This window comes from Megalops cyprinoides, chromosome 7 (assembly GCF_013368585.1).
Source record: "Megalops cyprinoides isolate fMegCyp1 chromosome 7, fMegCyp1.pri, whole genome shotgun sequence".
NCBI lineage: Eukaryota > Metazoa > Chordata > Actinopteri > Elopiformes > Megalopidae > Megalops > Megalops cyprinoides.
In genome coordinates, this window is record NC_050589.1 from 21,561,912 (window position 1) to 21,704,102 (window position 142,191).

At 43.6% G+C, this 142,191-nt stretch overlaps 8 protein-coding genes across 13 annotated transcripts; 6 read left to right on the top strand and 2 right to left on the bottom strand.

The window, feature by feature from the left end:
* Window positions 1-19,657: 19,657 nt before the first annotated feature.
* zgc:136971 (S9 family peptidase) lies at window positions 19,658-30,017 on the bottom strand. Its single transcript, XM_036533118.1, has 22 exons — window positions 29,944-30,017; window positions 29,244-29,373; window positions 28,770-28,896; window positions 28,170-28,257; window positions 27,312-27,387; window positions 27,023-27,183; window positions 26,538-26,675; window positions 26,081-26,172; window positions 25,936-25,973; window positions 25,695-25,816; window positions 25,435-25,495; window positions 25,105-25,196; window positions 24,864-24,915; window positions 24,429-24,517; window positions 23,447-23,585; window positions 23,129-23,212; window positions 22,776-22,856; window positions 22,531-22,619; window positions 22,063-22,256; window positions 21,364-21,466; window positions 21,157-21,263; window positions 19,658-20,307 (listed from the first exon to the last, which is right to left on the bottom strand). The coding sequence occupies exons 1-22, from the start codon at window positions 29,953-29,955 to the stop codon at window positions 20,199-20,201; spliced, it is 2,184 nt and encodes a 727-aa protein (XP_036389011.1). The 5' UTR covers window positions 29,956-30,017; the 3' UTR covers window positions 19,658-20,198.
* A 433-nt stretch (window positions 30,018-30,450) lies between these two features.
* Window positions 30,451-43,657, bottom strand: ifrd2 (interferon-related developmental regulator 2). Of its 3 annotated transcripts, XM_036534177.1 has the most exons (13): window positions 43,103-43,657; window positions 41,610-41,678; window positions 38,837-38,953; window positions 37,727-37,811; window positions 37,362-37,486; window positions 36,483-36,640; window positions 36,295-36,348; window positions 35,814-35,992; window positions 33,919-34,027; window positions 33,674-33,808; window positions 33,265-33,393; window positions 32,159-32,251; window positions 30,451-31,048 (listed from the first exon to the last, which is right to left on the bottom strand). In XM_036534177.1, exons 1-13 carry the CDS (start codon window positions 43,140-43,142, stop codon window positions 30,968-30,970), a joined length of 1,374 nt encoding a protein of 457 aa, XP_036390070.1. In that variant the 5' UTR covers window positions 43,143-43,657; the 3' UTR covers window positions 30,451-30,967. The 3 variants fall into 3 exon arrangements, with proteins under 3 accessions (XP_036390070.1, XP_036390071.1, XP_036390069.1); XM_036534178.1 differs by lacking the exon at window positions 41,610-41,678; XM_036534176.1 differs by lacking the exon at window positions 43,103-43,657 and having other exon boundaries at window positions 41,610-43,068.
* Window positions 43,658-45,386: 1,729 nt separating this feature from the next.
* Window positions 45,387-49,447, top strand: nprl2 (NPR2 like, GATOR1 complex subunit). The gene is made up of 11 exons (XM_036533942.1): window positions 45,387-45,956; window positions 46,133-46,224; window positions 46,390-46,558; window positions 46,975-47,083; window positions 47,224-47,360; window positions 47,569-47,666; window positions 47,791-47,827; window positions 47,912-48,005; window positions 48,208-48,325; window positions 48,677-48,819; window positions 49,095-49,447. The coding sequence occupies exons 1-11, from the start codon at window positions 45,879-45,881 to the stop codon at window positions 49,160-49,162; spliced, it is 1,143 nt and encodes a 380-aa protein (XP_036389835.1). The 5' UTR covers window positions 45,387-45,878; the 3' UTR covers window positions 49,163-49,447.
* Window positions 49,448-50,408: 961 nt separating this feature from the next.
* zmynd10 (zinc finger, MYND-type containing 10) lies at window positions 50,409-55,568 on the top strand. Its single transcript, XM_036534367.1, has 12 exons — window positions 50,409-50,547; window positions 50,900-51,008; window positions 51,221-51,337; window positions 51,484-51,537; window positions 51,733-51,885; window positions 52,116-52,204; window positions 52,755-52,855; window positions 53,151-53,323; window positions 54,063-54,188; window positions 54,314-54,435; window positions 54,953-55,078; window positions 55,469-55,568. Exons 1-12 carry the CDS (start codon window positions 50,447-50,449, stop codon window positions 55,566-55,568), a joined length of 1,371 nt encoding a protein of 456 aa, XP_036390260.1. The 5' UTR covers window positions 50,409-50,446.
* A 1,761-nt stretch (window positions 55,569-57,329) lies between these two features.
* rassf1 (Ras association domain family member 1) lies at window positions 57,330-90,127 on the top strand. Of its 2 annotated transcripts, XM_036534060.1 has the most exons (7): window positions 57,330-57,992; window positions 60,191-60,877; window positions 70,484-70,608; window positions 86,995-87,099; window positions 87,280-87,568; window positions 88,211-88,326; window positions 88,849-90,127. In XM_036534060.1, exons 2-7 carry the CDS (start codon window positions 60,565-60,567, stop codon window positions 88,993-88,995), a joined length of 1,095 nt encoding a protein of 364 aa, XP_036389953.1. In that variant the 5' UTR covers window positions 57,330-57,992; window positions 60,191-60,564; the 3' UTR covers window positions 88,996-90,127. The 2 variants fall into 2 exon arrangements, with proteins under 2 accessions (XP_036389953.1, XP_036389954.1); XM_036534061.1 differs by lacking the exons at window positions 57,330-57,992; window positions 60,191-60,877; window positions 70,484-70,608 and adding an exon at window positions 76,950-77,403 and having other exon boundaries at window positions 88,849-90,126.
* A 1,416-nt stretch (window positions 90,128-91,543) lies between these two features.
* tusc2a (tumor suppressor 2, mitochondrial calcium regulator a) lies at window positions 91,544-96,106 on the top strand. Of its 2 annotated transcripts, none has more exons than XM_036533828.1 (4): window positions 91,544-91,619; window positions 92,652-92,893; window positions 94,097-94,217; window positions 95,060-96,106. In XM_036533828.1, the coding sequence occupies exons 2-4, from the start codon at window positions 92,745-92,747 to the stop codon at window positions 95,123-95,125; spliced, it is 336 nt and encodes a 111-aa protein (XP_036389721.1). In that variant the 5' UTR covers window positions 91,544-91,619; window positions 92,652-92,744; the 3' UTR covers window positions 95,126-96,106. The 2 variants fall into 2 exon arrangements, with proteins under 2 accessions (XP_036389721.1, XP_036389722.1); XM_036533829.1 differs by having other exon boundaries at window positions 91,554-91,601.
* A 6,880-nt stretch (window positions 96,107-102,986) lies between these two features.
* Window positions 102,987-111,485, top strand: hyal2a (hyaluronidase 2a). 2 transcript variants are annotated; one of them, XM_036534225.1, is made up of 4 exons: window positions 102,987-103,141; window positions 106,816-107,807; window positions 109,611-109,700; window positions 110,141-111,485. In XM_036534225.1, exons 2-4 carry the CDS (start codon window positions 106,872-106,874, stop codon window positions 110,531-110,533), a joined length of 1,419 nt encoding a protein of 472 aa, XP_036390118.1. In that variant the 5' UTR covers window positions 102,987-103,141; window positions 106,816-106,871; the 3' UTR covers window positions 110,534-111,485. The 2 variants fall into 2 exon arrangements, with proteins under 2 accessions (XP_036390118.1, XP_036390120.1); XM_036534227.1 differs by lacking the exon at window positions 102,987-103,141 and adding an exon at window positions 105,626-106,054.
* Window positions 111,486-116,340: 4,855 nt separating this feature from the next.
* Window positions 116,341-120,323, top strand: hyal1 (hyaluronidase 1). The gene is made up of 4 exons (XM_036533528.1): window positions 116,341-116,427; window positions 116,963-117,888; window positions 118,072-118,161; window positions 118,997-120,323. The coding sequence occupies exons 2-4, from the start codon at window positions 116,986-116,988 to the stop codon at window positions 119,378-119,380; spliced, it is 1,377 nt and encodes a 458-aa protein (XP_036389421.1). The 5' UTR covers window positions 116,341-116,427; window positions 116,963-116,985; the 3' UTR covers window positions 119,381-120,323.
* Window positions 120,324-142,191: the final 21,868 nt, after the last annotated feature.

The following is a 142,191-nucleotide window of genomic DNA, read 5'->3' on the forward strand; positions in this document are numbered from 1 at the left end:
GGCCGCCACTGCTACCTCTCATCCCAGGAGAATGCCAGTCTTATACACCCCTCCCCACCGCGTCCTCTCCATAAAGCAAGCCTTTTCTTTGCTTGACCCTCTCCGCTCATTCCTTTGTGTCACTAGAGATAGCGGGGCTTACCCTCAGAGGCTCTCCCAGCCTGGCAGAGCTGCAATTCTTCTTCACACGAATGGGATGTGGCAGGATTATACAACAGGAGGGCGAAAGAGAGACATAATTCAAATGTTTTATAATTAAAGTGACTGCTGTCTTCGGATGCTTACCGCTCCCCGTTGCCCTGCAATCCACATTCACCCCCATGCTGCGCCAACTGTCAAACACCCACCAAAAGAAGCAAAACAACACAGGTCTTTAAATCAATCCTGGCTTTTATGTTTCTGTTGCACTGAGGATATACACACATCCTGTAAATTAAGTTGTATGGACTGCACACAAAACTGAAAGAAATACTGTCTTGTCAGTTCTTGTGAGAGCGGCCATGTTCTGATGTGTTCACCCGAGACTGTAAAGTTGTCTGTCCTGCAATAAGCCCAGGCGCCAATTACAACCGAGATTACTGTCCAGTATGAGTCATGCAGCTCAAAAGATTTATATTTCCAAGATTTATATACACACCCCTGCATAGTAAAACACACTGATGCCAAAGTGGATGGGTGTTTGAATGGGTATATTAATATTGTTTCCTTTTCTAACTTGTTGCAACACTTTTGCTGGCAGGCTGTACATGTGCATGTGCATACGTGCACGTGTGTGTGTGGGCGTGTGCGTGTGCGTGTGCGTGTGTGTGTGTGTGTGCGCGCGTGCATGTATGTGTGTGTGTGTGCGCGCGTGCATGTATGTGTGTGTGTGTGTGTGTGTGTGTGGGTGGGGGGGTCTTGTCCTTCAGATTTATGAGTTTAAAAAGGTTGCACTGCTCACTGTAAGCTTGCATGTCGCAGTATGTTATCAGACAGCCTTCGCTCACAGACCTGTTTGCCATCAAGTCTGTCTGCCCACTGCAAGCCCAAGCATTCCTTCTGACGCATTACAAAGGGGCTTTGTTGTCTGCTCTGTAGTTCAAAGACACCAACGAAGGGCAACTTTTCCTTTCTGTCAGCACCCCTCCCCTGCACGTGCACTGAGCACACAGCCTTTTGGGTCCAAGGACCATATGACACCAGTAGGCCTTTGGTTTGAGCCTCAGCAACAGCCGAGTCTCATCAAAGACAGTCTCCATGCAAACAGAAACATGTCTTCAGAGATGGTCTGCAATTAAAGCATGAGAAAAGCCTAACTGGCTCAAAGTTTCCACTTTCCTGTCCAACCTGTGGGCCATCAGTCCCAGTCACATCCTTCAAGGCCTTTTCACACGATACCCTGGGTTCTTGTTTTTCACAACACTTGGCAGGCAACCTAGCTTGCCTATAGTTTTACATCTTAAATACTCAGCAACCCATAAAAGTGAAACTGGAATTTTACAGGAGCAATTGAGGTAACACACTTTGCACACAAGACACAACAGCAGTGTTCTACGCAGTTTTCAAACTGTGACCCTGAGGTCCAGGGTCTTAGGGCTTCTCTGTCTTCAAACTCCCAAAAGTGGACCGTGATTGAACCATGAAGGGGGAAATCTCCGTTTTCAGTGGGAAGACTGAGAAGAGAGTTGCTGAGATGTCCCCACTCCCAGGACCTTCACAGTGTGGAAATGAGGGCGAACGGCATAGAAACACGTACAAAAATGCTCACAGGCCCCGCCACAGCCTGGGGCTCGAGTTCCACCTGGCCTGGGGAGAGGGGGCCCTGACACTGGCTTGCCCTCTTCATTTATGTGGGGTTGCAGTGTGGCCCCTCAGAGCCTTTGTGGCGCTCTGCTGGAGCGCCAAATCCTATTCTCTGTGCCTACTCTTTCTAGTCCCCTTGGCCTTTCGTCACCACGTTATTCCCCCTCCATCTCCCCCTCTCTCCATCCCCTGCTGCAGGGGTCAGGGCTCTCCTTAAAAAGACCCCACTGGTTCTGGTCTTAATCCTGAGGCCCAGCACATCACCAGAGGACAGAGCTGTCCGTTTCTCATTACATTTCCCTTCCTCCCTTCCTTCCTGCTATCCCTCTGTCTTTCATTCACTCCATTCATTAAAAAACGAATAACTGCTAATTCTTCTCCAGCACATATTCATTCATTCTGCCAGCATATTAAGTGACGGTGCTGCGATTCATTTACAGGCTTACATGCAAACACACACACACACACACACACACACACGCACACACACACACACACACACACATAATGACCCAATAATAATGTCCTGTGCTCTGGTCCCCCTTCCCCTCCTCTAAGTACTAGGTTGGGACGGCCATTGGGGTATGATTCCTCAGTGTGGAGAGCCGTGCAGATCACATTACCCAGGCTGCTCTGAAGCACAGATAACCCCAAGCGAGCGCTCAGTTTGAGTTACTGCGAACAGCATAGATCCAGCACAGCTGAGGGGTGTTTTTCTTTTATCCGAACATCTCTCACAGGGGCAGACTAACGTTCCCTTTCCAGCAACAACTGCAACCTAAAGACAAGGAAGGCCTCCTGTTGTATGTTTTCTTGTTCAAACGCAGCCCCTGTCCCCTATGCGATTCTTAATGTGGATAACTTTTACAACTGGCTTCCTTTGAGGTGCAGGTAGCTTACAATGAGAATGAAGTGAGGAAACTGACCACACACCTCTGACACATACTTCCCTGACCTGTTTGTTTTTTTCTTTCCTTTTCTTTTATAGTTGCTGTTCCAAAATATGCATTAAAATGTAATTAAATGTAATGTAATTAAAATGTAATTAAAAAGGGAATGAAAAGGGAAAGATGTATATACCCACATACGTACATTCACACTCACACACACACACACACATACACATACACATAGGGCTGGGCGATATAGCCATCATGATGTATCGAATAACTATTTTTAGTGCAATAACAGCTATCCCTGGTATGTTGCATTAGGTTTCTTCCCGTATTGTTTTCCCTTTAGTCATACCTGATGCGGGAGCACACCTCCAAAGTTCAGTGAAATGGAGGTGTGCTCCCGCATCAGGTATTACTAAAAGGGAAAACAATACAAGAAGAAACCTAATGCCACATACCAGGGATAGCTGTTATTGCGCTAAAAATAGCTATTCGATACATCGCGATGGCTATATCACCCAGCCTTACACACACACATGCTGGGAGGGATATAACATGAGAAACCTGTAAATGTAATCCAGGGAAGTCAAGCTGTGGCAGCTGGGCCCATCCCTTCCCTTGGTTTCCAAGTCGTATTAGAGCGTAGGAGTGCTAGTGGTTTCCACCTCAATTTTACAGTGCCCCTGCCTTGGCAACACAAGCATGCCGCTTCTCACTGCAGTAGTAAAACCCCACACCAGCTATGCTCCACTCTCCTGCTGTACATATGCATGCACTTAACTAGATGAAATTTCAGGCACGTCTGCGTTCCACTGCGTCTCAGCAACGGTGACAGAGTTTAACACAGAAATGAGGACAAAAAATCCCTTAGAAGTTATCAAAGCTTTAAAGAGGAATACAAGCATATTTAGCTCACTCCACTTTCTGTGAGATTTTTTTTGTATGGGGCAGTTATGTTCTGGAGATATGAAAAGAGTATCAAAAGTGGGGAAAACAGAGGAAGCCGAGACTCTCAGCTCTCCAGGGCCTTATCAACTTCAATCAATTGATTGCCAGCTAATAAGCAGACTAATTGTAGGGCCTCTCTTCTCACTATGCCTGCTGACAGCATCTAATCAGAGCAGTCTCAGGGGGCTGCCGTGTGTCGCTCTGGTGTGGGGATGAGGGGCAGGGGGTTAATAGGACAGTGATCTCCTCTGGCTAGCGAGGCGCTGATTGAAGTCCTTATCATGACATGACTGGAGAGAGGCTTGCTGAGGAAAGACGCACTCTGGGACCTGCCCTACTGGAGCACCTGCAGGCTTTCCGTCTGTGTGTGCGAGATAGAGCATTCCATAGCATCTCCCTTTTTCTCTCACGTACACACACACACATGCACACACACACACGCACACACACACACACACGCACACACACACACACACACAGACACACACACACACAGACACACACACACACGCACACACACACGCACACACACACACACACACACACACGCACACACACACACGCACACACACACACACACACACACACAAAACCACGCACAAATGCACACACTTCACTAAAACCATCATGCACACATGCTCAAACCCCAACCAACTTCGTAATCACACACGCATCATTGAACTTCACAAAAAAAAAACATCAGAGGTATCACCAGTGGCTGAGACAAGAGACTGTGCCCTGAAAGTGAAAACATAAAAGTATCGTTTGTTAATAGCTACCAACCACTTCATATCGAACCACAAAAACACTATATCTCCTATGAGTCCGCTCAGAGATGAAAAGCTTTCAGGAGTCTCTCCGCATCAATATTCCATGGCTCTTAGCATTACCGGGTCCCTGGCCCTTTGTCTGCCTGTGCATTTTCCTCTGAGTGCATTCACTGAGGAGGTTCTTCTGAAGCAGACTGAGGAAGTTTGTTGGGCAGGAGTTGGAGTAACTGGTTAGAGTAAAACACTGACCTTGGGCCTTTAAAGTAGGTCACAGCAAAAAATGAGATCTGGTGCAAAAGTATATCACTTAAATCAAAGTGTATGTTTCTGATCAAGTGTTTTTAGCTTCCTATACAATGAACTGGAGAGAGGAAGAGAGAGAGAGAGCGTATGCCTGAGTATAGGTGTTATACATGAGCTCCATATAAATCTATGAAATTAAAGTCTTGGGTCTAGGGTCTCCAGAAAAATAGGAATATAAATCTCTCTCTCACTTTCTCTGTCTCTGTGGAGGACTGAGGCCCCCGGTGTGGGCCTGTTAGTCTGCACTGTGGCAAGCTCCCTCTTACACATGGCTAACACCTGTTAACCTCTGTCCCCCACCTCTGTGCCCCCATATTACCTACCCCATATTGCTATAACTATTACTATTACCTGCCCCGCCGCTGTTCTTTCGCAACATTCTTCTTTTGCTATTTCATCTCCCAGGCAACAGCTACTTCCTTTTACAACATTCTAGCATTGCTATTTTCTGTTATTCCTTTTTCTGCTTATTTTTTCCAAAGTCACACTGCTTTACCCAAGTGATTCCTCTTAAATTGCATTCATGTATTGAATGAATTGAACCCAGCAGGCCCTGTTCAACTGGAGTTAATTTCAACTGCCATTCACTCTCAGCCGTAAATACATTGTGAGCGTATGTGAAAGTGGAACATACATAGCTACATATTCACTCGTTTCAAATAACAAAAGTAGAAAAACATCTTGAACAAAACTGTAAAGTACGATCTGCATTGTTTTTCCTTGTTAAAGTACATTGAAATACAACAAAAGGCTTCGTTTCAGGCATTGTCAGTATGAGTCCTTATCAAACTTGCCTTTCGAATTTCAGAAAGGCCTTAGGATTTTCGTTCTATTCTCCTGCTGTGTTATTGTTTATGAACAAGCCAGCATTGAGAACCCCTCCCCCCCCCCGCCCTCTCTCTTGAACAATTCTATTGACGGATATTGACTCAACACAATCTCTCCTGTGCAGACATTAGCACTGTGTGAATAAGCATGCTTGTGTGTGTATGTGTGTGTGTGTGTGTGTGTGTGTGTGTGCAGGCATGCTCACACCTTCTATGCAGATGTGCTTGTGATAGTGTGAGAGCATGTAGATGTTGTGTGCTGTATGACTGAATGTGTGTGTGTGTATGTGTGTGCAGTTTAATGTGAACATATGTGTGTGTGAGAGACAGAATGAGAGCATACAGATGCTGTGTGCTCCGTGAATGTCTGTGTGCCAGTGGAGGCTTGTGTATCTGAAAAAGAGGAAGCTAAAAACATGTCTGTAAAACTGCTAATTGTTGGGTCTGGGCTGTATCATTAGCCACCAATGACGAGAAGTCTCCAACAGTGGGTAGAGTGGGTTAGGTCGGACAAGATCCCCTTTTTGAACTGCTAATCAGCATCTTTAGCAACTTGTCATGCACCTATGAGCTGACTGGAGGATGTGCGAGAGAGGTGCACCTATCCTCCAATCGACATTTGCTCTCCTGTGGTGCACTGTGCGGAAAACAGCTTCTGGCTGCATGGGCATGTAACAGAGGAGTGCATTTGCTGTGCCTCAGCACTCATGGGCCAATGCATGAGGATGGGTGGGTGGCACAAGCTTAATGCAGTTAGCAAATCCAAAATCAGTGTTCATCTGTATTGAACCTGCTTTAAATTATTCTTTATGACAAACAAGTTTTCAAGTTTAATGAGGATTACCCATCAGCTGATTGTTTTTAATCATATTCAACAAGGGGGCATCTTTGTCACCTCTGCATCCTTTTCGTGACAATTTAACCGAAACAAAAAGTTCAGCATGTAAACAAGCCCCTTTGTTATATTTAAAAACATTTCATATGAAATAAAGGTAATTGCGTCATAATAGATATAATTAATGGTTTAAAGGATTTAGCTTTAAATATTTCAGGCTCACAAGCCTTCACTGATATGATTGCACGTGAGTGAGGAAGCATTAGTGCTAAATATGGGGCTCCTGGACAGTCCAGACTCACAGAGTTTGAGACAAGAGAACAGGGAGAAGAAGGGAGGAAGGGATAAAGGGTGGAGAGATATCGTAGCAAAGAAACTGGGCTGGTGACTGGAGGACTGAGTATTGCGCAAGATACATTAATGTTGCTTGAGCAGATGTGCATCTCTGTAAAGGCAAAACACGTAAAACTATAAGCTCTGTGATGTGCCCTGAAGGCATCTGCTAAATGAACAAATGAAGTTATATCATATAACAAAGGTGTGGCACAAGAAGAAAGGGGGGCGGGAAATACAGGAACTGGGGTAGAAAAGATCCAGGAGAGTGAAAGGAAAAGGAAAGGAGGAGGAACAGAAGGAGGGAAAGGGGAGAGGGAAAGTGTAATGGGGGGAGAACGGCAGAAGAGATGAGAAGAGAGGGAGAAGGAAGAGGTGTGAGGACGATTAACAAAGGGGGGTAAAAGGGCAACAATGCCAATGCCAGAGCACCATTTTGGGTGAGCAGGAGGGGGAGGCAATTTAATCTTGCCAACACTTCCCCTCACCTGCCTTCTGTTGCTCTCTGCACTGCTTCACTCCCATCCCATCGCCCTCACCACAGCTACCGCCCCCTACAACCTCTCAGCCGTCATGCTTCTGTCCTTTTAATTATTTTTATTGTAACAGTTAAACCCCGGCAGGAAGCACGTTTAATAACAGGGAAAGTAAATTTCAACTGTCAGCGAGTCAAACAAAAATGGAATTTGGCGTTAAGTTCAAAGTGCACAGACTGGTTACCGGGCAACACACTCTTGGGGTTTTCTGAGCCAAGGGCTTCAAACAGGCCTCAGATGTGGTCACTCCTTCTTTAATATCAGAAATGAGGAAATTACGTGCTTTCCCAATGCACGTATCCCATTGAGCGTTCTCATTTAAGGCAATTTTGGAAATACATTGTAAACCTGCCATTCCCCTTATAACACTCATATATCAGCCGAGGCTTACAATGTTACGGTCCTCCACTCACTATTGCCTTTTTTGGAGATTTTTTTAAAAACAAAAACAAACACCAATTAATCACATTTGCCTGTTTAAATAAGTGCAACTCCAGTTTCACATCCATCTCTAGATTACTGATACATACATTAAACAGACCTGAAGAAACCATTAAAGAGACATGTCTAAGAAATCTAAATCAGAGATTTTTCAAGGCAGTGCAAAGATTTTTGTTTAATGCAGTCATGTTAAAGAAGCTATAGAGTGTGTAAAGGTCATGCTGTTAGTGGGTGGATTTCAGAACAAAAAAATAGGCTGCATCCCTGGACTTCTGGACTGCTAATCGTAGTTTATTTAAGACTGCCCTGGATTTGATTTTCACATAATTATGTAGTCTCACATGGCGTGTAAAGCATGTGGGAAGTGTGCTCTATTCTATCTTTATCACTGACGTGGAGACAGCTCCAATAATGGGCTGACTTGAAGGTCACAGCCTCTTATACCTCCCCTAAACCCAGCTCTTAGACCTGTCTGTCCACAGGTACAGCGCAGAGAGAGGCCATGATCAAAACAGAAAAAAGGGAGGTTCTGGTGAATAGACCAATTCACGCAGTTATCGCAGCTAGGCAGAAGCCTCGCATTAGACAGGACCTCCTGACTCTCGATGGCGGCTGCCTGATCCAATCGCATACCAGCAGCACAGAAAGCGCTATTCAGTGACATGTCAATTGCAAAGCCTGACATCTTGAGGAAAAAAAAAAACGGTAATATGATCAGGTTCAAGTGTCATCCTGCCTCTCAATCCATGGATTCTACCGGAGACTGACAGACGCGTCTGTCCGAAGATCAGCCCTGAAGCATGCGGGTGTAATTACCCTCTGTTTTTTAGAGTACAGTACAAGTATCGAGTTGCACTGTTTTGAAAGTTTATCCACGCTGCATGTTTTTTTTGTCCCCTGGTCCAACTGTATTCAGACGTAATTACAATTTAGCAGATGTCAAGGCTGATTTATTTTTCTTTCTTTTTCATCTGCTGTGTAATGGGAAGTACCGCTCCAGGACTCTGTACAGCACACACAATGGAATACAGCCATGTGAGAGCTCTGTGTGAACGCAAGCACTTGTTTTGTCCTACACTTGCACGTGCAGCTAACTAACTCCAGTTTTCCAGCTTGAAATGTGTCACTTCAGGTTTCTCTCTGAAAAGCCAAGAAAGTGATTGATGAAGTTAGACCAAGGGACAATGCCTGGGTTTGGCATACAAGCCATCCACCAAGAACTGTAGATGATACCTGATGAGTGCTTGGTATGTCCTGGTATTTCTGTTTCATCTCTACCAGAGAACACAAAGTGCCCCCTAATTTTGTAAACTACCACTGTAAGGTGTATTGTTCAAGTGTGGTGCTCATTTAGTGAGGTGTGTTCTACAGCATTTTGTTTTGGCAGCAATAGATACACAAATGATAAGGCCCCATCTGCTGCAATTCAGCTTTTTTTGCCACAGAGGCAGCTAACAAGTCAGACGTGTGAGCGCTACACTGCTCAGAGACAACTTATCACAGATGTCAACAAAGGATGGCTTAACTTTCAGCTTTTAAGAAAGCCCTAAACACATACCTTCTTCTGTCTGACAGTAAAGCAAGCCAGAAAAGAGGTAAATTAACAGGTTGTCAGCTCTGAAGGCACTTTCTTAAATGTGTCTGTGTGTGTTCCTGAGTGAGAATGATCAGACATGCTGTCTCTTAGTCATCTCTCAATGTGTGCATTTTTGGTGGTGTCTATGTGTGTGTGTGTGTGTGTGTGTGAGAGAGAGAGAGAGAGAGAGAGAGAAACTCAGAAAAATACCTGAAACACTCCAGACATAAAATAAGATTCATAATGAATTGTGTGTCAGTGATGCAGGCTGTGTTTGTTCAGAAGAGATTTAGCACATGGCTATATACAAGGCAGTTTACTGGACTGTCTCTACTGGAGCAAATGAAGCAAGGCACATTGTACAGCACAGTGTCCCATCTAGGACTGATGGAAGTGGTCATGCATGCTTCTGTCACTAATGTGATTTACTGAATTTGGAAACAAAATCAGCAAGCCACTTAAAAAACTGACCCCAAAATAAAGGCCTCAGTTCAAATCATCCATGAATTTAGTGATGTTGATTACCTGGAAGAATACGGAATTCCAACAGGAAGGTCTGCATCCTTTCAACCAATTACCAAATAAAAGCACGGCATACTGGGACTGAATTACTTTTTTTTACTTTGATACTCAAAGAACAGCAGTACGTAAGAGCCTGTGCTTGGGGACAACAGGACTGCGAGGGAGGGAGAGTATGTGAGTGTAAGTGTGTGTGTGTGTGCATTGGGGATGAAGGATGAAAAAGAGGCATAGACTTTAGAGGAGCAATGTGACTACCAGCACACTTTTTATGCAGCACGAGGTGCTGGTTGTACCATTCAGCATATGTGTTTGAATTGACTGTGTAGTGAAAACATAGCAGGCTTTTATAGTAGATAAGGCTTTTACCACAAGCCCTTAGGGAGCCCTGAACTCGGGCAATGAAATCATTTGCAGTAAACTCTGACAGGGCCTGATCTCGTCATAACCATGGAAACCATCCACACGTAAATGCGTGCTTTTCACCCCTCCCCCTGTCATTTTTCCCTTTTCTCAGTCTTTTTTCATCCTGTTTTTTCGGAAATTCATGCCTTGGAGGCTGCTAATTGAAAACACATTTAAAGCTTTGCACTTATTTTTATTAAGCTTCGTCTTATTTTCTCTTACCCTGCAAAAATTTATTTTGATTTAAAGTACTTCGTTAGGTGCATTAAGTGAACTGTCCAGTTGTTTGTGTGGGTTTCTGAGTGCAGGAAGGAAAAAATGGGGTGTGGAGGTGGGGGTGCTAGGGGGCCTGGTAGCTGGTTTTGGAATGAAGTGAGTTTTACATATGTGTTCCGGTTCCCTCCTCTACCCCTGCAACCGCTATATCCCACACACATAAGCCCGCAGAGCCCCTCTCGCCTGGGGAGGCCACTTCAGGCCTGTGGCACTTCAACCCAATCACCTGAACCAGAACGAGTCTCTGTGTTAACGAGAGGTCTTGTGTCTGGAGGGGACAGGGGTGAGGGGAAAGGAGGGAGGGCTCCTCCATCCCCAAAACAGGGCAGTGTATCCTATACCAAAATTCTCCCCCCAGGTAACTGAGTGTTAAATCATCTCTAATATCCCAGCAAAGTTTAGGTAAATTACAGCACCTCCAGGCCATTTACATAAGAACTCCCCACCCCTCTGGGAGACCTCCTCCATCATGAAGCCATCACTAACATTTCTCTTTGCCCGTGGTGTCCACTGCGGCACGCTCAACGCTGCAGTCCCCCTCCGGCCTTCAGGGCACCCTGGACACCATTAAAATCGGCCCAGCTAAACAAGTGCACATTCAGAGACCCCGGCAAAACCACACAGGAAGGGGGTGCCGCACGGCTCTCCCCACATCGCGCAGTGCGCAGCACACACAGCGCGGCTTCCTGGTAATGACCGAATGAACCCGGCTCGGTTCAACGCCGCGAAACAAAAAAGGGAAAAACTTCCCTCTCATCTCTCCCTTTCAACCTTATTAAAGACAGCCCTTTGTGTCCCATGGCTGAAGCCAGATCTGAGCGTGCCTGAACTCTCATACGCACCAACACACCCCCACAGGGGGATTTGGGCAGGGGCGACAAAGCAAAACTAAAAACCACAGCAGGGCGTGTGTGTGTGTGTGTGAGTGCAGTTGGGAGGGTGGTGAATCAGAGAGCAGGCTGAGGGGTGTGATAGCACGATGGGTGCATGGGGAGAGGAAGCGTCAGAAATCCAGACAGAATGCTAGCACAAGGAGCGCATGGAGCAGGAGCAGAGTGTGCAGTCGGGGGGGGGGGGGGGGGGGGGGGCGTTAATCACGGGACGGCTGGGGGGCACTGGGGATGTGGAGGCCCGGTGCGTGGGGAGAGAGGGGTCAGATGATCCGGGAGACACAGCAGAGTGCTTTACAATTCACCACTTCAACCTCCACCTCAATCACACCCTTTATTCACACCCTCTTAGTGCACTGCGTCCATTTGCTCACGCTACACTCATTGCAGACACTCCTGTTACATTAAATTATCTTCATTGAGCAGATGCTCTCATCCAGAGCGGCTTGCCAGGATCTCATCCCAGAAAATGTTAAAAACGTCCATAGCCCATTCACACAGCTGTTTTTTTCTAAAGTGGAAATTTTAAGGTTATGTACCTTGCTGAATGGTACAAGTGATTGCATTTCCCATCAGCTAAATGCCATTTTATATTGCCGGTAATAGCTGTTTCAGAGGTATTGTACAGTAATGACAGCGAGAGACACGTTTGCCCTGAAGGCTCATGGAACTCCAGAAATCAGTAAGAGCAGGGAATGGAGGCTCGCATCCAGGTGTGAGATCAGAGTGTTTCCACTCACAAAGTCAGGAAGCATTCAGCTGCTTTTGACTTTCTTAGCGGGTCACAGCAGGCAACGAGCTCCATTTGCTGTGCCTTGCGAGGGCCTGTGGACATGGACCAGCAAATTCAATTTTGACTTCAATTACTCCCTACGCCACCCGTTTGAGCGGCGGGCCCCTCGAAGCAAGAGCGGCGTGACAGCGTGTGAGAGAGTGTGCGTGCTGGGCTGGGCTGCCAGCTTGGCATAGAGAATGCCGATACTGACATGTGGGCTTAGGAAGGACATGAGATTGCAGCAGGCAAGAGACAGGGTGGGGAGAAATGAGCACGGGATGGACACAAGACAGCAGGACATAGATGGAAGAGTCAGTGTGTGTTTATCTGTGAGGACTGTTGAGTCCTTTATATTCTGCTATAAGGTGAATGTGCCAGGAAGAAATATCTAGCTGGTCTAGAGTGTTAGATCAAGACAAGTATGGGGTGAGTGAACTGAGTACAACTGGGGACAGGTGTGGACAGGCGGATATCAGAGGACAGAAGGTAAAGGCAGCAGAGACCGAAGATGTCAGGTATAGGCCATTAGAAAGAATGCAGGCAGGTGCAGGTGACTCAAGATAGCTGTGGGTGGCTGGAAAGAGGTGCGGGCATATGGAGAGGACAAGACTGAGGTATGCAAATGCAGACAGGTGGAGGTAGGTGCAGGTATGTGGGGAAAGTTGTTAGCAGGTACAAACAAGTAGAAACAGATGCAGTGGGACAGTTGAGGCAGGAGGGTACTGATGTAGGTCAGTATATCGAGGTGTAAGGAGACAGGTGGTGAAGCAGATTCAACAATTAAACTGGACTGAAGACTTTTAAAACACTTTTCAACAGTCAGTGACATTTTCCTCCTTCTCGAGATGATGAAATGCATCAACCTAAGGCGGTAATCTGTGCCTAATTTTCCTAAATAATCCTTCTTTTCTCTCCGAGTTCAGCACTGCTATTAAGCTCTGACTCCTTGGGCATGTGTGAGAGCAAAGAGACCATGACAAGCCTGGACCAAGGAATGCAGCTGTATTTCAGAGCATACAGAAACAAACAGCAGCAAAAGAAAAGATGATGAAACCAAGCCGGGCAGGCTGACAGACCGGGCAAAACCAGGCCAACAATAGAGCTAGAGAGAGAGAGAGAGAGAGAGAGAGAGAAATGAAGGGGGGGGGGGTAAGGGAGCTCTGCCAAGTGTGTTCCTCCACGCGAAACTTTCCTCACTATGATGAATGTGAGGGCTCCCAAACCACAAGCCACACGATTGGCTCGCTTACAGCGCCTCTCCTTCACAGACCCATTTCTCACTCTATTTTTCAGACTGATTACTATTTTGTGTGCACCTCTCTCTCGTCTTCAATAGATTTGCACCTTTAAATGATTTACTGTGCACACTTTCAGCCACTTCCTTTCCAAAACTCCATTAAAGCGTTATGAAAAAGCCGCAGCTGTGAGAGGGAGCTAATATTTAAGAGTCTCTGACCTCTTTCAGGCTGTAGGCATGCTCTGGACCGATGTACAGTGAGATTGCGGCTCGGGAAGAAAAAGTGCAAGTCACGCAAAGAGACAGAGCTGGCCCTGCCCAAATTCTAGACACTTCCCCCGGGGCCCAGGTGGACTTCTTATGAAGTAAGCCCTGCAGGGAGGATGGGCAGAGTGTGAGGAGCAGTCAGATGGACAGTTGCTCCCTAAAGCTCGTGATACAGGATGACACATTAGCAAAAACACACAAACTGCCAGCACAAACTGGTGGGTTCACTTTGTTTTCAACTGCTTATTTGCAAAGAGAGCATTGCAGACCTGGCAAATGCTAACACACATGAACAAACACACAGACACACACACACACACACACAAGCACACGCACACGCACAAGCACACAGCACATAGGCAACCCCACAGGAGAAAAAAAAAGTTCAAGAGCACACAGCCAAGCACGTTATCTCCCCTGGGCATCTGGAGTATGCCTTGCCAGCCTGCATCTCATCTCAAAAGCTCTAAATGTGTTTAAAAATTCCTGGGCAATAATGTTCTAGGCTTTTTTTAAAGAATCCTCGCTTCCCTCAGCTTGAGAAAATAATCAATGTCTGCTACTGGGAGCATTTAAAAACCCCTTTTATCAACAAACTGCTCCTCACTGGTGGAGGCTTATTTCTTGAGCGTGCTAGGTATTCTTTAAAAAGCAAGGCGGGCAGAAAGGCAATTGCTGTTTAAAGTGAAATGCATTTTGGGGGGACGATACCCCAAAATGGTTGCGGAGAAGTGTCTCAAGATGTATTCAGGCAAGGAATTTCAACTCTTGACCCCAGGAGAAACAGGGTTTGGCAGTGACCTTCCATCCATCAGAGTGGACCGCTGTCATCTCATCTCATTCGGGATCACTTTGTGATTCACTGGGAAATGCAGCTACGCTGATGCCTTCATTTCCTTGCGCTTACTCCCTGACCCCAGCACCCCTACCGCTGCAGTACGAGGTGCGCTTAATCTTCCCTCCGTGGCGATGTCTCTTTGCAGCAGGGTCACGCTCTGCCCCGATCCCTTCCTCTCACCCCCCCCCCCAACCTTCTCTCATCACCTCCGCTGTCTCTTTTCCTCTCCCCTTACTCCCTTCTTTTTTTCGCTTCCTCTCCTCTCTCATGGACCTGCTCCGCCTCCCCTCGCCATTCCCCACTCTCTGTCTCTCCTGCTGTCCCTTGCTGCACCAGTTCTAAACACCGCCACTGTGATCTCCAGCCAAACATCTAATCCCAAATAACCATTAAGGTTTGGAGTACAACTTGGAACAACAGTTACGAAGAGAAGTGAAAATGATCTCGCTTCAGAGGGAAAGCCTTAGGCAATAACTCACAGGATAAGAGCCAAAGTAATAACATCGTATATCTTATTTCCAATCTAGTAGAGCAGGGCTATTGCTCTCCAGTAGAGGGAAATTAAAATACATTAATGAGATCAAGACATGACAAACAAGCGCTGCTGCTCATAATTACCAAAAGGCATCACACATACAGCTCAGTTGGACCTCTATATGAACATATGACTAACACTGTGAGAATTCTCTTAATTCAGAGAGGGATTCATATTATTTATGTATTTAATATGTGAACTATATTATTACTGTAAATGCCTAAAACATAATACAAATTACATAAATTTATTAACTATCTCCAGTTAAACCCTGTTTTGAACACCAATCATTATGTCAGCTACTGTAATCATTGTGCACTCAGAGTTTAGGTTGATGGAGCTAAGCGTTTCTCTGTGTACAGAGAGCTCCGGATCTTGAGCTCAGGCCTGTGTCTGGTTCAGAGGAAACGTCAGGGAGGTGACATTAACTGGTACCTGACCTCAACAAGACAGCACTTTCTCTGTGAGGGTCTCTCTCTCCATCTCTAGTGTCACTCACATTAGCACACTCATCCATGCAAACACACATGCACACGTGCACACAAAAACACTCATACTGTCTCACACACACAAAAATACAAACACACTGACATATACACACAAACACTCGCATTCTCTCTCACACACAGATACACACGCACTCTCCCTTTCTATCTCACACATACACACAAACACTCAATCCCTCTCACTCTTTCACACACACACACACACACACGCACACAATCACACATACAATGCGACCCATCACCACCAGCTACATGCACCTCTCAGACTTCACTGCTCCTAGTCTCGTCAGGGCTTCTGCAAGCTGTCAAACATGTTCCATGTCGAGCCGAGAGCCCAGCACCCCTCTGCTGGCTGCTGCGAGCACAGGCAACATAACGAGCCCCAACAGCACCAAGGGTCCTGTTTGAGGTTCTCAGCGTTTACTGATCGCATTACGAGTTTGTTATTACGCTCAGCTCTCTGCTTCCTACACAGCCCTGTAAGTCTGCTCTCTCCTGCTCTCTCACCACTACCTTTTATAAAACATCTCTCTGCTGAAAGGAAATATCAGTTAAATATGTTAGTAAAATACTATTATTTTTTCTCTCAAAACAACGTTATTTCATAGGCCCACAAGCTGAAGCCCAGCCCAAGGTGAGAAACGACGACACTCTTAAATCTTGATCCTGTAATGCTTTGCTTTGCCTAAGTATTACTCTCTTTACCCCATGGAGGGAGAAATGATGTCTCCCTGGCTCCTCCACCTAATGGATGCATCCAGTACAGCTTACTGTTAACACAATGTAAGAGGGAAAGCATTCTCAGAGTGGACCTGCCCAAGTGTATGAGCTGGGGGGGGGCTAACGTGTGTGCACAAAACAAAGAGATGAATAGTGCATGCTGCAGCTGCTTCCTGCACTAATTGCCCCTGGTGCATCAGGCTCTGTTACCCCTACATGTCCCTGGGCCTCCATACCCTAGTGCAGTATAATGGGTGATTTTCAAAACAAGTGTGAAAACCACAGCCCCCCCACTGCTAGCTAAACACACACTGACTGACTGGCCAGACATCCACCAAATCACACATCATTCATATTACGAGGGGGGAAAATACCACATACACATTTGATTTCCACATTGTTGGCTCCTCTTGAATAACATATTTGAATAATAATTTCCAGAACATTCCACCGATAAGCAATGCACATATTTTTAGTGTTACGGACACTTTTTCATTTTTACTGATAAAATGCAACAACAAAAATTTATTTTTGCTTGTCAAAGCAGGGTGTATGATTGCAAATATGCCCTGCTTCTACACACATTCAACACAATATATTAAGAATACATCTATTATGCACAAACTCAATTGTGTTCAGCTGTCCTACTTCCACTATCGGGAAAACAATCTGTCACAAAGCTGGTTTAATATCAAGGGTCTAAAACTCCGTTCCTGGTGGGCCATGCTGGCTCCTCTGGTGTAATTAGTACAGTTAGTAACTTACCATAGCCTACACTTACCCCAACACATTTCCCAAAAATACATAGCAGAAATCTGTTTCAGAATATGGAACCAGTACAATCTTACGCCATCTATCATTTACAGAAATTTAAAGCATGCGAAAACAAGTGAGCAATTAAGCTAATTAAGAGCAGAGGTTGGAGAAAAACTGTGCAAGCAGCCATCCATGAACTGGGTCTGTTACGTAACCCACTTGAAAGGAAGGTTTATCGATGAAGAAATTCTCCCAGTGACGAGCCATGGGAATTTATCAGTGCCAACTGGAAGACCAGTCACAAGTGTGAGAAGACCATGGCCTTTCATATTCAATACCTCCTCTGCCAGGAAATGCCCTCCTGCATGAATCTGAACCTGGATGATGCTTATCTCCGGGGGTGGGGGTACTGAAAGGTACGCACGCTCGAGCTCTCTTCCACATGTTGAGAAAGAAACACACAACTACATCTTTTATTTATCAATCCCCCTGGCCACTTGAGCTCATGCAGAACGAGTGCCTTGAAATTTCTCTATTTCAATCACCCATAAACCATGTAGAAAACGTAAAACGACCCCAGCTCGCTTCAAATCCATCATGGTCCGTTTATGTCCTGGATGGGAGTACGGCGCGGGGGCCTGTGAGAGCAACAGCTCGGCTGACCAGGCCTGCCCTTGATGGGGGGGATGATGTATGCGCTCTATTAAGGGCAAGAAAACATTGCGACAGATCTTTCCAACTGGATCTGCTGAACACATTGTTCAGCTTTCGTGCTTGCCTTCCACACCCTCGCCGTGGAACCCCCCCCCCCCCCCCACCCCCCCCCCCCCCCCCCAACTCCACTCTGTCCCCATCTCTCTCTCCCTCTGCATTAGTCCTTCTCTCCACTCTCAGTATCTGCCTGCAACTTCGCTCCTTCCCACCTCCCTAACTCCTTCATTCTCTGTCTGTGACACCCCTCACCCTCAACCCCCTTTCCCCCTCTCTCCCCAAAGCCCCCCTCACCCCGCCCGGCCCATGCCTCTCTGTGTGATTCCGGCACAGACAGACAGACTGCTGTGTGATTGATATGGGCATTCAGGGGGTGACGCAGAAAGAGTGTCAGGCTGGCGGAGACCGCTCCCTTACGCATTCAAAGGGGGGTCAAGAGCAGCAGGTCTGTGACCGCAGATGAAAGGCGCAACTCAGACCTCAGGGCCTCGGAGAGAGGGGCGCGTGGGACAAGCCAGAAACTGACCACCATGAGGTGAAGTGTGGGGGCCTGGTTGTCAGGGTTCCTTTTTTAGGGCATGAGAGTTTGCTAGTCACTCCATCAAGCTATTTAACACCAGATGAGGGAATGAATAAGGGAAGGGAATGGCCTGCTGAGCTTCTCTCACATGTGACCCTCACGTGGCCAGTCCTAAGAACCTCAGTGGACCCCCAGAGGCTGACTGTAACCCCAGCTGCCCTTTAAATCCACAGATCCTTTCAAAATGGCCGCCTCCTCATGCCACACCCTGTGACTTGGGCGGAGAGCCTCAGTGAGTCAGTCTCACCTGTCAGCTGCCTTGAGCCCTTTTTCCATGCCAACACATTGTCCATTTATAAGCCTGCATAATATCAACTATAATACAGAAGTCTTTTGTGTGTGTGGGTGGTTTCAGAGTTGCCTCTTTCATTCCTTCCACGGTTCTGAAGAACTGGGGCTGGGAATCTTAAATGCACTTGAACACACACACACACACACACACACACACACACACACACACGTACATGCGCGCGCACACACAAAATCCAGAAATCTTCTACCACCAGAGAACTCAGTCTCAAAGGCATATAGTTTTCCTACCGCCAGACTAATCGGCTCTGATTTTATGTTTTAGCAATCAGGGGTAGTGTAAGTTGCCTCGCTTCCACGGGCTTACATTGTCTACATTGTGGGCTCGGGCCAACATCAACAAGAAAGGTGGCAGTTTAGCCACTGCTTTGTAACGTCAGCTGCTCTGCGCTACCCTCTGGTGACAATAAATGGAACTGCAACACCTTAAAAATGCTGTAGGCTGTGGTTTGCTCATATTGCCACACTCAATTTAGTAACTAGAAACACATGTTACCGATAACAGTAAAGAATCTTTACAGCAGAATGGGTTGGGCTCATACAATCATAAATTATAATAACCTTACATATTTATGTTTGGAAGAAATGGCAATAACAAAAACCATCAACAAATAAAATTGTCATGAGGAAGACTGGAGCCAAGACTTACATTAACACACTATATATTGTCTAGTTCTTCTCTATACGGTGGAGATTGTTTTTTTCAGTTTATGATAAACTTCTTCAACAAGATGAGACAAAAGCACTTTCCATTTTCACTTGTGTATTCCTTCCACCCATAAATCCCCATGGAAATGTAGTTAGAAAAGATCCAACCACCACAGCACCAACACAGAGGTGAGGGATTTCTCTGACATCTCCTATGCATGGATGCCGTGCAATGACGTAGCAGAGATGTAAGTGTTTTATCTCAGATGAACCTTACCTGTTCAGTATGGGTAAACGGTTTATCTGAGTAGAATCTCAATTGCTGTAAAGATGTAAGCAGTGTATCAGAGTTCATACCAGTTAAGAAAGAGTAATTTTGCAACTGGAAAGACACACAACAGAAGCATGTACATCTCAACAGTATCAGAGAAGGCTTGTTTTATTAGCCAAACAAATGTCTGGTTACAGTAAATTAATTGACAACCCACAGTCTCCAGGCAAAGCAGAAATGCATGATCCAACACTGCCCTCTGCTGCGCATTCGGAATGGTGCTACAGTACTCAGATCATCCCACCTGTATCATACTGAAGTGTCCAGTTCATTTACCATTACATGCAGAAACAGAATGATGCTAAAAAAAAAAAAAAAATCAACGAGATGTTCAATTTTTGAGCCACACCTTGCGCTAATGCTTTACCTGAAGCGCACAGTTGGCGACTGAATGACAATTTCATAATCATTTATAACACCTGACCTAAGAATCCATAAACGTTAACTGCACATGATAAAAGCTTTGTCATTGTTTCAACCAGCAAAGCTTTTCCCACTGCTGATGTTTTGAACATTTACGAATATATTATGTCAAGCGTTAAGAGGCATTATGGGGGCATTACATAAATACATCCCAATGGCACCTTTTAAGTTAAGGGTTACCTCTCTGCGGGAACCTCTCCATCCCTAAACAAGCCTTTGGGAGTCTCAGAGCAGATCCAAGTGTTGCAGGAACCACAGAACCACGTTGAGGAAGCAGTCGGCCTGTGTGTCCACTCGTGACAGGGAGTGACCGTCCTCCGCAAACCACAGCAATCTGCATGAGGGTAAGCAGAAACCTGCATGAACAGCAAAGCAAACACGCGGGCAAACCGAGTGTCTCAGCGCTGGCAGACACAGCGCCTGAGAATGGCACCAGTCAGACCCCTGCATGTACGCGCATGTGTGTTTATTCCTGCGCTGAAGGCCTGTTGACAGTGCGGTGACAGAGTGGTACAACATTGTGGTAATTCTGTGGACACTGGCAGTCCACAGCAATGCAGGGGTTTTCAGACAGAGCTCCACAAATGCCTCCGCAGCCCTGAGCAACAGTGAAGAAAATGATGTCGGGCAGTGATGTTATGTTATAATCTTGTATCTTAACTTGCTGGTTGATGACATGTGTACTGGTTTTGTTTGCAATGATGTTGTATTTGATTAGCAGTTTCTTAAACAGGAACAAAAGCATACATTGTGGTCTTTTGACCAACCCACTGTTAAAAGGCAAACTACATTTTAATACCATAAGCCATAGGATATCCCATCTGATTTCAGGAAAATGGGTTTAACTACAGGTGTGATTTTGCAAGGTTTGAAGAGAGTAACATCAGGACATTACAGTGGCCAGCATAGAGCCCTGACCTCAACCTGATGGAACATCTTTGGGATGAAATGGAATGCAGAATTAGAGCAAGACATCAGTATTCCACCACACACTGAGGAAGTCATTAACGCCAAAGAAGGGTCAACAAGCTGTTAATTTCTTGGAATAAAGAACTGCTAGTCATAACTACCCGTGTCCAATGAATTTTTGGTAATATACTGTACAGCTACAAATGGCCTTTGGCATCGTGTTCCTGAGACATACTGGGGACTGTACACCCCTCATGGCAATTCCAGCACTGACCTGACGGGGGAGCTTCGGCTCTTAAGTGCACGGTACAGCTCCAGACCTTGGTGTGGGGACACCCTTTTGTCTTTGCCTCCCAACATGAGGAGCACTGGAGTTCTGATCTGCAAACAACACATAGAAACAAAGATGTCTGCACTCCCCAGACAAACGCCCTGCTCACGCCTGCAGAGAGGGTGTCACAGAGGGAGCGCGTATGCTCACCTGGGAGGCGTGGGCGATGGGAGACAGGTGGAACATGGTGGTCAGAGCATCCGGACTGGGCAACCGGTCCAAAGAGTACTGGAGCCCCACTGAAGAGTACCGCCTGTTCCATAGAACAATTATCATTGTAAAAAAACACGAATGCTCCTGTCTCTTTGGGCACTGGTACACCCAAGTTCACTTGCAAGTGATTGAGAGGGTGCACTTTTTCGTTAACCATTTATTTTGCTTTAGGTTTGATTTATTTTAGACAAGTTAAATGTAACTCAACATTAATTTAATTCAATATGAAGTCTACTTTCTTTGTTTAGTCCTCTTCAGTTGCTTTTGGTTCACTTGCAGCTCACCTGCAGTTCTTTGTAGAATGTACAGGTGTAATGGTGAATGCACACTCCCTACAAGCTGTGGTTGTGCTTTTACTAACTAAATGCAGTAGAAATGGAACATACTGAAAGAGTGTTGCATCTGTGTCCTTTTGGCAATTATTACTGAGCAACGCAGAAGGCAGGCAGCTGAAGCCAACTCAAATTCATCACTTCAGGACAGCATCCAATACCATTCAAAACTCATGTGTAGCTACAGATGAACCAAACTGTACTTCTATTTCAATGAAATCGTGAAATGAACTAGTCGCGAAAGTGCCCATCTTCTGTGCTTTAGTTTCAGGAGGGCACAGACTGGCACAGTGGGGTTCCTCACCAGTCAATGATGTCACTGGTGCCCAGCAGGGTGGCAGCGTTGATGACGGGGTTCCGGGCTGCGCATGCTCTGTAGAAGTCCGGGTACTGGCCAATCAGATGGCAGGCGAGAAAGCCACCATGAGAGCCGCCCATCACAGCCACTTTGGTTGGGTCAAGGGTCGCGTCATTCTGCAGAGTGGACAGCACTGCTCTCTTGGACACAAATGTGCATAAAAAAGACAAGTTACCTTTAGCTGTAACATAACATGCCTTACACCTCAGCTAAGATGGCATGGGGATATGTGAAGTCATTCATTTAATGGAATAAATAAGACTATGTTTGCAAACAAATGGGCACATCTATCCAAATTAAGCAGTAGGTCTGATTAAGATTAAGCCCACACTAGTTAAACTACAACTGACTTTGGGTGGTTCCAAGACTTAGACTTTGTGACTGAGTGCAACCGGGCCCAAAATCTCACAGCACCTGCACATCCTTAACATCCTGATTGCCGATGTTCCCAATGAGAGATAGGATGCTGTCCTGCCCAAACCCAGTGGATCCCCGATAGTTTACTGCCAAAAGAACAACCATATAATGTTTGGACAGGCAAAGAAGCCACTGTACTACATTAAATTTATCGGTACACACCAACAGAATCCGACCAGGGGAACGAACCCAGTCAATCAGAGAACTGCACTGAGTGAAATATAGTGGTGCTGCTCTCTTACCCATAAGCACAGCAAAGCCCACCCTGGCCAGAGCAGCAGAAGAGACATTCCACTCCGCTGAGAACTGGGAGTGCGGCCCACCTGCAAGGCAGAACAGAGCTTACTGCAGTGATTGTCTTGTTTATGTATTCCCTACCAAGCTGTCCCTTTTATATAATTAACGGATTGTGAATCAGCTAAGATCACTCAGGCTTTATTCATCCAAATGAGCAAAATTTTGATTTTTTTTTTTAAGATAATCTCCTTGGCTATTATCCAGTGAATAACATTTACGTAGGATGAACATTAAACAGTGCTGGTAAACTGTACTGCTGTCAAAAGTTAAAAACCAGACCAGATCACCCTCCTCTCACCATGGGCAAATACCACCAGAGGTACCTTTACCCCTGATCTGATGGCACGGGGTTTCACCAGCAGGGCCCCGAAATCCAGGCCAGCTGTCAGCAAAAAAGATAAAGTGAGAGGCTTTCCAACTGACCAACAGCTCCAAATATGCAATGTTCCATGCTCTATCCAATTAGATAAATGACAATACTGAAATAAAGTTATGCTTAAGAGAACAGAAACGCTCAAAACAAGCCACTAAAGAAACTCCTGCTCTGAAATATTACAGTTCAAACAAGCCGATTGTGCTGTGTGATCTGACGTGGTTGGCTGATGCTCTCTCTTACAGTATTCCATGTTCTCCTCTTGGGGTGTAGGGGTGATGTCCAGGGCCCTCCACTCCAGGAGTGGGATTTGGCGGGGCTCATCCAGAGGGGTCCAGGACACCCCAGCTTCACCCCCAGCAGGGGGCAAGAACCCAACTTTCTGAGGAACCCACAGGGAGGCAGGTATCAGACCTGCCACCCACTGCATACCACTGGCTTCATTTTTCAGAACTGGTGTTTGTGTAAGTAGTGGTGACATTCAAGAGCAACTCACACACACCTGCAGATTTTGCAGCCTTCTTCACAACAGTCATCCACAGCCACTGTTCACACATGCACTACACACTGTACTGTGCCAGAAACAGCTGCTGAATAAGTATTCACCAACATGGTGACAAACCAATGTAAATTGAGGGGTGTGATAGGAACACCTGACAAACCCAAATTATCCTTGGGATAGGAGCAAACTTTATTTGTTCCTATCACAACAAAGGACATAAAAATCAAAATATAGTTTCCATGCTATCACTGGCCAGCAGATGACAGAACTGAAGATAGACTAATTAACATGAAGAGTTTAGATTATTCTTTCATTTACAAATCCTTAATTTTTTTAGGAAATGTATTTATGTACATACATAACATGGGTTATACAGTGGCACGTACATCCAGCACAGTGAACAGTAAAGTTATTTAAAGGCAGTACTGAGCCACCTGAATGTTAAATATACATGAGTCCAATGAAAACTTTTGGTCATTATTTATTTATTAATCACTCTAGTAAGGGTGATCATCTTGAAATGTGTTTGGAACACTCAGCCAAACACTCTTCCTGCATCTATATTTCACACATTTGTTAAATTTTTAAATAAAACTTGAAATCTAGTGAGCCATAAATGTTATGATGATGACAAATGTTATAATGATGACAACAAGGTAAGGTATTGGCAGTTTTTCCCAAAACGACCCATAAGCCCTTTAAAGCAGCCCTTAAGATAATCACCAGGCATGGAGGACTGTTTGGTGCAGTACAGTTGACCACCATCAGGTCTCTTTCGATGGCCAGCAGCTTCCAGCTCCCAAACTCCTCATCTGAGAGAACCAGAAAGCAAATCTTACACTTTCAGTTTTGTACATTTCCAGCCTAATATTCATGAGCAAATACAAAGGAGGCAAAAAACTTCATTAGCAAGCTCTGAATTACTCTGAAAAGGCACATTTTATGTGTTCTTATAATTGCAAAAGAGTGAGCATTAAAAGTAGTACAAAGCAGAAGGCTCACTGCTCTGTAATAAGAGACAATGAGAGAATGCTTACAGCCTTGAGTGACACATGCGTGACTTTGCAGTGATCCCATGTTTGTGCTTTCCCCTCACAGTTTGGGTACAAACACCATGTGTGTTTCTGTTACTCACAAACTGAGACAGGAAGGACTTACGGTCAACAAGAGGCGTCACTTTTCTTGTGCATCTGTCCAGCACAAAGAGCCCCTGAACAAAACAAGAGACATCGAGACATCCAAGCAGATGGACAGACATGGAGAGAGTGAGGTGAAGAAACACGAAGACAAAGAATGCAGAGGTCAAATGAAAAAAAAAATTCTTTTCAACAGGATGACTGCTGAAAATTATTTTAAAAATACTATGACTGCCTTGTTTGTCAGACTCAAAGTACTGTACCTTCCAATTCCTCCTTGCACTGCTGAAGACCACCCTCTGACTATCTGCAGACCAGCACCGTGTGGGCAAGGCCTCATACACCCCAGCAAACTCTAATGGACAAAAGAAAAGCCTGGCTAGTTGCGCTTGTCAACTCTGTGACGTGCTCAACCTCAACCGGTCTTACAGACATCATTTCCTCCTGACAGTAAACGCATGGAATATGATCATATACTCCACTTCCCACTCTCTGCCCTCTTTTCAGAATGAAGTGCTGCCTCTGAGTTATTTGTCCATGTACAAGTCTGCCTACACGGTCCCATCCAGTCAATCGTACAGCAGGAGACATACCGTCCTCAGGCCTTTTGACTACATCCACCAGCAAAGAGGTCCTCTTAGTTTCCCAGTCATACTGTGGAGACAAAACAAGTGAGTGCAGTGTTAACCTCTACACAAAACACCTGTTGCCTCCCTGAGTGAATAAAAAATACTAACACCAAACAGTACATATACTCTAATCTGCATCTACACAATCTCCCCTAAACACACAAATATCCAGCCTGTGTGAGCTGTACACAGGAAATTATAGGGTGCTGTTATTCAGTGCTTACCAACTGCAGGCTGAGACACTGGTTGTGGGGCCCAAACACCTGGCCCTGGAGGTAGATGATGTAGCGCTTGTCAGGGCTAAGGCGAGGAGATGAGACCGCATTGGAGTCTGAGGACAGGCACTCTGTCCTCGGAGACCAAAAAGGGGCAGATCATTGGGAGAGGGTTAGGTAGTTATCAGCTGAAAAACAGAAAGTGCTTTTGTCATTTTTGACAGTAAATGTGAGAGCAACATATACTCACCACAGTTCCCTTCAAGGTCTACATGAAAGAGGGCAGATCTGAAATTAGACGAGAAGTTAAAGCTTGAATAAGGCATCTGAAGTGCAATTCATGGGATTATAATTGCACACATCTAGTGTTCCCCTCATCGCGCACCCCCGCTCACCTCCGGTTTGAACAGAACTTCAGGCCCAGTCGGAAAGGCTCGTGCCACCACCCCACAAACAGCACGCCCTCATCCTGCGGGGACCACAAAGCCTGACAGTGCAGGAAACAGGAGTTTACACTACATTACATTATTTACTTCCCTTAGCAGAGGCTCTTATCCAGGAAGACATTTTTACACTTCATACTTTCTCTAACCTGATAACTGCTAAATTACCACAGGTAAAGAGGCATGATCAAGGATACAACTTAAGTACTGAGCTACCAGAGATCTGAGCCCAAAACTCCACTTAAGAAGCTAGTTAGCTTTGAATGCCCTACTCTAACCAGTATACTACTCAACCTATTTCTCTGCTTTCTTACTCCAACACCAGCAGAGAACCTCTTTTGTCTGAGTTAGACATTACACACAGTGTGGCGAGGTGAGAGTCCTGCCACCAAACTGTGACAGTGCTCACCTGGCCTGGGGACACCTGTGCAGGGACGCCCTGCAGCACGGATACCGTGCACTTGTCTATGTCCACTACGCACAACACTGGGACGCTCTTATTGGACAGGCCCTCTCCCCAGTCCTCCCAGTACACATTTCGATCCTCCTACAAAGCAATCAGAAGGTGAACCAATGAGGGGGAGAATTAGGGATAGGGAAGGAGGGAGAGAAAGAGAGCCTCGATAGAAATGGTGGAGAAAGGGGGGTTAGCTGCTTTACTTCAAATATGTTTATCCCATGTGAGTGCAGTAACTCGAACACCATTAAAACTACCACATTACGTTTCCATCAATTAATAATGCTGCACTTGAGTCAAAACCTGACATCACGGCATATACCAGAGATGATCCTGTCAGACAGTCAGTTCCGAACGAAAATCCTAACACAGTATGTTCCTCTTCCTCTACGCATTAAATAATTTAGTTATAAATAAAACATATTTTCAAAAGGTACCTTCCTAGCTGTCAGCTCTTCTCCAGAATGACCTGCCCCTGCATCGTGACTGGATGGTCTGGGTTCTGAGACACCAGATGACTCTGCCTTAGGCCTCTTCCGCTCCGCGACATACAGCACTCTGCCCTCACAAGCAGACCAGGCCAGGCAGCCAAACTGAGCTGAAATACAGACAGGGACAAAGGCAGACAAGACACTTTAACAGACTCCAGAGAGGCTTTTCCAGCTAAAAAGGAGCACCTCCACAATGTGACTGCTTGATTTAACACTAGTGAAGTTTAGAGCCTACCGTCTTCATATACTCTTCCGTGTTTGTTTAAAGAAGTGAGGTCAAGGCTTTTTGTCATGCCATGCTTGTTCCATATCTGAAAAGGAGTACCAATAAACATGGAGTAAAGTGACGGCATACATTACATTACGTTACATATTCAAGTCACGCTTCTGTACTAGTTGCTCTTCCATACATGAGGCAACAAGAGGAAACGCCACAGAAACCTGGCACATTTCACTCGCCACCTTCCCTTTTCTTTGTGACCTGTTCAGGATGCTCATTAAAATGACAGACAGTTGGGCTCCCAAGTGGCTCAGTAAGTCAAGGCGCTGCTTCCAAGCACAGGCTGAGCTACAGCCAATTTCATCAGCTGACAATGACCAGGAGCCCGCAGGTATGGAACAAACAACTTCATTCTGCCAGGGTAGTGGTGGTCTTTGACTCACTCAGAGGACATCTGGGATATGTGCCTGTCCTCCTTTTTGATTTTTACTCTCTTGGTGCATGGTGGAACTTGTAGTGTGAAAAACAGTCACTGATGGCATGTGAGTGTGTCAGAGGATTGCACCAGCAGTACAGAGAATGTCATAGTGAGACCAGCCTATGTGCAATTATGTAACACCAGAAAGGGGAAAACAAAGCATGAAAAACACACTAAACAAATCAAATTGGTCATAGGCAACATTGTTATTAGCATATCACAACATGATTATGCACAGCTCCATTGTTAATTCAGCAGGCGCTAGGAGTCAAATTTCATAAAATCTGTATTAATACCCAAAAAGAAACATATTGCATCTAAATACTGCCTGCCTTGTAGAGGGTTATAACACTGAACAGATCTGACTGTAATAGCCTTGGAGTGTCCAGCCTTACCTCAAGGAACTGGTGTCCCTTGCCCTGACAACTGGTTTCTCTGACAACAGCCTTGAGTGTTCCAGAAGGAGAATGACTGCTGACCAATCTGAAATTGTGTCAGGAGGGGAAACATAGTCAGAACTTAATAGTCACTATGCATTTGCATTTACATGTATTCATTTGGCAGACGCTTTTATCCAAAGCGACTTATGAGTGAGGTCCTTCAGATATTTTATCATGCACACTTTCAGTTATCACAGAAAAAACATATGAACCTAGTTAATGTCATTTGCTTTATGTCACAAATCCTTACAATTACAGCATGACTGATATTCTGCTGGGATATTAGCAGCATTCATCTTAAGAACTTGGTTTCGGATGCAATGTTTTTCATACAAATAATCATCATCAGCATCAGGATGTGTATCAGTGGTAGTCATGTGAACTTCATTGATTATTTAACCAGTTAACATTACAGTACAAAAACTTCACTCATTAACCTACGGCTGCTTCATGCGTGCTGTTACTGAGCTACAGTGTGACACGCAGCGCATCACATGAGCACGTGAAACCCGCAATGAACAGGGGAAATGCGCTGTGGCATTGCAATGGTCTTACTCTCCCTGCACGTGGCTGCAGTGGCCAAGGGGCAGCACATGCTGCACTGTCCTACTGTCACACAGTAGGGTGTACTGCTTGCCGAATCGCAGCCTGTTTCCTCGATCCGTCTCATTCTGGCTCCACTCTGAAGCAGAAACGCAATGCAATGACACTGAGATTCCGACGAGACGAACTGTGAACCGTTTATACCACGGCAGAAGTGCACATTAGGTTTCAACTGGACGTCCCTCAAGGCCATGAATGGCCCCTGAACAATCTGGGAACAAATATGAACATAAAAATATGCTCACTTGTGATATCGCTGCTCTTCAACTAAATACAACATGCATTCTTGAGTACCTAACAAGTTAAGCATTTCATGCATTGACAAATTAATACGTGCGGTATATTTGTTGTAGATTTTTTAATGGTCTCTCGGACTCAAGAAAAACTTGACAGCTCGTCTTTAACGTCATCAGATAACGAGCCTACCTGTGAGTAGGCTGATGTATTTCGCCCCGCCGCTGGCTGATACTTCTGGACATACGGTAACTGAGCCGGGGGTGGGAAACTGGCTGTATTCTCTGAACGCTGCACTAATAGACTCGGGCTCCGTTTGCAGCTAAACATGAGATGTAGACATACCATTAGCTTGCTAACATTGGTCGCATCATGTATTCACTTATCGTTAGCCATTATGCATGACAAGACATGGTTAACGGATCCCGCTCACCCGCCTGATCACCATAGCTACCTAGCTTACTAAATGCATCTCGTCTCACTTAACAGCACACTGAAAATAACGCAGGAACGTTTGTAAAACGCATTTTCAAGTTTATGACTTTCATAGTTCAGAGACCATGCTACCAAAACCACAGGCATAAAAAAAAACTAGAAAACAGGTAACAGATATATATTCGTGAAATTAGTAAAAATACTGGGAAACGAACACGGACATTTTTGTTGATAGCTAAGTTAGCTAGCTGGATTGCTTGCAACCTACAGCTGCAAGCTAGGCTAGCAAAGAATAAACAAGCAATACATGTGTTCCGCCAAGTATCAAAACGTTTTGTGGTTCTTCTTAAACACGTAAACATAATAAGCCACGGTTATTTTTTTAAAAAATAAACTAAAAGCTTGTTGCCACATTTTGTCTAAGGTTCCTGTCGAACACGAGTATCGTTAGATTTACCAGGAACTCCATGCTTCCGAGAGGCGGCCTCTACCACTTGCCCAATCGCAGGGGGTTACTAGAACGAGAAGGGGCCGCGAGGACTACTGCTTGCAGAAATTACTTGAGTGGTAGATTGATCTGCTTTATTGATAAAAATCTGTAAAGGTCGAATTGTGGTCGACAACATATCTTTCCATCCTAAGCACGTCTACGCAGTGTAAGGGTTTTGCCATGCAGCTCTGCAGCGACTCGATTGTCGGGACCTTTTCGAGAGTTGAGTTTCATGATGTAGTTTTCCCGCTTTCGACTTCAACTTATCCGTGAACAGACACATCCAATACATAAATCAATTATTAGATTTTATTATAACTCATGATGTCAAATTAGTTTTACCCTTTGGGTACATAGCACTGCCTGTCAAATAGATGACAAAAGTATGGAAACTGCCAATCACACTACACATTTCCTCTGTGAATCCTGGTGCACTTTTATAATACATACATATGTATTTTATATATACATATACATATAAAGATAAATAATGCACAATCAACCAGCATACAAAATATACATAGAAAAACTACAAAATGTCTTCATTTTCTTTAAACCCTCCCCATGTTCGATTACAAAGTCTTTGTAAACGTATCTTGTGTTTTTAAAAAATCATTTAATCATAATGATTTTAATAATAATCATTTACATGGTCTCCCACTCAATAAATTAGGAAGTAAAATATCCACAAGAAATGATTAATATTGTCTTACATATAGTTAATATAAAGATACAATATAGTTTCTATTCTTCCCATTGGCTGTTTTGTTTTATTTGGTGGTGTTAAATAAAAAAAAAAAAATCCACACACGCACGCACACACACAAAAACACACACACACACATTGGCATTGTTTGCAATGTCCCGGTTTTGGCAGCAGCATTTTTTTTTTTTTTTTTTTCAAGTGAAACGATAGATCATTGGGCTAGTGTTTTTCGCCCTAGTGCTGTTGTCCCCCTGGGCTGGTCTGAGTTCCATCTCTTTGCCACTCTCACATCACATCTGCTCGCTTGTCCCTCACTTTGTTCCTTAGTTTAGTCCTGGCTTTAAATGCAGCTGAGTTGTACAGGTGCTGTAAACAAACAAAACAAAACAAAATGGCAGAGTTAAAACCTGTAAACAGAGGCAATTTTAGCAGATTCAATTGCTTAATGTGTGATTATCCTTCCTATTATAATAACTAATCTACTTGTGACTATGGAATCCTATGATTTCTTAAACCCCCACATTCTTACTACACCGTTATGCTCTGCCCAACTAGGTGTGCTATGGATCTTTTAAAATAATTTAAATAAATTTGATTTAAACTGAAACTCACCTTTTCTCCCACCTTGTTAAAACTGGTTGAGACTAGTGGAATTTTCATGTCAACTACACTGCACCATTGCTACACAATCACCAAGCCAGCAAAACTGCATGCCATTAGAAGTTGCTTTCATAAAGGTAATAAACACTTTCAAAGCTAATGCCACAAAAGCTTGTGCCGTTTGGGTAGTTTAAATCATGTAATGAGCAATGCTAGCTAGCAAGCAAACATAAGTAGCTAGAGTAGTTTGAGCTCTCCGAATTACTGGTTACACATTCCTTTCCACGCTGTGTCCATGCAGTGTAGCTACAAATATTGCTGTGTGACATTGCTCAAGTGTAGCTAACTATTACAACCAAAACACCTTCAGTATTCTCTCTGAATACTGTAATGACCTGTTACTAATGAATGCTGATTTATATTAAATGAACTTGACTCCACATGTTATTCATTTAGACAGAAGATTATGCAGAGTATAAATAGCAAATTACCATACACACAATATGTAATAAGATACTAAATTTCCTAGAATATAGCCTGAAGTATAAGGCCATTTTCTGGGTGTCTCAAAATGTACATTACAGTTCTGTACATGGTGTCTTACTGTGTTTAGTCTTCCAGAAGTGGGGAATGACTAAAACAAACTGGTGCCTAATGTCAATATTAACATATTTTGTTAACACTGTTCATATGTTTTAGAAAGAACTTAAGATCCAAACATAAGAGTACTGTTTACTATTCCAATGCTTTCCTTGTGGACAGACCAGGAATCCAGGCCCAGTATGAAATGCAGTGATTTGTAGCTGAGCATGTGTTGCACTGCTAATGGTGTTTTACGAGGGGACAAAGATGGGGGGGTCATAGGTTAAACTTCACCTTCTCAAAACGGGAGATCCTGCTGGCCTTGACGGAAGCATCCAGAATCAGAGGAGGCCCCAGCTCAAAGATGTCCCTCAGCAGCTGGTTATACTGTGTTCACCAAGAGATGAGGCTCATCATTCTCCCCATTTGGTAAGTCATGTTACCAGCTCAACATAGCAAAGATATTATACTGCCCTACCTAGTGCATTTTGCAAGAGAATAACCATTTACTTCACAGCTAAATAGGCTTTTCACAATGCCAGATTTTTACACTAACATTGAAAACAGTGTAGCATATTGATATTCAATTCCCATCATACCACAGCTAAACAACTTTTCTGAGTACAAGAAACACAGTGAGTAAAAAATGGTTGATTCAAATGCTTCCCTGCAAGCTGAGGACTTAACCACCCTTGTTTGCTCTACCTTTCTTTCAACCACCCTTGTTTCCTCTACATCTCTTTCTCTTTGTAATACTGCATACGCTGAAAATGCTAATGCTGACCAGGTGGCCCATATTTTGTTTTCAGGCAACATCAAGTAATTGAATTTTTTTTCCACTTTTTCTCAATATAAATGAAATCCACTCTATCATTTTTGCCTCCTTTGAGGTGTTCTCGCATTTATTTTTTCATGTCTAATGACATGTATCAGCACCATTGGGCATCCCGACCACCAAGCAGAAAGTCTCCGCAGATATAGGTCAGACTGTCCACTCCCATCTGCAGCTTCTTGGGAGCTAGTCAGACCTCTGTGCAAGCACAGAACAGTTTGCTGGCAACTATGCAAGTGTGTCACTCTGTTTCCAAGGCAACAGGGCTAAATACCAAATTTGTGAAAATACCCGAGTAACCACTAATTAGCAAAAATATGACTTTCCCGCAGTGTGGTATTCTGGTTAATCTGCACATATAATGTAGTGCTCCAATAAAAATGTTTTTGATCAACAACAATTCAGCTTGTTTAACAACAAGACTCAAAAATCTGATTACCCCTTAAAAAAAAAAAAAAAAAAAAACTGTACATGGTAGTAGGACTACAGGGGACAGCTGTCTGTTTCTGGCCTTGAAAATGAGGACTACATTCTCTTAAAGACAAAGCTCTCAACAGTCCATGCTGACCTGCAAGTGGTGTCTCACTCCAGATTCTAGAACCTCTTTGAAGGCATCATAGATCCTCCTACGTATCCAACTGTCAATGTAGATACCCTCCACGCCAAACCGGATCTTCTCCTCTGTGAAGTCTTCATTCTGAGGAGAGACCATAAAAAGAAGGCACATTTACACTCCTTGTAACTTTCTCGAGCTGCTAACACACCTAATGTGTCCTGCTCACACAGGACTCTCCAGGTCAAGTGTACACATTTTTGCAATGAATCAGTATTAAAATAATGCTGGAAATGGTGCAAACTGTGATTTAAATGGTGTTGCTCACTTTAAATTAGTTCTAACACAGCCAAGACTTCATGTTTCATAGCACTCACTTCATGTCATACTTACTAGGGGTTAGGCTTATGTCCCTCATGCTTACCTCAATGTAGTTCAAAACCTCTCGGAAGATAGACCGCTGCTTCCGCCGGTCGTTCTTAGCTCTGTGTTTGTTCCCATCGGTTGCCAGGCCCTTCAGGAGTTCGCACAGCGCGTCGCTGTCATCATACTGAAAGTCCTGCAGGTGACACACACACGAGACAGAGTCACACGCACGCCGCTTGGTCCACAGTGGCTGGAGCGAGGTGGCTGGTTAGTGTGGGGACGTTCTGTGGAGCCAAGCTGTACCCGGTCAATGTCTCGTCCCAGTTCAAACAACAGGGCGATGGTCTCCCCCACAGCAATCCTGTAGTTGACATCGCTGCACTCAAGGCAGGCCTGCAGCTTGGGTAGGTGTCTAGGGAGAGAGGGAGAGCAACAAGGGGCAAGAGGTTGAACAGACTGAGAACAGGAGAACATGACAGCAGAAACAAGTAAATATCAGCTACACTTAAGAGGAGCTCTTTGCATCATTAATAACCACCAAAACTCTTTACCATGCAAAGAGAAATCTGCAGGAGGCCTCTGAGCACTCTCACTTTAAGTTCTACTATTGGGCGTTCATATTGTGTCCACTCTCAACCTTTCCTAAACCAAGAACTCCATCATGGATCACTGAGGAAAACCCCAACACCCATACTGACTAAATCTAGTACACTCAATATTACCTTTTAAATAACTGAAACTCCTATTATGTCTGTGCTTGAAATGTGGCACATGGCTGAGAAAATCTTGCTTTGCTCTAAGATGATGTTCTCATGCTGCAATTTTTAATAGCTACGTCCGCATCACCAATACTCGACCCCTTTCAACCCTACAGTGGAGTGAAAGGGGAGTAAAGGCTTTTGCTGGCATTATTGGATATGATGCTCTGCCAACTTGCATGCAATACAGCTTGCCTGAGAACTCGTTTCCCCTTTCTCCTCACCTTAGATCAGTGATGCAGACATATGGGGTGCCCTGGGGCTCAGTTCTTCCAAACCATTCTTTATATTTTCTTGGGCTGCTAGAAGGGTGTGATGCCAACACTATATTCTCTCTATTTTAAAGTCTTCCAAATTTCTGCCAACTCAACACTTATGAGATAAAGACCTCCTTAATACAGAGATGATATACCTGTATGCTGGGATGCAGTATAGTGTACAACAGCCTGCTTTGCCAAAAACCCTAATCATCAATCGATACATAGATTGTATATCACCCCAATGAAACATCATTTGATGAAGCTTGTGAAATGAAGAAAGAGGAAAAAAAAATTCACTGCAGTAAAAGCACAGCCTTACAGCAGCCAAAGACAAATCAAAACAAAATGCTAGCAAAGCACTGGCAGCCACCTTTGGAGTCGCACTTGCCTTAAGATTATTTTTATACAACTATCTATACCGCGGGTGCATGGGGCCAGTTAGCGAACACCCCAGACATGGATCTCTGCTGACTGCTGACCACTAAGGACATACTGCAGAGTGGTTTCATGTTGTGGTGTACTCAAAGCTTACCAGTTTACCAATGGCTGTTCACAACATTTGAACGATCTATAATTGTAGAAGAACATCTTGGGAAAGGGGTGTACAGAATAATCTTTCAATCTATAAACTGATCTTTATTTCAAAATCAATAATGTGGCTAAAATAACTGCAATAGATCCAGCAGCAATAGAAAGCTCTGATATCTCCCTTCAACCTCATCCAACCCTCTGCAGACTTACAGGAAGTGGTTACTTTCTATAGTGAAGTGGTTCTCAACTACATGCATGGCCAAAATCTGTACCAAAAACAGAACTGTCAAGTAGGCAGTGATTTATCTACATAGCACTGTGTCTCAGTTTTAGTGTAATGTACCACAAACTTAATGGAGCGGGTAAAGAATAACATTTGGGGGCAGCTAAATGCATTCATTTGCAAGGAATCACCATACATAAGACATCTGTACAAATCTGCTGAAGATAAAAATGCTGAAGTGTTACTGTGTAATAATCAGCAAGGCTGTCTGTGCTAAAGAAGTTAGACAAAACTTGGAAAAAACAAACTAATTCTTACTGTAAAATTCCTGTTAAGACAGGTGAAGAGTCTGGATTCACAGATGAATTCCAGAACTAAATTAGCCCCCCTCCTTCGGTCTCAAAGCCCACACTTGCTTTCACTTACATGTCAAGTAATGTGCTGAGGCGGGAGGCAGGGCACAAGGTCACAAGCAGTGCCCATGCCTGCAGGGCGGCACAGTGGAGTCCAGGGGTGCCTGCCTTGGTGGCCGGCAGAGCGCCCTCGCAATTTGGGTATGAGCTGGTGAACACGTTCTCCAGGTGGCTTAGGGATTTCACCAAGTCCTGCGACAGACAAAATAATCACTCACGCATAGTGACCTGCGGCTGACCACTGACACGATAAACCCTCAAAATGAAAACTCGCCTGAGCCTTGATGTCTCATATGGCTTATCCTTAATGCCATTGCGAAACAACCGATATACAAGTATGTACCCTGGACAGGGCACGGCTCCATCATTGCAATTACCACAACCAATCTGAGCATGAAGGCAGTCATTCATAAGATTTCGAAAAATGAGCACAGACCCTTCCAGTGTCAGCTAACAAAAGCTAATGAAAAAGCTTAAGCTGATGAAAATCTCACCTCTGCATCCTCAGCAGCAGAAACATAGCAGCACATTCCCAGAGCTGTAGCACACTGGAAAAGAACAAGAGTAAAAACAGAAAGGAGGGGGAAATAAGAGGGAAGAGAGGCAGCAACTGAGTCAGCATGAAGACACATTCTGTATATTAACATCACTTCACCATTTAAAAATAAGCTTGGATGCTCACACTCTGACGGGCAGCAACACTGGCACAGCTGTCACTCAGGATGGAGCTGAGGACAGGCCTGAGGAGCCTGAAGCCCTCCTCGCCCTCATCTCCCCCACCCAACTGCACACACAGCAGGGCGCACACGCCCGCAGCGGCGGCCTGCTCCTCTCCACCACCTGGGAGGGAAGGAGGGAGGGACAGAGAATGAGAGAAAGATGAGAGACAGAGAAAGGGGGTGACCCCCCCGCCCCCCCATAAAATCTCTCTCAGGGACAGCACACAAGTTCCTCGGAGATGAGGGCATTTTTGCAGCCTCACTCTCACAATGACTTTGCCACCAAATGCAACTGAACACAAAGCATTCTCTACAGGGAAGCAGGGTGTATGATAGTGGCATTGTCAAAGGGAAGCAAATTCTTAAGTGAAAATATCTAAGGATTGATCAACTCGCACCTTTTTGAGATTCAGCGAAACTGAGAAAAAATCTTTACTTGAGTCCACATGAAACTGAATTACACGCAATGTTGCAATGGCATATGCCTAAGTTTGATTTTAAAGTGTCCTGAGAAATGAAAGAGGATGAGGTGAAGGGAATTATATCAATGTTACAAGGGCAGAAGTAATCGGGCTTGCTTGACTTGAGATGAGGGAACTGAAAACCAAGCTGCGTTTCTACCCACACTCAAACATGCCCTCCTCTTCAATTCCCGACACTGACTCCATCCACCTTTGTATCACTTGCATGGGTCTACCTAATCAGGCTCCTTCCCCACCCTCCGCCTTGCACAGATTTCCCCTGCCACTGACCCCACCCACACTTTAAAAAAAGGACCCTCCACTTGCCAAAAGGTCCTCCCACAACCTAGTCCTGCCAACAGCTCGTCCCTGTATCCTTACCCTTGCGCAGGCTCCTTTCCAGGCAGTCACTCAGTGTAAGCCTGCGTTCCAGGAGGAAGTCGTATAACAGCCTGGAGGAGAAGGCCTGTCTGAGACTCTCCAAGGCAGCCAGGCGAGTTTTTGCACTGAAAGAAAGAGATGAGGGCTTTTGATTCTGGAACCATGGCACTGAATTTGTGTGGAACTGTCATGACTGTTCTCAGTTTACCCACACACTAGACAGCTTTACATTGTCAGTTTGCCCAAGAGATTGCATTATTTCCACAACATACTCAAAAACCTGTCAACACACCAAAGATATGCAGGATTTGGCTTAGATAAAAGCACCAGGAAGTAAGAACATGGAACCACAAGCACACACAAACCTTTTGTCCATTAGATTGTCAATGCACTGCTTCAGCTTGTCCTCAGTCTCCTCTTGGGCAGTCTGCTCATCTACTGGCTCCATGCCTGCAGCACATGGAGCAGCACAACTCACAACATGCTAACAGTAACAGTAGTCACAACATACAATGACACAGTTCACAACATACATGAGCAAGAGATGGAAACATGCATGTGCAAAACTTGACAACACACACGTGGCACGAGTTTTGACAATGCATTTATGGTAACAGAGTCCAGGAAGTAAAAGTACAGGATGCAACAGCACTCCACATAAAATAAAGTGTGCCAGCAAACCAAACAACTCAAGACAACACACACAACAACAAAGTTCACAAACACACACACACACACACACAGCAACAAAGTGTATCTTGGGGCTCCTGCTGTTTGCTTTGAACATGAGCTGAGCTCTAGGGCTTGAGTTCGATCCCAGCCATGTCATCAGCTGCCGATGATCAACAGCAGCAAAACAAATTGCCTTGTTTCCACCAGGGGACAGGGATGGGTAGGCAGGGCATGATTTTCTCTGTCTCGCTGCACACAGAGACCCCTGTTGGTCAATCTGGTCCCCAGAGCCTGCCTGTATAAAACTGTATGAAATGCAGACTACTTCTCTGACTCATGCCTGTGCAAGCTTGGCATGGAGTGGTGTGAAAAAGGAGCAGCACTTGGTATCACATGTTTTGGAGTAGAGCACGTGCTTTGCCTGTGTGCTCCTGGATCGTTAGCTAGGGGGGGTTTTGGCACTGATCAGTATCTCTGTGATACAACTGGCTGTTCCAAATTGGCAGACAAAAGGAAAAATTCCAAGTTTGGAAACAACAAAAAATGTTCACAGTGACAACGGTTACATCCACAGGCTACAGTAGAGAGAGTACAGACCACACTACAACACCCATGGCATTCAGCCCACTGTACACACAACACTGTGTGAGGGTCTGCGTCATGGTGCTTCTCTGTGTAGTTGACAAGGACATGTACCTAGGAGGAAGGGTAATATTGCATCTGTGTGATCATGAACATGACTGTGTACGTGGGCTTGCGTGTGAGAGAGCGTGCGTGGGCTGAACAGGCCGCCCTGCACCCACCCGTGCCCTCCTCCAGCACAGAGGCGCTCTCGCTGGCACTGCTGTAGTGACTCAGGACATCGCTGGCCAGGTCGTCGTCACTTGCTCCGGACTCACCCTTCACCCCATTCCGCCCACCTACAGCGCGGAGAGAATGAGAGAGAGAGGGAGAGGAGGAGAGAGGGGCAGGACAGAGGAAAAACAGGAAGGAGGAAGAGGGAGGTGGGGACAGTGTGGATGACAGCGGTAAGGTGCTTGATCACTGGGTCGGTCAGCAGCTCAGCTGTCTCTGCCCATCAGTCACTCCCCAGGATCCAGCCCATATAGAGAGCAAGGTCTATTCTCTTCCCCGTGCTGACACATCCACAGCTAAACAGGGAAGGCGGGGTCGCGTGCACAGCAAGCTTGAGTACTCACACATATTCAGGTTTCAAAGTGCTCAGTATGGCACATCTACAGTGGGGTTACAGCTGGTGGTACTACCTATCCTGACCCTACAGAGTCCATCTAGGAAAGCATATGCGAAGATCATGAATTTTAAACAACTGTGAAGGCAGGTTCTGAAAAGCACAGGGTCCACCTCATATGCTTCATTTGGGATTGCATATACCAGTCTTTTGGGTTATGACCTTTCAGGAAACCTTATACAACCCCTCTAACTGGCTGAGCTGGGTGTTTAAGTATACAATTCCCTAACCCCAGTCGTCACATGACTACAGTCAGTAATCCTCATAACACTGGAAAGCCCTGAGCCAGCAGGAACCCAGCCTGCCCCCGTTACCCTGTCTCTTCCATCAGCCAGTGAACCCACCACTACCTCTTGACCGACATACTACACTAAGGGACACCAGAGAAAAATAAAGCTCTCCAATGACCTCTCGTTTTATAGTGCTTTGGCTATGGAGCCCTTCATTTAAAACTACCCGGGATGCCGCACAACACCAACGCAGGCTGCATGAGCACAGAACTGGGATTGCCTTCTCATGTGTCTTCTGCTTTGCTTTCAAATCAGCTCTGACCTCCTGGAAGCACACACTCCCATCTCTCACCAAACTGTACAATCGTTCAACCTTGAGTTCTTAAGATAGTACGTGACAGTAGGTGGGTCACTGACAGGTGCTCCCCCTTTCTGCACTGAAAGCCTTATCACTGTTATCGTCACTCTTCTGTGGTAACAGGCCAGCAGACAACTCTTACCACACAGGCACGTGTCATGACAGAACCCTGCACAGAAGCCATCTGACAAGGCCCAATGGATTATATACTCATACATCACGTAGACCATCTGGGACAAAATTTTACTGCATGACACTCATGACATATCACGATAAACACAACAGTTGCAATGTTTCAATAAACAACTTTTTACTCATTTACAAGAGAAAAATACCATTAATGACACTTCTTTGAGGGAAAAAAGACAAAATTGCCATGCAATACCAGAAACACAATTAGGTAAGACAAAGTTAGTGCCTAGGCTGGTGTGAAAGCTCCTTGCGGCAATGGTGGTGGGGAGGAGAGGTAAAGCAGTCCTGTGATTTTGTTACAGGCTAAAGGTGCAGAAAAAAATGGAAAAACATAAAATGGAATTTGAAAAACAAAGACTTCTGTTTCTTTCAGTTTTAGCCATTTGAGAATCAGAGTAATTGTACTGATTAACCAGTACAACAACATTTAACATAAGATAAACTGTGTTCATACTTTTCAGTCTATACCATACATGTACCATATACAGAAATATGCAGTTAATTTCAAGGACACCTAAAGTTAATTTCTGAAACACCTGACCTTTGGCTAAAAGTACACATCTATCTAGAGCTTGAAACTAATTTTAGGTTTTCCAGAGAGATCACACAATATTTAAACCCAGACAAATTTTTCCACTGGTCATACCATGCATTTGCCACAAAGGTGGACCTGAACAAAGAACTGAAGAGGTAGAAAGGACACCTTTCCCCTGGTGAAGAAGCTAGAGCTTTCTCATGCTGGAGCTGTCTGCAACCCAGCAACCTCAGTGCAAAGGAGGCTCATCGCTCTCAGGCACTGGTTTGACTGGCTTCACCACCTACGCACAGCCAGTAGGAAATTTCTGCTGCAACTGCTTTAATGACCTAACCATGGCAGATGCAACAGTAATGCTCTGTGGATATGGAGAAAATGCATTGTTTCTCAAATTGAGATGATAGATCCATGGCTAATACAAAGCTGTTTTTTTAAGGACAGCTACCTTAGGTGCCCTAGAAATTGTGCCTTCACACAATAAATCCAGCAGTGGCCAAAACTGTCACACAGGAGTCTTGGAAATGAAATGGCCAGGTTAAAAGGACTGTTTACTAGGCATGTTAAATAAGTACCGTTTAAACTCTGCGTCTGTGGCAAAGATTTGTGTTTTGGTCTTTTTGAACTTTGTTTAAAAGTAAATTATTCAAAGGAACGACTTTAATCAGTGGTCAAAAAGGGTCATATAGTACAATTGACTTTGACCAGATATAAAGCCCGACATTTTATGAAAAGACAGCTTGCAAATAATGCAGATTAATGTACATCCAACGTGTTTATTCTAGTGCCTTATAATGCAGGCCAATTATTGAAAGAAAAAAAAAACTGGTTAATATGACATATACTTAAGACATTTACAAAGCTTGGATTGTTGCACAATAAAACGTTTAAACGGTAACGCTCTGAGTTGAGAAATCTTAACAGAAGTGGTATTTAACATCCCTGGTAGAGTCACATGCGATGGGTCAGAGAGGCGAAAGTATGCTGGAGGAACATTTTGCGTTGGCCAGCGTACCTGTACCTTTACCCTGCAGAGTGGCCTTGGCCGACAGCTGCAGCTGAAGAACCTCCTGTCGGAGAGAGCCTGAAGGAGGGTAGAACGGGGAGGTAAAGACAAGCAAACCCCTTCTGCCCCTCTCACTGCAGTGCATTACTTTCCCAGTGGTTTGAGAAGGCAGTGCATGTTGAGCACAACACACTGCTATCCTCAGTGTGTTAAAGGGACTGTTTTTTTTTTTTTTCTTTGACCTTAATTTGAAGAACTGCATCTTTATGGGTTAAACATTGGAGTGATAAGGCATTTCACTACAACTATAATTACTAAATATCCCTATAAGATTGGTTAGCTATGCAATGCAAATGTTTCAAGTGTTGCAAATGTTGTCAAGCCTTAACATTGAACAATTTTGACAAACCGGTATTTTTTGGTACATTCGTTCAAAATATGTTTTACCTGGCTGTCCACGGTGATTTAACGCGCTTACAACTGTACGCTTCGATTTAACTACACAGCTAGCAATTTACTATGACAATCAAGGTAATGTATCTAGTAAAAAAAATATGCACAGCAGGTTTTCAGGGATGTTCGATCAAAGTGGTGAGCAGGCATGCGTCTGACACGTCTAACACTAGCTGGCTAGCTCATGTCCCCAAATTTTTTGGATGTGCCTGAAACGCCCAGGACCCGGACTGCTGCTAAAATACATAGCCAGTAAAGAAAATGTAATGCATTTAATTCAACGTGCAGCTAGCTAACCAGCTAGAATAGCTAAATGCGAGAAAAGAACCTGTTACTTAGCTAAGCTTGATTACGATACTTCGATAGTCACCAAAGTGTTACCTATGACTGCAGAGACATTTTATAGAATACAACTTGAAATAAGTGTTTGGAGAATTATGAGCACGTTAGACAGTGTCACATAAAAATGGCAACTCTGCTAGAGACTGGCTACCTTAGTAGCAACAATGGTGATAGCAATCTAGAAAGCCAACTATTTAGCAAGTACAGAAACGAATGTTAACTCGCTAGATACGCAATATAAAAATAAAACTATTCAACAAACCAGCTACCGTTAGTTCAAACGCACAGCTTTCACTGCGCTTCCATATGGCTGGGATTCCCTTTGCCATTAGACAGGAAATCTTCAGAGTTGAGGGAAAGGCATACCAGCTAATCAGCAAACTAACGGGACACTTCTTTCTAACTACAGCTAGTTAAGTTAGTGCTGACTATTCGCTGGCAAGCAATAATAATTTCGTTATCTACCTCACAAACTAAGTACATACAGTACAAGTAACAGAACTATGCTATAAATATGGCTGACTGGCTATGTAGCCCTAGCCATGGCTAGTTAACTAGCTGTTGAGCGAATTATGTTCCGAGAGTTGTTGCCGAACACGTTACTTAAGCCGTTGGTTTACTTCCAACGTGTAACGTTAAGTCATTCAGCTACCTGACTAGCTAGCTACCACTTGACTAACGTTACCACATTTGCTCGTAAAACTTACCCCGGTTTGAACCACGTTTCCCTTTTTTATTTCTCGGCATGTCGCCAGGGAGTTGCTTCGTTCACCGCTACTAATGAAACCCGGGCCGATAGTCACAGCAGTGCACCCCAATACAACTTCCCTAAGCTAGTTATCTAGCTTTGTAAATGTCTTGATTGGCTTTTTTTCCAGGGCTTCCAGTAGACCTCTTGACACTACACAACAGTTAACGGATACCAACGGCTTCGTCACACAAGAAACCGGCAGGATTTCAGGACAGTAACACCCAAATTTCCCAAACCCAAAACTAGCTTGGCGAGCTAGCTACCACAGTCTTACTAGTCTTTCTCACCACGTTTTACCACGAGTGATGAAATTAACAACTATCTTCCGTCGTTTAAAGTCGTGTTATTTTGCGTTTTGTGGGTATATATTATCTGTGATTGTCCCCGGGTAACCGGTACCGAATGCCTGGTTGCGAGGGTTGATATTTTTCGAATCGTTTGGGACGGATTATCGTGCACGTTGTTGCTGCAGATTCCACCATCTTCCCCTCAGTAACTGCACACAGGCCGGGCACGCTCCACCTCTCAAGTACGCGTTACAGTAGGATCTGGGTATTGTAGTTAACATTTGTACAGCGCACAGTCATGCTTTCTTGTTAAAATACAAGTCCCATGATCGCTACTTGTCATCAGCTGTTAAGGTTCGGACACCAATCTATGTCAGTTTGGACAATATGAGGAACATTATCGGATATTTGATATATTGATGAGATATTATTGAAATGGAGTTGGTCTTTCGTACACTATTGTTTCAGTCGGATTATTGTTAATTGCCACTTTAGCTCGTGGATAAATCAGTGCTAGTACATCACGACATCTATTTTTTACATACCACAAATTCCTGAAGAAAACGTTGCCACTGACAGGTGGAATTTTGGTCAGCTATCCAATACCGAATACGCAAAAACCCGCCACAAAGAAGAGTACGTTTTATGTTTGCAGGACAATATATACTCATTTATTCGCCACAGGCACATCATAACATTTAAAACATGAAGAAAGTGCTCAATATATATACATACACACCAACGAGACTGTGCAGTAATAACATTAGAAGGCATACCGTGTTTGCTCACCCTATTCAATGAGCCCACAATATGAGCAATCTACCCTTGCATACTTCAGTGGATTTGTTCTGCCGTCGATCTGACCTAGAAGGTCTGCGCCCCCCTGTGGTAATATGTGGTACAAGTAATATGTGATCAGTGTCAGACGAAAACGGTTGCCAGATTACGACAATGAAACAACCTGAAACTCTAAAAACTCTAAAAAGGTCCTCCTGTCAGCTCTGGCAGTGATGTGAACCTCAGGCATTCCAGGGAACTATGCTTCCCACTCTCATTTCCCATTGATCATGTACGCTTCCCATGGTTTTCCAAAATCTATCACGCTCACGATACTAGCCTCTTTCTTTCCCTGTTCTCTGATGCACAGGTCTCATTGCAAATCTCAGCTTGCCTTGCTGTCTCTCCAGATAACTGACCATCACCTGAGGCTCAGCTTGGCTTTGGGAGAGCTGCTATACTTCCCTCTCTATGCAATTTCCCTTTATTTTAAGACCTCTACAGTGTTTGACTCAGCTCCTAGTCCAGGCTCTGCTCCTTTTATATCCCTTCAAATGGAGATATTTTTTCAAAACTATTGGACCTTACAACTCTTAGAGTAGGAGCAGGAGCTACTGGATTTGTATATTGCACTCTTTGTATTGTATATTGCTGAGTGCATTGAACTCTCAATCCCCCTCCCCATTTGTTTGTTTGTTTGTTTGTTAATAAATACCCCTTTTTCTCTCTACAGCCAAATATGTTTATGCCAAAGCATGTGTCCAGAATGGTGCCTATGTAGTCAATTCGACTGCAAGAAAATAGTTAGAGAAACAAATGCGTCTGAGTACAATGCACCCACTTACATTAGGCCTAATTCATTTTAGGTTTTTTTTTTTTCTTCTCAGCCCAATATGTCTGCAGACACCTTGAATCGCGCTATGTTGTATAACGTGTTCTTAAAAACTCAAAGTATGTCAGATTTTACATTTATATCATGCATGCATACTACATTACAGTTGACTATAGTCAACGTGACGCCATTATAAGTCACACCATCCAAAAAGTCACTTTGAAGCAGATAATATCATGAGGTATTATCCATATAAAAGAAGTACTTTTATTTTGACGCATTCCTCAAAAAATCCTCACCCGGAAGTAGTCATTGTTATTATTGATTTGACGCTGGTACGCAAGTGGAGGGAGCAATGTGATCTGTCAGAGCTAGTTGCAGTAAATCTGTCCTACCAAGTATTTCTTTTATCGTATATAAATTGCAGTAGAAATGCCACGTATGTTTTTTGTTGTGACTGCTGTATTGTTTGCTGTATTGCAAGCTAGCTAATGTAGCCTTGTAGCTAGCTACCAAACAGTGTTAGCCAGCTGATGTCTAACGCTTACTGTGATACTGTTTCAATCGTTTATTATATTTACAGCGCGTATACTGTATCTGGCTTGTTAGCTTGAATGTCTATTCTTGGATGTTAGCTTATGTTAGTTTTATTTATGTCGGTAGTTTCTGGTGTTAGTGATTTCTTGTTATTTCTGGTAGAGTGAAATAATGTCTTGCCCCTCAGAGATGGGTTCTAGTCAAGTAAACAAAAACAGGAAAGCTGAATAAGGTCAGCTTTTTGAAGCAGATTAATTTGTGAGTTAGCTGTATATACGAACGTCATCTCACTTTAAAACATGGGGAGCAATAGTAGAATCGAATGTATATTTTTCAGCGAGTTTCACCCTACTCTGGGGCCAAAAATTACCTACCAGGTAAGATCAGCATCATCGTTGTACTGGTCTTTGGGGTTCTTTTTGCATGCCAGGGACAATTAACTTTACTTAAATTTACATATCTGTATTTCTCAGTACAAATCATTTATCACTAACTTGGACATAGGTAATGTAGTTGTGGTGAGTGTATCTTTTTTATGTACTGTGGGTGCTAGGTACCTGAAGAGTACATTTCCAGAGAACTCTTTGACATGGTGCAAGTGTACATCATTACCAAGCCTGAACTTCAGAACAAACTTATTACAGTGTGAGTATCCTCTCTTGTGGCAATGAAGTGCATTGGCTTTTCTCTCAATTAGAAAGCCATTTTGCCCTTACTGCACATGTGGTTTTTCAGTCTGTGTAGTGAAGAATTAGTCACTGTCCAGCTGAATAATTTCAGTGTGAAATGAGCTTCTTCTCTCGTCTGTAGCACTGCAATGGAAAAGAAACTGATTGGTTGCCCAGTGTGCATCGAACACAAGAAGTACAGTCGCAATGCCCTCCTCTTCAACCTTGGGTTTGTGTGTGACGCTCAGACAAAAACCTGTGCCTTGGAACCTATTGTGAAAAAGCTGTCTGGATATCTCACTACGCTGGAGGTAAGCACCCCCTGATTCCTGTTGCAGTGACTTTTCTTCTTCTATGCTCATTCTCCTCAGTTGTGTACTAGGACTGAATTGATCAAGGCAGCTGTGAGCCGGAGGCCCCTCAGGCCAGTGTGGAGTTTGGAAAAGCATTCCAATATCATAGTTTTAAGAGTAAGACACACCACCAGTTCTGGTAGTGTTTCTGTTAGTGTTACTTTTGCCTGTCTATGGAAAAGGTGGGAGGTGGAGACTCTATCACAAGGTGAGTCTTTTGTACTGTAGTTCAAGAAAGTAATCAAGAAAGTGATCCTGGGTTTGTAGATTCTGTGAATTCTGTGTTCTGCTTCATGCACAGATTTAAACATGTTGCTATGACGTTGCGTGGCATTTGGTGTTGCTGTATGACCCCATTGGATCCTGTTTTGCAGTTAGAGAGTGGCTTCATCTCAAATGAAGAGAGCAAACAGAAGCTGGTACCAATCATGTCTACACTGCTGGAAGAACTCAATGCCAAAGGAGCCTGCACCCTTCCTATTGGTGTGTTTGTTTACCTGTGCCTCTTTCAGTGGCGTTAGCACATGTGTATGTCTGCAGTCTTCATCCCCAGTTACCTTTACAACTAAATTGGCCTCCTTTTGTCTTCATTGTAATGATCACTGTCCCCAATTCAACTGAAGACGAGTCCAACACTATCCACCTGAAGCTGATCGAGCAGCGGAGGGATCCCATGATAGTGCAAGAGTATGACGTGCCTGTCTTCACCCAGTGCAAGGACCAATTCATCAAGTCCCAGTGGGATCTCACTACCCAGCAGGTACTGCACCCATTCACTCAACTGGAAGCTCTGGCCTCTGCAGCAGGACCTGTACCCCCTCATTCACAAAGCAGTGCACCATGTTCCACCATACTGCATAGCCATCCTGAGACTGAGGTGTTAGAATGTCATTCATGGGATACAGTGCTGGGTGAAAGAGATACATTTTGGGAAGATTGTTATGTGGCTCTGTTGTTTTGCATTTCAGATCCTGCCCTACATCGATGGTTTTAGACACATACAGAAGATTTCTGCAGAAGCCGATGTAGAACTCAATCTTGTCAGGATTGCTGTTCAGAATTTGTTGTGAGTATTTCATGGCTTAAATAGAAAATATACCTTGGATTTAGCAAATGTCTGTGATTGTGATATTAGACACGTGCTTCTGTGTAACTTCAGTGGATGTAAATGATGTCTTTCTTTTTTTCAGGTACTATGGAGTAGTAACATTGGTCTCAATATTTCAGGTAAAGAAGAGTGATAACTTCCCAACCTTCCTTTTTGTTTTGCAATAGTTCCTTTTATACCCATTCCAATGCCTGTCTTTTCAGTATTCCAATGTGTACTGCACCACACCCAAGGTCCAAAACCTCATAGATGACAAGTCTATTCAGGAGGATTGCCTCCTCTATGTCACCAAGCCTGGTAAGCTGAGAGTGGGCCTTAGGGGTTGGGGCAATGGTCAAGAGCTTGTAGAGAACTATAGGGAAGGCATGCTGAATAGATCATAAAATTTAGAAGCAGGACTGTTTTCTGGGATTGAGTTGAATGTGCAGTGTGTGTGTGTGTGTGTTTGTGTTTTTAAGGACAAAGGGTCAGTGATTCAGTGTGTGTGTTTGTATTTCAGGACAGAAGCGGGCTAGCCTGAGGGACGTATTCCAGCTGTACTGTGGTCTCAGTCCAGGCACCACAGTGCGTGATCTGTGCTCACGGTACTCCCAGCAGCTTCAAAGGGTAGATGAGAGGTCAGTCTATGTCTCCTGATTCTGTTATGATGCTGTAACTCATAAGCATGTGGAAGGACCTCTTGGCTCTTATGTTACTGTGTGCATCTAATGTGTGAAAACCATGTATGCTTCACACCCAGGACCCATGGTACACTGCAGGTTACTCCTCTTAACCTTTATTACTTCTTCAGCTGTATAAAGGAATTACAGAATGTGTGTGCAATATGCAAAAAATATGCATTGTAAGTTGCCTTTAAAAAGGGCACATGCTAAGTAAATGAAAGATATGATATGTAATGTAACATACTGATTTCAGTGTAAATACTCATAATGTAGCATCCTGTAATTCACTGTAATGCTCTTCCCCAGGAGACTGATCCAGTTTGGACTGATGAAGGGTCTGATTCGCCGGCTGCAGAAGTACCCAGTCAAGGCTATTCGTGATGAGAGGAGCCGCCCGCCCCGCCTCTACACTGGCTGTCATAGCTATGATGAGATCTGCTGCAAAACAGGTGACTGAACTCAAGATCACACAGACAAGAGTCTTTAAACCCATGTGAATGTCCCATTCAGTCAGACTGCAGTTCTAAAACAGAGATGCTTTTTCTTTCTGACATCATGACTAACCAATTCTTTGATATTCTTGTATTAAATGACCTGTGTGATCTCTGCCTGTGTGGTAGCTTTATGCATGTGAAGCACAGGAATAGTTAAGCTAGTCAGAAATTGTCTGATGTCGAGTTTTCTGGATGGTTCTGTATTGTCACACTGCTTCTTGTTTGTGCAGGAATGAGTTACAGAGAGCTGGATGAGCGACTGGAGAATGACCCAAATATCATTGTTTGCTGGAAATGAGCCTTCAACATCTGCATCTGTACAGAAATTGGACAACTGACCAAATCCATTTTCAGCAGTGGCAGCCTCTTACAAAGCCAGTACTTTTAAAAATTTATTTAGGGGTAATGAATTGAAGACCATTTGATAATGCAAGTTTATTCATTGTAGGCTTTCTATTTCTTAAAGCACTCTTAAACTCTTGCTTGAAATATGTTCAGTTACTCCATTTCTGAACCTCTGCATTGCAGATCAAATTGGGTCTTAAAGAGATTCTCACAATAGCAATAATGTACAACACAACAATACCACTGATATCATAATGAATTACAAATTAATTAAAATTCTTTTACATTTTGAGTATTTATTGACAGTTTATCACTTACATATAACAGATATGTATGTTGTTTGTATTTGTGTGGGAATAAAACCAGAAGAGTTAATAAACTATGTAATTGTAGACGATGACCTGATTTTGTTTTTATTTGTAGGATTTCCATGCTTTAAAAAAAAGTTTTGCAGTGCTTGTTTAAGGTGGCACCTCATCTAATCCTTGCACCCTCACAAAGAAACCCAAAGCAATTCTAAACCTAATATTAGAATTAAGATTGTTGTCCAACTAGATCCTAACGCTGGGAAATTTATTCCCAAAGTGAAACTAAGATTATTCCAAACAATTCCCAGTTATCAATACTTATTTTTCAATTATTGTCAATCTATTGCTTATTCCCCATTTACGATGTCAGTGAAAAATCTTGCCATATTTTGCGTCCAATACGGTTAACCCTCGTCATACAATTTGCTAGCTATATTATAGCATGACATATCGATTCATAAACAGTTTTAAACGTACCAGTTAATAACGACAACCTGCGTAAATAAAACTCCTCACATCTGCCAAAAATGTTTTCCGTATTAAATCCATAACTTACTAAACGATTCTCATTTGGTATTGAATCACGTGCATTAAAAACTGGACGTGACTTTTCAAGTACAGTACAGGAAATGGAACAAAATAGCTCACTTACTGAAATAAAACTAGATGAACCACCACAATCCTGTAGCCAAATATCCATGGCTGAAACTGAACCATTCACGTAGCGCAGCTCAGTTGCCCGAGACCTCCTGTGAGAAAAGAAATACCGGCAGCCCGGGTACACGTGCGTTTGTTGTACTTGTTACCATGACAACGACTGTATTGAATCATTGAATAAAAGGAAGAGAGCTGAACGCTCAACGTTAACATTTTGTTTTCGGGTTAAGCGGGCGTTTTATTCTTGATTATTAACTTTGATATTCGTGGTGATGGAGTCCTCATCTTCCCATCACGTGCTTTTTCCCGGAGAGTCGGAAGGATATATTCAAAATTTGGAAACTTTTCCTCTGAAGGACATTGGCTCTCCAAGGTAGGTGCAGCTAGTCGGTTAGCTGGTACCGCTTACCAGCTAACGTGAGGTAATCTAACACGTCGTCTAGACGTTAATAGAGCATCTATTTTATTGCTATCTAACGTTAAAGATATCATTTTACGATGGTCATAAAACAGTAACATACTTGTTGTTTTGTGCAAGGTTTATCACCAAGTCGTTTTATTTCATAAATTAACGGTAACAGTGTACCACATCAGTTTCTACCGTGTGTAAACTGTTAGCTCGACTAGTCTACCCTGTCAACTATTAGCTAACTATGCATTTGCTAAATTGGTAGCCACAACTAGTCCAATGCAAACCTTCGCACCTTTGAAACATTGAATTACAGGTGGTTCAGGCAACATGAATACATCGAAAAGCTCAACATGCAGGCAATTCTGAACGCCACCGGGGCCCAGGACGAGTTTGTGAAGGAACAACTTGTGTCTTTGGGAAAGGTAAAAATACAGACCAGTCCACTCCAACTTAGATGCATCAACGTCAGTTACAGCTTATTTTTTTCTGGGTCACTTGATGACAAAACTATGTCAAATGAGGGCGCTACAGTCGTTGATGTAATCGGCTGTATCCATACGCTGTACTGTAGCGAATTAGTTGCAGTGTTTGCAGATTTGTGATGCAGACACCCCTTGTTTTGTGCTCTGTTCAGATTCCTACATTGATCCATGAGATGATCCTAGTGGAGATCTGGAAAGTGAAGATTTTTCCTGTTCTGTGTCAACTGCAGGACTTTAACCCACAGAGCACGTTCCCTTTGTACATGGTGGTGAGTAAATCTCGTTTTACTCGAACTGCCAACGGGTTGCAGAGATGCATAGTTAAAGTGGTGGATTCACATGTTACATACAGAGTAAATCTGAAAAGCAGTTTTTCAAAGTCTTGTAGGTCAATCTATCATCTCTTTGCTCCCAGATTCATCATGAAGCAACCATCATCAACTTGCTGGAGACAGTCATGTTCCATCAGGTGTGGTCTCTACATCAATACATACTTGGTATTCTTTGGGGGGAAAAATGGCCCCTGTCATTTGTTTTAAAAAAGATTAATCATTTTCAACATATATTCCATTGTGTTAGCAATACATGGTTCTGAGCTGTTAATGCTGTCAGGCTGTAGGTTTGTTTGAGTGTGTGGGAGATACAATAGTGTCTGTGATGACAGGACTCCTGTGAGTCTGCGGAGGACTCCATTCTGGACTTGGTGGATTACTGCCACCGCAAGCTGACCCTGCTGGCTGGGCGCAGTGTGACTGCGGACCCCGCAACTCACAACAGGCGGACCGATGCCGTAGACGTGAACGCCTCCTCTGTACAGGTGAGTGCAGGCGCAGAGTGGGACAGACTGCATTGTACAGGTGAGGGTTGGACTGACTGCTTTCTACAGGAAGTGGAAGGAGTAGAGTTTGAGTCACTCTTATGTAGAGGTGACGGTGGGACTGACTCCCCTGTATATTTTCAAGGACAAAGGACGCAAGGAGATCGTTGCAACTGCTGCAATGTGTATGTATCACAGTGCATCTGATTTATTTTGGGTTTTTTTTTCAGGATCTGCAGAAGCAGAGTGCAGCATTAGAGTTTGACATCTCCCTAAAAGCACTCTCTGTTCTCCGCTACATCACTGATCACATTGACAGGTACACAGACACATGATCACATGGAGAGATACTCCATATATGACCACATAGTGAGTGAGCCCATAGACAGATATTTAATGCAAAATAGTCTGTCTAAAATTAGACATGTCTCAACAAATGTTTGCCTTTTGACTGTTTGTGACCATATTGTTGCCTCTGTCACGCACTGCATAGTGTCTCCTATGTGCAAACTCTAAATGTCTCTTTCCACCAAGAACAAACACCCCTCCTTTTCTTTCATTAATGTGTTCCACAGCCTACCACAACACTGGAGAACAGTGTTTTTATAGCCATTCATTTAGCTGACTGCTACGTGTTATCCATTTGTACAGCTAAACATTACACTGAAGCAGTTTAGGCTAATTACAGTACCTTGCTCAAGAGCAGTCAAACCTATCAAGGATTCAAACATGTAACCTGGATCCTGACAGTATGTGATCAACCTGTTAAGATCATAGAATGGAAAGACAGTTCCTAACTACACAGAATAAAATGATGATGATGATTGTGGTGGTGAAGGATGCATTTTTGTGTTGTATCTCCTGTGTAGCGTGCGCCTAAGTGCCCTCACAAGACTGCTCTGCACTCACAATCTGCCCTGTGTCCTGGTCCAGCTGCTGGAACACTGCCCCTGGTCTCGCACCTCTAAAGGTACAGTGACCCCCTGTGTCCCAGTGTTACATCATTTTGCCCCTGGTTAGACAGTGCATGTGTTTTGTATGTGTTTGTCCTATGTGTCTTGTGTTAATTTCCTAACTGTTTCCTTGATATTCCTTGAATCGCAGGTCTTCATCTTATGGTTCAAATTTTCCATGGAGAGTTTTCAACTCAAACAGAAGTATTTTTGCAGTTTCCATGGAGTGGTTTCTACTCCAGTGGGTAAACGTGCATGGTTTAACAGAACCTTGCCTCTCAGTTGGTTTCTTCCTCTTGGCATCCGCAGCAGGTCAGCTGGAGAAGTACATGGATGGGAAGTGGCACCATATCCCCAGGGAAGACCAGGTGAAGATGACCAAACTGGACGGCCAGGTGTGGATCGCTCTGCTCAACCTGCTGCTAAAGCCAGAATGCCAGAGGAAATACGACTTCAACAACTTCAACAAGAACCAGCTCTTAAAGGTGCAGCAAAACAACGCAGGCAGTAGCACACTTCAAGGAAACTGTATCTCCTGCTGTGGTTGTTTGGACACATATTTTACCTCCCAGCAGCCAGTTTACCAAAAAAAGAAAAGGCAAACTATGGTTTGGAAGGATGTCAGTCTCTGGCAGAGCATTGTCTACTAGAATCTTAACTGATCTTTCTGCTGATAGTGGGTAATAAAGAGAGAACCAGATGCTCTTTTGATTGTAGCAGTTCCTTTCCTATTTCTGTCTTAATTAATACATCCTGTCAGACTGTGGAAAACATATTGTAATGAGCCAGCTACCACAAAAGCTTAGCTTTCTTAATCTACAAAATCAGACAGATAACTCAAGCTCATGTCTACAATGGAGGGAAATTTTTTGGCACTGATAAAAATATGAAAACATAACTGGAACAAACTGGAAAAGTACATAACAAATGTGTATACCCTGACTACTGTTTCTCGGTAAGGGGCTCACATTCCTTATACAATTGAATTGTTTCCAGAGATGTCTTTGGCATAGACAGGATCAATATTTTATAGACTTATTTATATTGTGTAAATACTGTACTAATGTGTATGCTATTTTATCTTTATTTGCACTAAACAAACATCTTCCTGTTTGGCAATTATAGTGTATTTATAATTCTGGGGTGTGTTGACTGGTTGGTGTTTCTTCTTTATGGCATTTTTCTGATCCTGGGGTGTGTGTGTGTCTGTCTGTTTGTCTCCAGCTGCAAGCTTTCTTGACAGAGGTCCTGATTGATCAGCTGCCCAACCTGGCTGACCTGCAGCGCTTTCTCAGTCACCTGGCCGTCACTGACCCAGCCCCCCCAAGAAAGGACCTCATCTTGGAGCAGGTACTATGTTGATACAGACAAAGGAGTAAAGACGACTTGCAGCTAGCCAATAATACAATTAAGTAAACACCAACATCCATCTTGTTATCATTTTAGTTAAGGTGTTCTAAAACCGTGTCCTGCAGATTCCAGAAATGTGGAACAATATCATGAAGGAGAATTCAGGGAAGTGGAAGGCCATCGCTAAGCACCAGGTGAAGCAGGCATTCAACCCCTCAGAAAGTGACCTGAGGGAACAGGCACACAGGTGAGAGAGTCTGCAACCTAGATGACAACTGCCGAGACTCAGGACAGGGAAACGCAGAGATTAGGACTCTGAAAAGCTTCCAGTTTATGGAATAGTATTACAAGTATGAATTCCTGATGTATTTTGATGAATACATAAAAATGCAGTAAGATCATGAGGGGGACATTTCAAATTTCAAATGTGGATAGTGCTGAGTGGTATAAAAAGGTTTTGTGAACGTTAATGCAACATAAGTACAACATTAGTAGAAATACCACTGTCAGTGTAGCACAGTGGTAAGGAGTGGTAAGGAGCAGGACTTGTAACCAAAAGATTGCTGGTTTGATTCCCTGCTGGGGCACTGCTGCTGTACCCTTGGGCAGGGTACTTAACCCACAATTGCCTCAATTGTCCTTAATATCCAGCTGTATACATGGATAAAATTCTAACCTATGAAGGTTGCTCTGGATAAGAACATCTGCTAATGTAATGTGATGTAAATTGTATCTCACTCTTTCCTCCCTGCTGCTCCTAACAGGCTGGCCCAGACCTACAACCTGGATGTGATTGAGAGCCTCATCCCAGACAAACCCAAGTGTGGCACCTGTGGCTCCGAGGCCACCAAGCGCTGCTCCCGTTGCCAGGGCGAGTGGTACTGCGGCAGGTAAGAGCAGCACAGCGTGAGACGCTGCAGGTGAGACCCATGCAGGGACATACTGCAGTGGGCAACAACCAGCTCAGAGAGTGGTACCACAGCAGGTAAGAGTGGCACAAACAGTTGCACTACTGCAGGCAAGAGGGGCACAGAGTGTGCCAGTGCTGTAGGTAACAGTAAATGCAGTACTGCTGATGCAAAGAGTTCAGACAAAACTTAGCAAAGGCACTATAACAAACACAAGAAAAAGGCCGAAGGACTTTTTCACATCATTTCATACCAAAAATCTGAGGCCCAACTAGAACTCCACAGTTCTGCTGCCTACGTTTGAATTGCATTTAATGTACCTCATAAGTGAAAGAACATTTAAGGCATTAAAGCTTCCTTATACTCCCACAGAGAATGCCAGGTGAAACACTGGCCAAAACACAAGAAAGCCTGTCAGCTGATGGTGGATGCCACAGAGAAACTCCAGAAGGACTTGACCTTGAAAACTTAGATGTCAACATTGGACTGCAGTGCTGGAAGGCAACACTAAGAAGAACACCAAAAGGCATTACATTTACCAGTAGAGCAGGGTTCACAGTCTGTTCCAGTCAAGCTCTAAATAGTGCGAGGAAGGAAAAGCTATACATGACATGACATCACTGTTCTAGTGCATTACAGAAGTCTAGGTGCTAACCCCAGAGTGTTGACAAATATAAAAACTTTGGTCACTTATGGACACATTACAGAATGACAGAAACTGTGTCTGAAACTGAAGGTTTAAAATGTTCATCGAAACTCCAAAATGTGATTTCTTGTCAGAATGCAACTAGTTCCTCCTCAGACTGAAACCATAGATAACAAGACGGTTTGTAATTATTTCCTAATGCAGGAGAGAGTCAAAGTTATGATATACCCAGGGCTTGTTTGTCATTGTGTATTATATGTAACTACTGTGTGTCTTTTCTAAATTGAATGAATAAACATATATAATTGAAAAACCACATTCTAACTCTCCCTCTTTATGTAATGTTATTAAAATGTCTTAAAATAAAAATCTAAAATCTTGTAGTTCAGTTTTGTAGTCATTCACTGCTGGGAAAGACTTCTGATTATTTTCCTAGGTGCTTTGAGTGAGTGAATTATAATAAGATAACATGGCCTATGAAAATAATTCAGAATACATTGGAGCTGAGGAAAGTGTCTATCTCCTAAGATCTGGCACTTGTGAACAGACAAAATGTTACGCAGATTCTTAACCTGCTCTTTGACCCCCCTCAATTCCTCTCCTCTGTGGCCAGTGAAGAAGTGATATCTCCTCTACTGGGAATCTTTGGGTCAGCTGAAAGGAACAGAATTCATAAACATTCACCTTTTCATGACACACCTCCAATCTGTTAAATTGTACACTAATGACAAATTGTCCTGTCTGGGCTTGTGGATGAAAGTCCTAACCAAAGTTGCACCATCTACACCCGCAGTGAAGAAAAAAGCATTTAGCTAAAGTTGTAGATGGTTGACGTACAGAACATAAAGTTGTGTAGAGAGAACAGAAAACCCGTCTCCCCTTTAAGAATCCTTCCCCCTATACATGCTTAATAATGTGTACCTTCTCACGGCAGCAATAAATGTTAAATACACTACTGTATGAATAAATTATCGAATGGTTGTTTAGTTTTTGAACTATGATCCATCAATGCAATTGTATTTAATGGTTTTCATTAACATTTTTAAGATAACCTTGTGATGCAACAATTAACCGTCACTTAACCCTGACAAGCCTGTGTGAACTTTTATGCATTTGGGGGTGATTTAACAACAGTCAGAAATCGCTCTGTTCTAGCATACATATTTACACTTTCCTTAATGTAGTATTATTCTGGAAATAATAAACTATATATATAAAAAACATTTAGGCACATATGCTCCTTACTAAAAGTGATTACAATGTAGCCAAAGTCCATTAACGGTTAACCATGTTTTTTTTTTTCCTCTCTTGCCCACCCCCAAGCATTTCGCAAGAAATACGATTCGCTGTTTTACGGGGGACCTCTGCAAAACTAGATGTCCAGAGCTGCATTGTTTTCTTTCCCTTTAGCTTTGCATCAACCTCATTAGGCTGTGTAACGCGTCTCTGTCTTTGAAATCAGCTTTTCCGTTCCGTTAAAAGATGTTTGCACGGCCCAACACCACACCTCCTTGAGCATTTCTATGGAAACTTCAGCTAATGCTGATCCGAACACTGATGGTGTTGAAGAACTTAGGAGGGGAGTTGCATCGGCTGTTCTCGTGGAATTTTTGCTCACATATTCGTGGGATATAAATTTCGTCGCGACAGTTTTGAATGTTTTTCATATGTTCTACTAAAAAGTAGCTTCAGAAGTACGTCATGTAGTTAGCTAATCCTCAAGCAACTCAGCTATTCCGTTTCGGAAATAGCCAAGACTAGTGGTTGAAGAGAATCTTAATACAAGCTACGTCTCCGCATCGTATTGAGTGAATGGAAGATGTACCACTTACATTTGCTATTACTGTGACAGCGCTGTGTCACTGGACACTGGGTTGCAGTTCAGAGATATCACCGGCGATTCAGGCATTAAAGAAATCGGTATATGTCACCGAGTGTGCGCAGTTATCACACTCTCCTACTGACAAGAAGCGGCAGATGCTCAAATAATCTCTGACGAGTGAACGCACATTACTCCTTCTGCGGTGGAATAACTTTGACTGTGAATGTAACGGAAACGTATGTAGGTGGCTGACTTACTTTTTTGCTTACTGGAATTTTCTGGATTGAAAACACACGTTCTGCGTAATTTTTCTGGCAAAACATGCAGTTAAGCTCAATGTGTGTGCAGGACACTAGCTATAGCAGAGTTTGCAGTTTTGTCGCCGGGAAGCCATGACTCCGTATTGATGACCTAAATATTTTTGCAAGGTATGTAGCTAGTTTCTTAGCTCTGTTTCCAATTACACATCGATTAAAATTCAAAAGTACATGTGGTTTGTTGTTTTAACATAGAAAGGGGGTGCTTTATGGTGATGTACCAAAATGAATGTACATCCGTTGCCAACCTCGTTTTAATCATCAGCATATCATATTAAACGACCGTCAACTACAACTAGTGATAGCAGCAGGGAACTGTCACTCTGCAAATGGAAGCTGTTTTCGTTTTAGCTTCCTGATAAAAAACGTAGAGAGAAGTTCTGAAAACGAGCTCTATAAAGTCGGATATGTAATTCATCAGATATTTATTTTGAGCTTTTTTCTTTACCACCACCAACAATATTGTATCCTACGTCCGTCACTGCCAATGCCATACGCTGGTGAACAACAGAAGGACATTTCATTCATTTGGACCATCCCATCAACACTCTGAATAGTCAGTTCGGTAGTTGAAGTGTTGGACGTAATTCCAATGTGGCATCGAAATGTTTATTTTTCCCCATTGTTTTGTGGTAATCTACCATAAACTAAGAATATTGTAAATCTGCTTAGCCATTTAACATTTTAAGAGTCTTACAAATGTGCGAATGATTCAGAATTGTGTGTGCCAGTCCTGTAGCGTGCTCAGTGATTGCAGTATGAAGCATGATCAATTCTTTGGATATATTTTGTTGTGATTGTATGTTACAATCAACAAAATCATTGACCGAGTGGGCAAACTGCTGTTGTGCGTCTGAGCATACTTTATATACTTATATATATGTTTATGTATATATATATATATATATATATATATATATATATATATATATATGTGTGTGTGTGTTTATATATTTATATGTTTATATATTAAATATGCACCCACCCCACATGAATGAGGTAATGTTACATGTTACATGTTACACATGTATGTTGTTTTTTTGTCCATTAGAAGTCATTCAATACAAAACAAATCATAAAAATAATGATAATAATACTGGTTGTCTTAGAATTACGAGACTGAAAATGTAATTACATTCGAAGCTCTGGGGAAACTTGAATTATACAATGTTTCGCTGGGGCTACCAAGCGTATATCAAATTAGAGGTCCTTACAAGGCTACACGTACCACCCAGCATGTACTCTTCTTTTCCTAAACAGAATCACGTACCCTTTAACTTATTCACAGACAGCCTTTAATCCGCTGGTGTGCCTCTAGTCTCATTATTTTGCATTTAGTCGGTTCCTTAGAAGTCCAGTCTAATCATTTCCAAAGTGGCTGAGCTGCGCTTTCGTGAGTAAAGAACATTCTAATGAAAGCACCCACACTTGACTCAGTGGATTCTGTCCAGTTTATTTTCATCAATATGTTATTACTCACAGTCACTTCACTGAATACGGAGAAAAACAGAATGGGTGTGGGGTATGATTCCAGGCCGACTCCTGCTCTAGACATTATGATGGAGTGATACATCCAACCAGGATTCTTAGTTTAGGTCGCTAGAGCAGACAGTGTATCAAACAAGTTATAATTCCAGTGTCTGTTCTCAGACAGCAAAGATGCTGCAACAGATCACAGTAACTAGTCTAAACAAAGGTGTGACACCCCAGGGTGTTTTTCTTTGTCATTTTTAGATCATAAAAGCCAATCCAAGAAAAGCTTCCTTCTTCTGTTTAAAGGAAATACCGGCCTAAGACGGCCGTGCATATCTGTTGTGTGGGTGCATCAGAACGCAGAGCATGGTGTTGTCTGTGCTCTTTGAGCTAGCTGGATTAAACTGTGTCTTGTCCCACATTTTAGCATAAGCTGACAGCGTGTTTTTTTTTTCCAGATGAGATTTATTCTTTGCATCTTAATTATCCTTCTTTTACATGTTTTCACAGTAAAGCATCAATTTTTTTTTTTTTTCTGTTTTTAAATGGGGATCACCTTGCGTTTGTACCAGAGGTTTTCTATTGATATTTATCTGGTCTTATGTTGATGAATAAAAATAAATGGGCAGATTAAAAAAAAGATTTGTCGTAAATTGGAGTGCGCTGATTTACAATTCAGTGGAGATGGTTGCATTGAATTTTTCTGGATGTTTGCAATGCTAACTAAATCCACTAATTCTCTTTTACAAGTTTACAGGGAACCAACTATTAAAATGCAGGAAAACTGGAAGTAGTCTGAGATGCATGATGCATAATTTGTATCTGATTATCCACAGAATGAAACTGTCGTTTTATGGGATTGACCTGGATTAGAAGAGGAGACTCAGGGACCACCAACTTGAACACCCTCTGTGGAATTGTCACTAGGCACATAGGCACACAGACTATGAAGTAGGACACGGACTCTCTTAACCCTCCTATAGCAATCTGGCGTGCTTGTCTGTTAGAGCTGTAATGTATGCATGCTCTGATTATATACTGCCAACATTTCAGGCAGACTTGCACTGTTCTTGAGTTAGAGGCTGCCCTTAATCACGAGCACCCAAGTGGCCTAATGTGTGGAAGCCTATGCCTGCCAGAGACTGATCCTGTGCAGTGACGTCCAGGTTAGCGTATCCTGCTGCCCGCTCACCTGTCCGCCAGCGCCAGGATGTCTCGGGGCGAGCTGATCGAGCTGCAGGAGCTGACCCTGGATGATCGGATTGAGCTGACCACCCCGCCGGCGCCCCGGACCCCCCGGCTGGAGCGGGTGAACGCCCTGCGCATCAGCCCAGGGAAGGTTCCGGAGCTCCTGAGCAGGGTGCGGATAATTCGGCTGCTGGGGGAGAGCATCGACCCGCGTCTCACCGACGATAAAGGGGAGGGGCATGATTTCCAGCCCTGCACCCATGCCCAGCCCACCTGGTGTGACCTGTGTGGAGACTTCATCTGGGGCCTATACAAGCAGAGCCTGCGCTGCACCCGTGAGTAGCACCAGACGTGTCCATCTGAGCCACTCAGCAGTTTATCTCCCTATCGCTCCATCTCTGTTTTTGTCTGTGGACATGTTTGTCTATCCCCTGTCTTTCTGTCTGCCTGCTTGCCTTCCTGTCTGTCTCCGTGTTTGTCTGTACATTTGCCTGCCTGCGTGTTTGTCTGCTGTGCTGTCAGTTTGTCTGTCTGCCTGCCTGCTTGTCTGTTTCTTCTGTATATCTGCCTGTCTGGCTGTTTGAAACATCCTGCAGTGGAAGGGGGATAGGGGCCTACTGGCAGTGCTGCAGCCAAGCACTAGAACCCTCCAACTAACAAGGTTGCTGAAACATCTAGGGAGGAATAAATAAGCTTTTTGTGATGCCCTCCCATTCATACCCCTCTGCATTCATTAGCTTTGAATAGACACAAGGATTTAATGAGGAGGTTTTGTATCAGAGAGAACATGGCTGCACAAAACCAGCTTAGAGTGGGCTTGGATACTGTCAGTTGGAAAATATGGAGGCCGTGTACTTCCACTTGCAATCTTGTGGACTTGATACTCACCAGAAAAAGAACATCAGACTTCAGTCTCTTTGTAGGCAGTCACTCTGTGATGGCTGCCAACAGGGCATATTTTATTATTTCTGCGCTCTCTTCCTCTGTCTCAATTGTCTTGAGCACTTGGAAGGTAAACTTCCTTCCCCCTCACTGATATCTGCTCCTGTGTAAACCCAACAATGTTTGACTGTTTGTGAATGGATGTTTTAATGGATAATAGTTGGGATCTGTTATTGAAGCAGAGCACAAACTTTGTTCTGATAAAGGATTATTTGCATTTCCAAATGGAACTCTGAGCAAAACAGCCTTTGTCTGCAGCAACTGCCTGAAAATCACCCAGCATCCTGACACCAGTATGAGTGTTTGATATCCCGTCTCTTTAGGTTTGATTTACATTGGGGTCAGTTTTGCTGTGTCACTTACCCTCGTGTCCCATTACTAATGAGAGCCCTAAATTCTGAGACCCTGTGTGACTACAGTAGAACTCCTGAGGACAGAGGTGATGGTTTCGTAGCTGTGACACGAGCCCCTGCAGTCCTCAATACACAACCTTTTCTCAAGTCACTCCTATTGTCAGCCCACACCCCATTTTCTTCAAACAGTACCCACAGCACAGTACCTTACACTGATCTGTCTTTGAGATTGTAAAGTACACACAGGAAGTACTTTAGCTTCTGTATGGTGCCACGTAAGGGATGTAGTTACTGTTGCTATGGTCTTTGGGATTCCCCTATACGTTGTAAATGGCAAATCTGTTTTGTGTTGGCATCTCATAAAACGGTGACTTTGAATACAGCGACACCACTGTGAGCTTGCTTTGCATGTGGTAGTATGGTCACTGGTTTCCGCATACGTGTAGTAATGGTCAGAGTTAAGAAACTGCTTCTGAGTAGAAATGTATACAATTTGACGCTAGAGTTCCACAAACTCTTAGGCAGATAGGTGTACATAACTGTCGGTGTACAGTATGCCATCTGGCAGAGACAATACCTGAATTCCTTCCCCAAGGAAGTCCCATTTGTCCGCCTGCAGCCGTTTCTCAAGTCTCTCACAAGCCACATCACCTGTGCCAGGACTTCGGAGACAGATCCAGTTCAAGGCTGTGATCTCTATCACCTCTGTGAGAGAGAGGCCAGTGCTAGTGAGAATCTGGAGATCAGATTCTGATGGAAGTCATGATGATAATTTGGTTGTGAAATTCACAAAGATGATGTGTCCATTAGGCTTTGGTTCATAGTTGACAGCAGCGAATAACAACCTTTGTGTAAAACTTAAGCATTCATAGTTAAAGTTTTTTAAAAAAGAATGATTCTGTTTGTGCTCAGTTTTGGCCTGAAACTATGACCCTTGAACCCTTACTATACCAAACAAACACAGTTATCTGTCCTCAACTTTGTGTGTACAGATGTCCAGGCCACCTCAGCAATTATTTTCAGATGTTCAGCTGGGCCTAACGCATGAATGCTCTTTTCTGTGAGCTCAGCATTATACGTGGCACAGCGCACGGGCAGCACACCTGCCTTCTCACAGATGACAGTGGCAGATAGAGCACAGAACAGGAAAGAGAAACCATGTGTGAATGAATGCAAGAGAGAGAGGGAGGGAGAGGTTACAGTAACACTACCCTCCTCTGACACGCAGTGCCGCTGCTGAGGTCAGCTCGTCTCGCCGCCCAAATGCTGCTCTTTCAAAGAAACTGCTGCTGTTTCCCGCTCTGTCTCGGCTCCCTCAGGTTTTGCTTCAGCTTTTACCCCCAGAGTTCTCATTTTTCGTTTGGCTCATGGAATTCCTGCAGTTCCTCCTGAGTAGTTTGTTTGACTTTGGTGTCAGCAGGTTTTTGTCAATTTGTTTTAGTTAGTTCTTGGTTTGCCCCTCTGTCTGTGCCCCAGGCAGAGTGCTTAACGGAGGGGGGGGCAGCGTGGGCTTAGCTCCTCCAGGTAAGGTTGCATTTCACCAGATGTGACCACTGGCACACTAAGTCACACACTAGAAAAAGACCTACAGGTCTCCGAATGCTTGGCAGTTATATAAAACCACTGTGTTTAACACCCACAGCATTAACGGAAACGATTTCCCCTTAAGTAGCACTTTGACACTTAAGGGTGTTTTTAAATGTTTGTTTAACATTCTTCACACAGCAGTAGGGTTAAGGGGAAGTATTATAGAATTTCAGCAGAAGCTACATTTTCTTTTTTAGCTCCCATTGAAGAAAATTTCTGCTCTCTGTCTCTGCACAGGCCAATTACTATAATTTGCATACAGTTATTTCTGTGCATGTTCCTCAAGTGGTTGAGATGCTAGTTCAAGAGACCCCAGGAGACATGCCAGTCAAACCTCCTGCTACAGCACTTCGCTCTTTGTTTTCAGCACTTTGCATGTGCCACTGACCCAAACCAAACCCTGGCACATGCACTTCTTTCCAGAAAATGTTTTACTCTTGCCACTGACCCAGACCTGGGCTTGGAGAAGGCGGGGGCCGGCACGCCTTAGTCCGGGGTCGGGGCACCAGAGTGGGGCGGGAGCAGGCGTCCTATCACCAGGAAGCTCTGGGATGTTTTCACTACATGCTCAAAACACTGACAGCTGGACTCGTGGGGAGTGACCATGAGGGGTCTTTGTTCTCTCACAGAGGAAGCAGGAAGTGGACATGATAACTTTTAGGGGTCAGTTCGAGAAACATGAACACAATAAAAACAGCTCCGAAAAGAAAAAAACTGAGAACACCAGAGAAATAGAGCAGCGCTCCCTTTCCTTTAAGTGTTGTGTCCGAGGTCTTCATAGTGTTGCTCCTTGCTAGCTATTCGATAATGTTCACCATTTTTTAGCAAGAGGATGTGTGTAGGAACAGCTCTGTATTTCCCTAGTAGGGTTTTTGAAGTAGGTGTCTTGACTTTGCATATGTAATATGTTTATCTCTGCATGTTTATATCTATATGATGATGTTAAATTAAAGTGTGAACATCAAAGCATAGGCGGGTCTCACAGGAGGTTTTGTCGATATGTTAACAATAACAAGGCCTCATTGCTATCGAGCAAAAGGAGAAATAAAAAAGATAACTCCAGTGCACCTTCCTCCTGATTAGGACTTTCCCACCATGTGGTAAAACTTTTGACTGGTCAGCTCTATTCTGAGTTTTCAGTTAGTGAGCAGCTCCACCCCCCCCCCCCCCCCCCCCCCCTCCCTTACTTGGTTAGTGTACAGGAACCTCAGCAGCACAAATACTGCTTCATTCCCAGGGTCTCAAAGAGTAGCTTCCCAAAGCTTGTCCTTTCAGCCACCAACCAATTGTTAGACAAAAACAGAGCTTATAGCCTCAGAGATGGGTATTGAATGAAATGTTTTGTTAACCTCATTGCTAATGGTTGGTAGTCTGAAGTCGTTGTAACACCCTGCCTCATTTAATGATCAGTGTCATCGGTGCATGCAGAACCCAGCAGAAGGGCACTGAGAAAGACAGCACCACAGACATGCAGACACGCAAACATGGACATCCCCTGGCCACATGACCGTTATCTGCTCTGTAGAATTGTGTGAGGAACATGTAGGTGTTTTTTAATGTCTCATTTTATCCTTGTCTTTCAGCAGTGGGGCATCCTCACACGTAATGTTGTCATTAAAGGATTAGCTATGTTTACACTTGCAGGCAGATTTCATTTTATCATCTGACATCTTAGCAGTGAAGTTGTTCTGGATAATCTTCTGTTTTAAAAAGCATGCCACAAGGTAGATACTGGATTAACTTCTCTATCTGCTCAATGTGATAAGGTCTTTACACAACCCAAGTTCCTTATTTGATACTCTCAGCCAAAAGGGAAAGTGCAGCGATTCAAGGCAAAACAGTGTTGCTCCTCCTCTCAGCTCTGATACGTCAAGCCCTGGAAGTGTGTTTATTGTCACTCCTCAAATCCAACAGCCACATTTTCCACAGAGAGGTGCGAGTTTCAAGGACAGAGCCCATATTAAGATCCTTGCCCTTGGTATAGGGCTCATTAGTTTGGTCTGTAGAGCTGTGACATAGAAACACATTCATTTTCCCATCACAGCAGTGTAGTAGCATCCTTCATACAGTGTGTTTTCATTAATCAAAGTGTGGTCTAATATTCTGTTTTAGCATATTTGATTCTCTTTCTAGTATGCTGTAGGGAAGCAGGTGGCACCATATACTAAGCGCTTTGACATGAAATCAGTTTTTCTAAAACTGTGTTGCTAAGCTGATTAGAACTGAACATGTTGCCGATTTGTGTGTGAAAAGGCCTGATGGATCTGCATGGTAAGAACAGGAGCTGATTGTGCAGTTTGCTGGTCATGAATATTCAAGCTGTGATGCCATGGGAGCTGTGCGTGTTTCCTCCCGGCTCTTGCCTGTTTGTTGTAGTGCTCACAGCCTTTGTGCAGCTGCTGGCCTGGACGCTGATCTGGAAACAGTGGGGGCTCTGTGTGAGCACCAGAGGGGAGCCGGCCCCCTCTCTAGGGCAGAGTCGGGGGTGGCGGGCTAGGGGTGGGATGCCAGCAAAGCACAGAGACAGGCAAGGGAGGGGGGTCAGGGTAAGCAAGCCATGGATGGGATGGGAATTAGCAGACACCCCTGTTAAAGGCTAAAGTAATCTTCACCCCTTTGAGAGGCCCTCATTCACTGCAACACAAGGTGGTTTAATAGATATTTGTCTCTAAAATTGGTGAAATATAAAGCTGTGTGTGATTTTTGACAGTCTCTTCTCATAGCTGTGGCGGATAACGTGCAGTGTAACAGCTGGTGTATTTCCCTGTTAATCTCTTAGATTCTGCCATGGCCCTAGCCTCATTGACTCGTCTCCTTCCCATCATGCCTTGCTAAGCACTGCATACAGACCAGAAAACTGGAGTGCTTTGTCTAATTTAATGTCCTTCTTTTCTCAGCCATTTGTCCAGTGAGCTGATGAGTGATTAGTCTTTGCTGTGAGGCTCCTAGTAGAACATATGCCTTGGTGTAACTTGCCAGTGGGTAGTTACTGAACAACAGGCAAATAGTGTAGAACTCTCTGATCTCTGGGCTCAAAAATCAGGGATACAAGAGAAGAGTACAACTTGGTTATTCATTTCTTATTCATTTTGAGGACAGTGGTGTGTGCGTCCACTGCATGCTGTTTAATCTTACATGTAACATTGCTGTTGTCTAATCAATAGAGGATGAAGTGCACCTGCTTTGTAAGGCTTCACTACAATTCTGTCTATTTATGTGCTGTGTTATTTTGAAAGCACACTTGCTTCTTTCCTCTGAGGAACCACCCTTTACACTAATGTCCTGTTGAACATGTTAGACATTTGGTGTCACTGAGAGACTAAGGGAACATGTGTGCGAGTACAGTATGTGTGTCCTTTCACAGTACTGTCTCCAGGGCCCCACAGATTCCAAGCAGCACAAGTGTTGTGGTTGTGTTGACAAGAGAGATTTTCATCCTCTACAACAATCATTGAAAAATATCGAGTAACAGCCGCATTATGCACACGTCTATATTGGGCAGCATAAACTGCTGAAGTTTGTCAGCGGTGTGGTGTACGCACCTCTGCGTGGATGAGCTGTGGTTGGAAAAGTACAGAAGACGAAAGAGCGAGTGAGCGTGTGTGCTCGCCGTCGCTGCGTGAGTGGAGACGTGCTATATGCGCTGTGGTTTTCTGGCTGGGCGGTGAGACCGAGTCAGAGCGAGGGCTGTGCTAAAGCAGAGAGAAATGGAGGAGGGTGCGGTCTGTGTGCCTCATCAGGTCCTCCCACAGGCGTCTTGACATGAGGCTGTGTGTGTGTGTGGAGCCACTGCATCTTTTCTTTTAGCCCTGAACAAGGCCAGAGAAGAGGCCATGCTTATGTCCTTTATTTAACTGTGTTCTCTGCTTGTTTTTAATTTTACCATTCCCCTGATGGTCTGCGGGAGAGCCACAAAAACACCATGAAGACATCTGGTCCTAAGTACTTGTGTGTTCTGTCTTTATTTCATACCCATCCAAATAAGACAGTAAAGGGAAACAAATTGTTATATGGCAATGATGGCTTTATTTTCAGGAATACATTTGCTTTTCCTACCTACATTTAAGTAGAACAACTGACTGTCAACGTTTCTTTGCAGTGCAGAATGAACTGTTTTCTGATTTAACAGACATTAAAGAGAATACTTGTGTCTGAAAATCTTCATTTGATATAATGGAGATTTTTCTGTTGATGTTGCTTTGGTATTAATCTGGAATCCCCAAAGAAAGAAGATTTAGAATAAAAAGAAAATCAGGGCTAAGCCCTGTAAGTGGATTCTGCATGTTCTGAACCGCTTCTGGTCATATTTGTCATGATTTAAAATTGCCACAAGAGGGCAGTGCAAACCTAGAACACTTGACTCAGTCTATAGACAAGGGAAGGAAAAGCAAGAAATCCATTATAAAGACATGGCCAAGTTTGGACACTTCCTCCTCCTCTCCCTACAGACTTGAGTAATTATCTTTTACAAGCTTGGTTTGATCTGGGAGGCCCAGGAAACAACATGCCAGGAATGACTGGAAAGGGGTGATGGCTGTACTTCTTGTGAAACTCTATGATCTCCTTTTCAGACTGGAGTGTCTCATAACTGTGTCATTGCAGTTGAAGTGTCTAGTTCCCTGTGGCTAATCACCTTTTTCATGCTAGATTAACAGACTGGAATGCGTGCTGTTCTAAACTCCAGGGATTTCGTTCCAGTGATGTCACCCTGGTTCATATGCCTCACTACAGTTTATGTTCTGTAATGCCCTAGCTAGTGTTCATGGACAGAGGCAGATAATGCGTTATATCCAGTTTTTACATACACATATAACACATATTTAACTTGCTTTAGGATTCTTCCTGCTTCTCCCCTTCACCACAGTGACAGATTATCAGGGTGCCATATTGTTAGTGTCAGGACTCAGACGTGTAGTTGATGTGGGCAGGAGGAGCAACTGAGACAAAAAAAAAAGTAGAGAAAAGATCCCAAAGGACCCGGCCTTGTGGGCTCAGTTACCTCAGAGCAGGCTGTTAGTTTGAGAAAGGATACAGGAGACACAATGAGGAAGGTAAGGAAAGCCATGTAATGGATCCTTAGTGTGATTCAGCAGCTCCCCCACAGGGGGGAAGCCAGCCTGCGCTGTGAACTCTGCGCAGGGTTCCACGTTGTCAGAAACGCCCCCCCGCCACCCCCCCACATTCTCAGCTGCCGGCCTCGTGAGGGCCGCGCTTGTGCCTGAGGAAGGCCCTGGCTGATGTAATGCCCCGGCAATGTCAGGACTGTGAGCAAACACAGAGCAGCCCGGTCTGAGGAGGCGCGCAGGCATGTGACCAAAGGGTGACCGAATACTGTTCCCTCCACCAAAGGGGAAGCATGAATTTATCTACGCATTACTTTATTTACTTTCTCACTTTAGAAACCCTTTGTTTTAAATAGGAATTGTGGTTGTTCATCTAGTTCTGGACCAAAAATAAATTTAAAATATCTCATTAATACCCGTACCTAACCATCCATTGTCTTAAACCTGAACTTTAAAGCCTACAATAAACAAACCCCATAGGTGCAGGCTACAGATGTCAGATCTGCAGAAAAAAGGCAACCTTGGGCAAATTATCCTGCCTATGGATACCAAGTCTTCCCAAACTCAGTTGGTGCTTGGGTTGGCTGGGGTGAGGGGTTGCGATTAGGGTATGAGCTATGGACGCCACACCCACTGCCACACTATCACACCAATGGGCAAAATATCTGTAGAACAGACTGCCTTTCAGTAAATCAGACTCTTTTTCGTTTTGGAACATCGTGAGCCTCATACCCACCCCAAGGCACCCATATTACTTTACTGCAGTACTCGTGCCTGTTGCCGCAGTCAGCTGCTGATCACTTACAGTACCCTGGAAAACTCCCCTCAGTATCCAGAGGTTTCATATTCTGTGCATGCCTTGTATCTTAATTTTGTTTTTGAGCCAAAATATAATTATGATTGTTTGCATTAAAAAACTAATGAGGTGAATTACCTTTAATTACGGTGAGTACAATCCATTAAGATGAGAAACATCCTTAACATGTCTAATCATTCCCAGAATCCAATAAACACATCTCAAAATGTTCATATGAGATTATCACCAAAAGAGAATTTCTTTCTTACAGTGTATATTCAAATTGAGAAGCATCCCCATCATGTATGTCTGTGGTACAGAATGAATGGAAGATTTATTCTTCTCATGCTTTCCATGTTAAAATGGACATTTTTTTTTGCCAAAATCCAAAATCTACCCCCCACTACTCATGAGGATGTAAATGGAATTGTACAAATATTAATTTTTAACTCAGTTATTTTAAACTTTTTATTTTTTAGTAAACAAATGTAAATTGTGATACAAAACCCTGGATTTTAGCTTAAGTGAAAGGGGGAATATTTAAAATGTCAACATTGTATTCAAATCGAAAAAGATGACATAAACTGTCTTAGCACCTTGTTGTACCGTCCAGTAATTTGGATGGTGCCTGTGTCAGCCACACGCTGGTACAAAGTATAACTGGGTGTTTCAGATATAATGTGTACATGCACTGAATGCACTGAGTCTGAGTGTACCTCTCCTTTGTCCCTTGTTTGCTTTGCAGATGTTTGTATGTTTGTGTCAGTGTAAAAAAAAAATGGCATTAGCCTGTGTTTAGACTAACTGCATGAGTGTGTGCAGCAGACAAATGGCCTAATTCCAATGTGTCTACACCTGACTGCACAAACTATTACTGCGTGGGGAGAAAGCTCTCTCCTTACAGCGTGATTTGTGTTTCTGTTGGGTCATAATGTTTAGAGTGGGTATTTCAGACAGACAGACTGTTTTGAGCTGAGGAAGCTGTGAGCGGTTATATGTGCCATGTGATGCACGCTGATTCAGGGCATTGCCATCCACCCTTGCCTTTCACTCTAACTCTTTTCCAAGATTTTGACTCATTGACTCACTCTATCCTTAATGGAATGCTGTTGTACTGATTGATGATAATGACACAACCTGACGAATCTTTGTCTGTAATCTAAATTTGAATCGCCTTCCTCTCTTTTCTCCCGCTCACAGACTGCAGGTTCACCTGCCACTATCGCTGCCGAGCTCTCATCCAATTAGACTGCAGCTCTGAACGTGGAACTTTAACTGACCAGCCAGATAATGTGGAGGACACCATAGAGACAGACACCAATGTGGTAAGGAAAAATGACAAGTGCATCTGTTTTAGATAAGGAGCTGTCTTTCTCTGAATGTACTTGTGGTCTGTATTTAATGCCCGTTTTGTTTTCTTTGTTAATTCACTCTCTTGCTGTGTGTGTTTTTTTTTTTTAGCATGACCACTGTGTCCAAAATTATTTGTTTCTTCACAGAAGCATTAGCTATTGGATGAGACAGTATCATAGCCAAACAGAATAAAGTCATTTGTTTTCTGGTCTTGGGTCTGAATCTGCAGGGATCTTTCATCTAAGCACATGTGGTCAGGCGCCATCATTATTTCCCCAGGGGTGAGCAAAGGAGAGGGGGGTAGCCAAACACACAGCCATCTCCACCCATTCTACATATTCATATGAAAGCGCTCCATTCTCAGTTGATCTGTTGTAGCAGCACAGCAGATGCACAACTACCGTGACTTCACGGGCCTAAACTGTAGATTAGACATGTGACACCATGTTACAACAGTGACTGCTGTCAGCGTCTGTGATAAGACTATGCTACAGAACCTAGCAGTAATGTGACCTATGCGTCCTCAGCCTGAAGGACCCTGCCAGTCTGTCCATAGCGTTATCCTGCCTCATACTCTTGGCTGTGAGGGGGTTGGGATGAGGGGTTTTTCTGTCAGCTTACATAAAAAGCACCCCATTGATGAAACCTCATAGTGAAATACTGCCCGAGTAAGACTGAATTAGCCACCATCTCTTTTCCTGACTTCAGCTTCTGCCTTTTCACACCTTATCAGTGTCAGAGCCCACAAAATATATGGCGAGCTCATGTAATGCAACATTGTCTTAACACAGTCTGATGAGGGGTTTTAGAACCATTATCAGAAGCTTTCACATGCAGCATTGCCCATAAAAACCCCAGCCAGGGCCCATACGCTGATGAAAGCCAAGATTTATAGGCCTGTGCTAAACGCTGCCTTCGCGTTCTCACATTAGTACAATGGCAGCCAGGCAGTGAGTGATGACTTCTTCCTGTGCCCTGTGCCTTCCCTCCACCACACGTTGCAGGCAGGACAAATGAACGTGCGTGTTTACACCAGCATACACACACACTAGCTCCAGCAGCGCCTTGCAGACTACATACTCCTGTCTGTCTGAAGGGTGTGAAACACGGTAATCTGCGGTAGTAGATGTGATGCTCTGTGCCTTTTTTGTAGCATTACAATTTGAAGTACGACACGTTCATCTTCTGGGAATCCAGGACGATTTTATTCTTACGGGCAGTTGGAATGGAGTCTCAAATAAATGGATAAAAGTGAAGTTTATGTTTTAAACAATGCTCATATTGAATTTAGAAGTGTTTCTAAATGCTTCAAACACTGAATAAATCCCAGGTTAACTTTAAACACATCCAGGACCTTCTCCAAATATTTCTTAAACAGCTATTGGATACCCCCAAAAGAGACAGGGTAAGGGTGGTATATTGCTGATGAAGCATTATTAATATGAAATTACGTGGACACATGCGTTCAGATGTTGCGTGCATGTGTGCACACATATGCACACTCAGAGAGATTAAAACACTTAAAAACGGCCCCCTCGGTGAAACCTGCTGCTATGTATTTGTCTGATGTGGTGCCCAGTCTGAACTCCCTTTCTGCCCAATTTAGGGCACAGCATCTGTGAGCTGGGTTGACGTGCCCAGTCCCCTGGTGTCCAGAGTCTGGCATGGGCCTGCCTGTGCTGTCACCTTCGATCACTCTTCCTCCATCGCCCCTTTGCCCCTCTGCCTCACCCAGCCTGCTGGCAGATGCATTAGTGCCCTTCAGTTCTGCCTTTGATCATTCATTATTCACTGCCTCGTTATTCATTAGTGCCTGTTCTCTGGGAGAGACGGAGGCATTGCAAAGCCTCAGAAAAATATGCTGACCCACTTTAGTCTCTCCAAATGAGAAAATCTGATTGTACTCGTTTTTCTGCAAGTGGCACATGATTGGAGAGATGTTTTCAGACTGTTGGGAGCTGTATGTAGTGTGATATATCGGACAGCCGTTCATTGCACTTCAGTTTCACTTCACTTTCACTTCAACAATGGAATTGAGAGGACATTTCAATGATTTAGATGTGAACATTATGTTCAGTGTATGCATAATATATGTGGCAATATGTTGTTGACTGTCAAAGAGGCCATATCATCCAGTATTTTATGTAAGAAGGGAGACAGTACTGGTGAGTTGTACAGCACCATTGCTGAAGCAAAGCCACTACAATGTATGAAAGTATGTTCATGGGGTCCCCAGGTGAGCAAATCAATGTTGGTATTGTAATGTACTTATGTGGACTATACAGGTGCAATTACAGCCATTTGCACGGGTAATAAACCCATGCTGTCAGCTTTCACAAACTGCGACGGAACAGGGGGTCTCCTCATTGTGTCATGTGGAGTTGGAGGAGGAAGATCATTGAAGTGGTGACCCCCGATTGTCTCCTGGGATCAGGGTTAAGGGCTGGGGGAGTCGCGTGTCTCTATGTACCATCTGTACAAAGAGTCTGGATTTTATTACCTACCTATTCATGCTATGCCAGGGCTGGACACAATTTAAGAGCTTCCAGCAATACCACTTTGGGGAAATAGAGAGGGGGAAGGGGTGGGGGGAGTAAAATGGGGCGGGGGTAGCCTAGCAACATGAAAGGAACTGCACTAATAGAGGACTGCAGGTCAGACCGGGGACAAAGGGAGGCAGCTAACACAGACTCAGTTGCTGTAACACCCCTCTAGTGTGAAAGAAAAACTTAACTTTGGGCCAAGATATTATGGACATCCTCAATGGCCATGAAGCCAGGGGTTTTCACCAGCACTCAAGTGATGCAGATGAGTGGCAGAAACCCAGGCTTGAATGTGGGCTTTCTGTGTGATGAGCCATTGCTTGACCATGATCACAGGCAACTGAGTGTGTGAAAAAAATACTTACTTACCCAGATGCTCCTGTGGTGTAGCCTTCATTGATGATCATGTCATAGTGTGTTACACCAGCGGTGTCAAGACCAGTTTTGTCTTGATTTTGAAAACAAGGCCAGTTAATCGATCTCACTCTCTTATTTATTTATATTGGTCTTAGTCTATCTCGGTGTCATTAATATGCTATACTTTATAAACATAAACTTTGAGCACAACTGTTTTTCAGTCTTGATGTTGTGCTCTGATGGGTTAGATCTTTCTTCTAGTTTCTGGCCAAAGCCACTGTCTTGGTTTTGGACTTGCCCTCTAAACTGTTAGCCTTGGTGTAATATTAAAGTCTGTCTCATAACCCTACCACAACTTGTACCACAACCCCATAATAACACATGGCTTTGCCTATAATGGTTTTCAGAGCAGGGCATTTGATACTATATCACATGTTGTTGTGATCACCAAGCACTGCTTCACATCTGGGTGTGTTGTTCAGCTGAGCGTTAACTGAGATATGTTTAGTGATGTCTCAGTTCCAATCCTTGTAGATCTGTTCTGGAGAGGAGATCTCAGCATTGTTTTGCTTTAGAGTCCTGAGGGTTAGAGAGAGGTTGTGAGGTAGTGAACTATATGGAGTTAGAAACTTGCAGTCCAGGGAAATGAGCTAATGCTTATTTTTGACTACAGAACCGCTTGTCAGGAGCTGAGAATAAGGGTAGCTGTGTAGAGTGGCAGTCAGACTGTTACACTCAATACTCCAGACATGCATGTAGGTCATGGGTTCAAATCTGCAGTTGAACACTGAGTGGCATTTAAGCTGAATGTCTTCACCAAATGAAACACAGAGCTGCTCTAAATGAATTACAGTGCCTGTTATAAATCATCCAGAGTAGGACTGTTTACAAAGCATGCAAATAGTGTCCAGTAAAGCAAGGATTCCTAGTGCAGGAATTCTTGGGTTCACTGAATGAGAATGGTTGTATGACTGAGATGTGTAGGAACAGGTTTGACCTCCATAATGCTAATGTGTCACAGATTTTTTTTTTTACACCTAAGGAGTTGCTTCATTGGAATGGTAAAGATAGTCAGTTGTACTCTAATGAGGCACAGTGTGGGTGTTATGGTTTTTCAATACCTCTTTTTCACAGATGGTCCTTGAAGGTCCATTATCTGGTGGGCTATTATTTTCTATTATTTTTCTCTATTGATACTTCTAACAGCTTTAAGTTGGTTTGGATATGACTGTGCATGTCCTTTTCTTATTCTGTTAATGTCATTTGAAGTAACATTTCCATAGATGATCATCATCATTCCAACATGTGTACCATATACTTGTATTGCGTTCTTCCTTTATTTGAAGAGTACCACGTATGGGTTAGTATAGATAGTCAAGAAAAATGATCATGGACAATAGAAAAAATGTGTTTTTTATGTACACTTATATGGCCAAAAGTATGTGGACACCCCCTCCTAATTATTGAGTTCAGGTGTTTCAGCCACACCGATTGTTAACAGGTGCATAAAATCAAGCACATAGCCTTGCAATCTCCATAGACAAAGCTTAGAAGTAGAATGGATCGTACTGGAGAGCTCAGTGACTTTAAACATGGCACTGTCATAGGATGCCATCTTTGCTACAAGTCAGTTTGCGAAATGCATGCCCCGCTAGATCTCCCCTGGTCAACTGTAAGTGTTATTATTGTCAAGTGGAAGTATCTAGGAACAACAACAGCTCAGCCACGAAGCAGTAGACCACGCAAACTTACAGAGCAGGGCCCCCAAGTGCTGAAGCGCGTAACACGTAAAAACCACTTATTCTCTGTTGAATCACTCAAACTGTCTCTGGCTGCAACATCAGCGCAAGAACTGTCTGTCTGGAGCCTCATGCAATAGGTTTCCATGGCCGAGCAGCTGCACACAAGCCCAACATCACTATGCGCAATGCCAAGCGATGGCTGGAGTGGTGCAAAGCACTCTGCCACTGGACTCTGGAGCAGTGGAAACGCGTTCTCTGCAGTGATGAATCATGCTTCACTATCTGGCAGTCTGATGGACAAATCTGGGTTTGGCAGATGCCAGGAGAGCACTACCTACCGGAATGCACAGTGCCTACTGTAAAGTTGGAGGAGGGATAATGGTCTGGGGCTGTTTTTCAGGGTTTGGGCTAGGCCTCTTAGTTCCAGTGAAGGATAACATTAATGCTACAGCATGCAAAGACATTTTAGACAATTGTATGCTTCCAACTTTGTAGCTCCATATGAATGCCCATGGTTTTGGAATGGAATGTCCAATAAGCTCATACAGGTGTGATGGTCAGGTGTCCACATACTTTTGGCCACATATATATAGTGTATATATAAAGGACATACACAAGTATTGTTCTAAGACTTGTGACTGTAATCTTTCCGCTGATGGTGGTTGGGTGGTGGGTCTCCATCAGCTTCCTTTACAATTTGAGATGCTTGTTTTCAGTGAAGCGTAGAGGTGAGACAGGATGTGAGGTTAGGGATGACATGGACATATTCGGATGGAGATCAAACCTGTGTTGCCTGCCACACCTCAATCAAGCCTACTTCTACATTGCTAAAACTTCCAAGTTCCATAAAATGGCAGCAGGGCATAGCTGTAAGTGGCTCTACTCACATGACTCCTAAGTCATTCTAAAGATGCACATTGTGCTGTCTCTTTGTGGTTTGTGGTTTGTTTGAGTACTGAGTGAAGGGAATGTTTTTGCCTTTGGTACAACAGCTTTACAAAGGCACATGTGTGTATACATCCTGCAGCCTGTATAAGGAACATATGTGACTAATTAAATTTGGTAAATACTGTGTTTCCTTTCCACCCCATGTGGAAAATGAGCTTGTGTGCCAAATTTGTCTCCAGTCTCTGTATTTCCAGTCCACCCAGCTTTCGTATTGAAGTGGTTATTATCTCTCTGTTGAAGCCATAAACATCCATGTCAAAGTTTCCATGTCCTATTTAAGTACATTATTTGTGACTCCCGCATGGCATCTCCTGTAAATTTTCAGATCAGAGGTGTTCAAGCATACATTTTCATTCGTTGTTACTGTGTTCCTTGGCCTCTTAAAATGTATTTCTTTGGAAATGCCGAGTCGAGGAAATACCGTCCTTAATAGAGTGTTGCTATCGATATAGACATTTTTAGTAAGTAGCATGTTACATTTAGTGTGCTTTTCCTTGTGAATGGTCACGATGGGGTTAAATGTCTCCCGCTGGTTCATTTTCAGCGGACAGGAAAAGGGAGGGGTGTGATGTCATTGGGGAGTTGGAATTTCCTTCTGCAGCCAATCAGGGAGGGGCCTCCCTGAGCTGTGTATTTTCTAATCTTAACGGCCAGGGAGGGGCAGCGAGGGAGGAGCAGAGGTGGGACCAGAAGACCACATCCTTACCACAATTAGCTGGACTCCAACGTGGGCACAGGGAGAATTCGGTTAATGTGAAAGTGTAGGAAGGTCGGAACAGAGAATACGTTGTCAGTTTAAAAAACTTTTTGGTATATACAGCAGATAGGTTTTGTTATTTGTTGGTTGACGAACCTCTTAAAACGTTGGTCCTACAGATATTAATTTACGAGATTCGTAGGACAGTCATTTGTATAGTAAATAACCCGCTAGGATAGATACCGTCTATAGCTACCCTGCTATAACTTAAAGAAAGTTACCAGCCGGTTAGCTACCTAGTTACGAGTGGATACACAGGCAATGAGTGACGGCGGCTGCGAGGATCAGACCCCTTCTTTCGAGATGACGTGGGGCAGCACGACTAGCAGCGGTTACTGTAGCCAGGAAGACTCGGACTGCGAATTCGAGCAGTACTTCACTGCGCGCACATCGTTCATCCGCAAGCCCAGGAAAGAAAAGGTGAGACAGCCGACAGTAATAAAATAAAACGGATGAATACATACATAAATATGGTAGACACTGTATTTATCTGAAATTTACTCCTTTGATATTTAAGTGGTTCCGGTGCCCGCACACAACAGCATAAATGAACCTATAGATAAGAAAGGTTGTAAGATATGTTTGAGTAAAGTATATAAAATTCTGGGCAAAACGGAAAGTGAAAATAAACCGAATGCAATGATTCTGTATTTACGCCAACAGCTGTTATTGCCTTCGGGGGAGGGGACTGTATATAATTTCCCACTCAGACTATTCAAGCGATTAATTTCCCTAATTTACATCATACTTCATGATGAACAAAAGTTACCTTTTTCTGTGCACAGCCAATTTGCATCAATATTAGCTCACAGCTCTTCTCTTTGATCCCACAGATAATAGTCCACAGTGCATGGTATATATGCTTTATAAAAAGTAATAAATTCACGTTCACAGACTGTCTCTTCCTATCTTCAGTTTTCATTATTTATTTAATGTTTTTGAGTATAGCTCTGAATATAATACAAAAGGGTATGGTTTAAAGGGGGGTCCCATCTTGCAACATGTTCTGAATATAGGATAAACTAAATTATACGATTTATACATAAATTATATATAAAATGCAATTGAAGTTATTAAAAATCAGGCATGCTCATTTTCAGTTCAGTTTCTTAGATATTCTCAGTTCTAATTAATGAACATTTATGGCTTCAGACCTTGTGCATTTCATGTTTTCTTAGCCTTTTGCTTTTGTTGGGAATGTTGGTAGAGATAATGTCATAATACTAAACACAAACACATACACACGCGCACACACATTTGGAGTTGGAGGTAGGGCACTCACCAACAGCTTTTGTCAGTTACATTTTTCAGTGGAACTTTGTGGGTCAGTGATCGGAGATGTTTTCTTAACCCCAAACTTGTGTTTAGGAAATGAGTCAGGTTTAAGCGCACTGTTGCACAATCACTGAAGGATGAATCATGGTTTGGTTTACTCTTCTAATTGCTTGATCTCACCATTATTCACGAATGACACACCATAGGACGGGTTTTTTTTTTTTTTTTTTTTTTTTTTAATAACCGGAGGGATCTGAACACATGGCACAAGTTTTTTGTTCCTGACACATTACCCCCCGAATGCATTTATGAAAGAGCATTTATTGTGCAAAGACCCTGGCTGATCAAATGCCTATTAGAGGGCACTGACCAGGGAGGAAACTTAATTTTGCTCCATTGTGTTGAAGGGGACAGCTGAATAATACAAAGCTGCAATTTTATTACTTGGCAGTCTAGACTGTCTGTACAGATTGAGGCTCCCATCCGCTGCATATCATTTTGCAGAGTGGTGGGCACGTGCGAGCATAATGTAATCAGTGTGACTGCTTTGGTTAAGCATGTCATTTTGGTGAGCATGTGCTCCCCTGAGTTTGTTACTGAGTGACGAATGACCCCCACATTCTGGGTGATGCTCTGGGGGAGGAGAGTCAGCAAGGAAGAATATCAGTATTGCCTCTGATCCTGAAGTGAGAATCCAAGTATATCTTTTTACACCACCAAACCCCCCAAGCCAAGGACATGCTCCAGTTACCTTGTGGAGTGATGGCAAAATAACTTGAATAATATGCCACAGTAAAGTGGGTAGCAGTTCCTTTACTCCTTGGTTAGAAGACTTACACAATTATTGTCGCATTCATCATCAGAAAACATGAATATGATTTGATTACATGTATGTGGCCCATCATCGCATGTAACTTTGAAATAGAATATATGGTGTTCTGATAAGGCCCTTCATCATGAAGTCTCCATCTGTATGGTTTAAAGAGGCAATTAGCCCCTCTCAGCCATCTGATTGGATATTGATCTGTGAGCTCCGGATATTTATTGTCGTGTAAATTGCAGCAGCATCCATCTTAACTTCACTCTGTGCTGGTGCAGCTGAATACATTGCTGAAGGTTGCAGAGTGCACGGTGCAAGTGTTTGTGAGCGCGCTGCGTGAGATTTGAAGAAATATTCACAACGAGATCCACAGTTCTCAGCAGCATTTGGGTGAAAATGGAAGAAAAGAACTTTCACACTTGTGAGCATGTCACATTTCAATTTCAGTTTGCCCAAACTTCAGGTGTTTTGCTTACAAATAAAGGAAACATGGCTGTGCTTTGTGTGTGACGGTCCTATTTTAATATGAACTGTATATACACATACATGATTATATAATCCAGCTACATTGTCCAGCTGGTCCAGGGCCTGTCTGATGGAACACCCTTGTTTCCTGCAGCCTGTTTCCTGTGGCAGGGCCTCTGTCGTTTTTGTCTTGGCTGGTGTCCGCATTTCATTTCCAGAGGTCCGTTGGGTACTGAGAGGACGTGCGCACCTGTGTCCCTTCTGTCCTCACTCACTGTTGACACACGCAGAAAGTTTACCTCTTCACTTCCTCTCTGCCTTGAGACCGTATCCTGTCTGTCTTACAGGAAAACACCCAAACATCGACACTCTTCAAAATTCTGGTTTAACTTTTCATTATAATGCTATTTTTTCAATTTATTTCTCGTTTCAAGAAAAATTCGCACTCCTCTTAAATGGCAGTCAAATGGACAGTTTTGCATGTGACTGCATGCTCTGTCACTGCCCGTGTCTCTACAAACATAGTAATTGACCCCCCTTCCCAGCCCAAGCACTGTATGACATCCAGCACTAGTTAACATGTACTCCTTTCAGCTCCCAATAATGGGCACCTCCTCCCATCTGCACCATTAAAACCGTTGCTCAACATTAGCCTATTGAACTGGGCCCACTTCCTAGTAACTCGCTGAGACAGCTGCTATATTCATTCACCCTTTACAGGAGCAACATGAGTAATAGATGAATGAAATGCTGGTAATGTCATGTTTGTGGTGTAAAGGTAGTCTTCTGCATGTATAACAAGTTTTTAGTATAAAACTCAGAAGTTGTCTTCACTTAAAACAGCAGTAATGAATGTAGCATCGGTGAAGACTTTATCACTGTTCATGTACAAACACATGATGGTGTGTGGCAGTGGTTTGTGATATTCGACACATTATACAGTTTCACTTCAAATCAAATAGAAATAGGGCTGTTGTGAATTACTGTACAAATAGACAATAATGTACTTTACAGTGATTGCTATCGTATGTCATGTAGTGTCCAACTGTGTGACATTTTGGGGAAAAAAGCTCAGTTTATTTATTTTTCTGTTCCGGAAGCCAGCCTTTCTGAAAGCTCCCAGTTATACTGAGAGCAGCCATTAAAAGTGCTGGCTTTACTGATTTTGCCTACTGCCTCGAATTAGCCTCACTGTCAAGTGTGTTTATTCAGCTGGGAATAATTCCATTTTTGACATAAAGTGTTGGTACTTGCTGTTAAAATAATAAAACTAATGCTACTAATAAAACCGAGAGTAAAGAGATGCTGTTCTGTGTGGAAATTATCAGGACGCAATAAAGACTGGCTTGCGTTATAGACCAAAGCATAAATGTAGCTCAATGCATGCTTGTGTGTGTGTGGTGCACATGACAGGACAGATTTGTTCTGTATGAAAGGAACACTTTTCTTTGGTGGATTTCCTCTCCTGTTCCTCAGGAAAAGCTGGCCTTCCTCGTGTTCCTGCTGGTCAGGGCTGGAGGAGAAAGGGCCAAGGCCAGGGGAAGGAAGTGAAGGTCCACCCTGTTGGTCTGCTCCACCTGACTGGGCGGTGCAGTTGGAGAGAGGCCAGGCTTTGTCCTGGGCCTGGGAAGGGACACGTAGCTATCCCTGACCTCTGTCCTTTTGTAAGGTTTCAGCAGAGTAGTGAAATGTGGAATCATCTCTGCATGGAATAGTGAATGGCCATCTCTGCTTATTTTCCATGGTTGAAGCTTGTTTTTTTCCATAAGAATAATTTATGGGGACTTTTGGTTACATTCCAGGAGGTATCATTTTAATTTTGTGGTTGTTGCATTATGGGGTGCACAATGGTCCACACACCAAACTGCAAAGGATAACTTCTGCAATGTAACCAATACCCCTCATAAATCAGTACAGATTTCCCCTTCTCAAAGCTGTGAATGTTGGTGATGCTGCATGCTGTCAAATTTACTGTATAGTTACTGTATAGTGTAGTATACTGTATTGTTCAAGCACAAGTCATAGAAACATTCTGATGAATTAGTCAGTGTCCTTTTTAACCAGCCTAGAATATGCCCAGAAAAGGTGTATATACCAGATTTTACAGAGGGGTTCTTATCCAAAATCATGTAACGGATGGGCAGAAAGTGCAGTGTGACCGTTAAACCGTTTCCACTGTATATGTGTGTGTCTCAGGCTTGGCTCTTCTGGGAGAAGTGCTGGTGAGACAGAGGGAGGCATTGTAGTTGTCTCTGGTGTGGCGAGAGAGAGTCTATCTGAGCAGCTATTTTTACATGAACATAGAGCTGTGGAATGCAGACCAAAGCAACCACAGACTTGGCGGAGAACTGCTCTGTTTGGCATGGCACCTCCTGTTTCGCAGTGGGGAGGAGCCGAAGAATCCGATTGGATGGCACTGACGTCATAGTTTTCTGTTAAGCCGTGTCGACAGGAAGTGTGCAGTCTGATGCAACAGGGAGTTCAGCTCCACTGTGGGAAAGTCAGTGGGGCTAAAGAGAGGAATGGGGGTGGGAGCTGGTGGTAGGTGGAGGGCGAGACAGGAAGTCAGTACAGTGGACAATGCCAGCATTTAGACTGCTGTGTGAGGCAAGATGGCTGTTAGCGATAGATAAGATTCAGGCAAACATAAAAATTATATGATGGACTGCTCCATCCTATTCCAGTAAAGAATTGGTCTTTAAAGTGACTAAAAGTTTGACCTTAAAGCAATCAATCCATTTCAGCGCATGTGTTTATATTCAGAATCGTGCTACACATAACTATGCACTAGTCTGGTTAAACCCTAATAAACAGCAGGGCTATGATAAGCCAGTGAAAATGAGACCCCGCAGACATGGGATACATTTTACAGTTGTGTACCCAGCTGCTTCAGGGCAAGCCCTTCATGAATATTTCCCAAGACACTGAAGACCCAGGCTGGTGTGTTCCTGTAGACTGTGACTAGGAGATCTGTTTTACTGTGATCATTGGGACAGGTTGTTGATAACTTATATCCTCAAGCATTAACCCTGAGTCAGTTTCAGCTGTTTTAACATAATGGCAGAAAATATAGTGATCGTTGGGTAGGCTGATTCCAGATCAGATGTAGAGGGAAGAAAATAACTAGGGCCTAATGACGGTAGCAGGGAGGTGTTCTGTTGATGTTGCATTTCCTTGTGCAACCATGTCTGGTCCAAACCTCTCTTTCCAGCAGTTCATCTAAAGCACAGTGATCGTAAGGTGTTGCCAACTCCATCTCATGTCTCACTCAGTCCGAGTATGACATTCTTAATAGTAGATGAAATTGTAAACTGAAATGTTGCTCTATTTGTAAATGCTCTGATACCTGCTCTGTCATAACTCAATTGCTGTAATGGAGCATTGTGACATATCTGCTGTGTACACTGCAAATGGATTTGGGTTAGATAGAAGGACCAACATAGGGAAAGTCAACTCTAGATGGGGAGGAATAACAAATGTACTTTGAAGTAACAAAGGACCTCTATTTTAAGTGCAGAGGAAGTTTTTTATAGGGACATTCGCATTGGAGAGTTGTTTTGAAGGCCTGAGCCTTCAGCCATTTTAATAATACACGGGTCAGAGAAGCAAGGGAAGTGGCTATAATTGGTTGTTAGATGACAGAATTTTCTATTGTTGAAAATGAGACATTAGAAAAATAGAATTGTAGAAATGAGGAACTGCAAGTGTTTACGGTTCCGATCGCTTCTCCAGTCTTTTTGCTCTGCGCAGAACTATCCAGGCAGACATCCATCCCCGTGTCTTTACTCTAGATATGTAATTAAGTTAGCTAGTGAACAGGAACTAGGAACAACGACCAGTTGTCACGTCTGCCACAAGGCACACTCAGTCAGTGAATCATATGACTTTAACAAGATGAGGGGCAAACTACAGGGAAAAGTCTGGAGAATAAATATCTATTTCCAGAAAATGATCTGCTGTTAGGTTCATTAAAATATGGAATGATTCAACCTGGATTCATCATCTACAAAACCTGCTAACCCCCCCTGTCCCCCCATCTAGAACCCCCCACCCCGTGTTCCTGTTTTAAACCCAGTCTTTTTCAAGCATTTACTGTATTACTGGTAAGCTAGTAAAACTCTCCTTTGACATCTATTAACTTGCTGACAAAGGAACTTTCTAATAGTTTACTATTGTTGTTGTTGAAGTCTTTAGTCATTTGATAAACAATTTAACAGAGAGTGTGTCTGCTCCACAGTGGCTCTGGCCTCTGAAAGTGTACTTTTTTAGTTGTGTTACATTCTAATGTACAGTATGCTTTTTCACAGCTGATGTAATTACCCTGGATTGGATTATAAATCAACAAATGCCCCTGCTATACCACCATCCCCCATTATCCCCCATGACAAGAGGTGCACATGTGTTCAGGAAGGGGGGGAAACAGCAGACTGTCTGTACAGGCCTCAGCCATAAAAACATTTCCCCTTGAAACAGTGTGTCTGCACTGCCAGTCAGCAGCTGTGCTGTCTCTGTCAGGCATTTACAAGGACCCCAGGCGACTGTGTGCTGTGCTGTCACGCTGCGATGTATACGGCTCGGTGTGCTGTGTCACAGTTCAGGCCCCGTTCGTTCTCTGCTCCCCGCGGTGTGTTGGGGCAGCTCGGGGGGCGGGGGGGACTTGTGTTTGAGTCGCTAGAATGTGCGCGGCTGCTGCGCTGGGATCAGATACGAAAAGGAGAGCCCTGACCTCTCTGCTCCCTGCTGAAAGGCCGTCCATCCACACAATCGTAAAAATGAAATCTGGCCCCGCAGCAGGACCGGCATTGTCTGCATGTGGGTGTTAAAATATTGCTCCATTCAGCAAATGAATGTTCCAGAAGAGATGAATGTTCGCATTGTCTTTTCTTTTTAAAACCCTGTCAAACCCCTGAAAGTGGGCACAGTGACAGCTCTGAAGTTTTAAACTCGCTGCGTTTTCATGGTTCAAGATGATGAACTTGATGGACAGTGGTGGCTCCAGGGGCTATAAACCAAGTTTCATGTACGGTATTTTTTTTTCATCTTCTGTTTTTCGATCTCTGATAGAGGTTTCCATCGCGTTAACAGGTTTCCCTCCCCAGGGTATAAATTGTCCCCCACAACGGAGGACATTGATGAATGGGGACCCAGCCAGAGTCTGTCTCCCTCCTGTTGAGAAATTTAATAAAACGCACACGCGGTTCCCGAGGGCAGTTATTGAATGAGGCCCCACTCCCTACAGCACGCTTGTAAAGAGTGTGAAAAAGGGGGCTTCTCGCCCGATGACCGACAGCATTAATCTGGTGGTTGATGGGCGACACGGCTGCTCATGCGATAAGTGCTGTATCGCAGCTCAAGCAGACCCCTCTCCCAGCACTCCAAATTAAACTCAACGGGAAGGGTCACATGCAGACCCCCGGGGGAGGTCTGTCACCCACCCCCCACAGCCCCCCAAACCAACTGCCCCTGCCGCCCCCCCCCCAGCTGGGACAATGCCTGCGGCTTGCCCCGAATAAACCCTCAGAGCCACACAGATTAAACTAAAGCTCTGCCGTTTCCTCCCAGAACAATAGTCCCAGGAAGTCAGTTTCTAATTAAAACTGAGACAGTATGACTAGTGCTTTTTTTCCATTCGTGTGCTATGACGGTACACCTGAAAATGCCACACAGTGATCAGCATAAGTCTATCTTGTTGGGTAGGCCTGTTTTATGGGGTGCTGGGAATTGTCCAGTAGCTGTTACACCTTTTAACGTACACACTGTTAAACATATGGAAGGGTGAGGATTCCTTCATGAAGGCGGCGTTTATCACGTGAGTCTGAGCACCGTGAGCCTAGTTTAGCTTGGAACACATGACTAGACTGTCACGAGATGCCTCTCTGCACCCTGAGGGCCCCGCACATCTGTGCCATTAGGTAGGGCCGAGAGACCAGGCTGGTCTGTGGCACAATGACGGTTTTGTGTTCGTGTATGAAGTTCAAGCCGCCCCCAGGCTGAGCACTGTGTCAAACCAAACCTTTCTGGAGGTTTCTCAGCTGGGAGGCTTTGGCTTCACTCCAGCGCTGTATAATGGACCTCAGTGCTGAGGTGTGGGCCGAGCTTCAGCCTCAAAGCCATTTTCTGTGTGACATTATTCTTCTTCCATGTGGTTCCTCTCAGATCTAACTCAATAAACATAGCCTGCTCACACACACGTGTAGACTCTAACCTTTCCATGTGAGTGTGTGTGTGCACTACTGTCACTGCTTGAGAAACCCTAATGCTCCAAAAAAAGGACCAGTGTGCATATTTCCTTTCAGTACATTCTTATCTATTTCTAGTGCACATAATCACGCTGTGTCTTCGGGGACTTGTGGAAGTCATGCAGATTTTAAATTGGGCTGAAGAAATAAACAAGGTCCCAAGAAAAGAGGATCATAGATACATATCCCAGAGACAGAGTGGGAATATTTGCTATTCTGCTGGGAGAACATAACATACTGCTAGATCGGTTTAAAATATGTTTTCTAGGCATTCCTCAGGAGGTTATAAGGGTGGTATTACAAATGAATGCACCGTGCTTCCAAGCTGTTCTACTGTATTTCTTACAAATTTTGTGTTTCTGTGGAGTTTTCCTGAATATATAGTCTGATATGGTGTATGTATACATACATGTGTGCAGCTCATGAGCTGAGTATTACACTACTCTATTCCCAAAGGGCATTATTATTCAGCTTTTCAGTGCTTCCAGCACAATGTAGGCAGCTGAGGTAAAGGGCTGCGGTTTATGTGTACTGCAAGTCACTCTGAGCAAGGCTGACCTTATGGCTCATTTGCTTCCTTTTTAACCGCTGTGCCCTGCGGCACAGAATGAAACAGGATAAATGGGGATTCAGAGGGCTGTGGGTCATTATTGATGACGTTTGCAGCCATTAGACTTGAGGGTGGAATATGAGATGACTCAAAGTAAAGTCATTAACACATCAGCTAAGTAACAAGAGTGCATAAATTGACTGATCATGAGCCCGACCCTCTGTAAGTGCAGTTGCAGAATGAAAGCTACTGATGTGATGTTACTGTCAATGGCTTCTCTGTTTTTGGGTAACGAATGAATTATAACAATACAAAGGCCTGTTTAAAAAAAAAAAAAAAAAAAAAAGCACCAGGATGCATCGATGCAGTGCTCCCACTGCTGTCAAAGGAAGGCTGTCTACTGACCCCGTGTGGCAGGCTGATAGATTGTTCCTGCCAAGTTTATTTGAGCTTTCATAGTCATTGTTTGAATTGCCAGTTTAATCAGGTCTCCTCAATATGTGCTAGATGCCTGCTCTGGCAAACATTGTATTACAAGACTTAAGAAGGTTTATTGTGTTGGGCTGGTTCAGTTTCACCTGAATGAGCCTGTGAATGACCTGCTCAATTAAGAGCAAGCAGACTGCTGGATAACCATAATCTCCTCTGTCTCTCTGGCGCAGGATGAGCAGATTGAGTGGGGCAAACAGGAGCTTTCTCACAGTGAGATTGAGCAGAAGGTGAAGGAGTACAATGCTCAGATCAACAGCAACCTCTTCATGGCCCTGGTGAGTGAAAACACAGATTCAGACTCATTGCATACACTCAACAAGCAAACCCACAACATCAGACACCAAGACAGAGACAAATCATTCTCAAAAAGGATTATTTTTGGACGTAGTCTGCTTATGCAGTCTTTCTGTTCCTTTCATCACTGTAATCAAGACTTCTTTTCCTCCACGATACAGAACAAAGATGGCTCCTACACTGGGTTCATCAAGGTCCACTTTAAGCTGGTGCGGCCCGTCTCAGTTCCTCCGCCCCGCAAGGCAGCCACGCCGCAGGAGGGGGGCCGGCGGGCCACAGGGGTGAAGCGCCGCACCTCCTTCTACCTGCCCAAGGACACTGCCAAGCACCTGCACATCAGCTCTCGAACCCGGGCCCGTGAGGTCATCGAAGCGCTGCTCAACAAGTTCACTGTGGTGGACAACCCCCGCAAGTTTGCCCTGTTTGAACGCAGCGAGCGCCACGATCAAGGTGAGTCCAGGTGGTGTCAGTACTGATACATAGTGCTAATATTAAGCAACACCAGCTATATTTGCACATCATAGTAACACAGCACGGTAACACCTGGCAACACCAGCCATGCTCACACACAATGCTAACACACAGAAATGCCAGCCATATTCACACACCACTCTAATGCACCACATTAAGACACAATGACAACTGCCATATCCATACACCCACACATTAATACATATAACACTGCACAGAGCAGAAATACTGATTATAAATCTATGTATAGACAATCCCTTTCTCAGAGCCCTGAAAACAAAACTGTCAGGGACTAAAGGAGGTTCTCAGGCTTCTCTTGTGTCTCTGGTTGGTTGGGTGTACATGTGTGAAGCTGAATTTTTCCTCACTTTGTAGGCAATGTGTGGTAGGCTCTGGGTGTTGGTAAAATGTACCCTGTATCCGTCTCTCAGTATTTCTGCAAAGACAGGCGCTTCCTGTTTCTGCCTGTCTTTCACCCTTTATTTCTTTTTTCTGGTTTCTCTTTCACTCAACTCCTGTTTTTTTTCTCTCAGTCTCTTTCTTGTTCAGTGTTCACTGTGAAGGTGGAGCTGGTTTTGTGTGTTTGTGTGAAGAGTAACCCTCTCCCTCCCTCTCTCTCAGTGTACCTGCGGAAGCTGGGAGATGACGAGCGACCGCTGCATCTGCGTCTGTGTGCAGGGCCCAGTGAGAAGGCCCTCAGCCTGGTGCTGAAGGAGAATGAGACCGGAGAGGTCAATGTGAGTACAGCTGTACAATATGGGTCTGAGTTGAACCAGAGGACACAAGTCTGTCATGTCTCCTACAAACAGAATCATGAATATAAACAGCCAAAAAACAGCTTTGGACTGATTTCCAGTTAAGCTCAATTATACAACTGGAAATTCTGTGGAAAGGAAGAATTGAATTATACATGAACAGATAAAAAAATAAATTGGCATCCTCCCACACCAGCATTGCCAGGGCCAAGAATAAAACCGGTGACTCAAGTCTGACATGACTCCCCGGGCCTTGGTGTGGTGTACCAACTCTGTATAATTGGTACTTTGCCTTGTAGCACAAAGCACATTTATACATTTCCATATCTGTTGCACAAGACTAAAAATTGCTTTAGGTACTGCTAGTCCAGTAAAGGCGAAAATGGTATAATGTCATGCCCTACAGTTGCAGTGTTTGATCATTATTGCATATTTACTTGTTTCCTTAAAGCTGTTCTTCCTTTTTTCTCCCTTTTCCTCCACAATATTATATCCTCCCCCCAGTGGGATGCCTTCACAGTCCCAGAGCTGCACAACTTCCTGCGTATCCTGCAGCGCGAGGAGGAGGAACACGTTAAGCAAATAGTGCAGCGCTACGCTCGTGCCCGGGACAAGATGCGGGAGGCGTTGGCTGGCAGCACCCCGGGTTGACAGGCGTCCTCTGGCGGGGGACCCCGCACTTCTGACTGGCGGCCACCAGAGGGCCACCTGTCACCCCTGAATCCAAAGAACCCAGCTGACAGTGTGTGAGAACAGGGCGTGGTGCCACCAAAGTGGTGGTAGTCCTGAGAGCGAGAGTGAGAACCGTGAAGTGCCTTCGACCTAGAGAGAATGAGTTGTTCCTGTGAGAGAACGAGCGAGCGCAAGAGAGAGAGAAAATGTGCCTGACGTAAGGCCTAGCTGTATCCAGTTGTGTCAGCCCTGACAGACTCATGTTGTACCTTCAGCACTTCCTGTAAACAGATTTTTTTTTCTGCACTGAAGTGGCACAAAAATGTTCTGTCAGGTTGTCATTGCTGCTGCTGCTGCTGCTGTTGTTAATGTTGCCCCCCCAACCCCCCAACTTTTCCTCCACTTCCCTTGACCCCTGTACCTCTGTGAGATGGAGTGACTTTGAGTGACAGGAGAGCTGGGAGTGTGTTGGCGAGTTCTGTGATTGACAGGTGTGTGGATGTGATGTCTGACCCTAATGCATTAGTCACCAGGACAACATAAGAAGCACTCTGGGAAACTAGACTTTGCTAAACTGGAAACTGGTGCTTTTTACCTCTGGGGGTGTGTGATAAGGGGTGGGGGTGGGCTTGAGTCATCTTCCCTCCTTTACAGAGGGTTGTAAGATGAAGAATGATTGACCTCTTTATTCTGTAACACTTTTTCACCTTTCTGTGTTCTCTGTCAACTTTAATTATTTTTTTGTAATATTCTGTTAACTTGTATTTTGGGGGTAGAACCACAGTACATCACTTACTTGGTTCTGGTAGACCCCTCTCTCAACCACTACTGTCTTTGTCAATGACTCCTCTGTTTTCATTAAAACAACCTCTGTCTGAGTTTAAATACTTAAGTATCCATCATCTAATCTTCTTTAAACTCTTACTGCTTGAAGGTCTTTCATACATGATCTAATTCTAGAGAGTATGTGCACAATAAATGTATTCCCCCACCTAAACGTGTTGTCTTCTGTTGAGTTGGGTGAGAGTTATGCCTGTAATTTGCAGTGCTTGCAATGTCAGTCATGTATGGGGATATACACAAGGATATACACCTTGCTCAAAGTTGCAACTTCAGCACCCCACGTACAATTCAAACAAACAAACCCAAGATCCTAAATCTCATGCTCTAACATCTACTCATATGTGACTTTCTCTAGCTATGAATAAAATGGAACACAAGAGAATACTTTGCATTCCTCACTGCTGATATACCTCAGTACGCGGTGTTCATGTGAATGACATTTCTTGCAATAGATTGCCATTAATAGTGGTTGACTGTTGTATCAGATGGAGAAATTGAATCCTTCAATGAGGTATTTAAAATATCCTGTTTTGAATCCTGAGAAATTCCCCAAAACTTTGCAACCTCCTAAAACTTCTGTAAGGTTTAAAAGAAAATGGTATGCATTATTTTTCATTAACATTAAGACTATACGTCAACTGTGAAAGCCTGTTTAAACCCCTTTATAAAACAACGCAAGTTTACGAGTAACTAAACCCACCTTTCTATTTTGTATAAGGGGGCACTGATAGGGATACAGGACAAAAAATCTGGCGGATAGAGGACGTTATAAACCACACTATTCGTAGGATTGCGTCTTTAACATAGAGGAGCTAACATTTCAACTTAGATTGAGGATATTTTAAAGGATCCACTCATTGGTTATTGTGCAGATGGTTATTGTGATTTGACGGTATATTTTCGTACCGAGGGAGATCATAATTTCACTTGCCTGAAAGTCCTTTCAAGTCAGTCTGCCCCCTACTGTTAACAAGTTGTTTGCTTCAACACATTTGGATACGCTGACCACTTAAACACAGGCACATCTGAGAACGTAATAATTCAACATGATAGGCCCATGATAGGCCGATAAACGGACTGCTTTGTTACTTAATTACCGGTGGTCACTTTAACTTAATGCACTCTGATGAATTTAGACATTAAATGAAATTCACTTGTTGAGGCAATGGATTTTGGTGTATCATATTTGCTGTTTCTCCAGTTATGCAAACACAAGCCTAATTTGATTTTGAATCATCAAATATATCCTGCTAATAGTATCTGTTATTTATTTTGTTATGGATGTCAAATTATACTGTTAGCTGCATGAACGACTTCATCCCGGTTGCCGAATGTGAAAGTCAAAGAAGAGGTCCATTACGGAACGTTTACTTACAACAGACTACAAAAATGGCCATCGACACTATCTTGGTTTACTATTTTTCCTAGCAGCAACTGAAAAATATAAACATTACTTTGCTAACTACCTGTCACTCAGTTAAAATATTGATCTCAATTGTAAGTAATCGCAGAGAAATGCGTGTAGTGTATGTGGTTTCTAGAATCCAGATTTAACCACAGATCCTCCATATCACACTCCAGTACAGTTGGTGGCAGCACTGCACCTTTTCCAGATGCCAAAAAATGAAGAGATCCTAATTATCCATGTCACATGGCATAAGTAACTGGAGTCGGAAATGATGTAGCTGGTTCAAGTCGCAGTATCGTTGTGTCTGCACAGAAACCTCTGGAGCTCAAGGAGGGTCCGTAATTTTATGCAGGTAGCTTGCTAAATAGCATAAAAAGTAATCATGACAATATAGTTTACAATATCGGCACTCATTGTTTTAAAAGAACGAATGCCGTCGGTATGACATGATATTGCATCGGCGTTAAATAGCCAGATGACGCTGCTAACTGTAGGTTAGCTAACGAACCTGCTAGCTAGCTCATGCTATGAGACTTATCAGCTTTATGATGTTTTGACCTGCTTTTCGACAGGCCTTAGCGGACCGGCTAGTTGGATAGATAGTCACAGAGAAACTAGATATCTAGCTTGTTGGCTAACACGCGGTGGAAATCGGCCAGTTATTTCATTGACAGAGTGAATATCAATACACAACTGCGATTGCCTCCATGTGAGCTAACTGTTATATAGCTGCGCAGCTATTCAAGTCATTAGCTGAGGCGCGTAGCTTGCTAGCTAGCTAACGAAGACCGGAGAAATAGCAACGTAGCTGGGTAACTGATTTTCATTATCTCGGCAGCTGTTAGTTGGAAGTCGACATACTATAAAAATCTTCGCTAAGACTATAAGTCTAGCTAAGGGTAGGCGTAAAGACCTGGGCGGAGGTGTCGCAAGGCTGGCTGGCAATCTGGTTGGCTATATCTAACTAATGTTAGCTAAATCTAACTAATGTAACCTGGCTGGCTGGTTGGCTAGCGTTAGCTATCTAGTCTAGCTGTCGTCCACAGCTCGGAAGGTTTGAGATTCCACCAATTATGCAAAATTCGATTTCAAATGCAGCAGAGCAGTGCATCTTTTGTAAAATGGAGATATTTGGATAATAAACTGACATCTTAAACTGTCCGTCTAAACTCTACCTTATCTGATCAAAGTGTTGGGATTTTACGTAAAGAAGCAAGAGGTTAGCTAGCTAGTTGGTAAACAGACGGTTAGTTATCACTTCAACCCTGTAACTGAAGCGAATAGTCACGTTTCTGCTGAGCTAGACTTGCTCTTGTACTGGCAGTGTCTGAACTAGACCCCAGTTCTTAAAAACATGTACATTTTCTTTGTAATGTCTTTTCAGATTTAAACGCGTGCCCCGGGCTAATAGCGCTTTACCTAGTCTGACACTTTTCTTTGGTGTCTCACGCCAAAAAATAATGTTCCGGCGCTGAACATGGGAGGTAGTGGCTCCAAATCCAAAGGCTTTTGGCCTTTTTCCGGCTCCGGTACCGGCACTGATCCAGCAAATGAGGGAAACGAGCAGGCGCTGGCGAGGCTCCGAGGCGCCAGAAATGCTACGCCGTTCGTGTTTACAAGAAGGAGGTAAATATAGTCGCACGTTTACTAAGGAGTGACATTTAGCGGCATCTGATCGCTTAAGAGCTATAGTTGGCGTCCTGTTAGATGGTACTGTTTATTCACTTTAAGCTAATGAAGGTGTATGCCAACTGAGCCACAAGTAGGTTTGATTAAACTGTTAATTGAATGCTGGATTCTTGACATAGACATAGACGACTCTGTTTGAGCATCTTCGCTGTACGATCCAGTTTACCATGCAGTTGGTGCTCGGTGAAATGAATTGATGAATAGAACTTTGAGGACCAGGGCTGGGAAATGGTGAATTGCTGAATTTATGTTGCATCTGTTTGCCTTGAAGTGTAAATAAGCCAAAGTCAACTGTTGTCAGCTGCATAACTGCATATTTTCCATAGTTATTATTGAACCTTAAAGTAGCCCCATGTTTTTGCCCATTCCACTCTTGGTAAAGTAAGCATTGATTGAGACTGAACAGGGACTATTTAATCTGCATTGTTCTAGAACACAAAAAACTTGATTAGTGGAAGTTTGGAATGGTTAAACAATTAAATTTGGTCACACTGACACTGATGTGCCCATGACTGAGAGCCACATACATGCAAGATAATTGTACAATCTTGGAAAATTTCATTATTTGACTACACATAATGCCAGGCATTTTCATTAGTTTAAAAACCATTTCGATCCCCTTTGAGCTTTATTGACGGCTTCCCACTTCCTTGGCTTGCAGTCACGGTTCCTGCAGTATTGCATCTCATGCGGTTTTCACAGCAGTCCTGAGCTCTCATTGGCTCTTAAGGTTCAGCCCCTTTGGCCGTGATGTGGTTGTGTGTTCTCAATGGCACTTCTACAAGAATGCATGGTTGGGCAACTCGTAAGCCCACCTTCCTCCTTTCCCATTCAACATCTGCAGTCTGCTGGCACCTGAACAAATGGCTTTTCCTCTGCCTCCAAAATTTGCTGCTTAAGCTGATCTTAAAAGTTCCTTGATCAGTAGTGCAGCGAGATAAAAAAACGTTTGCTCAGCATAAGTGTACATTTCTATATTTGTGGAATAATTCCTTTTGACTACCAGAGAAGCTGAAGCAGGCCTTTACATTTGGCATCTGCTTTATTTTTGTCTGGTAATTAATACACCAGAACCCAGTGTTGTTTGGTCTTTTGGTGTTTTTCATGCCTGTAGCTGTTGAACGTTTGCTACATCCTTAGCTCTCTGTACTACGACGAAGATGGTGATCTGGCCCATGAGTTCTACGAGGAAACCGTTGTGACAAAGAATGGCCGCAAGAGGGCGAAGCTGAAGAGAATTCAAAAGAATCTAATACCTCAGGTGAGTGGGATACGGTTGGCTATTGATGCAGTGTCAAACAGACTGAGACAAACGTTAGTCAGAGGTGTGTATGTAATAATACAGTGTCAGTCAGTGCTGTGCTCAGCACTTCTAAGTCTACACTTCTACGTGACCATAGCCTGCCTGATATGTGATGTTATTCGATTTGTTTATGTAAATGAATGTACAGTGTACTTTGTCCAGAGAGGGGCCTTTTGAATGTGCTGTATGTCTACAAAGGCAACTTTAATGACGTATGGTATTGACTGCAAACATGAAATAAAAAGGAAGTCCGTACAGCTGACAGTGACTAGGAGTCCACAGCCGCAGAATAAATTATCCTTGTTCTGCTTGGGTAGGGGAGATGTGGGGGCAGAGTCTGTTAGTCTCACTGCTCTCATGCACTGTGTCAGGCACCAGTGAGCCAATTAGCTGACCTCCAGGAGGTTTGGCTATTCTACATCCGGCCTCCTAGGTGTTCTGTAGTCAGGAAAATGGGGGTTGTCACTTGTGAATGTATCAGAATGATTGCATTCATCGTGCTTAAGCATTTCTGCACAACTACAGTGGTTGCTGGGGATTCCCAAGTTAGGGTGCATGTATGAAAGGAGAAAAATCAAAGAAAGGGAAAATGGGGCAAATGGTTCTTGTTCAATGTGCCTGCTTTGCATTGCATATAGTTATGATCTTTCTAATAACATTATTACATTCTTATTAGAGCTCTTTCCTCAGAAAAATTGTTTAGGGAGCTATCTTTGCTTTTTTGCTTTGTCACCAGTTTGCCTTCACTGGCCCTGTGGTGTTTCTCTGACACTGCTTTGTGCTGCGGTCTCTGTTTGCAGGGAATCGTGAAGCTGGACCACCCTCGGATCCATGTGGATTTCCCCGTTGTTCTGTGCGAAGTGTGAGGCTGCCCAGGACGTTCTGGGAGACTAGGCTAAGGCCAGCGTTTGACAAAACTCCGCCCCTCCCCCTGAATCCTCCCATTGAGCCCTTGTCATCCTGAACTTCATTCTCACCGTGGTGTTCCTCAGAGAGGGCTTGCAGCACCCCCGTGTGGGCAGAGGGGTTCACTGTGAGCTGAATGGCTGCTGTCTTCGCCTAGCTTGTGGAAACCGTACAGCATAGTCAACGAAATGGGGCTGGTGTGGATATTTTCCAGCTTGATGGCTGAAAATGACTTTGGGAGGAAAAGAAGAGGAAAAGACAATGAACAATAAATAATCAGTCCAGCTTTCCCACCTTGTCTGAAACATACAGCACAGGTCATTGTGTAAGGTTGCTCTTATAGGAAACTGTCTTCTGTGTTTCAACCAAGTGCAGTCCAGCCTCCCTAGAATATAATGAATCCTACAGTGTGTATCTTTTAATTAGGCCTTTGGTGTGAATGGTCAGTGGTACTGTTGTGTGATGCCAAGGATAAATAAATTAGTTGGAATTCGGGAAAGGAGGGACTTGCGTGTGTAACTTACCAGACTAGTAGGCTTTGTGTGTTTGAAGTTGTTATGGTAGTTTTCAACAGCTAGAAGTTTAGCTGAATGATGCCAGTGTGAAGCTAGGTTGACTGTGGTGCAAAGGTGCCAGTTTTTGGCTGTGTCTGGAGGAGGCTGCTCCAGAAACTGTGGTGTCCCCCACTCATGCACCCCTAAATTGAGTGAGTGAGTGGCTCTAGCAGCATTGACCTTTTACTGCAAGTCCAGCAGCCACAACCGGTAGTTTTTGTATAACATGTTGGGTTTTTGTGAGTTTGTGTGTGGCTTTTCAAGGACAAGGCTTACCTGATTCAGGGCTTTGTAAAGGGGTTTGTATTCCAGGGAGGAAATCTGACGCATGGTTTTCTTAGCGTCCACTAAAGACCCGCTGCTGCGTGTTTTAAAAAAAAAAAAAAACGTGTTGATTATATCATGCATGGCGTGCCCCATGAAATCAATATTTCTGCTGCTTCTGCATTTCAGACCAGTAGGTGTCAGTTATAATAGCATAGATGTAGGAGGGCTCACCATTGTAAGTTAGCTGTACATTTATCTGGGAGTCTCTTTTGGTACGTTAAAAGATTAATTTAGCATTATTACCCTGGCTGTTTCACTATTACATGTGCAGATGCTTAAGTGAGCAAGGCCTAATACATCAGGTCTTTCCACCATTGTGACAGTAAAGGGTGAACAATATCACTTGGTTTCTGGTTAGGGTCTGGCCTTGGGGTTTACTCATGAGACATTCACTGGCAGGTGTAATCAAATATGGTAGACAGAGATCTTGCACTCCCCCTGGATTTCTGTCTTCAGTTTACTGAGGGGTTGTCAGACCACATATTAGATGTAAAAGCCCAGTGGCATCTAATTTAGGATGTGAATCTTTTTCAAAGCATGTCTGATCTGTTTGCCTGGGGTGTGTTTAGAGGTTGACTCAGTCCATTTTTACTTAAAACGGATGCTTTGTCACAGCGTGGTATTTTGCAAAAGAAACCTCCTGCTGTTATGTAAAAAGATATCCAGCAGCCCTTTGATTGCTGTTAACTTTTGCAAATGTCTCTGATATTACATGGTACTCTCGCACTCTCTGATGCAGGCTTAAGGAGTGGCTACTTCCCAAATAGCAAGTGAACCATCTTTGGTGCAGTTATTGAAGAAGTGTAATGCACTGGTATACCACAAGGAGGTAGCAGGAGAGAGCCCTCTGGAAGGGCACAAGCAGTGTGGTGTCAGGTTTCAAGCTGGCAGCTTCCTCCTCATCTGTGATTGTGAGCCTCCTCTCCCTTGGGCCTGTAGGCTCTGCTGTTTGGCCCGAAGAGTGCAGAGGTGGCACAGCCTAGCTGTTTCCCCGGCAGACCCCCCTCAGCCTCCATTGTTCTAAACAGCCAATCAGAGCAGGGTGCCCAAGGGCCACAGGCAGGAAAGGGTTCGGTTTTAGCTCTCTCCAGGCCTGAGGAAGTACAGGCTCAGACAGGTCCCTTCACAGCCACAGCATTTCTGTCAGAGTGGAATTACACACAGAAATGGTAGCAGCTGTTTACAGCGTGTCACAGTGCTTGTCTTTTGTGACAGTGCAGATGGCAATGTGGTAGAAAGTTCTGTCTGTCTCTCTCTCATGCTACTTCAGACCATCCTTGTGCTTATTCAGTTCTTACACAATAGCCGGAGCTCAACAGCTTGTTAGCAGTGTTGTAACTGTCAGAAGTGGTCTATAGATGTACTAGATAGTGGTGAAGTACGTTAGGGGTGTGTCTGAACTGTTTTAGGGCTTATTTGGAAATGAAAAGGCATAATCCCAGTAGCATATGTGTCCATTTGCTTGTTTGTATGGATATGTATCAAGCATTTCGTTCACATGGCTTGTACCAGGTAATGGGCACCTTCCCTTAGGTATGCACAAGTCAAACATTTTGATTGATGTTAGAAAGGAATTTCATTTTGTTAATCTGCTGGTCAGCCACCTGGGCATTGTCCGTCAATATAAAAGCATGCAGAAGATTAGTGTAATACCCACCCTGACTGAAAGGAAAGCATGATGATACAGGGAAGATACTAGAATATTTCTATAGCAAATTTCCGATCTATCTGATTTGTTTTTAAAAAGACATTGAAAACATGGCAGTCTGAGTAAGATGAAACCCATGTGTTTCCCACAGTTTTCGGTTCAGATTATCTTCATGTGGAAGTTTGGGTTCTCATGCTCTTCAGCGCTCTGAAGTCTGTTTCCTAAGGACATGTTGCTCTAACCTTTTTCTTAGACGATCCATGTTATTAAAGTCAATCACTAGACAACCCCGCCACCCGGAAAGCATCCTTTCACATACACTGTCACTGGCCGAGACGGTTGCGATTACGTATGTGTAGGTCTATGCAAGTGCTCACTCTGACACTTTTCAAACCGTAGAGTCTGAACATAATCAGCTGCGGTATGGCGTGTGTGAGGAAGTTATCTCTAGGAGCATGTTTTGCATCACATGTGTGTTCCATGCTGAAGCAGTGGCCACATATACCGTCCATTGCATAGAGGATCCGCTCTGAATTTTGTCTTAATTTATTTTAAAGGTTGGCCTGTAGTAGTCAGTCCTCGGCTAAAGAAGGGCATCGCTTTCAGGCAAACTGTCCAATGAACAGATCGTGTTTCACTATATGGAAGCTGCTGGAAGGGGTTGGAGCAGTCACCTGCCTTTCTCTAGCAGTTGTCAGCCACGCACTCTCTGTGAGAAAAGAGAAAGATCGTCATTTCTGCAGCATAATGGCTCATACAACGCCCTCGTACAGTAAAGCAGCACTGATATGTCAGCAAGAGTGTAGAAAGAGTGGGTGGAGCCTGGGCTCTCATTTCACTTGATTTACTTTGCGAAGTGAGTGTTAATTTGATGGGTTGTGCATGACGCAAGTGTTATTGTTTCAGTTGTTTATTCAGGCATTCTTGCAAGAAATGGGGGTGGAATACGCCATGTGGAAAAACCCTTTCCTGATGTGTGTGCTCATCAATGGGTTTTTATCTCATTCAGACTATCATTTTGTTCTTGTAGGGCATTCAGTTGGACTGCAGTTCAAACCGCCCAGGGCGTTTAGCAGCAAATTATAGGTGAACTGTTTTTTTTTTTTTTTTTTCCTCTTTCTTCTTAAATCTGTTCCCCACCTTTCTTCCTTGTAGTTTTTTTTTTTTTAATGCTTTACTTGATAATGAACTGTACTTCAGGGCTTCAGTGAGGGGCAGAGTCCGTTTCACCCTCTACATACATGTTCAGCTCGGTCCTGGTACTTTGGCTTTGCTGGAGTTTACACTGTCAAGGTGCTGAGGGGAAAGTGGGGGGGGGGGTCTATACTCCACTTCAGCTCTGCACAGCTGCCTAGGGAATGGAGACATGGTTTTGCGCAAAACCTCCATGTGTGAACAGTGTCTCTTTAATTGTTTGCAGATGACCTCTGATAATTATACTGTGATTACATTTATTTGTTTGCTCCCCTCCAAAGCTGTGGGCTACCCTTCCTCATGAGTGAGAGAATGTGTACAGCATGCACTCCATTCTCTCTCTTCCTCTCTCTCTCTCTCTCTCTCTCTCTCTCTCTCTCTCTCTCTCTCTCTCTCTGCCCAGTATGGAAATGTAAACTTCTGCTTTCACTGTGACACTGATGATCTTGACCTCACCAATTGGGCGTGTCTCGCTTACGGTGAGCCTGGGAGTGACGCGGTGGTTTGACGGTGCGACGATGCGGCATTCGCTGGGATGGAGCAAGCACGCAGGACGATGGTGGCAAGAATGCATCCATTCGTCCGTCTTCCTGCTGCCTACTACTTCCTTCTGACAATGTTGGAATGGCTTTGTACAGCAGTACGTTTGTAAATTGTGAAAGCTACGTGACATCCATTTTTATATTGAGTTAATACCTGCGTTTGTCCTGGTCACTTGATGTCAGAGAATCAGTTGAATTGGCAGAAAGTGCTTTGGTAAAGGCAAAGAAAATGACCCCTGTTGACAACTTAGGAAAAGGTAAACTGTATTTTCAGACTTTTGAAATTTAGAATTTCGGTCCTGTTGATTTCAGATGTGTTCCCACAGCCACCAACTCAGCCCAGGCAAATGTCTTCTAGTTTGTATAAGTGTACATACCAATAAACCATAAGCAGTACCTCCAGTGCATAATGCTTATCTCGGAGGTGGTGGTGGGGGTGGGGTTTGACCCTTGACCCTTCCATGTAGATACTACAAATCAGTTCTGTTTATATTTATGAATGATTATTTTTTAAGTTATAAGAATGTTTAATTTTGTTTTCATTGTCCTTTATTTGTTTTAAAAGAATAAAACAAAGTCCTCAAGTAAAGAGGTTTGTGTTTTTTTTTTATGCTGCGTTTTTATCCCACACAGGAAGAAATGACATGCTAGGCAAACATTCAGAAGTAGGACTGATGGAGCAGGCCGATGAATAAGGAAAAAATAGACACAGACCAAGCTGCAAAGTAAATTGAGATGCCTCAAGGGGTGAATGGACAGTGTTACAGGTATAAATTCTGCACCGTTTTTCGGGAACAGTTAAACACACTTTCAGCACTGTGTCACCTCTGAAAGATCCTCCATTGCATTTTTTTTGACAAGTTTGGAAAGCCCAAGGATCCTGTCCCCGTTGGATGTCCCCTGTCTAATGGACTTCACATCCGTGGGTGGCTCGGTGGAAAGTGTTAGCTGAACAAGGATGTTGCTGACGTCCACAGCGAGATGCCAGGAGGCAGAAAAGGAAACGGTCCTTTCTGCCTTTCTGTGCGCTGCCTTCAAACGGATCCCCCCTCTCATTCTTTTTTGGCAAAAGCTTAAGTACTTTCCGTGGGAAGCGGCTTTCAAATAACCTGTCTGCGTGTTACCATGTTACCATAGGGCTGAGGGGAATTTGGAAGTCTGAGTTCAGGAATTGCAAGAATGATTTTGTTTTTCCCATTTGTTTGTGTTTCATGAGATGGCAGCTGCCCCCCGAGGTAAGTGTTTTTGTATAAGGTGGCACAGCAGGGGATTAGAATGGGCGTTCTCTGTAAGCTTTGAAATGCCAAGCTAATCCTTGGAGCTGCTCTGAGTTGCAGACGGTCCCAGGCCTCTGTCAGCACTGCTATTCCCTTCCAGGAGTTGCAAGTTGGTTTTTTTTTTTACGTGACATTTAATCCGTTTCAGATCTCGAATCTGGCCAAAACCTCAATGTACTACACGTGAAACCATATTGTCGTAAAGGGCTAAGCTTTCATAAAGATAAGGGGCCTTTTTGACATGCCTTACTTTTGTACAGGGGAAGGTATGAATTCTTTCAGCTTCCAGACTAGAAAGCTCTTTTTGCATATTTTTATGTTCTTGACGGACGTTATGGTAAGAGAACAAAGGCATTTAAAAACACTGTCTTTGGCATCAGCTGAGAAAAGGGAAGGGTTTTGTTCTTTCAGTGTATTATTTTAATCTTGTGCGTGGTCCCGTTTCCCCTTCCCTTGTCAGGCACCAGCAGGCAGCCCCATTTCCAGGGCAGTATCACATTCCTGGCTGCCACTAATTGGTCGGAATGCGGGCGGGGCCGTGTGGAAAAGGTCAGCATCTGCCTGCACCCAAGCAGCGCAGATGGAGAGACCCGCCTTTGATCTGCTCCTTCTTTTTTGTTCTTCAACGGGGCCTTTGAAGTCCTCCTCCTCCACACTTAAGCCGTGTCGGCTGGAGGTGACCTGCTCTGTGCGTCTCTGGTCTGGCCAGGGGACTGCGCTGCCAGACAAGGGCCAGCTCTGAAAGCAGACAGCCAGGACCCTGCTAACTGCTTGAAGCTATAGATCCCCGCTGCGTTTGACTGCCACTGCTTCCCGCTCAGAGGGTCATGAACATCACATAACACTTTTGCCGCTGCAGCTGAGGCCCGTGAGTTACATGTACAGTACAGCCTTTCACTTTGTGGGACAATGGTGCTGGTGTTTCTGTAGCTTTATGCATGCTCTGTTGGTAATACTCTAGGCAGTACCTGTCTGTCCCCCACCTCCTCCATGTGTGGGACACCACCCCTGGGCTGCATGCTGCATGATCTGCTCATGATCTGTTCATGGAAATGAAATGACCAGTATGGAAATACAGTGTTACACTTCTGTTCACCCTCTCTCACAGAGCATCACTGGCCGTCTGCCAGTGTGGACCACTGCCAGCGGTTGAGGGTGGTGGGCTTGCGGTCCCCGATGCCCCAGAAGTCGCCGAGTCAGCTGTGTCTCTGATTATTCTCAGCTGAAAGCGACTCTTATTTTATTTAACCCTAAGTGCCACCCCCTACTGTGAAGCTGAACTTTATGTGCGTATGTGGGCTGTAGACCACAAAACTTCTCCTTAAATGCTAGATGAATTAATGAGGTTATTTCTCTGTAAAGAGAGGAAATTTAACTGTGAGCAGAGAACAGGGCTCACTGCAGGGGAATGAGTACTGGACAATCAATCAGTGTTGCTGCTCATGTGGAGGAGCGGTCAAGACACTAGATTCTGGACCTGAGGGTGATGGTTTCCATTCCTAAGTGATTCATAATGTTCTAAACCTCAGTTTACCTCAGTTGCTCCAGTGGCAATGCAGCTGTACAAATGAGGTGAATGTGTAAGATACAGTAGGTATCCCTGGGTAAGCTTGTTTGTTCAGCACTCAATAATGTTACAATGTCATATTGGGCGTTGTTATGGAAGAATTTTTCTGGCATAGTCCTGCATAGTCTTACAAGGTTAGACCTCTTTATAGCATAATTCAACAACTTTACCTTTTTTGTTTTTGGCTCTAGCCTTGGGTGTTAAAGGTGTACGTTTCTGCCAGCACTGACACACACCTGCTGACATGATCTATGGTGAGTAAATCACCCAGTGGGCAGGGAAAGGGAAGCTCGACACATGCCTTAAGCTCACTTACCAAGGTAAATATTAATCATATGTAAAAGTTGACACTGTGAGTGGTAGCGGTCTCACCAAGCTCGCATTCCGAAGCAGTCCACTGATAGTGAGGCTGCTCTGCAGCTGTGATCTGCGCTCAGCAGCACTGGCCACTGATCAGTGTTTGGCACATGACTGTCCTCCACTCCCTCTGATCAGACCCCGGTGCTGCTGAGGGGAATGCACAGTAAGGGAGTGGTCTGGGCGTCTCAGCCCCTCTGCCTCTCTCACTATGGTCTTCCTGTCCTCCGATAGTGGCAGGAAGCAGAGGAAGGGAGTTGCAGAAGGGAAGCAGGGGTTGGGTCACTCCGAGGTGGCGGATGTACTCTCAAATACCGGCACTGCATCACGCAGAAATCCACTGGCTGCCCAGTCTTGTCTCTCCTCACAAACTCCCTGTGCTGTGCAACAGAATGCACTGAGGCACAGTCTCGACCTTGATGAGAATACAATTTTAAATCAGCTGGCAAGAGGCACGGGGGGAGTCAACAGTAACAAGAACAAGGGGAGTGTTCATCAACCTAGCAGCTGGTAAGTACTCCTTAATGCGAGAGTGAGGTTGCTCACTCCTTTCAAGCTGAATTCCATTCATGTGTCAGTGTCGGCGATATACAGCATGATGTGATGAATGATTTGTCAAACGGAATGATTTATGTGAGCAAACATACCAGCTAAATGAGAAGAGATAAGGAGCTGTTCATTTAGGAGGTGGTCATCTTCAAGGATGAATGTTGTGGTCATTTAAAATACTGCCTAAAATGTTTAACAGTATCAACACTCAGCAGTGACAGGTAAATAGGATTGTGATGACAGATTTTGTGAAATGTTCTTAGTTTTTTTCTTTTCCAATTTCAGTGAATATAGATATTACACATCTCTCACATGTGTATTGCTGATGAATAACACTCACAAGGCTTGTTTCCCCTATACAAATGGTTACATTTTTGGAGAACACAACAGCTCTTATCATGAAAGCATCATTTTACAACGCCCATACAAAATTGTGTAATGTCTAAAGGAGTACCTACTTACAGCTCCTTGTGTCTGTCTAATATAAAATTTTGAATTACTGAGAGGTGGAATTACTCTAGGAACAAATAAACAAAGCAGACAGGGCCCAGGAATCATTACTGGGCTAGTTCATTTTCCTCTCCAGGGATGAGGGTTCATGTAAAGTATTAAAATACATTTTGGAAGCCTTTGCCTCCTTGTGCGTTTATTTCACATGGCATAAGGTGGCAAGGCATATACTTCAGAGTTGGTTGTTAGTACCAACTCATCTCTATAACATGTTGTTACTGACAAGAGATGTTTCTTGTGACAAGCAACAGCACAGCTGCCCTGAGTGTGGTGTCTTGAAAAACAGAGGAAGCTTACCTCATTTAACCTAGCTTCAGAACTGGTTTGTGTTTATTTACTTACTTTGAGCGAAACACGCAAAACACTAAGTGCTTTTCTAGAGATTGGAGAGTATGGTCTCCTTATTTAGAGACAGGGCCTTTCATGGTATAGAATGTCATTCTGCCTTTAAAGACTTATCTTCCATGCAGGCCTAAGTGGGTGGTCCCATCTCCTTACAGGAACCTCTTGGCTATCTGACATCAACTACTCTGGGACTCTCAATTGTTATGTGTTTTTGAGAATGACAGCATGGTTTCATAGAGGAGAGACAAAACTACAAAGCTGACTTTAACGGTGACCCTAAACATTACACTTACACATTCCATCTCATATACCATTTCCAAACAACAAGCCAGCTCAAAAACAAAACACAAATCCCCTTTGTGTCTGTTTCAATAATAGGTAAAGGGTGTGCGTTGCAAATAATGTAATTTCCTTCAGTGTGTTCTCATTCAGTTTGCTGTAGGTTTGAACTGTAGAGTAACACCGTGTGAGTTCACTTCCCTCCCTATTGTATTGGCTTCCTGGCTAAGAGGCAGCTAAGGGGAACTGCTGAGATGGTGTTGTCAGCTCTAGGGGGGAAGGGGAGGTGGGGGTTTTGGACAGGATAGCTGTCCTTTCCCTTTCTCCCAGAATGACATCACCAGGTGAGTCAGCTCCCCTCAGAAAGAACAACCGGGAACACACATCAGAACAGTGCAGCCAGATAGGAAGAGGTCATTGGCTCATTTCCTGCCTGTCATGTGTCACAGGTATGTGGCACATTTGTAATTTTTTTTTTTAAATTAAGTTTAACATTTCCAAAGGCAGAATGCTCAGTTTTTGGAGGGGGCATAGAAAACTTAAAAGTTTCACCTGCTTTGACAAATTTGCAATTTATAAGTTGAATGTATTCTAAATAAACATGCTACAAGGCTGTCACAGTGACTCTGTAGCTTTTCAACTTAGAATTCTGTGTTCAGAACTTTGTTAAGAGTTTCTGTATGGTCATTCAGGGACATATGTGACTGCATAGGGTTAAACCACAAAGACATTGCCTGAGGCTATCAACACATCAGGGACTGCGTAAAATGAAGTTGCACCAGCTGTGTGGCAGATGACCATGTCAGGGTGCAGATGCGCATAAATTGTGTGTAACAAAAAACATCCTCGGAAACCATTAAATGCAATGCCATTTGTTGAGAGTTGGAAAATGTTCAATGAATCTTCCCCTATTCTGACTAAAGTGTTGATTAGTGTACAGTCGAACGTTTGTCATTTGTGTAACGACCTGTTTCTACTACAAATAAACAATGTGAATTTACAAAAAAAGCAATACATGACAATAAACGAATAAGGTATAAGAATGATAATTTACGAGGTAATCATTTTCGCTTTTCTAAAAAAATTAAACCTAAATTACAAGGAGTCCCTCGAGCTTTTAAACTGTAACAAGATACAATCATTGTGTCGCAACACTGGCTGGCAGCGACTGTACCACTTAACCGTGTTTTTTAATCCCCGGCAGCGAAATCCGTGGACTGAACTACTCATGTTCTCAAAGGGGCTTTCATCAAAGATAATTCTGAGAAAAAAAAGGTTAAATAAAAAGAATTTAGCAGTTGCATCTACAGACTGAGGTAGGTGGTTTATAACGAGCTGATACTGTGTAGTGAAGTCTTATCGGTGATGAAGTATCTTCGACTGCTTCCATAGAAATAAGCACTCCGCCTTTTCTAACATATGGAACATGCCGAAGCAGCGCTTTACAGCACATTTAATTGCCCCACTGAAGCAAGAATCGCCAGGCTGTGTGCGCCCAGCGAGATTCCTACCGGAGTAAGGATGTGGTCAGGCGGGGATTGTAGGAATGAAACAAAACGGGAAAAGAAAACAGCAGCAGGATTTTCACAATCCAATAGGGAAAGACACTCCTAAAATGTTTACTGATGGAAACAAAGTGTTGAAAGCGTTTTCTTTGCATGTACTTGTTTGCCAGTTTGATAGTTTGAAAAGCTAGTGTGGCAAGGAATACACCGGGAATGTGGTTACATCGTATTCAAGGTAAAAAAAAAAAATCTGCTTGTGGAAGGGTAAGATATGCTGATTCTGTTTCAAGGTTGCTAATCTTCAGCACCCTGCCTGTCTTCAACTGCTAAACTTTCAGTCTGCTATTATTTCAGAAGTTGCGACAGCACTACATAAATTGCCATAGCCTGCTGTGTTGCGCGTGTGTAAAACGCAGCGCGTGGTTTCGTATTACTGAACTTCAACACTGAGTGGAAATTTAAGATTTAATCGGAATCATCAGTAGGCTATAATTGAGACAGCTGTCATGACATCAGCATCACAGTCTCTTCTAAGATTTACTTTGTCCCGTGAAACGTTTTTCAGACGGATTACCGACCTTCCGAAATGCAATACTGTAGTCGTCTGTCATCTCTTTAGTACTGAGTTCGCTTGGCCCTCCAAGTCATTAAGGGTTAACTGGAACTTTCCCCCCGTTTGTTATTCAGTCAATTTGTGTTTGACAAATCAACAGATGTTATTTGTTCACTTAGAATACACGTCAAGCCAGCAACTCATTCATCCGTTAGCCTAGTATTTCAGATTTTGGCTATTTGATGCTTACAATATGAGCTTAAATTCTGAATTTATCCACAGTTAACTCTTCCTCTAAATCTAGGATGTTTGGAGAATCGTATGACGATTCGCGTGGCAGTTTACTGTCAAGGAAATAAGTACAAACAACGCAGTAGTTGCCAGTGCGCTCCATCAAGTTCCAAAGCACTAAAGGTAATTTCACTTTTTTTTCCTCTGAACAGGAGAACTGCGAGTGACAAAGTCCTGTGCCCTATAGGATTCCTGCATTGCAGCAGCAATGTCGTGCTCTCCCTGGCTCCTGCCTGGTTGGAGACTGTGGATGGTGTTCTTGCTGGTGTGGCATTGCTGCACGGCAGAGGAGCTGAAGCCAACCAGATGGCCTCTTTTCTCCCATAAGCCTGTACTCCTGGCCTGGAATGCTCCAACTGAGGACTGTGGTCCACGCCATAAAGTCTGGTTTAAACTGGACCAGTTTGAAATTGTAGCATCACCCAATGAGGGGTTTGTCAAACAGAATCTTACTATTTTCTATAAAGACAGGCTTGGGCTATACCCCTATTATGAGAAGGATGGCCGACCCATCAATGGTGGGCTCCCCCAGCTCGCCAGCCTTACTGAGCACAAGGAGAAGATGCCAGAGGGGTTGAAAAAGTATATTCGGGAGCCCAAAGCCAAGGGCCTGGCTGTAATTGACTGGGAGGAGTGGCGCCCTCTATGGATCCGCAACTGGGACACTAAGGACGTGTACCGGAACCATTCGCGCCGCCTTGTTGCCAAGAAGAATCCTACCTTGTCACCAGAGAGGGTGGCCAAGGTGGCTCAGCAGGAGTTTGAGATGTCCGCCAAGAAGTTCATGCTAGAGACCCTGAGACTGGCAAAAAGCTTGCGCCCCGAGCAGCTGTGGGGTTTCTACCTTTTCCCAGACTGCTACAACCATGACTACAAGAACAGCCTGGAGAACTACACGGGCCGATGCCCAGACGCGGAGGTAGCACGGAACGACCACCTGGCCTGGCTGTGGACGGAGAGCACCGCCCTCTTTCCCTCCATTTACATGGGCACCGTGCTCCGCTCCACCTCTTTCGGACGGCAGTTTGTCCGTAACCGGGTGAAGGAGGGAATGAGGTTGGCGCTGGTAGGGGATGATCTGGCACGCCCCGTCTTCGTCTACACCCGGCCCACCTATGCCAACGAGCTCATTCAGCTGACAGAGGTGAGGTTCACATAAGGTTCCTGACTTGTATTTGTATTTGAATCCACGTGTGGATTTAGTTGTGCATCGTTTGCAATACTCAATTAACGTGCTTATTAATTCTGATTTTGACTGTTGCAGTTTAGAACATACACATAAGCCATATAGGTTGCACACTATCAATTTGTATTTGCTGATCCAGAAAGGGAAGGATTTACTTCATTTTTGTTATGTGATTAATTTGACAAAACCAAATATTGCCACTGCCCAGCCATATTGGCATTATGAACACCATATGTCTTCCACTTGGTGGGGGAGCTCCTTTTCACCTATGATTTCTTGTGGACAATCTTGTCAAGCTTTAGTTAGGGGTCATTAAGTTAGTTTGTTTTACATTGTATAAACAAGTGCATATATGGTTTGCAGATGTGGACAGTGGAAATGTGCACAATATAGAGCACCATCCCTTTCCAAAGTGGAGACGGACAGTTTGAGCTATCTTTGCCACTGACCATTTCTTTGTTAGTTATTGGGTGTGGTGGTTGGGTAATGGATCGTACTCTAGCAGATGTGTTCATCCAGAAACCTAAAACCTAGCTTCAAATTTACTTTGGAAACATCATTAGCCATTGACACTCTCACTGTATAATAATATTCTTATTTATTTTGCCTCAAAATCTTGAGTTGAGGACCTTTTCATCTTTCCTGAAGAGATCCAATTTATCTGAGACTCAAAAAGGAGGGATATGTGTCTTTTTTAGACTGCTGAGGTTGTGATACAATGTTTGCTACTGGGCAGATAAAAAATAATCATGATTACGTACGTAGAATACGATGTTTCTGTGTACTATAACATTAGATTACAGAGCAAATATTGAAAAATAACTTCTCAGGAAGTACAGGGCAGAATGTAACAAGTACAGAATGCAGCTGTTTAGAAATGACAGGAAGAATATATTTTCTAGATGTTACGATGACTGTTGCCAAAGTGCTTGGATGCACTTTTGTTAAGTGATCAAATTTACTTGTTTTTTTCCCATGAATCCATTTTTTAAAATTCAACAAAGGAACCAATGCTGCCAGAGCGTGCACGGTCCGCGAGACTGAGGACGTGCTTGGACTGCTCTCTCTAAAGAAAGGGCTTTATGTCTGGGTCCTGGGAGACACCGTCTGGATGACTGGCTCTGGGATGAATGAAGTGTTGTCAGGCATCCCCCTGGCCCAGTGTTTACTTTCCCACTGGACCAGTCTTTGCACAGGCTCTGCAGCTCTGGGTCCTGGTGTGTGTGGGAGAGGGAGAGAGAGGCCCTGGTTATCAGCCCATCCCTCATCCAGCTCTCTGCCTGGCGGTGCTCTGCACCGGCCATGGAAAGCTGATATCACCCCACCCCCCACTTCCATCCATCCACGTTTCTTCAAAAAAAAAAAAAAAGAAACCCTCCCTCTTTATCTGCACCCGCAGGCTTTTCCTGCACCCATAGGAAAAGCGGGTCCCTGTCACTCTCCTCAAATAGCATTGTTTAACTTTGTTGTGAATGCGAGGGCGAGTGCAGGTTGGGCGTCTGTTATGTTACTCATGGGTAACCTCCCATGGATTTCCTGCCGGTGGCACAGTTAGATGCAAGAAGCAATTTGTGGCTACAGCGGGCCTTTTATAACATGCCTTTTTTAACCCAGTCGGCTCATCAAGAACAAAATGCATGGGTAGGTGTGGGCATATAACAGCTCTGAACACTGCCCTGTGTCTGAGATGTCTGCAGATGCACCTGCCTGGGTGTAGGTCAGTGTCTCAAGCATTGAATTACTCATCATGTGTTTGTGCAGGTGGACCTCGTCTCCACCATTGGAGAGAGTGTTGCCCTGGGAGCCGCTGGCATCATCCTGTGGGGAGATGCCGCCTACGCCAGCAGCAATGCAAGTGCCCACATGTTGTTTTTATATATCAATGTGTCAAAAATAAACCAAAGGAGGGTGTGTGTGTTTTTGTGACTAGTGTGCATGATTGCGTATTGTGTATTCTGTGCGTATGTGTATGCGTGTGTGCATAGAAGGATTCCGTAAACAGAGTATACATGTACAGGTTCAGTACATATACATACATCTGTCTGTGCACACACACACGCACATGCACGCACACACACACACACACACAGAAATAAGGAGGAAACCATTCAGATAGGTATGATCATATAACTGCATTAAAATTGGATTTAACAATCACAGTATGTACAGATCCAATGTCCAGTATATTAGTATGTACAATTAGCCAGATGCAAGGTTCTTGCTATAATGTATAATGTTTTTGTAATATGAGGAAGAGCTGTATTGACTGCGGTGTGTTCATGTGTGTCCAGGCCAGCTGCAGCAATCTCAATGAGTACCTGCGGGGTCCACTGGGCATGTACCTGCTCAACGTCTCCACAGCAGCGGAGCACTGCAGCAGAGAGCGCTGCAGCTCCCACGGCCGCTGCCTGCGCCGCCGGCCTGACAGCGACACCTACCTGCACCTCAGCCCCCAGAGCCACACCATCCTGAGGGAGGGCGACAAGCTGACAGTAAAGGGTCAGCTGAGCGCTGCCGAGCAAGAGCTGTACCACACGGAGTTCCGCTGCCAGTGCTACAGTGGTTACAAGGACGAGTCGTGTGCCCAGAAAGACCCCGAGCGGCAGTACGCGGCCTCTGCTGGCCTCCGGGCCTGGCTGGCCAGCCTGCTGCTGCCTCTCCTCTTGCCCATGCTCCTGCACTGAGCCCAGGCAGGCGACGCAGAGACACAGGCCACGGGGGAAGGCTGCACCACCTGGCCCCGGGCCCCTGCCTGCGCCCACAGGAGGGGTAGGTAGTTCTCTCTCACCAGATGCACCATGGGCGTCAGGTGGGATGGCTGAGAGCGTGGCGGTCTTTGGAGAGAGACTGTGAAGATAACATGCAGACAGCCAGGCATCCAAACTGTTCACACTGACGAAGGTAAAAGGACTAGTGTGGAATTGCCAAAGATTTAAGGTTATGTACACGCTTTTGGAGAGCTGGCTGGAAAGTTTGGCTCTGTGTTTACAGAGCTCTCTCTGTCTTCCCTGAATGTGGACTCGGTTGACAGAGTATTGAACCATATCAGGGAGGGATCCTGCCTGGAAACAGAGGTTTTACTGTACCCTAGGGTCCTGCTCTCTCCTTCAGCACAATCCGAAACCTGAACAACCTAATCTTGAATGCACAATTAAAGTAAAAAGGAGGATCATTTAAGGAGCTCCAGGTTGCCTCATTTCCACTGATGCTCATTGCTACACTTATTTTTAGCTTTTTAGATGGGATGGTGCAATTGCTGAAGTCAAAATCAAGTACTTGTGAATGAAAAATGCTTTGTCAATGGTGTATGAAGTTGTACTTTGTAGTTCACCATTGTCTGGACTCCTGAACATAGTCCTCAACACTATGGATGAATGTCCTTAAAATAGGCTCTGAGTCATGAACCGTGTTCTTTCTGGACTTCCTGTTCTGTTCTGTTATGGTCTGGTCTGAGTGCTCCACATCAGTGTCCTCTGTCTCCAGGGTTTTTATGCTCATGTACTGACTGTGTAATGTGTACTGGCTGTCCCCTGCCCTCCCACATCCTCATGACATGAGCACCTGACACAATACAGTAAAAGTGCCTTGCACACTGGGAGCAGCTGTGGTGCCACACCACCAGAGCATTCGCTGTTAAACTCCTGGTGATCTTGAACTATTCTTTAAGTGTTGGCTTAGCAAAAGAGTGTAAATGGTAAATTGAAGGAATTTCTTAAGCTATTTTTACAGTCTTTTTCAACTTTTGATACTTTTTTGTGGAAAAAACTGGAAACCAATAATAAAGATTTGACTTTGTTTTACTCTGTGTCTCTCTCTGTCATATACTTTCACTCCTCAGTATGTGCACAGTGCAGCTGTGTGTTATGATATGTGAACACTTTGTTCATAGGCTGTATTCTGTTCCTGATGAAGGATGTTTCTGGATAGTCTGGTCATGTTGTGCTAGGGCAGTGAAACTCAAGTTGGAGTAAGGGACTGTGGTCTCTCCAGCTACTCCAACATAAATTATCAAGATTATGGGGCTGCCCAGCCAAAAATAGCAAGGAGGTTTTGATCCTGTCTCTTCAGGCAAATCTTTTGGCCTGCCTGTTCTGGTCCTGAACAGAAAACATTTACTCAGTTTTGAACACTACCACTGTAATCTATGGCAAAAAAAAACATTCGTCGTTTTTGCCTTGCAAAATTCAGCTTCAGTTTCTTCAAGCCTGTTAAGCTCAGTTCTTGCATAAAATCTGTAATCAAACTGTGTTCAACTAAAACAAAACTGTTCTGTACTTTCTGGAAGCCTGTAGGAGCTGAAGATATTTTCTCCTCTTTCACTTTAAATGTATTTGTGGTAAACCTGCTCATCACTGTATTGGCCTTAACTGGATATACACTATATGGCCAAAAGTATGTGGACACCCCTCCTAATTATTGAGTTCAGGTGTTTCAGCCACACTGATTGTTAACAGGTGCATAAAATCAAGCACACAGCCATCCAATCTCCATAGACAAACCTTGGCAGTAGAATGGATCGTACTGAAGAGCTCAGTGACTTTAAATGTGGGACTGTCGGATGCCATCTTTGCCACAAGTCAGTTCGTGAAATTTCTGTCAACTGTAAGTACTATTATTGTCAAGTGGAAGCGTCTAGGAGCAGCAACAGCTCAGCGACAAAGCGGTTGACCACACAAACTTACAAAGCAGGGCCCCGGAGTGCTGAAGCGTGTAACACGTAAAAACTGCCTATTGAATGCCCGTTGAATCACTCAAACTGTCTCTGGCTGCAACATCAGCACAAGAACTGTGCATCAGGAGCCTCATGCAATGGGTTTCCATGGCCAAGCAGCTGCACACAAGCCCAACATCACTATGCACAATGCCAAGCGATGGCTGGAGTGTTGCAAAGCACGCCGCCACTGGACTCTGGAGCAGTGGAAACGCGTTCTCTGGAGTGATGAATCATGCTTCACTATTTGGCAGTCTGATGGACAAATCTGGGTTTGGCAGATGCCAGGAGAGCACTACCTACCGGAATGCACAGTGCTACTGTAAAGTTTGGTCTAGGAGGGATAATGGTCTGGGGCTGTTTTTCAGGGTTTGGGCTAGGCCTCTTAGTTCCAGGACTCCATATTAATGCCCATGGTTTTGGAATGGGATGTCCAATAAGCTCATATAGGTGTTATGGTCATGTGTCCACATACTTTTGGCCATATAGTGTACTATAAATTTCTGGTTCATATTTTGTTCAAAATACCCCAAACATCCCTTGAACTCCTTTTCCCAGATTAAGAATTAAATTAAATCTGTTAGAACAGTCCTGGAGAGTTAGTGAGTTTGTTATAAACATCATTTTCAATGAATTACATAATTGAACTCAAGACTCATGAGTGTTGTTGTGTCTGCATATAGACGTATGTAAACCAATTTGCTCTTTCCAGGAATATATGTAACACATTATTGAGTGTTTCATGGAATTCAGTCATTTTTACTGTGTTCGGGATATGTGTATTGTTTCCTTCTGAAGACATTTCTCGTTTAAGTGGTGGTTGAGTTCATCACTCCTTCCTTTTTTCCTCTGTCAGCATAATGAACACAGTTGTGTGATGCTGTGTTTTTCCAAGCTGAAAAAACTAGTGATGTGTCTCTTCCATATGTTTTTTTTTTCCCTGGAGCAAACAGGAAATGCTTCCCTTTGTGGAAGTGAAGGCTTTTCCATTTTTATTCCTCAGAATTATTATTATTATTTTTTAAACAAATCCCTGATTTCTCACAACCCAAGTTAACAGGATGTTTACCTTCCTTAAACCACCAGAGACCACTATGAATTGCGACAGATTTCACCATAAGCCATTTCAGGAGAACTGTAGTCAATGCCTATATAAAAACCTCCTTTTGCCCCTGAGCATGTTACTCAGGTTCATCTCTCAAGTTCACTCTTTCAAATCTGCATCATTCTGTAATACTAAATATTTATGCCCATGTCAAGCATGTAGCATGACAGGACTTTCTAGAATTTAAAATACAGATTGACTCTTGTCGTAGAGGTGCCAGGTTTCCCATAGCATAATATGGCATATCATTATATACAGAAGTATGTGTATAAGTGATACAGAACAATACCACAATCTCACACTAGCCCACACGTACTCACAAACTTTGCCCTGGATAATTACACCAGCAGTGCTTATGCGCGTGTCCCTCTGGTATATCAAGAATAATTAGAGAAGAATGTCACCATGACAGCTGAAATACGCATTTGTTTCCCAAAAATGCATGGTAAGTGTTGAGCTCTGCTGCGTTATACTGCTTCTTCATTAAGACTTTTGGAACGTTCATGTGTTCTGTAGTGAGTGTACTTGTGGTCTGTACTGCCTGAATCAGATTTCCCCCAATGTTTATTCTTAATGATGGGAAATTATCCTGAGGCTGGCAGCTATTGCTATCAAAGCCAAGAAAAGGAATTGGATCTCTGTGTGTATATTATCATCGCAAAGATTACAGGTAGTTGATTATGTGCAGTTAGTTTTTAACTTGCATAAAGTAAAATACCACTTGTCTCTGAGATAATATGTTTGTGGTTTATGGAATCTGGCAAATTGCTGTGTAACCATATACCTCTGGATGTTTCTCACAGTGAACCTCCCCAGAATTTAATAGGTCAGGTGCCTCCAGTGGGAAAGTCTGAGGTGGCATCATCATTCTGTGTTAATGGATGCACTAAATAGCAATGCCATTGTATCCTAATGTATTTATCTAGATGACATTTGCTCTATCAGTCCTGAATGTTTCAGTGCCTCCCAAAATCACCCCCCCCCCCTCTTTTGCACTTTCCTTATGGGCTTTTGTTGATGAGACTATTTTTTTAAATTTTGGAACCACTTCCAGAAATGGGGGTAATCCACCAGTGCCAAAAGCAACATTATAGGCCTGGAAGTACAGAGAAAGCCTTGTTTTCTAACTTAAACCAGATCCAAAGCTGCGCATGCTGGGATCTCTTCAATTTACTACCTCACTGGTCCCTGACCCCCAGCAGGGGTAGACCCTACCGTTTTGCCTGCATGTTTGTAAGGCTGAAGCTGTTTTTAATGCTTTTTTTTGGCCACTCTGCAGGGGGGTGGATCTCAATAACATACTCCAATTGCAGCTGTTTATGCAAGGGAAGAACTCTTAGAGACTATGCATGTCCTGGCCTGTGATCTCACACTTAGCCCAGAGGCATTAGGGTGAGCAATTACTTGAAGTGAATGGAGAAATGAAGAAGAGCAGGGTAAGCGCCTTCATTAAGCTTTAGAGGCTGAGAGGAATGGAATGGGCCCTGTAACTTGTGTGTGAGGTAGAGATGCAGAAATTGGCTTCACTCCTACAATGTTTGGTGGTGCACAGTGCTGCTGTGCTGTGACATACTGTATATAGATGCTGCCCCCTAGCTCTGAACCTGGATCAGGGTTATTTCAAGCTGATTACCTGGAGCTGGTGTCTCTTGAATGCTCTGCACTCTGGATAGAGAGGCTTCCCTGAGCATGCTCTCACTTTCAAGGTCAACTTGTTTGGCCTACTGTCTGGGGCCATTTCACTGCTGTTGTCTTGAATGTTTCAACAGCAGACAACAGTATTAGGTTTTGCTGTGGATGAGGAGGAATAGCAGGTGGGAGTATTTCCTAATTAACTAAATGTATCCCATGCATCTCTAGCGATCTTTTACAGTGTTCACTATGTTTTAACTAAACAAAATAGAAAAATAACAGATAAATATTCGTGATCACATTGTAAAACTTAAATTCAATGTATTGTTTCATTCATCAGAAAGACAATATTTATCAGAAAGATGAATAATATTGTAGGTGTGCCCATCACATTAGTCCCTGGTCTGATGTACCGTAATAGCCATCTCATCTGCATGGCTGCTTTATTGGTCTGAACCTAATGAATTAGACTCGAGTCAAACGTTCGTTACACTTCTTACAGTTACACTGCAATTCTCAGTGAAGAGGCAATGACATAGGTTCAGTATACCCTCTGCCTTTTGAAACTGAAAATTACTTCCACACGCATACGAATATAATTATACAATAAAAAAACTTATCCAGCTTCGACAAAACAACCGCCTGACGTGGAAAAATCACGAGGCGAGCATGAGCTCGTTTACTTTGCGGTTTTTCCCTCCCAGAGCGGAAAAGGAACTGCTCGTGACTTTAACGTTTTTAAAGTAGCCCAAATTACTAAGCACACGCTGTATTACAAAATTGTGTATAATGTTGTAATATAATGATATTTTGATTGCAGCCTAATTTGTTCGGTTAAGTACAGGAGTTATTTTTGAAAACATGCTGGAAAGTATCAGAATAATGTAATAGGTTATGTCAATAATTAATCACTATACCTTTAAGATGAGTTGTTTGGCTTCTGTATATGCTCCGCCTCTATTTGTGTTTTATTGGTTAAAATGAGGAAAAAGGAAGGTTGTTGGAGCAAAGTTTTAATAAAATTGACTTAAGTAGTCACAAGACCGCAGGTCTTGTTACTACTGTTGCCTCAGTAAAGCTACAGCGGAATTCATGTTTCCGGTCAATAGGCTGTAGTCGGGGAAGCACTGGTGAGTTAATTCTTTTGATTTCAATAAAAATTAATAGTTGCACCTTGTAGACTGACGCAGACTGAACCTGTATTTTTCATGAAAACAATCTGTTGACTGATTTAACCTAGTTTTGAAAACAGAAAAATACTAAGCACTGCTTCATATTTTGTGTACTAAAGCACTGCGAAGAAAACATGTCAAACCAAAACGAAAGGGAACTGTGAAAAGCGCAAATTGATATCGATTCGTAACCGTGTCATATTATGATATTACCTCTTATGTACTAGGCGCTTGACTTCTAAAATAGGCTTGGATGGCTAACAGACCTCTGCTGGACTGGCCTGTCCAAGGGGCTAGAGTCTTCATGCCACATAAATTCCGATTTACTTATCCCATCTAGGCTGTAATTGCATAACTTAAGCAATAAATTAAAATAATGACCTTGTTTTAGTGATAGTAACTCATCTTATAAATTGAGATGTACCAAAGGATTTGCGCTTTTCTTTGCAATACACATATGCCTGTGTCTGCTTACGTCATGTTTGTGTTCCAGGTGTAGACATTTTTTCCCCAGGAATGTCTCCCCTGCTGTTTTTGTGTCTGTGGTTTGGGTCTGCGCTGGGAGTCCAGCAGATGCCACATTACTCGTTGCCCCACCTGCCCTTCCTCACCGTGTGGAATGCGCCCACTGAGCCCTGCATGTCCAAGCACGGCGTGGACCTGGACCTGAGCGTGTTCGACATCGTGCTGAACCAGAACCAGACCTTCATGGGCAGAAACATCACCATCTTCTACGAGAGCAAGCTGGGCCGATACCCGCGCTACGCCGCTGGAGGGGAGGCGGTCAACGGAGGGGTGCCACAGAACAGCAGCCTGCAGGAGCACCTGCGGGACGCCAGGGCTGACATTGCGGTGTACATACCCCGCCCCAAGTTCCGAGGGCTGGCTGTGATCGACTGGGAGAGCTGGCGCCCCCTGTGGGCTCGTAACTGGGAGAGCAAACGGGTGTACTGGGAGGGGTCGCGGGCGCTGGTGCGGGAGAAGCACCCGGGCTGGACTCCGGAGCAGGTGGAGGTGGAGGCTGAGAAAGAGTTCCAGGAGGCAGGCCGGGCATTTATGGAAGAGACACTGAGGCTGGGCCGAGGCATGAGGCCCGGGGGATTCTGGGGGTTCTACGGGTTCCCCTGCTGCTACAACTACCAGTACAAGAACACCACAGCCAACTACACTGGGGCCTGCCCCGAGGTGGAGGTGAAAAGGAACAATGAGCTGGCGTGGCTGTGGAACGCCAGCTCTGCCCTCTACCCAGACATTTACCTGGAAATCGGTCTGCGTGGCAGGGGGGACGCCATCCTCCGCTATACCCACTACCGCGTCCTAGAGGCCATGAGGGTGGCAGCGCTGGTTACCCCCATCGCCCCCCCAGTGTTGCCCTATGCACGGATAGCCTACACCTACTCACTACAGTTCCTCTCCCAGGCGAGTGCTCCACACGTTGTCAGCCTGCAAAGCATATTTACATTGATCATTTGTGTGTAGAGAGAAGAGAAAAGTATGTAGAGTATGTCTGTGAAAGAGGTGCTTCTGCGCATGTGACCTTAGCTCTAAAGGTCTGTGTTCTGAAATGAGCTGGTGTTTGTCTTTGTGGTTTTCGTGATGTAGGAGGACCTGATTCACACTATTGGGGAGAGTGCAGCTCTAGGTGCAGCAGGAGTGGTGCTGTGGGGAGATGCATATTTTTCCAGATCGCAGGTATGAACCACATTTCACAGAAAGAAGGTGTTAACTCATATATACAAAACTGCTATCAACCTGTATGCACACAGAAGCAGCTGTGAACCTTTATACACATAATTACGCCTATGAGCCAGCCTTTATACACACTATCACTGCTATGAACCCTTACATACACAGTGACATGAATGACCACTTATACACAAAGTTGAATTCATTGATTCACATTGTTTCTTCTCATTTGAATATTTAAAAGTTTTTTTTTTTTTTTAAGTAGATGTTGTAGGTGTCTTTCCTGTAACAGTGCTGACATGCTCAACTTGCATCTAGTGTCGTGTGATGTGTTTGAACATATGAGAGTGACAGTTTGGCAGTTCATTGTTTCATAACGTTTCCTGTGAATGTAGGGTGTGAAGTTACTCTGTTTGTCAAACTAGTTTCCGTGTTTTGCTCCACTGCCTTCCTGTTTATGTTGGTTATGGATATGATAGTGGAGATGATGGTCTTTTATAAGCTGATGTAGGGCATTGCAGAGCTAGCATGCTAACAGAGAGATGTCCACGGAACAAAGCCGTGTAGGAAAAAAGTCAAATAACTGAAAACAAATAATAGAAAAAACAATGCAAAACACAACATGCATATAAACAGCAGGTAACAAACAACTGCATACTGCATATAAAACTAGCTACAGCAATCACAGTCAAGGGTGTCTGTGTAAAGAGGAGAGCTGAAAGTGTGGTGCTGCTGGTTTATGAGGTTTTCCACATAGCCACGTAGGTGGGTAGATAATGTGTAGACCTGCCCTCTTCCTCCCTCTCTCCCTCTATGTCTCTACCTCTCCCTGCCTCCACAGGCTGCTTGTCAGGCAGTGAAGGACTACCTGGACGGGACGCTGGGGCGCTACGTGGTCAATGTGACGACGGCCGCCAGCCTCTGCAGCAGGTTGGTGTGCTCCAGCCAGGGGAGGTGCCGGAGGAAGGACCCCGCCTCCACTGCCCTCCTCCAGCTGGACCCTGTGGACTGGAGCGTGCTCTCGCACCCGGGGCAGAGGGGGGCGCGGCGCTACAGCGTTCACGGGCGGCCCAGCAAGGCGAGCGCGCGTGACATGGCGGCGCGGTTCCAATGCCAGTGTTACCCGGGCTGGGCCGGCAGGCACTGTCACAAGCGGCTTGAGCCCAGACCGCACCGGCAAACTGAAGGAGCCCCAAAAAGCGGGATCAAAAAGCTGACCGCATGACTTAACTATAAAGCTGGACCACCAAGACTAGTTATTCCACTGGCGCGGGGGCGGAGCTGACCTTCATCGGCTGGTTGAGTGGTTATGAGCGCGGACACGCTTCCCTCCCAGGTTTAGATGTGTGGCGAATAGATCTATCCTTCTTTCTGGGGTTCTTGGACAGAATGAGTGAATGAAATAGGTCTGCAACAAAAATAGTCATGGGCTGAGTGTGTTTGAAACCATCAGTGTGCATTAGTGCATCCCACTGAAACCACAACAGGGCTACAGCCATGTTGAATTATAGTATTGGTCTCATTCTTTGGCTCCTGATAGGGTGTCATCAGCTGAGGCCAGCTGAGGTTGTAGTATGAAACTTTTCAACTGGTGTTCATGTCTGATAAAAACCTGCTCTAACACATGCCATAACTACATTTGGCATAATGGTATTAAATGGTATTAAAAGCACAGTTGAAATGTACTTGAAAACTGAGGAGTGCCTAAACAGGACCATTCTGCATCTCTGTGTATTAATTTAACATTCTTTGGAAACATATGCCTTCAGAAGTAAGTAAATGAAAAACACAAAACTATTACAATGTGGTAGGAGTGCCAGCGTGTGAGGCTTTAGGAGACCTCCCTTTATAATTCAGGAGTTTACGAAAAGCTCCAGCCAAGTGCAAATTTGATGTACTTGAAACATAAAGAACTAACATGCACGATTGAGCATTCTGAAGCATTTAAGCTTAGAACTGGATTTGTGGTTTGTAGTAAGGCTTGCTTGTGTCATTGAATGGAAGAGGAGGATAGGGTTCTAAGGCTTGCAAGACATTGTTCAAATGCTTAATTGTACATCTGAGTACTGGAAACATGAAACAGATTTTTGGCTGAAATCATCCTTCATTTTGTCCCCTCATTTAAAAAAAGTGCTTCACACAGACGCTTAGAACAGAATGCCCAACAGATGCCCAACTCAACAGACGAAACCAATATGGTAGAAAGCTCTAAGAGGATTTTATGTTCCATATGAAAAACGCATTCATGATGGAAGTCGTTAGAATGACCAACTGGAGGAGAAGGTTTGATGAATCCACAGAATGGGCCGGAACATCCTGGATCAGAACAAACCCATTAATTTGGAACAAATGGACCTCCTCAAAGGGATTCTGAGTTTACTCCCATTCCTCTTTGATTTGGTCCATTGGTTCGGTTTCACCATGGATTAAAAAAAAAAAGCCAACAAACGTTTGATGAGAAACTTGAGCCTGACTGTGAGGGAAGCATTTCCAGCTGGGGAAAGTGACCGAAGCTGTGCTTGCTGCTGGCAGAGCTCTTTTGGGGTGTATGACACATTGCAGTGTGGGCGGCCCTGAATGACACACATGCTTGAAAATAGAAAAGCGCATAACTGCTGACTGATGGAACCAGCTGTTAAAACTAACTCCTAACTGTATAAAAAGGGGGCCCAGTTGGCAAGGTGCTTTTCTTAAATGCAGGCTGAGACCAATGGCTCGGGTTCGAAATTGGGCCGTGTCATCTGCCGACAGATGGAGAGCCCCAGCTTCATTCTGCTGCCAATAGGGGTACAATGTCCGTCAGGTTCCCTCGTCACACTGCTCTCTCGGCACCCTGCAGCTTGCCGGGTTAACACCTATCCTCACGTGAGCACCCATTTCCCGAGGGCACCGTGGGACATGTGGTGTCATAAATAGCTGCACAGGTATGCAGATGTGTTGGAGAATTGCATTCATCTCGCCCTGCTTTCACGGTGGGACAAGCTTAAGAGATACCATTGATGAGCAAAATTTTGGTGAAAAAAAATTCATGGTGCTGCATGTCCTATTGCCTTCCCTTTGTGTGTTTCTGTTCTTCACAGGAAATGGCCAACTTCCTAATTCAAGAGTCTGAGTGTGGTGTGTATTGTGTAGTTGGTAACAAAAACATTTGCCATGCATTCACAGATAATCTGTGTTCTTTAAAGACTGCAATACTGCATTTTGCCTTGTCTCAGTAAAACTCAGAAAAGTCAAACATTTGCATTCTCAAGTGAGGCAGATTCCACTGTAGTAATAGAAATCATTTAGTGACCATTTTAGTGATCAAATCATTTAATAATTTCAAAACACTGCGAGGTGATCTTGCATACTAAATTGTATTCCTCTTATGGAATCATCTTCCTCTAATTATGTACTGACAAAATGTGACAAAGGGCACATTGCTGCCATTTACCATAGTCCAACATTGAGCAATGTTTTGCGAGGTGTTGACCTGTGCCGAAATTCTGTCCCCCTGGACCTTCTTAAAAAGGGTAAGTCCAGACTCCACCTTTTAGAAATGGCTGCCAAAAGGGATTGACACAACTCTAGGGTAAGATTCCCGCAAAACAGCGCAATAGAAGATGATTCACTGTGCCCAGTAGCCTGGCATGTAAATGTAACCTGTCCCAATGTCTCCCAACCACCCTCAATATTTAATGAAACAATTGAAGTACTTTGTTCAGGGGTGCAAAGGTAGAGCCCCACTTGGTGATTCAGGTTGTAAAAACTGTGTTAATCACCACGCTGCTGTTAACCTGTATTTTCCTGTAGGTACTGTTCTTAGTTTGGTGAAGTAGTTGGCCCGCCACAGTCCATACATGCTTCACATGTGCCCTCTCTGATAACTGGTGCAGGCCTAAATGGATGTTTTGATGAAAGAAAGAAAAAGATGGAGAAAGATGAATAAACCCCCCTTTCTTCCGTTAGAACCAAGGGTCTATACTTTTAAGTGGGTCCAAGCTGTTAACCAGATGTATTCTGGTGGTATTTGGGTGTAACCCGTGTATTCACAAATTAAAAACAGAGGACATTAGAATACAGTTACTGTCCAGTTGATAGTTACAGACCAGAATGTACATCAATACATTTGTTTGAGTGACTGCATTATCTGGCTGCATTATAAAATTTAAATATAATTTAAATGTGTACAGATCTACAGTCACTAAGCATTTTAAAATTGGACAAACTGGTTTGTGTATCAGTGGATCTAGTGTGTCCTCTTGTGGATTCTAATTGTACTGCATGTTAATATCTGGACTGTAGTGCAGAGAGAGGCTGTTGAAATGAAACCAGACTAAGTTCAGTGCATGGTGGATTAATAATGTGTCCTCTCTCTGGGCCATTCATGACATGGTGCACGTTACTCTTTGTGATTATGAGTTCTTACTGTAGGATGCAGCATACCTCGATCACCACTTATATTGTCTAGGGTCAATATCTACTTTGCCAGTGTTCTCTAAAACGTGAGTCTCTTATTGCTTTATCATTGAGTCTCATCCCCACAATTGTAAGCAATTTAGCAACTTTTTGATATTTATACACTCTTTGACGTTTCTAGCTTTTTTGCTGTAGTGTCAGCTCCTGACTAACGCTACACAGCCAGAGGATGGGGCAGGGGCAAATTATTACCTAACACTAATGCAGTGAAGAAAGACTAACACCAGGCTGATCTGCTACCATTTGCCCCAGACTCTATGAGGCTGAAGAGGGCCAGGATTTCAGGAACATTAACTTAAGACAAAGTTTGTTCATCAGACACACCCTATCCAAGAAAATAGGAAAATCTTACAATGTTTTTATATTTACAGCTTCCACCTTCTACATCCAATCGTTTCTGCTACAGTTGAATAAAGTAGTATGGCTGATGTTGCACCAGCTCATCCCAATAACCCCCAGGTCAGGTGTAAAGTTCCCATTCCCCAAACAATACTAGCCTTGTTGCTTCTGTTGCCTTCCTTGGCAGGAGCCCTTGGTTAATGAATCTGCCAAGTGTGATACTTTTATGTTGAAACCACTAGATGGTGGTAGAGAACTACTGTACAGTACATGCAAGATTAAACAGCAGATCTTGATCAACCGGGCATGGAAAACCATTTATACTACTGAAATGGAGTCGTGGAATGAGTTTATCTTTAAAGACACAAACTATTATAAACTTTAAAGGCTGGAACAGTTGAGGCCTGGCACATGAGCTAAGTAAACTGAGCGTTCAATTTCCATAAACAGATTAAATGTACACAAGTGATGTTTGTTTATTTGAAATTTATTTGAAAGCTGGATGGAGGAGTTTTGCCATTTTACTCATCTTGCTGGGATAGCAAGGCAAAAAAGGGAATTACATGCTATCATATGCTGAAACACATACCTAAGGGTGTGGTACTGAAAAAACCTGAACCAGCTGCCTTAGTTGTCTATTTTTGATGAGGGTGAAATTCCTTCATATCCTGCTAATCTGAGAAGAAGAGGAGAAAAAGCATGGGAGCTGAAGAGCCGTGCTCATGTGGGCGTTGCAGTGGGGATGCTGGTTGGACTGGGCGGAGGAGGAAAGGAAGGGGGATATGGGGTGGACAGTATTGCATCATTTCCACCTCCCCTTATATGGGGCAACATCCTGTGGCTTTCATAATTGTAAACCTAACACCTGAGTACTTTAGTGAGATATTTACAAAAGGGGTGAAGAGGGCACGATTAGTGTTGTATCATCTTCAATCCCCCCCCGCCCCCCTCCCCCCCCCGGCAAATCCGGGGTGTCTTTTGACAGGAATGGAGGTAGAATTACATTCAGCTGGAAGATAAAGCCGTTCTCTGATCTGGATGTGAGGATGTGGCCCCTGCTCCGAGCGTAGGTACTGCAAGCGCCGTATGTCTGATTTCACCTCTCGGCTGCCTTATCCAGGGTAATGAACTGTAATCAAAAGAGGAGGACAGCGGCTCCCCAATGATCTGAGACTCCAGATTCCTCTGTCTTTAACAGAGTTCTCTGTTTTTAGACAAGATGAAGAAAGAAATGTCATGATTGCGGTGTATCATTTGGGAGTTGCTGTCCACCTCTCTTGAGCAAAGATACTGGCCTTTTCTTCTTCCCAGAGAATGAGATCTATGTTTCAGCAAAGCAAGTGCTTCTTGAGCAAAATTTTGTGGATTTTCTGTACAATGTTTAATATGTGGAAAAACAGATTCATTGTTTTGCACGTTCTTTTAGACAATGTGGTTAATCAGGTTACCCAAGCAAGGAGAAAGCAGCAGTGAGATTTTCTGTTCCTGAATTTAGAGTTCTCAGTCTCTCAGATGCAAAAACGGCAGCAGAAGGCGTACCTTCTATTCAGTGGCTGGAAAAGTGAGCTGTCTATCTGACAAAAATACTGTCATTATCTGCTGTGTCCAAGGCTGCCCTGAACCGTTGTTAATAGTTTTAATTTGAAGTCATATAACTTGATGGAAAACCAGCTCTAGTTCAATTATATTTTCATTCTTATCATTATTTTCACTTTTATCAGGAAGGCCACTATAGCCTGCATTTGCATTCTGTATGTAATCAAATTAATATGCCATTATAGGCAAGACACTATGCAAAGTTTAATGAAAAAAAATTGGCTACACATGTGCTACAACATCACAGCCTCATGACACTGTGCCGTAGGAGTTGTGGTCTTTCAGAAGAGACATTTTCCTTTCTTAGTCTGGTCATTAAAGAACTCATGGCACTTCTCAAAGAGCAGGGGTGTCCCCCAGTGTCCTGGCCAAATTGTCTGTCGTACACTCTCAATCTGGGCATGTGATTATCCTCCACATTAATTGGTTTAATAAATCTCTCCCTCTTCACCTCAGGTGATATGTGTTATGCATTCTGGCAGGGAATGGTTGTTGGGCTTCACCCAACTGGATGCTACGCATTAGTGGTTGTGGATGTGAGTCCTCCCATGAATGGTACTACAAGAAACGCTATGATAGACAGTGTGGACATGCATTTTATTATTACTGATAAATAGTTTGAACCTGAACCTTAAATCTTGTAATTATATAAAAAATTAATTCTGTCTGTCTATTTTTAAGCTTCTTGACTAGGTAAGTAACCCGTTATCATTAACATTACCACATTACATGTCACATATAGTATTTGACATGTCTGTGTACACATTATTCCTAAAGAATCCACTGGACTTGATTTCAGTGTACCAGCCTTGTGGCTCCTCACTTCCCCCTACCCTGCCTATCTCTGCCTCCACCTCCCTTTGTGTGTCTCCTTGTAGACTGTGCATTTCATGTTAGAGGTCTTCCACACCAACTGGCAATTTGTGCTTTGTTTAAAAAAATACAAAGTCACATTTCATTATAATCAACGGTGTTTTCCACAATGTCCCTGCTGTCATCACGCGACTTTCTATGTTCTGCACGATTGCTCAGCTTGGTTTGATTCCTGTCGCGTTCTTTGCTGGTTTCTCCACTACTAGCGCAGAAATCCATCAGCACTCATGTGCCGGCTTGTGGACCTGCCTTGAAATCCCTCGCTTTACTGCGATCCTTGTATGGGCGCGCAGTGTTAAAATCCATCTTGAACTGATTGGTTCAGGCAGAATTTTGCTTAGGGGCCCTGTTTGTTCATACAAAAGAGAATGAAGAAGAAAGCATGAGCTTTCCCCTTCTCCCCTCTGTCTTCACTCCTTCATCTGATTCTCCCTTTCCCCCACTCTGTTTCTGCTCTCCATCTCCCTCACTTTCTTTCCTCCTGCATCAGTTGCCTAATTTCTCTCCCCTTCCTTGGTCCCTCTCTCCCTCTGTGTCCCTGTTTGTGTCTCCCTTCCTCTCCCTCACTCATTCTTGCTCTGTTTTTCTCACCCTCTCTCTCCCTATTGCTCTCCCTCTTCCTTTCCCCCTCCTTCTCTCACACTCTCTCTCCCTTCATCAGCTTTTCTCTTCCTCTCCATACTTCACATTCACTGAGCAGTGCTTGAAAGACGGTGCATTAGCCACCATCAGACGTGCTGAAGGGAGCATCTGGCCACGAAGTGTGTCACCATCCATCGAGTGTGACACCCTGTCCTCGGAAGGCTCAGTCACCTGTGGACGTACGTGTGTGCATGACTTTGATCGTTTTACATCTCAGTCCCAGGCAGATTGGAGAGACAGCCTGTCTTTGCAAATGAAGGTGGGAAGCAGAACAGGGATAGCCCATATTTTAAACAGCGTCTCTCTCTGGTAATCAGGAAGTGGGAAGTGTTTGGTTGGTCACACCAGACATTTACCAGTCAGCCTAGTCAAGGCAGTACATGACATGTGCTTGAAACATCATTCTCAAATACTTATCGATTTTTTTCTCCAGGGAGCTTGGAATTGATTCCAAGCTCACGCACAGTTTACAAAAAGCACGGCCTCAATTATAGTGACAGAAACTGAATCATTTTCATGGATGCTGAAAACATTATCCAGTCAAGCAGAACCGCCATTTATTAACTGCTGTCATGCCAGTGTCCATCTTATGCGCATCTCCTCTGAGATGTAAGCAAAGATGTCATCATGAATAAACAAACAATATCATATGAGCTAAGCTCCTGTGGCCTTGTGCTTATGATTATCTCTTTTGAAACACTTGCTGTGACCTGTCCAAAAAGTCAACCAAAAGCCAAACTGTCCACTGGCATTTTCAAACTAGCCAGTGTAAAAAAGGAATTAGAGAAATATGTTTAAAAAAAAGGATGCAGTCAGAAGAAAAAAAATCTCACAACAAGAATACATGTATGGAAAAGAACAGTCTTTCCTTGAATTAAAAAACAGCCAAGCATGTTGGAAAACAGTCAAACATGCTACAATGTCAAAATTTGTTCACTCTCAGGACAATTCAGGGTAATGGAAACCTAAGTCAGCCAGGTTGAAAATGCTGCCAAAAAGCAATCCTGAACTAATGTTCCCAGCTCTACCAAACCCTACCCACTTTCTGAAATACTGGATACTGATCCAAGATCAGCAGCTTGGGGGCACAGTCCCCCTGCACTGTTAGAACTAGAGAACTGCACTGTGTATGGCTCATGCAAGCCCAAATTTCATTTATTGGATCTTGAGCATGGCACTGAGCCTATGGTGTCAGGTATTTGTCAGAAGGATGCTGGGTGTTTTAAAACCACCAGAGATGTAAGTGTACAACAGGGCTTCTCTTGAACTCTGGATTGATTTGTTTTTTTTTTCCCTGTTTTGTTTCAGCTCAAAGTTCAGATCAATTCAGCCGAATGCTCACGGTGAGGCAAGGTGTGATTGAAAGGGGCCAAATGCGGGCAGAAAACATATCTAGTCGTAAATTGAAAGCAAGGTCCCAACCCTGTGCTGAAATCACTTTCACACCACTTCAGATAGAGGCCGGAAAGGGGATGCCTGCTATCTGATGCATTGCAACATATCGATGTCTACAAAGGGTCTGTATTTGTGGTAAACACAGCAGTCATCAGACACAACAGCAATTCTTTGAATGCCTGAAAGACAGATTTTGCTTTTAAATGCAATTAGGAATCACCGGTAATGACAAAGCGGGACATAACATTACCCTGATGCAAAGAAATGTTGGCGATAATGCGCACAGAGACTGTTTTGTTTTGTTCCTTAGCCTCTCCTTGAAGATCAATTGAATTGACCCAGAGACGCGACTCGGCAGATAAGCCACAACGAGAGTCTATTCTCTAGTGGGTTGAGGAGAGAGAGGTGGGAGCTGGGACTCTTTTTTTTCTGCTCGTTATCTGGCGAGCAGGAGGCATTGTGGGCCGGATGAGTGGCTCTCTTGCTGCGCCCTCTAACCCCTGCCGCCTCTTTCTCTCCTCTCGTCTCTCTAGCTACTCTGTCCGGCTCCGCGCCGCCTCACTCCTCCGTTGTCACCCCCCACCCCCACGCCCCCCCCCCACCACCACTCTGTACTGGAGTGTGGCGCTAGTCAGCCCCTCCTCTCTGAGTGGAGAGCTTTCCCCTATTCTTCTGTGTCCTTCAAGAATGGACGGTGACTTTGAGTGGCCTTTCTGATTGTCTGCTTGATGTTCTCAGTACACCATGATTGTAGTATCGGAAGAGTGTGTGTGTTTGCAAGCAAGTGTTTTTGTGTATTTGGAAGTGAGTGCATGTTCATGTGTGTATATGCGTATAAACCCCATGTGCCCTTATAGTATAGTGCTTTTCAGTTATTCTGGAATCTCACGGCTGTGACCTTTGAATCTAACCATCTCTTAGTGGTCACTTAATCAGCCTAGTAAAGGGAATCCTCTGCTGGATCAATCTCCTGTACATGACTTCTTCAAAACTGGCTCTGTATGTGAGTTGATGTGGCCACGTCCTCTGCTCCATCCTGTCTCCAGCCATACGATCCCTCACCTGTCATGGCCTCCATCCCTGCTGACATCCTCCTGTCTCAGCAGTCCTGCTCTGTTCACATATGGCTCGGGAAGGGTTGGCATACGCATTGTGTGATGGAATCAGGCTGTTGGCTTCCTTTCCGCTGTCCTCATTTGCCGGTGTATGTGGGTGCGTGTCGTTCTACAGGAAGACAAATATTTTATGGAGGGCATCGAGTGCTGGGACGAGCATCATGCTGTGGTAGTGCTCTCTTTCCGCTGCTCGTATTTCCCCACACCAGAGTCTTGGGAGAACGGGGCCACAGTTCCAATCCATCTCTGTAATGCTGGGTGTCAGACAGAGAGGCAGCAGGCAACAGTTCTACAGTCTGTGGGATGCAGCCTTGTAACCTTCCGGTGTCGGGGTCGGCCAATCTGCACGACCTGTGCGCTGAACCACTGCATTTCAGCTATTACATGCTTCAAAGGGTCCAGAGTCCATTGGTCTGAACCGCTGTCGCAGCCTGCCCCCTCACTGTCCACTGTAGCAGAGGCAGAGGCGTGGGTATTGGCAAGCCTGGAGAGACGCTGAGAGTGTATTACAATGTACCAGCAAACAGCCACAAATGCGAGCACCCAATGACACTCTGTGGAGAATTGTTCGGGGGAATGAAAACCCACTAATGGCAAATGCATCTCACGCCAGTTCACCTTGACTGTCACTGAGGAGAAACTCTGAAGACAAGGTGTGCGTATATATATGTGTGTGTGTGTGTGTGTGTGCGTGTGTGTGTGTGTGTGTGTGTGGGATGCTAAGGCAGGCCAGGGGTAATTTTGTTTGGAATAAATGAATCATTCACTTTGGGCCCGCAGTTCTTTGCTGGAGAATAGAGGTGAGAGAATTGCATGGGTGTCTCGTTCACGTCCTGATAGCTTTTTTTTTTTTGATTGTACTCACTTCAGAAAATGGCCATTTCTGTGCAAATCACTGAGGCTTCCCATAATGGACAGCATCAGGCTGTAAGTGGTGGATACAGCTTTGTATTTGGATTTTTTTTTTGTCGCCCTACCATTTGTGACTTGTATCACATCATCTGGAAAATTTTTTTTCTTCTTAAATGAACTGTGGATACAAAGCACGAGACATTTCTTATTCACTGTCCTGGATCATTAGAAATTTCAACTGAAGTGTGACTTTGGTCATCCACACCCCTCCTCCCTTTCCTCTTCCTTATCAGGAGAACAGGTCTGAAGACAGGTGATTTTGAAAGTGTAGGCGATACTGTGGCCCCCTTTGCCTTACAATGTATGGGCAGTCTATACGAGCGCACATACACACGCACCTTGACGTTTTACATCTGACCACACAAAAGCAAAACAGAGGCTGGTTTTGAGTAAGTTCGCAGTCATAATTATCCATTGTAACATTGATGGAATTTGTGTAAACCCTGTGTACAACATAGGCATTACCTACAGGAAGTGTTTGTGAGTGGCAAGTTGGCCGCTGAGAGCAGGGCATCTCCTTGAGGAACAGCACTGACACTGGGACCACAGTGATGTGCTTAAAGTGCAGGAGTTCTGGAACAACATACACATGTACCAGAGGCTGGTGCCTAAGAGAAGCCTGTGTTTTTTCTGTCTTAGCTTTTACTTCCCAAAAGACAGAACCGGGAGGAACTTTGGAGACTGCATAAAACGAATTCAGGCACCGGCTTCTGGAGGTAAACTGCTGTTGATTTTCATAATCTGAATTCTTTTTTGTCAGGCGTCGATCTCACACCTGCTTTTGCCCCCATTTTCCTCTCTCTTGCCTCTTCTCTGCACACTCCCAGAGGCCATTGGGCTTGTGCCTGCTGTTTTCACACAGAAGTACAGGCCCCCTGTGCCCTCTTGCTCCCCCTGGTCACCTCCTCTCATGCCACACAATGCTGGCCTCTCATTGGTGGTCAGCCAGGGGGAAAATTACAGTGGCCAATATATCGCTCACAAAGAGTCTCTCCTCACTGCAATCCCCCTGCTGAATAGACCCAATTACAGACTGTTACCATCGGCGGGGCAGATGCGGGGTGATGGGTAATTGGTCATTCAGGATGGTCGAGGGTGTGTGTGTGTGTGTGTGTGGAGGGGGGGGGTGGGCTGTCACAAAACTCAAAAAAATCCAACGTACAGTAACAACATAAGCATTGCTTTCACCTCTTGTCCCATCAATTTTTTGTGAAGTTTGTTTTGCCTCAGATCATTAATTTATTTTATAATTCATTTAGATGAGAATTTAGTGAGAGAGTTTTTCCCATACACATTAAGACTATTACAGAACAGTATTTAGATCTGATTGCATTTAACTCCATCTTATTTGAATAACTTTTTGTATTTTATTAAAGTGGGTAATGAATTTCATCTTGGAAGAATAATGCTTTTGTTATGGATATAGAATTTCTTATTACATCTCATCTGGCCAGGTTGATAACTCCACGAATAGAATTGACACGCGCATCACCTTGTTGAACAGAACCTTGACAGTACTTTCAAGTATCGGCATTTTGGTTCAGTTGATGAATTGCATGTTTAAAGGATTGTAATTTATCTTCTAGATGAGTAATACTTGGTGAGAGCTGGAGGAGAGAGGGAAGGAGGTAGGGGGAAGTGGTCATCTAATCATCCTGCAATGACAAGACCAAAAAGATGCCACTTACCTCCTGAAAGAGAAAAAAATGGGGGTGGAGGGCAAAGGGGGGGGGGGGGGGTTATTTTAAGACCTGTGGAGCATGTTCTTACGGAGTACTGGCATTCTTGTCATTCTGAAACGGAGAGCAGGCGTTGCCATGTAGCCAGCGGCACCGTGTCAGCGATACCTCTTCCCATTTTTCGCGCACTGTCCCGCACATCGTTCTGATTTCAGCTGTCTGTCCGTCGGGGAACCCAGGTGTTCCGTGTGTCAGAAGGCATCGACTTGAGGTCGGGGTGTCTGACATCCCAGCCACGTGTCTGTGCAGTGGCACCACAGAAACTAAAATCTGTTCTGTGGAGGTTGTGTGAGGTGTTTTTGTTTCGCACCTGTTTGTTAGTTCGTCCCTTTTTTTCTGAAGCAGATTCAGAGACCCACCACAGGAAGATAGTGCTGTATTAATCACTCACACTCTTTCAAGTGACTCTTGAGAATGCACATAAAAAGCTTCAGCTCCATTTTTACTGTAGTGTCTAAGTACTAGAACAGCTAGAGCTGTTCTCTGAAAAAAAAAAAAGATCACAAGTTGTAATTATAATGCCTTATAATTATCATTTATTGCATATATCAAATTGGAGCTTGAAAGTGATATTAAGTCTTCTAGAAGTCAAAAAGTATTCGGAAATGAAACAAGGAAGGATGTATGATTTGCCTTACACACGAGCACACACCAAGTCAAGACTTCCAAGACTGATTTATAAATCATTGGTGTACCCAGTCAATCACTTTCCTTGGGTTTCAAACAGTGGCACGCTAGTTGTGTTGTGAAAGGCAAAGAGTACCTGAAATAGAATTATGTTTGGGCAGCACTGCATGAAGCAGCTAATCCATACCATTGATCAAAAAAGCTTGCTCGGTTTGGATAGGTTTTGCCCCCAAGCTCTGTTGCTGGATCAGTTTAATCTTTTTTTTTTCACCTAATAGCTAAGGTTTGTATTTTGTAAATATAAAATAATCCTGGATGGTTACTTGTGCAGGGACCGCAGAAATGTCCGTGGTAAGTATTACATCTATCCAAGCAAACACTGTTCCCAGATTTTCAGATCCATTCCAGTGCTGTTTTCCTTAGTTTTGATGAAGCCCTATTCAAATGCATGCTTTTGAAAGGAAAAAAAATAGGTTTCAGTGGACCTCTCTTCAAGTATGGATGAGCTTAGAGTAATTCACTGTGGATGGTAGGAAGTGCCAGTTGTGTATGCTGTGCACTTTTGTTTTTAGGGATCCATGTAATCAGTTTTTAGGAGTTCATGTAATGAGTTTTGTTTTTCTGATGTTGAAAAGAATAATGTATGACGTGAGTAGATTATTTTAACACATATTGCTCTCATATATTTTTGGAAAAGCTGGCTCAGATGATTGTTTGGTGCCTAATTTGAATCGATTTGGAGTCGGCCCACAGAGGCTGCTGAAAGGGTGTACAGATAAAATAGTTGGTTTCCAAATGCAGCGGTGAGAGTTTGTCAGCCAAGGTCTGCTTGTCTTGCTGCTATGGCACCACTTGTGAGGATCCTACAAAATGCTCGTATGACATCAGCGGGGGATGTGCCTATCCTCTAAGCAGTGTGTGAAGTGAGAAAAATAGCTGATTGCCATTTGTGAGTGTATCAGAGAATTGCATGTGTTGTGCTTCAGTACTACTGCGTAAACTTAGAGGTGAGCCTACTGCAGTACAGTTGAAAGTTCCAGATATGGTGAAAAAGTGCTGAAGTTCATAAAGTACACAAAGTAAAAAATAACGTATCCAAGGGAAGAGGAGAGCCAGACATTCATTTCATATTCCCATTTCCGCCAGCTGCTCCTTCCACTCAGGCATTCCCCTCACTTATCTTTTCTCATTTAATTCTTGGGCACATCCGTCTTAATTAACTTAAAGCCTGGAACATGACTTTCAAAGAATATTCCTGTTTTTTAAACACTATCGAATTAACATTTCTGTAACACTGGTGAAGTTTACCCTCTGGTGGAGCCAGTGCCCTGTTACAGTATTATAAATGGAAAAGTCTGATGGCACATGCAAGCTGAAGCTGCAGGGGGGATGTGTTACAGAACCTGATTAACCCTGAACCCTGACTAAAATCACATATACTGACAACATGGTTGACCAAATGTGTCATTCAGTACATCATCACACAAGAACTTTTTACATTTTGTAATTTAATTTAATTTTTTTTTCATGTGTCATAAGCAATTGGTTTTTACCAAGTAAGGAAGCATGGAAAAAATTGTTGTGTCAATCTTCAGTTATACAAGTACCATAGACAGTTAAGCTAAAATATTCCATGTGTAACAGACTAAGTATACCACGTCATATGACATGTCATGTCATTTGCAAAATATTCCCATTATGACATAATTATCAAAACATTTTACCTTTACTGAAGACTACTGAATGTAAGACATACGTACACAATCACAGAAAGGAAGTAAAATATGTAATCCATGCACCTGTATGTTACTTTTAAAGTACAGTTTCCTGATTTCAGTAATTTCTCATACAAGAAAAAATATACCAAAAGAAGGCATTAAACCTTAGTGACATTACTTCCTGTTTGTGTGAAGAAAGCATTTTGGTTTGTTTCTTGATAAATGACATGTGCTTAAATAGTGGCTTTTCAGGGTGCTTTGTCAAATATGTTAATTTACCGATGTGTCCTCTACTATCATTACAGCTCCTCTGGTTTGTCCCATACATTGTGTAAGTAGGCTGAGATTTCTGAAAGTTGGAATGCTGTCTGCTGATGTTGTACACCCCCTCATGCTACAAGCTGGTTTTGAAGAATCTGCTCTGAACATCATCCCCTGCAGTTTCCCACTCACTGACTTAGTGAATCTGTTCATCATGAACACTGAATGTGCTTTGATAGAAGAGCCGTATGTTTGTAGCTAATTTCAAAAGCACTTAAGCGCATTTCACTTGTACAAAACTCAAATCAGAATCAGGCTGCGAAAGTGTCCCCCTCACGGGCTCATAACATCGGAATGAAGAGTCTGGGTATGGGGTTGCTCAGTCAGAGTGGAAATGCCACGGTACATCGTAACCTTTAGTCGAGCATGTTATCTGCTCTGATAGTGCAGCTGAACTGGGATAGGACCAGAGCGACACGATTGAATTTGAAAGGTCGCCATCCGAGTCTTGCCCCGAGGCTATCTCTCGTTCACAGTCCAGTGGCACCAGCGAACCCGTTCGCGCAGGGCACAAAGTTTCAGCCTTCTGACCTGTCCCAATTCATCTGCATCTCCCCACTCTGAGTTTCACTAATTTAGCCCCTTGCTCTGAGTGAGACATGAGCAAGGGTTTGCAAACAGTTTGGCCAACAAAAATTCTTCACAGGGACATGATGAAGGTGATTTAGAAAGGAATCCCAATGCCTTTTTGTTGGTAGGAAATCACTGATTGCCAATCCTAATCTAGTAACAAGAAACACAAGTTACGGCAATTGTAGCAGTGCAGCATAGCGGTAAGGAGCAGGACTCATAACCAAAAGGTTGTTGGTTTGATTCCCCACTGGGGTACTGCTGTTGTACATGTGGGCAAGGTACTTAGCCCAGAATTGCCTCAGTATGTATCCAGCTGTATAAATGGACAACATGTAAAAAATTGTAACCTATGTAAGTTGCTGTCAGTAGAGTGTCTACTAAATGCCAATAATGTAATGTAATGTAATTGTGCTGACGATTTTACCTGTCAAATTGCAGAACACTGTAACTCATGAGTCAGGTCTGCTTAAAATGCACAATTAAAAAAAAGTAATAAGTGCACACTCCCATTCATACAGGGAAGGATCAGCACAAAAGTCAGAGGACAGTTAATTGTATTGTGTTCACACCAGCCTGGATTCAGCTCTATATCAGTGTTGCTGAGTTTCTGTTCTAATTTCACTACCTCCAGGTTTACCTGGGCTGGGACCAGTCACTCTCACTGTCTGATATGATACTTGACCATCTCTTTATTCAGGTATGGATAGGCTGTGTAAATTTGGGGCTGATCTGGAGTCTAGAGCCATTTCAGAACTGATACGATAGGGTTGATTGCTGTACAAGGATGGTGTGCATTCTTATGTGGTCAGAGAAACACCATTCATTCATGTATTGAAGTATTTTAGCAATCAGATCTAAAAAGCTAACACAAAAGCCTTGAATTTCACAAATGAGCAGATGTAAACATGTTACAAATGAACTTGTCATCAAATTGCACTCAAAGCCAAATTACATGTAATTTTGTTGCTACCACCTGAGCTCCTGTAGAATTAACCTGGATTTGGACTATCAGTTATCAATAAACTCAAAACACTCATCAGAATCGTGTACAGAATGATGTATACAAGTCACAGTGTAGTCATGCTGTTACCTGCAGTTTCCTTTGTTTCCAAGCTAGTTTCCACACAGGCAGCTCTAAGCAGCACACATGCACAAAAAAAAAAAATCTCAAAAAATTGTGAGCATTACTCTGACATGTTGTGTAACAGCTGGCTTATAGGGGTAGAATAAGGAGCGGATGACCTCTGGTGCTCTTACTGTGGATCTAGGGACAGGTGCACCTGCAGAAATTCCATAAATACACAAACCGCCATTTTGAATGGCCTTAAGCCAATACTGTATGGTGTGCCTACATCTGAATGTGCCTACAGGGGATGAGACATTGCATATGAGGTCCAGAGCAGTCAAGCTGAACATCAGCTGTTCTCGTGAACCAGTCACTTTGCATGATGCCTGGGGTTACCTACTCATGCTCATGGTAATGCACGATTTCAAACCCTCTGTGGTTTACATTTAGAAAATGCTATGCAGTTTACCTCACTGGGTTACACTGAGTGCATCATCTCATTGTCATGCTTTGCATCCCTCTTGATAATCATTCACTTGAAATCTGGCTTTTCAGACAGCAGTGTCTTTCAGTACACATATATGAAACACAAAACGCAAACCATTTATAACACAGTGTGAATTTCATCTTAGAACCTGGCCTGCTGTATGTTGAAACAAATAATACATTTGGCCCCCACCAGCACTGGGGATGGGACCACATTCTCAGAAAAAAGAACAGACAGGCCTTGTACAATGTCTGTCTCTGCTCTTCCCTACTATCAAGGACCTGTGAATACAACCACAATAGGCCTGGTGAGTGTAAACTGGGATATCAGCCCAGACTTTTAAATACCTTTGCTTTGCCGCTTCTCTTGTCACAAATGACTTTTTTCAAAGGCGGTACTAATTACAGCTGAGTGCCTTTACTGTAATAACAGATGAAAATAAAAACATTGGTTGTAGTTATATTAATTGAATTACTGCTACCTTCCATCTCACATGGATTCATTCAGCAGCCTATGAAACTGTGATATATTATTTGAACATCACAATAGTAAAACTGCATCAGATCATATTCACTTCCATTGACACAGTAGCAGTGTGTTACAACAAACAATAATATTTTTCCCAGCCAACTAGCCAGCTCATTAGTCTTCATCTGCTTCTTTCTTTGTGGTTTACCACCTGGTATGAAACACAACAGCACACATTTCAAATGAGCCACAGGGAGTCAGTAGCACCAAAGGTTACTTGCAGCTAGAGGGCAATGCTGAACAGTGCAAGCCCAGCCTCAACGGTAGAAGCCAAGTGCACTGGACACACACCGGCGCTTCGGTTCTGTGGCGCAGATTCATGAGGATTGAGGTTATATTGCATTAAAGTCATATCAGCCATGTGTGTCTTCAAGTAGGAAACTGAAATTACTGCTTTCTACAGTGATTGTGAGATTGCAATGTGCAGGATGAGTTGGCTAAATCATTTATAATTTGTCATCAAACATTACAGAAATATGCTATTTTGGTGACTTTATGTGTACTGTACTTTGATTTGTAAGATCATATTCATATTGATGAAAGGGGAAAATAATACTGAAAAATTCATGTGAATAGATCAGGATATAGAATTACAAGCATGAATGCCAATGGCAGTATACATATTTAACATTTAATAGACCAGCTATGTTACATTTAAATGTGCATTATGAAATCAGCTTATGATGTCTGACCTTGATTATTGACTTATCCTGTCTGCTTTCTGTTCCATTCGGCGTTCAGGAACTATATATAGTCAATTCAGATTGGCATCTGGGCCAGTTAACTAAAGGAGCATGTGTAGACAGAAGCAGACAGAACTTCATTCTATCTATCTATCTATCTATCTATATTGCATGTCAAATGCAGTTCTGTCTTTGTGGATCTGTAATGTGTTAGGAAACTGAAGATGATTTTTGAATACTAGGAGGAGTGAGGCTGTACTTTGAATTGGAATATCCAATAATTAACTGTAACCATTACTAAAAGTCAATCCTTCTTTTATTATGGAATTTTTTGTCTTTCCCAACCACCAAGTTTAAGAACAGGAATATTTGGGACAGCAGTTTCATCTGGTTGCCATGGTATATAATTTGTCAAGTGAAAGCATTATTAATTATAATACGTGGCAGGAGAGCACAAACACACTAATGTATGCTAATTTTGCAAATGCATGCAAATTGTTACTGGTTTTAAAGATCTCTGACTCCTGAATTGAAAACCTACTCAGATGCCTAGGTGTACGCATGCACCCACCTTTGTGATTCTCAGGGTTGCCAATTTCATAGCAGTGAAGCAAATCCCACTGTTTTGGTTCTTATATCGCCAAGGGGAAATTGGTATTGACTGTATTACTTTGTTTGTCTTGATATTTATCATTACTAACATATCAAGTTTCACCTCAAAGTGAAATTTGAATTATATTAAACAGTGATAGGTCAGCCTGCCCTGGAGCAGGGCTTTTTAGATTGCTATTACAAGAAGCTGAGGAGCAAGGTCTTTTGACATCGAGAGCTCTGGTTAATGACCTTTCTTGTATATTTGGCATTCTAGCCATTGATTGCACTATTTGAATGATGAGCTCTGTCAAATTGAATTGGATTTTGCAATGCATTTATCTTATTTTATGAAAATAATGTTCAATGCTCAATGTATATTGTTCAAAGTATTACTCTATATTAGATAACACTAATATCATATTACACACTGCCTACTGTTCCAGTGTGGAAGGGTGTATTCCAGATGCTTTGACTGCTTCATGCAACAGATTCAGATTTAACTAAAAATGAAAACGATTGTTCTGCAAATGATCTGAGAATGGTGTAAGGCAACTCTACCTTACAATTAGCTGTGTATCCCTCATTTTAGGACGTTTTTATGAGCCGTGGCTTCTGAAGCTTGCCAGGCCAAGCCAAATGAAATAGACTCAGGGTGAGAACTATTGCCTCACATTAATGGCCCTTCTGTCAGCACGCTGTATGCTCACACAGAGGTGATATAGTACCTCTTCATCCACTACAATGGATGCATCAGTAAGAACTGTGATATAGCTCAAGCTCATGAGTCAGAGCCCTAGATTCTGCCCCCCAGTGTTTGTTGTAGGGACTGCATTCATTTTTTTAATAGCTGTCTATACATTTCTAATAGATTACCTAGATGAAATTGCTGCATAGAATTATGGTCTAATGCTTCTTATCTCATTTTGATAGGTATTACTTCGGGCCTACTGATTTTATTTACTGATTAAACCTGCCATCAGGCCATGTTTAGCCCCCAGGCCTTTGCATGGACACCTCAGCTCCAGAGGATTCAATAAGTAGCATATTGGTTTCAGTGGCTGATCCACAAAATATTGAGGTATATCTGGTATATCAATTGAAGTGAACATGCCAAATTAACACCTGAGGTCTAGATTGGAATAGATCAGGTTCATGTATGTACCACCTTGCTAATTGCAACAAGACTGGTGTGGAACAAAACTGGGGATAGCATGAACTTGTTCTGATACCATACAAGCACAGATTCTTCATTAACTCCACCACTGTTGGGTGGAGTAGAGGAATAGGATCTCTAAAAATTTATCTACTTGAACAGCCTGCAATTTAATATTTTTTCCCTCATGACCTGGGAAGGTTCTATCAAAATTCATCCCTGACTTTATAAATGATAGATATATTGACTCTCACCAACCTCCTGGCACAGGGAAGGATGGTAAAGATAAACGTAGGTTTTTTAGACCAGTGAAAAGCTTTAATTGTAAGGTATGGGGTATGGTGGTATGGCAAGAAGTGGTCAGCTAGAAGGCTAGAGAGTCATATTAATATGATTGGGTATAGGTGTGACCTGGGCATGGGAATCCTGATGCTGAAATGCCTGGTTTAAGCCACCAAATTTTGCCTCCTGTATGGGGGGAGCACCATGGAATTTCTGTTCCTTGCAAGTGGGATTAATTTGATATGCAATTTGAGACCAAGGCCCTGCTTTCTTTACTGTGTGAGCTGGGAGTGGGTATTACTTAAGAGCACAACTAACGTGGATCAATCCATGAAGATCTGTAATGAAGGGATTTTTGCAGTTTGCTTACGGTATCTAATCAAGATAGTCAAGGAGTGCTTCTTTCAGAAGCCATGTTCCTGTGTAGTGTATGACATAGTGGGAAAGTTCCCAATGGAGGCTGTTAAATCCTCCCTTTTGGATAATCCCCCTGCTGATTTTTCTTCTCCCCATGCATGTGCCAGAGATCTGGCAACCCCAGTTGTTCTTTGCCAGTAATTAAGATGGCTTTTAAAACAGGTGAACTCATTCAAGCGAGACAAATTAGATTTCTATTTTTCTCTCGGCTCCACAACTTGGCTGTCAGAAAGACCACATGCCTTTATTCCATGCTTTTATTTCTCATTTAGAAATGTACGGTAAACAATCTGTTATTGACAGAAGAGGTGAAAAGGGGCAAAAAAAAAACATCCTTGACTGCTCACCGATGACTGATGGATAAACAAAGGTAGACTTTGAATACTTCTTTGGTAGTGTGAAAGGTAAATGGTTTAACGGATTATGACTACCTGTGTCGGCTTTGAAGCCCATCAGGGAAGACCTTGGTGAGATGAGTGTTGTTTTTGCATAGGGTAAAAGGAGCAAGATACCATGCAAGTGCTGTTTACTACCATTGCTGCCATGTTTTGGATGCAGCAAGTGAGGATGCGCTGCCAGTAGTACAGGAGGGCTCTTTGAGAGCAGCCTTCCTTCTCCTCTGTCCTGACCATTCCAGACCATGCTGTGCTGGCTTTGGCACAGCAGACCACCATGTTCTCTCGTTGGCCCCGGCCATGATGGGCATCTCAGGCGCTACCGTCAGCAGTGTTACATCCTTGAGATTCTTGGCTGTCCCTCCTCTGTGTGCCAGTCACATCCCCTGTCTGTTATGGCCCCATGCAGGCTTCTCACAGTTAATGGCAATGGAGTCCAGGTGAACATTCTGCTGCAGACTGAACACATCTTATCTCTTTTTCCTACAGGTAATTGTTGTAGTATTTAAGTCTTGCCCTTTGTTTAGCTCTTACAGGTATTAACCAAACTATAGATTGATGCTAGTTATTGTTAATGGTTTGATTAATGTGTCATTTAGGTTACATTTGCAGCATGGCACTGGTCACTGTAGCACTGTGTGATACATTGGCACTCATTCAAATGTGGCTCAACAAACAACATTTTCTGTTTTTATTGTTCATATATTGCTCCACATATCTACTGTTCATATAGCCTTATTATATACTATTGTACACTTACATTCTTTGTAAGGTGCTCTGGATATTTCATCTGCCAAACGAACAAATGCTAATGTACAGTAGCTTATTTGATAAACCTGCTTTTGGAAAATGTGAAGTTTCTGCTGTAGCAAACTGTAGCCCGTCAACACATTTTTGCAAGGATATCAGCGTTGTCATTATCTCAGTCCTATTTCACAGCATGATTTAAAATTTTAAAAAAGGATACTTTAGAGTGGAAAGCGAATAAAAAGTCTATTTTACCTTCACTAACAGTCAGCTGTACAGAGCGTGGAATCCAGTCTTACATGCAATCACATTGCCATTTGATTTTGACGGGGAGCTACTGCTCCTCATTCTGAAGAAAACAGCCTATAACCCATCCACAAGGGTCTGCTATGGTGCCACTATTTGGTTCCTCTAAGGACTCTTGTCACGCTTCTCTGTGAAAGTACTTCCAAAAAAAAAAAAAAAGATTTCGTAAGGTTCTCATGACCAGAATTGTGAGGGAACAAAACACGGATCGAGACAGTTTAAATCCCAAAAGAGGCAATACTGTTTTGTTCTTATCCCTTATTGCTTCAACAAATATCCAGATATATCGATTTCAGCTATATAAAGTCCTGCTATATAAACATACAGTGTCCTTGCATAGGGATGCCTGCTAAACAAATTAGATCGCATGATTTACATTTTTTTTTCTGTTTGCATATTGTCTACAGATGGCCGAAAACATTGACACTGTCCCTTTGAGCAGGGTGGTTTTTTCAATACCTTCTCCTCTCATATCAGAGCATGGGAATTAAAGTCAGTGGGAGAAGTGGAATGAAGAGGCAGGATAGAAAATGCATGAAGCTGAAAAATGAAAACATACTGTAGATAGGAATAAGGGTGATGATGATGATTATGATGATGATGATGATGATGTTTCCTTCCTGTATGTATTCACAGAGCTTTGTCAGCAGTGGTTATAAGATTCAAATTAAATCATGGTAATGGGGAAACACTTTAGTGACTTTAATTTTTCCCAGGCATTATCAGAAGCATGATAATACAGGCAGGCTTGAGATAATGCAGACAGGCTCCAGTATATTGCTCTGGCATCATGTGGCATTGAGGCTGTCTGGGCTAAGTTAATTACAATGGCCTCTGATGCTGCTAGCTTGTAGCCTGTGTTGTTTACTATGCACGTTATAGGGAGAGATTTCTGTTTTATTGTAATGTGAATGTTGTAATGCAGTGGTTCTGCATAGCTCATCAGCAGGCTGTTTAAATACCTACCAGGGAGGCAATTTTCATGTGACCGTGTGTTAGGTTGGCACATTGAAGTACAAGCTAGATAGGGTGTTTTCATTGAATATGTATTATTGCCTGTTTGCTGGTTC

Coding starts and splice junctions, on each gene's coding strand:
- rassf1 (XM_036534060.1), top strand. CDS start 60,565: ATGTCTCGGGGCGAGCTGATCGAGCTGCAGGAGCTGACCCTGGATGAT. Junction 60,878..70,483: donor GCAGAGCCTGCGCTGCACCC/GTGAGTAGCACC, acceptor TCCCGCTCACAG/ACTGCAGGTTCACCTGCCAC. Junction 70,609..86,994: donor TAGAGACAGACACCAATGTG/GTAAGGAAAAAT, acceptor TCTCTGGCGCAG/GATGAGCAGATTGAGTGGGG.
- hyal1 (XM_036533528.1), top strand. CDS start 116,986: ATGTCTCCCCTGCTGTTTTTGTGTCTGTGGTTTGGGTCTGCGCTGGGA. Junction 117,889..118,071: donor CACTACAGTTCCTCTCCCAG/GCGAGTGCTCCA, acceptor TTCGTGATGTAG/GAGGACCTGATTCACACTAT. Junction 118,162..118,996: donor CATATTTTTCCAGATCGCAG/GTATGAACCACA, acceptor CTGCCTCCACAG/GCTGCTTGTCAGGCAGTGAA.
- ifrd2 (XM_036534176.1), bottom strand. CDS start 41,862: ATGCAGTTCTTCAAATTAAGGTCAAAGAAAAAAAAAAAAAACAGTCCC. Junction 33,809..33,918: donor TGGGACGAGACATTGACCGG/GTACAGCTTGGC, acceptor TGTCACCTGCAG/GACTTTCAGTATGATGACAG. Junction 32,252..33,264: donor GAGTGAGACACCACTTGCAG/GTCAGCATGGAC, acceptor TGGTGAACACAG/TATAACCAGCTGCTGAGGGA.
- tusc2a (XM_036533828.1), top strand. CDS start 92,745: ATGGGAGGTAGTGGCTCCAAATCCAAAGGCTTTTGGCCTTTTTCCGGC. Junction 92,894..94,096: donor TTCGTGTTTACAAGAAGGAG/GTAAATATAGTC, acceptor CTACATCCTTAG/CTCTCTGTACTACGACGAAG. Junction 94,218..95,059: donor AAAAGAATCTAATACCTCAG/GTGAGTGGGATA, acceptor CTCTGTTTGCAG/GGAATCGTGAAGCTGGACCA.
- hyal2a (XM_036534225.1), top strand. CDS start 106,872: ATGTCGTGCTCTCCCTGGCTCCTGCCTGGTTGGAGACTGTGGATGGTG. Junction 107,808..109,610: donor AGCTCATTCAGCTGACAGAG/GTGAGGTTCACA, acceptor GTGTTTGTGCAG/GTGGACCTCGTCTCCACCAT. Junction 109,701..110,140: donor CCGCCTACGCCAGCAGCAAT/GCAAGTGCCCAC, acceptor ATGTGTGTCCAG/GCCAGCTGCAGCAATCTCAA.
- zmynd10 (XM_036534367.1), top strand. CDS start 50,447: ATGGAGTCCTCATCTTCCCATCACGTGCTTTTTCCCGGAGAGTCGGAA. Junction 51,009..51,220: donor AACTTGTGTCTTTGGGAAAG/GTAAAAATACAG, acceptor TGCTCTGTTCAG/ATTCCTACATTGATCCATGA. Junction 54,189..54,313: donor AGGACCTCATCTTGGAGCAG/GTACTATGTTGA, acceptor CGTGTCCTGCAG/ATTCCAGAAATGTGGAACAA.
- zgc:136971 (XM_036533118.1), bottom strand. Junction 26,676..27,022: donor AAGAGCTGACAGCTAGGAAG/GTACCTTTTGAA, acceptor ATTGCTTTGTAG/GAGGATCGAAATGTGTACTG. Junction 25,496..25,694: donor AGTGTCTCAGCCTGCAGTTG/GTAAGCACTGAA, acceptor TTGTCTCCACAG/TATGACTGGGAAACTAAGAG.
- nprl2 (XM_036533942.1), top strand. CDS start 45,879: ATGGGGAGCAATAGTAGAATCGAATGTATATTTTTCAGCGAGTTTCAC. Junction 45,957..46,132: donor GGCCAAAAATTACCTACCAG/GTAAGATCAGCA, acceptor TGTGGGTGCTAG/GTACCTGAAGAGTACATTTC. Junction 47,828..47,911: donor CATTGGTCTCAATATTTCAG/GTAAAGAAGAGT, acceptor CTGTCTTTTCAG/TATTCCAATGTGTACTGCAC.